Source organism: Beta vulgaris, chromosome 3 (genome assembly GCF_026745355.1).
Source record: "Beta vulgaris subsp. vulgaris cultivar EL10 chromosome 3, EL10.2, whole genome shotgun sequence".
Taxonomy (NCBI): domain Eukaryota; kingdom Viridiplantae; phylum Streptophyta; class Magnoliopsida; order Caryophyllales; family Amaranthaceae; genus Beta; species Beta vulgaris.
In genome coordinates this window covers 13389020-13518023 of record NC_079204.1, presented here as the reverse complement: position 1 = coordinate 13518023, position 129004 = coordinate 13389020, and the positions used below count along the sequence as shown (strand labels likewise).

The window sequence follows — 129004 nt, the reverse complement described above, 5'->3', positions numbered from 1 at the left end:
AAAATCGCATTAGAAAACCATAATCTGACGCAGTTCATGGGGAAAACATAATCTTATGCGGTTTTCCCCATGAACCGCATCAGCTTGCCAAACATTTTACCAAAATAAAGTTGCAGACCTGCCACTTGCAGGTCTGCAACCTTTTTCATATCACAACACTCACCTTTCACGCTCACTTTCATACCCAGCAAACAATAAAAGATTTTTATAAAAAAATCTTTTATACATATATACCATAACAATATATATATACCTCCAAAAAGACATATACAATTCCAATTCAACAATGAAAATAAACAAAAATTACAAAAAAGATGAAAAAATGACAGTAAAATGAACAAAAATTGAAAATGACAGTAAAAACTAAAATAGATTTAATTAAAAAATATAAATTACACAAAATGAACGAAAACTGGAAAATAATGAACGAAAATTGAAAATAAATGAACGAAAATTGAAAAATAATGAACGAAAATTGAAAAAAAAACTAACTTAATCTAACTAAAAATATAAATTACAGATGATGAACAAAAATTGAAAAAAAATGAACTAAATCTAACTAAAAACATAAATTACAGAAAATGAACGAAAATATAAAAAAAATGAAAAAAAATGAAACGAAAATTATAAAACAAAAAAAACTAACTAGATTTGGAATTCGTCGAAGGATGAAGGCTCCAGTGAGTTCGTGAAGACGACGACGAGTTCGTGAACGACTGGTGAAGACGAGAGATGGAAGAACAACGGCGAGTTCGTGAACGAAGACGCTTGATAACTCCAAGACTTTGGAGGAGGTCTTCACGAACTCGCCATCGTAGCGTAGGTGTTGTTGCGGTTCGTCGTTGAGGAGGGGTGGTTCGTTGTTGCGGTTTATGGTTGAGGAGGGAGGGGGGAGGAGGAAGGAGAGAGGATGGGTTCAGATTGAGAGATGAGGGGCGCCATGGGTTTGAGTTGAGTGAGGAGAGAGGTGAGAGGAATGGGATAGGGTTGAGTTGAGTGAGGAGAGAAGGAGAGAAGAGAGGAATGAGTTGAGTTGAGTGAGAGATGAGGGGCCATGAATTTGTAGGGTTGATAGGATAAACGAATTGGGCCATATTTGTTGGGCTCCGTTGAATTGAGACCCTCGTTTTTATGGACTGAAATCTGATGCGGTCCATCAAAGGACCACATCAGATTGTCCTCTCATCTTTTCCCTCTCATTTTTTGGTTGCTTTTCGAATGCGGTTTTTGTAAAGCCGCATCTACTACTAAGTGACATATAAGGTTTTTGCCACTAGTGAAAGCATTGACATTACAGGTTCGCAGATGTGCATCATTGGAAATCTGGAATGGAGAGAATGTGTAAACTAGTATATTTTATTTTCTGTATTAGTAGGAACGTAATTTATTAAGTTGTTTCAGTAGACTTATTTAGAATGTTTGATTTCTAAGTAATTATTTATATATTTATAATAAAAGGTTAAAGTTTATTAGTTATATGTTTTCCGCTACAAAATTCTGAATAAGCCGATACGTTATCACACGGGTGATAATACTTGGGTAATTCTCTAAGTTTATATTATAAAAGTATTTCTGAAAAGAGAGAATTATCAGGGTGTTATAAGGGTTCAAGTTCAACGTCGTCATCTTGTTGGAAGACAGAGAGAATTGCATCCAGATGGGAAGAAGAGTGATTTTAGGGTTGAGAGAGACATGAGTGAGTGAGTGAGTGAGAGTGAGAGAGAGAGAAAGAGAGAGAGAGGGGGGGGAGAGGTGCCAGAAAAAAAGAACGTGTGTGAGCGAGGACAGTGAGAAAGTGTGAGGGAGAGACTCTAGGGTTTAAAAAAATTGAGTTGGGCTTTTAGGCTGATCAGCGTCGTCGTATGGGCCAAGGGATCCGACGCACATTAGCCTTTTGCAACGCATATTAGTTAAGTGCGACGCAAATAGGGCTTCAAATTTTGTCACCTGGATGCAGCGATGTGCGTCAGATGAGCTTCAGTGTCTGACACACATGAGCTGTATGCGTTACATCAATAGGGTACGACGCATATGGCATGTATCTAGTACTTATGCAATGATGTTTTGCGACGCACTCTTCACAACATGCGACGTAAATTAGGCTTTTGCGTCGTTTTGCCTTTCATGCGACACAAATGGGGCGACGCAAATCGTTCTTTTTCTACTAGTGGTTCCAGACCAAGATTAACAATATTCCAAACCAAGATTAACAATGTTCCAACTTATATATATATATATATATATATATATATATATATATATATATATATATATATATAATATATATATATATATATATATATATATAATGTTCCAGCATGCAATTATAAATGTTCTAATTTTAGAAGAACAGAGTTCTAAAATGAAACAGGAAATGTTCTAAATGAATAAAGATGTGTAAAAGGTATTCAAATCAACTTAATAGCATTTTGAGCATTATTCTTTACTTTCAAAGCATTTGCAACAACTTTCTTCCTCCATCCTTTGGCATGATTACATTTCTTCTCAATAGTGCTCTTTGGTATGCTATTGCTTTGATACTTTGGTCGATGATTTGAATTTCCAACTTTTACACCATCAATACTCTCTCAACATCTTCTACAACCAACGCTTCACCAACCTTACCAATAATATTCTCAACTTTATCCTTAGTGCTTGAAAAAGCAAGATTTAATTCATACCTTGCATTAGGGTCAGCATATTGACTAGTTGTTATCAAACACACAACATTTCTTGTTATTTGAGCCCTCCACACATAAGAAGATACAGAATCAAAATCCCTAGCTTTCCTCTCTTCTACTTTTGAGCACATCACTGATCATGTCCACCTCAACAAAATGTACTGATCAGGTTTTTTAGAAACATAATGCATGTGATAAATACGAAAAGAGTGGAATTAAACACAAAACCCAACCTCACTATAGTAGTTGCAAGTGCACTCAATGTGATGTGTTACTTCATTATAACCAACTTCATGCATGATCAAATCAACGTCGGGACGACCAATATGGCATAATAACAATAGGGTGTTAACAAAAATTACCTTATGACCACATTCAATTCCTTTAATAAACTCATCTTCAAAAATCTTATACACCTTAGTTGTGTAAACATGACTAGCATGCTCCAACTATTTCAAATGAGCAAATGCCAAATGTCGGTTACCGTTATTACATTGGAAAACCTGACTATTTTCCTTACTTCTCCATTCACTAATGACATCAAGAAATAAGTTGTAGAAATCACATAAATCGTGTGTCTTACAAAGTCTCCTTTTCATAGATTTATTTGTCGTTTCACTTCTTTGTGATGAAAAAATACCACCATAAAAGAACTTTTTAGAATATGCAGAGCACAACTTCTCCCTAAGCTCATACAAATCATTGAGCCACTTTTTTTGTAGAATAATTAAATTGAGTCATCATTCTAGAATGAAAAATAATAAATCAGAGATAGTGTTCTAATATAACAACATATGTTCTTTTTATAAAGTAAAATATTCTAGAGCTAAGTTGTTACATGTTCCATTTATGAAACTAAATTGTTCTAAACTATGAAATGTGCTAGATTATATTGGGGCTTGTTCTACATCGAATTCAATATGTTCTACATGAATACACAATTATTCTAAATAGAAAAACAAAAATGTTCTACATCAAATTCATTATGTTCTCCGTATAATGTTATTTTTTATAAAAGCATATGTTCTTTGATAATTATATGACCATGATTATTGTTGTATTCACTATTTTGATGATGACAAATATTTATCTTTGATTAATTTAGTTTCTTTTATTTCGTGTGATTTTAGATTTATTTATTTTATTTCGTGTTATTAGATTTATTTGTTTTATTTTCATCTTATAATCTAGGTTTGTTATTTTATCTTAGGTTTATTATTTTATATCACAAATATCATGTTTAATAACTTATGGAGAATTGATTAAGAGTTTAATCAAAAATTAAGTTATTAACTTTATTTGTGTTTGTGACCAATGATTAATATTATGGACTTTAATTTGTGAAAATATTAGAAATCATAATATTTTTGGAAGCTAGTGTATGCGCAGGAAATGAAAATACTAATTGATGAAGAGCTTTATGAGGCGCTAATTTCCAGCACCTAAAAAGGAGGGTTTTTTGAAGTAGTTCCTAGATTTTAGGAACTACAATAACCCACAACAGCCCACCTAATTCTAAGGCAAGTGATCGTGGCTGAAGATTTAGAACCGTAACAACATAACTTCCAACGGATTTCTAACGGCTACAAAGTGGATGAGTGTGGCTGAATTTTAGCTTCCACTATGATCGTGGAGAAGATCATGGGGACAATCAATTATCTACTTATAGTTGTGTTGTAACGAACAAAAGAATTAAGCTTTCAGAATTTTATTGTAATATTTTCTGTGAAAGTATATTCGGTTTCATCTCTTCTTTCATTATTATTCACTGTATTAAAGATTGGGTTGTGTGAAACAAAATCTGTAATCATTTCGAGAGAAAAAGAGAAAGAGAAAGAAAAGAGAGAAAGAGAAAGACTTCGAGTGAAGTCAAGAGAGAAAGTCACTTGTTCAGGGGGAACAAGGTGACAGGGAACAAGTTCCTAGAGGAACAGAGAAGGTCAATATTAGGTTGTACAAAAGAGAGTCTTTTGGCCTAAGTATATTAAAGAGAATTGAGTCAAAATCCTTAGTGGTCAAGGTTTTTCTTCCTATTGGGCCTAGGAAGTTTTCCTTGTAAAAATTCTTGTGTTCTTATTTATTTTAAGTTTATGTTCTTTTATCTTTCTCAGTCAAAGATCGCTTTATTTCCGCAAAAAGTTAGAAAATCTCTCCAACTACAATTCACCCCCTCTTGTAGTTGCTCAAGTGTTTGCACTCGACTAACAATTATAATGTTATTTTTTTTATTGTTAACCTTATATGACCATGATTATAATATTTTTTAATAATTATATAATCGACTATAGTAATATGACTAATAAAATAATAGATAATAATGCAAATATACTACTATATAATCATAGCGATACTTCAATTAATTTTTTTAATAATAACATATCAGTTAATTGCTATATGAATAATAAAATTATAGACAATATTATTACAAATATAATACTATATAATAATCATAGTGGTACTTTAATTAAAATTTTAATTCAAATTTATTGATCATTGACTATTTTGACTTTATTGGAACTTATTGGACCTTATTGGAACTTATTGGACCTAATTAGACTTAATTGGACATGATTGGAACTTATTGCACCTAATTGGAACTTATTGGACCTGATTAGAACTTATTGCATCTGATTGGAATTTATTGGTCCTGATTGGAACTTATTGCCCTGTTTGGACCTGATTGAAACTTATCTGAACTGAACTAAACTTATCTGAATTGAACTGGTGGAGAGAGCGCATCCTTACTAATCTTTCTGCTCATTTTTATTTTTTGTACGTTTTATATTTTCTTTAGTAACTTGCAAGATTGTGTTGGAGGCAGAGTGTGTCAAAATTCAAAGTTTGTTATCAAATTGTAATTAAACTAGTGATCCGGAGGTTGTATTTGGAATATCAAGATGGCTATAGCTCAAAATCTTATTTAAGAATTAAGTATTATATTGTTTGAGATTGAGTAAAGTATTTGTAATCTTATATTTGGTTTTGAAGTTGTTTTGTTGTGGGTTCTGACTCACAGGTCTAGGATTTGTCTTATAGATTATGTTTTCGCTTCAAGAGAATGTTATTTGAGGTTCTTTAAATGATATATACTTGAGCTAGTGAATGTTAAGTGTGATTAGTTAGATCGAAAGAGCGGGTTGTTACAATCGTTTCCTATATAGTTGAGATTACCCCTATTTGACGATTATTAGCTAATTAATATTGGCTATAATCTCTGTCATCCTGTCGTTGTATATTGTGACAATGTGTCTGCTACTTATCTCATTGTTAATCTTGTTTAACATGCTCTTAACAAACATATTGACGATGATTATCACTTTGTTCGCGAAATGGTTGCCAAAGGTGGACTTAAGATTAGGCATGTGCCTACACAGTTGCATGTTGCTGATATTTCTACTAAGGGTCTTTCTTCTAATTTATATGTTAAATATAGTTCCAATCTATCCATTATTGTTGCATCCTGTAAAGATTACAAGGATTTATTATAGTAGATGTCTCTTGTGATCAGGATCATGTATATTTCCTCTATTTTTTTTCAATTGCACCATTTGTTTTTACACTATTTATATATCAACCAACTTTGTTAACATATTTGGTATCATTATATAAGCAAAAATATAGTCAATTGGGGTCTTGTTAGATTCGTTTGATGCAAGGATTCCACATCTCAATTTTTTTTTTATAGTTTTAGTACTTTACTTGTACGCAATCACATATATTAACGTTCAAAGAAGCGTCTCAACAAACGTGAAAAAAAGAAATGGTGTAACTAAAAATAGTTGCGAATAGGTACTTATTCTTTTCTTATTGGATTGGTAAGATGAATTGTCTTACTGGGCCGGAATCTCACACGAGGTAACTCGGCTCGAGTTAGCAGGCTATACAATTCGAAAGTAGGGGAGAGTAAGGAAAATCCATATCCTCAAAGTGTTCGTGGTTGAAATTAAACCCCCAACATCAGAGTTGAAAGACACAATCCCAATCACTAGAGGCAACTTAGCTTGGTATATAGTTTTTTTTTTCAAATAAGGTAAGAATAAACCTTGACAAGTTGGGGGAAAAAGGAGATCTCAACTTGCCTAGTGTGAGAATCAATCCCAAGACCTCTTCGAATCGGGAGGAAAGATCTACCGTATTCTCAATTTTGTACATTAAGTTTCTTTTTTGTTTTTATAAAAGTATGAAGAAATCTTTTTGATTGCCCTCGCATAGGGCTCCCACCTAGAGAGGTCCATTACAAGTTTAACACTCTTCAATCCCACCCTCTCACCCTTTAAGTTCCAAGCAAATACTTGGAATAGGAATTGAATCCTAAACTTTGCTAGGAACGATGGAAAAACTCACCAATTGAGTCAATCCACATTCTTTTATGCATTAATTTTTTTTATATGGGTTAAAAGGGGCAATATATTAAGATAAGGTTTGTTTATCTCACATATTAGGCAAAGTACCATGGGGTGGGTCATCTGCCCCTATATTACATTAAGTATTTGAGTATATGAGTTCTCACATCAACTGACACAGAAAATTTTAGAATGAGATCTAAAGGAGATGCTGAGCTAAGCTTTTGGTTCCATTGTAGGGTTACAGCTTAGTCATACAAACCGATAGGAAAGTCTTATTTAAACATAAACGTGGTAATCGCAAATTGCGATTACCACGTTTATGTTTTAATAAGACTTTCCTATCGGTTTGTATGACTAAGCTCGCAATGCATAGTGAAGACCGACTTTTTTACGCCTTTCATACTCTTTAGTCAGCAATACACGCCATCTAACTTGTGGAAATTTCTTTTCCATATATGCTAAAATCCTAAGACAATGGCTCTGTTTGGAGAAATATTTTAGCTACTTTAAATGATAAGGTGCTAACATATTTTAAGTGCTAACATATTTTAGGTGCTAAAATGATTAGTAGTGTTTAGGGAGCACCTAAAATAAAATTTAAGTTGGCTAAAATGACTTAAATGATAAGTTAAAAAATTTACGTTTTCAAAATCAGGTGACTGAAATTTTGGAAAATCTTTCCAAAATCTTGACACCAACTAATTTTGCTAAAATAATTTATCAACTTAATAAACTAATTTTGCCAAACAGTTAAACTAATAAAAAAACTAATATGAACCCGGTGCACACTAATTAGTGTGCACCCGATCCATATCACATGAGTTTATGATAGTGTATATTAAAATGATATAGTGTATATTAAAATGATATAGTGTATGTTACAGTGTATGTTATAATGATATAGTGTATGTTAAAGTGATATAATGTATGTTAAAGTGATATAGTGTGTGTTAAAATGATATAGTGTATGTTAAAGTGATATAGTGTATGTTAAAGCAAGTGATTTAGTGTATGTTAAAGTGATTTAGTGTATGTTAAAATGATATAGTGTATGTTACAATGATATAGTGTATGTTAAAGTGATATAGTGTATGTTAAAGTGATATAGGGTGTGTTATGGTCACGTGCCTGAGCCTGGTCCACACTATTTTTAGTGTGAACCGGGTCCACGCAAGTTGGATTGTTAAACTAATCAGTTACCTTATCAGTTCTAACACCTTATCAGTTTTAGTTTATTTTCAACTAGTAATGCCAAACAGAGCCAATATCTATATCTAGATTATCCTTATAATATAGTTTCAGACGTTCCTATCAAAGCAACAGTATCATATGACTAGGAATGACAACGGGTTAGACTTGGACCAGATTATACATAATCCAACTCCGACCCTACAAGAAGTCGGATTTTAATTATGACATCCGACTCCAACTTTGGCATGTATCCGGCTGCGAGAATCCGAATCCTACCAAACTTCAAATCCGAACATCCGACTCCGACACAACCCCAACACCCGACTCCGATAACCCGAATTCGACTTGAAATCCGAACATCCGACTTCAACTTTTTAATGCATGATTTTATATTATAAAAAAAACTTGTATATATTTCAAATGATATTAAAAATCTTCCAAAGTATATAGTTACCTAAAATTAATTATTTTAAATGACATGGTATTTTTTTTTTCGTAAGAAGAAGTGGCCCGAACCCCCGCTCGGGTCTTGATGGGTCAGATACTTGAGAGTAAGGGGGAAGGGTAAGGGGAATCCCTACCCTCAAAGTGTCTCTAGTGGGTATTGAACCCCCGACCTTGAGTTGAGGTTGAAAGGGTGCTCTCCTAACCACTAGACCAAGTACTACTTAGTTAAATGACATGGTATGTGTATTGTATCTTGTAATATATATACTCCCTCCGTCTTTTTTTTATTTGCTACATTTTGCCATTTAGGGGTGTTTCAATTTATTTGCTACATTTGCAAATATTTCCATATATAGTACATAGGTCCCACACTTTATTTACAAATTTGCCATCACTCCCTTCTTGATTTTGTAAATGTTTCCATATATAATACATAGGTCCCACAATTTACCTATTTGCTTTTTTGTTAATTCCATTTATGTCAATGGTCCCCACTCCCTCCTTGGTCTTTGTGAAAAAGTGCTTGTAGCAAATAAAAAAAGACGGAGGGAGTATATATATATATTTAATATATATATATATATATATATATATATATATATATATATATATATATATATATATATATATATATATATATAGGGTTGGGTTCTAGTGAGAACCCTCTTATGGTGAGAACCGTGAGAACCACATAAAATGAGCAAAAACTTCCTAAAATTAGCAAAAAAAAGTAACAAATGAGCAGAAACATAAAATGAGTAGAAAACATTATGGTATCAAAAACGTAAAATGTACAAAAATGTAAAAGAAGAAAAACATAAATTGAGCATAAAAAAGTTCAATGAGAAAAAAAAAGTAAAATGAGCAAAACGTAAAATGAGCAAAAACGTTGATAAATGAGTACAAAATTGTTAAATGAGCAAAACCATAAAATAAGTGAAACAAAAAATGAGCAAAAATGTTATGAAATGATCAAAATCTTCGTAAAATGAGGAAAAATGAGTGGTTCTCACGGTTCTCACCATAAGGGTGGTTCTCATATGAACTTAATCCTATATATATTATATATAATAATATATAATATATAATATATATATATATATATATATATTTTACATATATATTATATAGCATAAATAAAATAATATTAATATAAAATAAGACCACTTGCCTTAAAAGTTAAAGTCAAAGTTAGAATATACATAAATGATACATTAAATTAAAAAAAAAAAGACTAATTGCCTCAAAGTCGTACCCATCCAAATCACCCCACCACCCCCCATCATCACAACAACTCCATCCTCATCGCCTGGGATCCTCCTCCTCCCCAATCTTTCATATCAACTTCGACGGTTCGGTTCGTGGTGACTTTGCTGCAACAGGCATTATTATCCGGGATTCAGCTGGAGACCTACTCGCAGCCTCAGCGCGCAATTAATCTTGGCTCCTCCTTGGTCTTGATTGCCGAAGCTACAACTCTTCATTAGGGTATTCTCCTAGCCCTTGAGAATCATATCTAACACATCTTCATCGAGGGCGACAATCTTATGGTCATCAACGCAGTCAAAGGCATCAGGTCACCACCCTGGCAGATCTCCAACATCATCCGAGACATCAACTACCTTCTAAAAGATTTTCAGTCATGGGAGATACGTCATGCCTTCCAGGAAGCAAACAAGGCAGCGGATAGGATAGCTAATGTTGGTCAGTTAATAGCTACTCATTTCAATATAGTAGTTTGTACTTCCTCTGCCCTCCATAATATCTTTGTAACTGATAAGGTAGGAGCTCCCGTCGTGCGGAGGATCTCCTAACCTTTTTTCTTCTTACCTTTTTTTTTTTAAAAAAATTGCCTCAAAGTCATAGTTGAATTATGTAGGATTATGTCGGAGTTGGATCGGATGAGTCGGATTTTCGATGAGATCCGACTCCGACCCTACTCCAACTCGGAGTCGAATACAGATTTTTTTTCTCGGGGTTGGCTCAGATTTTTTGCCTCGGAGCGGATCAGACCAGGGTATATTTTCAAATAGCAACTTTTTATAATTTTTACTTATTGATGATTAAACTTATAAGGGTTCAAATTAGTAAATTGGCAAGTGTGCCTAGAGGAATCGGGTTAACTAAAAAAAACAGAGGAAGTACATTGAAAGATGATCATATCAAAAGGACAGTGTCACATGACACTCTCTAATGTATATGGCACGTGGCACTCTTCTCAAGTTTCCAGTACTTATAATCTCATTTAAAAATATTAACAATGTGTAGCTACTAGAAATCGAAAACATGACCTTTGAAATAAAATGTGAGAGTTTAACCACTAATCTACTATGATTTCAATGTTTAATGTTTCAGAGTAAACATAATAAACTCTTATATTTATATGAAACTATTAATACATAGACAAGTTTTTTTGATCTTTTAACATTTTTGTTAAGGTAATAACATTCTTTCACCCAAATTCCATTGAGATTATTATTTTTAACCTCACTTATTTCTCAGAATGTTTTTTAAGCAACTTATCATGGCGCAACGCCCATTTTCCAATTTCACACTAAATTATGAAAAGCTAATAAAATCAGTTATGAAATTTATAAATAAAAAAAGATATTTGATAATTGTAACTAATCCCCGGGAATCCCAAGGCCAAACTACTAGTTATATTACGAAAACTATCTTGATTAATTAAAGCATCTGATTTAATATAACTTTCATCCCCATCTAGACAGATTTTAAATACTTCATTAAACAGTTGATCGTGGATTTGACTACTTCATTTGAAGGTTTTTGATTTTGTAGATTACCTTAAAAAGTTACAAACAAGTCTCCAAACAAGACTCATAAACCTATTTGGATATTTATATGTTAAAACAAAAGGAATAATTAGGAATTTATCCAACGTAGGTTTCCCGGTTATGACTTCAATTTATGGTCAATGAACGAAAGACAATCGAGCTCGGGATAAGGGTACAAGAATGGTCAAGAATCATTCTTTCCCAATATTGGTCTTTACTTAACACGAGTGATTCTAAATTTTATGTTAATAAACAACCATAAAAGATTTATTTTCAAAAGAGAAAAATGGTGCTCGTATTGTGGATAGAGGTAGTATTCATATCTTTAATCCAAACCCAAGGCAAAAACATGTTAGTTTGCCACATATACTTCCTCTTCCCCCACTTAATCAAATAAAACATATTAAACAATAAATGTAACACCCTCAAAATCCATACATGTCTAAACTATGTTGTATCGACTTTTGGAGTGTTACCACTCTGATGAAACACAGGGTTTATTAAAATGAAAACATTAAGTTGAAACATTAATTTAGTCCTTATTATGAAAACTAAATTGCAGCATAAATAAAATGCTAACTACAACTCGAGAATCACTATTGACCCTGTTTTATTTAAAATCATTAACTAAGTAATTCATAAATAAACTCTAAAAGGTTCAATTAAACTACTTTAAAAGTTCATAAAACGAAGAGTATCCCCTGTATGGTCGAACTCATGCAGCAGCATCAACATTCATAATCTGCTCTCCCATTGAATATCAAAGGTTTATCATAGGTCAACAAACAAACACAAATAACAAACAATGACCTATGCTGAGTATGTACTTAAACAATGAAATAATATACCAAGCATAATCAAAGTAATAAGAATCATTCCTAGACATGATACTACGAGAGTAATACATTTTATTAATTTAATTTTATAATTCAATTGGCAACCAACGGGCACCGTCATCTTTCTAGAATCATACGAGCTACTTAATCCTTAATAGACAACTTGGTCTATTTGATGGAATACAAATGCGGTTTCGTTTTGCTTCACACATCACCTTAGTATGCATACCCTCAAGACTGTACAAAACCTTCCGCCTACTTGAGTTATCAAAATTTATAAGGACACTACTGTCGTCACAGTAGGCCTTTGTAGGAAGGTAGAACAAATCTCATACTCCCCCCATTGTTCACTACTTGTAGGGATTCCAACTTCAAGTTTATCACCAAATATCCTTCTTAGTGATATTCATTCACATAACATTAAACATATAATCATTAATTTTCCTTCTTAGATACATTGCTTAATTCTTTAGTTTAGGCGACCTCTTGTAACATCCTTGCTAAAACATTAAATCACAGGATTCCAATCCAATTCTCATTTTATGCTTGTAATACGATAGAATTACGCATACCAATAATAATTCATTTCAACTCACAAGTCATACAACAAGGGAATACATACAAATTTCTAATTGATTTCATGTTACCAAACAATCTCATCAATCATAACCACCAATAGTTACCTATCATGATTCTAAGTTCCAATAAAACAATTCATAGCTTAGCATGATACTAACATATATCTAATTGAACTAGTACACGTACGTACCTTGCATTGTAACGGAGAATCCTCGCTTACTACTTAAAACGTTCCGCTTATGAAATTGGGACCTAATAATCGAATAGTAAAAGTATTTTAGTGCTAAGTCCTCGATATTATTAAAATAAAAATCAACTTATCCAATTATGTAAATATGATGTTTTAAATATTAAAAAATAAACGTTCTTGTTGTTTAAACTTTCTTTTTGTAAACTTCATTGAAACTAACATATTTAGGACTTAATAATATGCTTGTAAAATCTGACTTTTGTGACTTTTTGTTATCTTATATTATACTTGGTTTATAATAACAAAACTTGCACATATATACATGAGTGTAATAAAATCATAATTGAGAATTAGAATCATTCTAAAAACTAATAGTAGAATCAAAAATCTGACTTCCTTTAACTTTTACTATACTTTATTTACAAAACCAACTTAAACCATTATATACACAAGTATTACAAAAATCAGATTTGAAAAATAGAATTATTACAAGAACTATAACATAATTATGAATCTGATTTCTTTTACTAGTCTATACTTTACTTATAATTACAAAACTTAATCAAAAATAGCTAAGATAACAAAATCAGATTATATAAATTAATTTAAAGAAGAAAAGAGGGAGGATAACCACCACATGTCGCCGGCGAGTGATAGGTTGTCGTGTTCACAAGTTAATTATAAGGTACTTTAGGGGCATGTTCTCCCCAGCTTATCTTCAGTTCAGTTCAATTCAGCTCTGGATAATACTTTTACTCTCACATATCATTATTCATTTCAGTTCAGTTCAGTTCAATTTAGTTCAACTGTTTTATATCGAGATAATTATGAATCTGATTTCCTTCTCGAACTTTTCACAAGTTAGTCATAAAGTTCCTGATTCAAGAAGAAAAGGAAATGGCACTTAAAATTTTAAAATTATATACGACAGCTATAATAGCACTTCCTCTAAATCATTCTAAAGTACTTAGTTTGCTAAGTAAATAAAACATGTTCACCTATAATCAATTAAATTTCAGCAAAAAAAGATAAGAAAATAAAATTTCAAGGCCATCGAAACTTTTTTTAAAAAATTTCGAGCTTCTCTCTAAAACAAGTTTATACGCTCATAAATAAGCTGATTAATTGTTTGTAAGCATAAACGGATAAACGAGGGAAGGGTAACTGATAAACGGCCTTTATTGGGAATTGAACCCCCCAACTTGAGGTTGAAAAAGTGCTCTCCTTACCACTAGACCAAGTACTACTTGGTAATTGATAAACGAGTATTGTAATTATAATACCTCATAGGTGTTCACTTTAACTCAGTGTAAACTCCATGTGTTCACCAATCTATCTTGCCAATATAGTTTCCTAATGCGCCAACGCTGCCAACTGTGCCAAGCATAACTTTCTATCAGTTACTAGTCTTGCCAATTCAAATTGGAATTGCATATTGCCAAAACTTGATGTGCAATAAGTCTACCCTTGGGCCTTGCCTAGTTAAGATAATGTCCATAATTACCATGGTCGATGTATATATATATATATACGCCTAAATTGTGTACCCCTCTTAGGCTCTTAACAGGTATCAGTTATCACAATGAAATCCTCTCTTACCTTAAAAATGTTCCATCCAACTCTAATACTTTGTTGCCTTTTACTATCTTTCTCCTACGTTTCTCCTGCAAATGGCAGTAACCAAGTCCAGTGTATTGACTATGAGAGAGAAGCACTGTTAAAATTTAAACAGGGCTTTCAAGTTGACAACTGTGGCCTGTTGTGATGTCTTCATGGGGAGACCATGACGATGATAATCGAAACTGCTGTCAGTGGAATGGAGTCCGTTGCGACAACCAAACTGGTCATGTTGTTAAGCTCAACCTTCCAGGAGTTGATACTGATGTCTATGAAAAGAGATGTCTAGTAGGTAAGCTTAATTCATCCCTTGTTAATTTGAAGCATTTGAGTTACTTGGACCTGAGCTATAATTATTTTCAACAACAACCCATCCCCAATTTTATTGGTTCCTTCCGAAGCTTGAAGCACCTTAATCTTTCCTACGCTGGATTTTATGGAGAAATTCCTCCCCAGATTGGAAATCTTTCTAGCTTAATTTCTCTTGATCTTCGTTTCGAGTCTTTCGAATATTATTCTGGCACTGGCTCACAAGCCTTGTCGTGGCTATCACATTTAACTTTGCTGAGATACTTCAAGTTGAGTTCTTATAATCTCAGTGAAGTAACAGAGTGGCCCCAAATCATCAACAACCTCCCATTTCTACGGGTCCTGACTCTGGATGATTGTGAACTTGAGCCATCTCTACCATTGCCACTTTCATTCAAAAATTCCTCAACCACTCTTTCTAGTCTAAGTCTTGTTGAAAATCACCTGGATGATTCTTTCATATTCCCGTGGTTGTTCAATTTTAGTGGAATTGACAAGCACCTTACATATCTTGATCTCTCTAATAAGTAATAATCAAATCAATGGGCCCCTTCCAACTGCACTTGGAAATTTGAGTGCTCTTTCATTTCTTAGTCTTTCTGCTAACAACTTGCAAGGTACGATTCCTAGTTTTATCGAGAACATGCAGTCTCTGTCACATCTTAATCTTGCCGCTAACAACTTCCAAGGTAGGATTCCTAGTTTTATCGGGAACTTGCAGTCCCTTTCATATCTTGAACTCTGGGTAAATAAATTTGAGGGTCCGATTCCTGATACACTTGGAAGCATTAAAACTCTTACATATCTTAACCTCGCATTGAATAATTTCCAGTCGATACCAAAAACCCTAGGAAAATACTTGTGTACCTTACAAGAATTCTACTTCTCCAACAATAACCTCACCGATGAGCTCCCTAATATAATCCAAACATTATCGGGGTGTGCATCCAAGTCATTGTTGTCCTTAGGTCTAAGCAGAAATAATATATGGGGTTCAGTTCCGGATACAATCAACACCTTTTCTTCATTGAGATATTTAGATCTTAGCTGGAACCAGCTGAATGGAACGGTCAGTCCAAATCTAGGGCAACTTTCTATGCTGGACAGTTTATATCTTACTAATAATTCTTTGAAAGGTACTCTCTCTGATATCCACTTCTCTAATCTTTCAAGATTGAATTACTTGGACTTGTCATACAACACAGAATTAGCGTTCACTTTTGATTCCGATTGGGTCCCTGCATTTCAGCTCGAGAGTATCGGGTTAAGATCTTGCAATTTAGGGCCATCATTTCCAAAATGGCTTGTGAGCCAAACAAATTATGAATATCTTGATATCTCTAATGCTGGAATTTCAGACAGTATTCCTGAATCTTTTTATAGCTCATTGCCCTCAAAATTAAGCAGTTTAAATATGTCCTATAATAAGATTTCTGGGAGACTTAACAGTTTGCAAATACCAATAACTAGTGACGAGTCTCACATAGATATGAGTCATAACAATATTGAAGGTGCAATACCATCATTTCCAGCAAACCTTACTTCACTACTCCTGAATAATAACAGGTTTACGGACCCTCGACCTTTCTTGTGTCTAGAAGACAAATCATACCTCTCCAAGCTTGACCTTTCGAACAACTTATTGTCTGGTAAACTTCCAGATTGTTGGATGAATTTTGATCAATTAATAATTTTGTACTTGGATAATAATAACTTTTCTGGTGATATACCGGCTTCTGTTGGTTACTTGAAGCGACTTCAGGAGTTACACTTACGCCATAACAATTTCTCAGAAGAATTTCCAAGATCGTTGGAGGATTGCACATCCCTAGTTCTTCTTGATCTTTCTTATAACTCATTGAATGGGCATATACAGTCAGATATTGGAAGTAAGTTCAACAATCTCAGCTTTTTGAGCTTACGAAGCAATAATTTTGTTGGAGAAATACCTTTAAGCCTGTGTGAAATGTCCTTTCTCCAAATCTTGGATCTTGCAATGAATCAAATTACTGGCCTCATTCCAAAATGCATTCATAATCTCACCGCAATGCAAAATGCGACGGATTTAATGCCAGAAATGCAATATAGGGAACCGATTCCGATTTCCGATACCTTGAATTATTACGAAGACTTTAGTGCAACAATTTTATGGAAATCAAAAGAGAGAAGCTTTTTGAGATATTTAAGACTAATCAAATATATTGATCTTTCAAACAATAAGCTGAAAGGAGATATTCCCTCAGAAATTGCAATCCTTGACGGTCTCATCTCCTTGAACTTATCAAGAAACAATTTGGCTGGAAGTATCACACCAAGAATTGGAGAATTGACATCTTTAGAAGTTCTAGATTTGTCAAACAACCACATATCAGGTGAGATCCCTACTAGCCTAGCTAATTTGAATTCTCTCAGCATCTTAGATTTGTCAAACAATAACTTCTCAGGAGAAATACCAAAGGGTACTCAACTTCAAGGGTTCAATGCTTCATCATATATAGATAATCCCGAACTTTGCGGACCTCCACTTGGAAATTGTTCCTCGAATCAACCTCCCTACAACACTGCAAGTGGAGGTGATATTACTCCTGAAGAAGAAAATGACAACAAAGTTTTTCTTTACGGGTTGTGCATAAGTATGGTGCTCGGATTTGTTATAGGATTCTGGGGAGTTTGTGGAACTTTAGTGCTCAAAAGATCGTGGAGACATGCCTTTTTCCAGTTCTTTGATGACATGCAAGATAGGGTCTATGGATGGTATTTGTTTACACGGCTCAAATTCAGAAGAGGTTTTGAAGCGTGTTACTGATTCCTTCCTCAAACTAGAGTACCATTGTAATACTATTTTTAATACTCCATGCTATATGCATGAATGTAATATGACAAAATTGCACAGATTATGATCTGATATTGATAATAATACCCATTTTTTAAAAAAATCAGGTCCCCCAAATAATTTATTAGTACCTAAAAGTAAATTACTTGAGAGGTAATATTATTCAAGAGCCTTGAGGCTTTGATTGGATAAGGAATAAGACGTGCAAAAATTACTACTGTATATTAAAAAAGACTATTTCAGACTTTCAATACAATTAAGATCAATAAAACATTTGTCTTTGTACCACGAGACCAAAAAGAATTAGCCTTCACGTAATACTGAGAACAAAATGGTGCTTTTCTAAGTATTATATTTAGCACGTATACCAACAGGGGAGAGGGCACATTCTCTTCAGTGTATGCAATCTATAAATCTGCTCTTCCTGGGTACCGTGGGAAAGGAATGACATCTCTAATGTTATCAATTCCAGTAGCAAAAAGAAGCATCCTCTCAAATCCCAGACCAAATCCAGCATGTATCGCTGTGCCGTAGCGCCTGAGGTCCAAGTACCACTTGTAATGCTCCAATGGCAATCCCATCTCAACAATCCTGCATTCGGAAACAATCAAGTTTTATCTCTTCGTCACTATATTTTTGTTGTCGGTTGAACAAAGTCCAAATATAAACCATTCAGGAAAATGTTCTTATGCAAATTTCAAATAAAGCAACTACCTTTTGACTATAACATCGTAACGTTCTTCTCTCTGGCTTCCGCCAACCAACTCTCCAACCTGAAAATGATGGTTAATAAAGTTCACTCGATCGCTAACAATAGAATAAGCCTAGAAAGTTGTGGAAACCACTAGACATACCTTTGGCACAAGTACATCCATTGCAGCCACAGTTTTCCCATCATCATTAAGCCTCATATAAAATGCTTTGATTCCTTTCGGGTAGTTATACACAATAACTGGCTTCTTAAATATCACCTCGGTCAAGTATCTGCACACAAAATAAAAAGGTTGACATGATACCCATATCCTTCAAAAGAAATCACTCTAGTTGACAATTGGTATAATAGGGTAACAATTTGGTATTAAAAATATCTAATTGAACAACTAAATAAAACATGGAATAGTTACAATATTGAGAATAAGGAGGCAAATCTAGGTTCTAAATGGTGAAGCAAGGAAGAATAGTAGGAGGTGTAACTAATTTTAAAGAGAGATCAGAACCAACTACTAGAAGCATACAATGCTTGGAGCATCAAATGGGTGTCAAATTTACGGGTTGGTAAAGTAACAATCACAGCAACAAGGCAAAGACTTTAATTTGAGGGAGCTCCCCACTCTCCTCTGTCTCTCTGTGCCTCATGCTCTCTTTCTCTCTATCTTCTTCTATCTTTCTGTTTTTGCAGTTAGCACAGAATTTACTATACTGATTACGGAGCATGATATGCAAAAAAACACGGGACATAAAGAAAATTAGGCAGAAAAGAAGGAAACATCTTTCTCTTATGCACCTCTGGTGAATAATTAGGCTTTAGTAACTTAATTTGTTTTCATATATTGGAATGTTATCAAGACAATTATTTTTAGGAATATTTGTCATAAACATATACCACCTTTTTATATAACACTTTCTATAAGAAACCACCTTCCAAAATAAACAAAAAAGTGGCACAAACCAACTTTTACGATTTTTTTTGTCTGAACCCACCCACCCCTTGCCAGATTCCAACGTTTGACTTTCAAACTCCGGCGTTGACCGACTCCCCTTATTCCCCTTTTCTTTCATTTATGTTCCCTTTTTTCACATTTTCAGTATCTCTCTTCTGTTTCTGCTACTTCAATCTTCTCAAAATCGAGGTTTTTGTTGGAAATTAGTGTATAATAACTATTTCCATTTTACTGGATTTGGTTGTCGCATTTCAAGCTTTCTTCATTTCATTTCCAGGTCTTTTAACTAGAGTTAAGGTAGGATTTTGTTTTGAATGCAACATGTTTCTTGCATACTAAGCCGGTTAAGGTATTTTCAAGTTCCAATACTTCTTCTTCCATGATAGGGTGATTTTGTTTTAGATTTTTTTTTCTTTTCTCGATTGCATCATTTTGATTCTCTTTTAATTCTCAAAAAAAAAATTGAAGGAAAAGTGCATAGATCCAAGCAGCTCCAGATTGTTTTCTCAACCTTCCATTTGTTTCAGAACTGTTTATTACAATAGACGAGAAAGAAATGTAAAATTTTGATGATCTCGTGAGATGGGTATGTGAGAACTGAGAACTTGCCTCTTTTAGATCAGTTAAGACTGGGAATTGAATAGGAAATGATGGATCTGCAATCGGTTCTAAGATTGGATGCTGGGAATAAAGGCATCTGATGATGATGAATAAGTTGAAAAGGATGAAAAGAATGGTTTGTGGAGTGTTGAAGAACGAAATCGATGTGAGGAAATAGACAGACATTTTGCTGAAGTTCTAAAAAAGAAATCATAGGGTATGCTCTGCAGTGCTGATTTAAGGAGTTTGATAAATCTCTTCCTAAAATTATGTATCTCTTCAATCCAGGGGATTTTAAATGAGGTTGGTCTGATGAATGTTGAAGAATGAAGGAGAAAGAAGAGAGGGACCGGAAACGGCAAAAAAAAAGGGAGGAAAAGGAGAAAAAAAGGGTACTTAAGGGGAGTTAATGCCGGAGTTTGCAAGTCAAACATTGGAGTCTAGAAAGGGGTTTCAGACAAAAAAAATCATAAAAGGTGGTTTGGCGCAAAAAAAAATTTAAAAGTGAGTTCTCACAAAAAAGTTTTACTTCCTCCGTTTTTTTACTTGCAACACTTTTTTTTCATCAACTCCAATACAAAATTTGGGTAGGAGAGAAATAGAGAGGAAAAAAAGAGAGGGCCCCATGTGATTGGAGAGAGATAGAGTGAAAGGAAAAACAAAAGCAAATGTAGAAAGTGTTGCAAGTAACTAACTATTTCCCTTTTAAGAAAGTGTAGCAAGTAAAAAAACTGATGAAGTATATAGACTGTGGTGGTATATGACAAATTTTCCATTTCTTAAATTTTCATTAACCCCCTATTCTTTACATATCTGGCAATCAGGCTAAGAAAATCAACCAGTCAGCCACTAACACAAATTCACTTACCTTTCATGCTCAGACGCTAAATCTGACCCCCACTCCACTTTATTCTCAAATTTCTTGTCTTTTACTTGCTCCAACAAAGTCACTGCTTCTGTGTAAGTAATTCTGACAAAAGCGGTTGAAGCTACCATTTTCAAACGGTCAATAGCAGTATTGTCGAATAACTTAGCTATGACGACCATATCATCCAGGCATCTGTCAAGTAACCATTGACACATAAATTTTATATACGCCTCCGCACAATTCATATCATCCTGTCAGAATAGCAAACAACAATCAGTAAAAAGTTATAGCAAGTATGGTGAAGTCACATATTGCAAAGTTTCAAGCCCCTGAAACAAGACAGCCTAAAGGATATATGTACTTCCTGAACTCAACAACATGAAGTGCATACCCTAAACTTCTAAAAGTTAGATTAACTTCACTAATTTAAGATATGATATAACATTATAGGTGGTAGGATAGACCCACAATCTTTAAGAGTTTTAACTCAAAAACAACTACAATGTGATATCTTACTATTTCTTCTTGTTTATTGGAAACATCACCTTAGATAATCCATTATTTTGACCTGACGTGCTAATGGATATCTATTTTGAGTTATTTATAAAAGGAAAATTTATTTTTAATAAGATAACCTTTGCGCGTTCTTCTTAAATTAAGTCCACCTTTCGATTAACTATGAATAAGTTAACCTTGTATCTATTTTTGCTATAAATGAGTTAAATCACATGTCATCCTATTAAAATGTGACACGTATTATACAACGTCATTAACTCGTTTACAACACAAGTAAATATAAGGTTAACTTATTCTAAGATAATCAAAAGATCGACTTATATTGAGAAGATCAATCAAAGGTTGACTTATTAAAAACAATTTTTCCTTTATAAAAAAGGGGATCTGTCTAGACATTTAGCAAACTAACTCGAAACCTTTACAAACCCGAATGTAGTGAAAATTAGGGCAGAACAGATACTAGTTAGGAACTCAGTATAGTTAGGATCTCAATGCGTAGCTTATGACCCTTGGATCCAAAAGCTCATAAATGAGCCCAAACCTAGGTACGATCCTTGCTAGTTTGCAAATTATTCAATCCTATTGATCCTATGACTCCACTAAATAACCTATAAAACTCTATCAAGACAATTTAACAATAAGACATTTTCTATAGTGCACTAGCTGCTATCCCGCTAACAACTCAAATGTAAGAATTTGAGTCCAAGTAGTAGCAAATTTACATGGCTTTTTCTAAATTACTTTTCAAATCTGACAGTAAGTGTTAATTATAGATGCTTACAGAATCTTGCAATCCACAATTCAATACTACGGTTCCATTCGACGCAAAGTGGAAGCTCAATCTTGACTGCTTTGCTGGTTGTTTTATAATATATAAAGAAGTGGGAGGAGCTAAGAATGACATTGTTCGTCTTAGGCTTTCCTAAATATTAATTTTTTCAAAAGAAAATTTGTCATAAAAATTAACAAAATTACTCAAATGTTTTGTTGTATTTTGGCATGCCAAAACTCTCTTTTTGGATTTTTAAGGTCCTCTCATGTCGTAAGAAACGAGAAAGAAGAGAATAAGGGAAAAAAGAAAAGGATATTAAAAAGAAACAGATGCATATTTCCTCATAATTGCACCTCAACGTGACTAGGTGCACATAGGCAAGGCAATGCACCTAGGATGCCTGAGACGATGAGGCTTGCGCCTTAGCGCCCTAACCTCTTCGAATGCACCAAATGCACTTTCAGTTCAAAAACTAAAGAGGAAGCAGAAAAGCAAAGTGATCCGCCCACAAAGTGAAATTGATGTTCCATTCCAACCACCTAATGTCTAAACGCTCTGCAACCCTTGCTACAGAGACCTCCCACAAAGCTCTAAAATGTATATTTCCAAAAAGTGGCAGTTCTGAATAAGCGGCCAGTGTTGGATCTCACAACCAGCCAAGATAGCAAAAGCTTATTATGCTCACTGCTCAACATTGAAACCAAAATGCTGACACATATTGTTAATTTTTTCTAGAAATGAGCCCAAAAATCTGCAAACCGTAAGCACTATCTTAATTTTCTAAAAGTTAGCAGCAAGAAAGAATATCTATATATCTGAATATCAAAAAATGACAAAATTTGTTCTTCTAAGAGCAATTGTTATATCTCAGAGCAACAAAGGAGGTAATATCACCCCACATATATTTCCCAAAGACATAGAATCAAGAATAAGTTACGCTTTCTTGTAAATAGTCTCCTATTACCACAACACGCACAGCTATTTGACAAAATATCCCTGAACAAGGCACGTTTTCAGGGAAACACCAGCCCATTGACATTCCAACAAGAATTTTTCATTTAGCACTAATGTTACCCCTTGTCCTCCTACCACTAGCTTCGCAAAAGATAACGTTGGACTCTTGTCGCTTAACTTCTTTTTCCCAATAGCCACTGTCTCTTCGTGAGTTCACATAAAAACAAGTCTTTTGAAGGCCACGAACACCTCAACTAACCTGCCTTCAGCATTTAAGAATTTTAGCCCTCCAATCCGGATGAACTTTGTGGACTTCGATCAACCCCTGCATTCCCTCGATGTAAAATTGCGGCGAGGTCATATGTGGTAATTGTTTCATTTTAAACGTAAAGGAGGTTGTGAATCTGGATAGTTGGATGGTTTAATACTTTAATTAGAAGAATTCCATACGGAATAAACCATCAGCACCAAGAGGGGAGGTCCTGAAGATGGCAATAGTTCTCCCAAAATTCCTGGGGACCTTATTAGTGGAACAACGCTTCAAAGTGAGGCTGCCAAGTGAGGAAACGTGATTTGGGACTAACATCACGATTCCGTGGTCTAAAGACCCACTGGTGCATCAAGGTTCTTCCAAGAAAAGGAATAGCAATGGAGAGCCAATGAACCTTCAAACCTCGATTAAATATGAGGTAATGGGATTCACTTTATTAAGCTCAACGGCATTTACCAGAATTTAGGGACATCTCATACTAAGGACTCCATGATTTGATAAAATACTGTGCCTCGTGTTTAACATATAAGTAATGAGGGACATACAAAATACATATATTACTTGCAAAGGAAATGCCCAATACGAGAAAGTGTGAAATCATCAAGATGAAAAACAACAAAATAATTTCTGGTACAGACTATTAGCTACAGTAGCAGGTAACTTTTCCAAATAAACAAGACTAAAAAAATCCCTCAGCATGGGTCAAGCTGCAGTGCTGCACATGACCATAAGAGTGTACCATGCCTACCCCCAGTAAGTACTGTGACATTCATATTTCACACAGAACCCCTAAGAGATCCCCTGCCTTTGATCAATACATGGATAACATCCAGAGCCCATGCAAAAAATGCATAGACAGCAAGTACCATAATTGTTCACAACCAAAAGAAACCAAACTCCTAACCAGTGAGGCAGTGACAACATGAAAAGCAAGATACAAATGCAGTGCCTATATGTAAATAAAAGGAATGTGAACGAACCTCAAGGTCCGCAAAGGCAATTTCTGGCTCCACCATCCAAAACTCAGCGAGATGCCTTGAAGTGTGAGAGTGTTCGGCACGAAAAGTTGGCCCAAATGTATAAACACTACCAAGGGAACAAGCAAAAGATTCAGCTTGCAATTGACCGGAGACAGTCAAAAAAGCCTGACGAGCAAAGAAATCATGGGCATAATCTACTTTGCCATCCTTTGTTTTGGGAATTCCAGGCTGAAGCTTAGCTCTTTCTTCCAACTTGGCAAGGTCCCCTTTCGCTTTCATTAGTACCCCAACAGCAGCTTTAATTTCCTCTTTGCTCGCCTCAGCATCTGCCTTCAGTTTCTTAAGAACTTCTCCTTTCTCTTCAACAACAAGCTTTGCAGCTTCAACGTCGGCTTCTGAGGGAGCTGGATTCTCCAACAACTCTTGCTCCAACTTTTCCGCATCTTTAATCAAAGTAGTCACTTGAAAGGTCTCCCCTGCTCCCTCACAGTCAATGGTAGTAATGATAGGTGTATGTACATTAATAAATCCATTGTCTCGGAAAAATGTATGAGTAGCATATGCAAGCTCACTACGAATTCGAGCAACTGCAGCAAACTGCCACCACCAATATATACCATGTCAATCAACAGCAGGCACCATAACACCACCACCCCTCCCTCGATAATGGTCAGAACATTAGCATCAAAACCTATAAACACTAAAATCTCAAAATTAAACAAGAAGTCAAGAGCCTTCCTTTGGAATATAAAGGCCCTCACTTGATTGTTACGATATTAATATTTGCTTCATATCTAAATACATACGACATTTCTTGCCTACACGCAATAGAATGCACTGCTTTATTCCTTAACATCTTTAATTATTAACGCGAATGAAATAAGACTACACTTGACAGTTGACAGAATAAGGTTGGTAGATGAATAATAATTACTATGCAAAAGTTGCATTTAGGGGGAGAATTATTAATTTTACTATTAAACTGATTCTCAAGTGCATTCTCCTACATAGTTTCCCGATGTCAGCTGAATTGAACTCATTTTTACCATGTCAATCAGCAAGAGACACCTCCCAGTAATAGTCTAACATTAACATCAATACCATTAATACTCATATGTGAACTTCCTTTTACCAAACTGAAATTCTAACACATATTCTCTACCTTGTACTCTTATAATTTCCCAATGTTCTCTGAACTGAACTTATTTAAACTGAACTGAATTAAACACCGCCGTATCGAACGGCCGACACAATTAACCTCATATCTCAATTACACCATACTAGGGAGACAACAACAACACACCAAATCAACAAAACCAAAATACAAACAAAAATAAAAGAAATGGAAAGAATCATACCGAGCTAGTCCTAGGTCGAAGATGAACAAAATCTCTCAAATACTCAGTAATAATCGATCTAGTTTTAGGCAAAGGATACTCAGTAGGATCAACAGGAACAACTTCAATAACATGATCAGCAAACAACTCAATCTTCTTCTTCTGCTTATCATTTCCAGATTGCGGCGGAGATTTAAGTTCGCCAGACAACGACACACACGAACCAGGCGACAAAAGCTGGCTAAGCTCACACACAGATGACTCAACTATGACCTGTAAATTGGCGCAGCAAGAACCGTCGTTGAGCTCAATGAAACCTAATGCGCCTTTGTTTTGCTTTCTACCGGTTCGAACCCAGCCTCGGACGGTGACTCGTTGGCCGGCGAGTGATGCGCCACCGTCGGAGCGGTTAAGGATTGATCGGATAGGTATGCGTTTCGAGAATGGTGCGGAGTTGAGAGTGGTGGTTGTGGTGGTGGGTGAGAGGGTGAGGGAGTACATCTCGGCAACCGCCATGGATACCTCGTCTTGCTCGGACATTGCCATGGTGACGACTGAGGAGAGAGAGAGAGTGAGGAATGGAGAGGGAGGTGGCGATGTGTTATTTGTTTTGGTGGTAAAATGGGTGCGGATTTGTAAACCCTAGAGTTGTAGAGGGAGGGGAGACTGTAGAGCGAATATTTTATTTTTAGATTTTAAAAAGGGAAGTGGAAGGAATATATTTAGTTTTTGATTTTTGCCTTTTTGGGAGAGGGGGGTTAGAACTTAATTAGAACGAATAATTAATTAAGCATGTTTTTCAAAAGGGAAGTAAAAGGAATATTTCCCCTCAAAAAAAAAGTAAAAGGAATATTTTAGGTTTTAATTTTTGGGGAGAGGGGAGTAGAAATTAGAATGAATATTTGATTAAGAGCTAGTTTTGTGTGGAGTGTGAATGCGGTTCATATTGATATATGAAATTATTCGGAGAAGGTTGTTTAAGGTAGCAAGAGTATGAAAAATTGAGCCTTTTTATAACAATCTTTTTTCATAGCTCAAGTACTTACGTATGTAGAGTAAAAGTACCCATTTGACGTATTGACCATTTTTTCATATAGTCACATTTTGCCCACTAAAGTTATACAAATTCTTCCATTATCTAACATAACGATTTTTTTTTTCCAAACCATCACTCTTTTTTACATTATCTTACAATTTTTTTACATATCAATCACTATTTTTCTATAGCTCTGGACGGATTATATTGGACGCGACGAATACAGCACCGATCTAGAGTTCTAGACAACAATGCCAACTGATTTGCTATAATCAAGGAAGACCAAGCTGTCACCTTAAATCCTTTTTGTTCATGGCCTCAAGTTTAAATGAGTTAATTGTGAATAACATGGTTGCTAAACGCAGCCTCACTTTACTAACGCAGCTTTAAAAAAAGCCCAAAAAACCCTTATTATGATCATATTCTTTCTAAAAACCCCTTTCTCTCTCTAAAAATATTCTCTCCTCCTCTCTAACTGTTAGATATAAAAAACTTCATCGAAGATCTACAAATTTTAATTGATATTCAATGGACCATATTTTGACCAACGAATTTCAATTTGATGTAAGTTGTGAATTTTTTTTTCGTAATTATGATGCAGGTTGTGAATTTTTTTTCGCAGATTCAAGTTGTAAATTTTTTTTTTCGAAATGTCTGTTTCGTGTAGACTACACGAAACAGATGATCGTTTGTGTAGATTACACGAAACAATTGATTCTGTTTGTGTGGACTACACGAAACAGATATTCTGTTTCGTGCAATCTGCACGAAATAATTGATCCGTTTCGTGCACCTTGCACGAAATCCAATATTCCTTCGAAATTCTGAAAGAAAGTTGGACGAAATTCAAAAAACTTTCGCTTGATGTTGAACCCGAAATGTGTATAAGATCTAGTAATTTAACAATTTTCCAACATTTTCGAAAAGATTGAGAGCTTGGAAACGAATTTGGGGTATAATGGTGGACGAATTTGTGAAATTTGTGAACAATCTTCGAAGAGGAAGAGGGTGATGAGAGAGGAGAGGAAGAGGGAGAAATGAGTTGTGAGTGAACAAGGGTAATTTTGGAATTTAGATGGGTTGTACATGGTAAATGAAAGTTGCATTTAGCAACCCCCGACGTGAAGGGAATCAAAGAGGAGATCATGGACAAAGAGATTGGTCAGGATTGTCTCCTTAATTTCTAGGGGTTGTTTAAGTAGATTTGACGAGTTGTAAGTACAAGACTTGAGGAGAAAAGACAGCGCATAGAAGTTATCATAAAAACTCTCTAAGTAATTGCAACCATTGTTGAAAAAACGCTACTGATTATACTTAGTATTCAGACGTCATTGTTTATAGTCATTCATCTTCACTAGTTCATTGATTATCACTGTCCTTAGATATAAATACTTAAGTTATTTTTATTGATTGTCATGAGAAATTAATGACATTGCACTTAGGGCCTGTTCTCCCCAGCTTATTTTCAGTTCAGTTCAGTTCAGTTTAATTCAGTTCAGATCAGATCAGTTCGGTTCAGATCAGTTCAGATCGCTCTTGACAATATTTTTACTCTCACATATCACTATTCATTTCAGTTCAGATCAGTTCAGTTCAGTCCAGCTGTTTTATGCCGAAGAGAACAGGCCCTTAGTGGATTGGTGGACTCACAGCTAGCCGCGAGTTTTCACCCATCTTCATTTGGTTTTTTTTGTATCACCTCCTTGTTCATTCCCCTAATTTTCCCTTCCAACAATGCATTGATTTGATCAAGTTGTCGACATCCTTATTGATATGTCACATTTATATTGTTTTTAGAAGCATCTATAACTCCTTTTAGAGCATTTAGGTGCATAATGGCATGAATTATGTCAGTTGTGCTCTACTACAAACCGTTTGCGTGTTTCGATGATTTACAAATTATTTTGATGCAAATTGATTAATATTATCTAAGATGAAGCATGTTAATCATTAAGGATGAATATAGCTTGCACAAGGATCACAATGCATCCGTTTGGGACAATTTCGAGTTAACATGAAGCAAAGAGTTAGTGAAAGAAGTGCCAAAACTGACACATGTTCACTATTGTGATCATAAAATTTTATAGAAAATTGATGATCAATAAATTATAGTTGCGATGGAAACTAGACTTCAAGGGTTTTTCAATGATACAACCTTCGCGAGTTGATTCTAAATCGCAGTTAACCTGCCCGGTCGACCGGGCGAGAATAAATCTTCGCCAGAATCCAAGGCATGTTAGCCCGGTCAACCGGGTGAGAAAGGACCCGAATTCGATTGCGCGCCCGACCGGGCGGCCTTGACCGATTGACAAGGTGAAATTGTTCCTTTGCTCGTAAGTTCCAGACAATGTCGCTCAACTAGGCGGTTTTTCGGGAACATTAATTTTTGCCTTTTTTAGTTGGTTCTGTAAAATTAAAACTATAAATATGTTTTTAGTATTTTCGATTAAGGCATCAATTATTCTGCATTTTTAGATTTAAACACTTAGTTTTCTCTCTCTACTTTGGTATTAACTCTTTGCTTTGAAGATTATAAAGATCGTTGATTTCATTTTCATTGTTCTTCAATCAATGGGTATTACTCTTTACTTTGTCTACCTTGATGAACTCTTCTATTTGCATTATGTTTATTGAGTTTATTGTTATCATGAGTGAGTAGTCTTTTTCTAGGGCTTAGAGAGGCACAACAAGAATCCGCGTCTTTGCCGACGGATTTTACCGACAGCGAAAGTATCCATCGGTAAATTCACAATTACCGACGGACAAAATTCCCGGCGGAAAAAAGATTTTACCGACGGATCTTGAAAAACCAACGGTTTATAATTTTACCAACAGATCAGCAGTCGGTAAATTTGTACTATTTTTTTTAAAAAAATGTCGTCTTTTAGCCTTCCTTTCATCTCTCTCTTAAAATAACGCTTTCTTCCTCTCTCTCTCTCTCTCTTCTCACGGTTTCTTCCTTTCCCTCTCCTCTCACAATTTCTCCTCTCTCTCCTCTCACAGTTTCTCCTCTCTCTCCTCACAGGGTTTTCGTTTAGGTAAATTCGGGGTTGAAATTTAACCCAAATTTCGGGAATTGCGGGTTACGAGTTGGGTTGGGTTGGGTTGGGATTACGCGATTGTGCCGGGTTGGGGTTGGGGTGGGGTTGCGAGTTGGCTGGGTTGTGCGGTTGTGCGGGGTTGTGGTTGGGGTGGGGTTGCGGGTTGTGGGTAGGGTTGTTTAGGGTTTTTAGGTGGGTGGGTTCGTGGGTGGTTTGGGTTTTTGGGTGGTTTGGATGGGTGGGTTCGTGGGTGGTTGTGGTGCGTGGGTTCGTGGGTGGGTGGGGTTAATTTTGTTTTTAATTTGATTTTCTTTCGTTAATTTTGTCAGATTTGTTTTAAATTTGATTTTCTTTGGCTAATTTTGTTTTTATTATGATTTTCTTTGATTTATTTGTCAGATTTATTATGCTATTCTATTTTTCAAATTTATTATCATAATTTATTTTATTTATTATTATCATCATTTTTTGTATGCATTTGGTGTGTAATTTATTTTTTCTGATATGTGTTTTGGTTTTTTTTTTTCAATGTTTTTGGTTGCAGAATTTGATTCTTCAAGATTGAAGATCTAGAAATTTAGTTACTTTATTAAGAATTTTTTTTTTTTTTTGTTTCAGATTTATCATATTTTAATTGTATTTAGTTGTATTTGATTTTAAGTATATCAATTTTTTTATTAGATTTATCAAAGTTACTGTATTCTTTTTGGAAGCACATATGTAATGTTTTACAAATTGATAAATGAAATGTTTATTTTTATTACATTGTAGATGTACAAAGTCTTGATTTTAGTTTAATTGCATTTTTTATTCTATCAAATATTATGTAGAGGTGATCATGGGCCGGGCCGCGTTCGGGCCGCGGCCAAAAAAGTTTGCCCATTGGTCGGGCTGGGCCTAAATTCGGGCCGATTTTTTGTGTCCAAAGCCCGCTATTTTGGGCCTAAATTAGCGGACTTTTGCGGGCCAAAACGGGCCGGGCCAAAAAATAGACTAAAAAGTCGTTTTTGGCTTGCCCGAAGCCAAAAAAAATTCTGCCCATAACCCGGCCCAAAAACGGGCCGGGCCAGGCCAAAATGATCACATCTAATATTGTGGAAAAGAAAATTTTTAAAAAAACATACGGATTAAAATAGTCACAAATTACCAACGCTTTATTCCGTCGGTAAAATGATCATTTTACCGACGGAATAAAGCGTCGGTAAAATTTACCGACGCTTTAAACCGTCGGTAATTTGTGACAGTTTCTCCGTCGGAACTAAAGTAAACCAACGGTAATTGTTACCGACGCTTAATCCGTCTCTAAAGTCTGAATGACCGCCGACTAAATTTTCGACGGCCAGTTACCGACGGATGCCCATCGGTAATAAGGTTACCGTCGGACACTGCTTTTTTACTGACGGATTTTGACCGTCGGAAAAGGGTGATTTTCTTGTTGTTAGGGAAGCCATGTTTATACCTTTTTTTTTTATTGTGGTTTAAAGTTGTTCGATATTTAAATTGAATTAGAGTAATTCCTATTGATTTGTTATGCTTGTTTAATTCATGTAATTGCGCAATATCATGAGTTATGTTTAGCTAATAGGAGTTAGAATCAAAAGATCATATTCATTATTGGCTTGTTATAATAGGAAGGTCTAATTATGTTGAGCAACCGTACTGGCATATGTTGATTCAAGAGTTGTTAAGGCCCGACCGTAGGATTAACAATATACTCTTATTATTCGAACCTCAATCCAAGTATTATTGAACTTTATTATGGTGACTAAATTGGTATAAGCATGGTGGACCGATCGATTACCCTAGGTTTTTAATTATTTGATAAACTTACATCTTTTGTGTTCTAATTTATTCTAGTTTAGTTATAAATTATTCAATCAATTTCCTCTCTTGAAGTAGTTAAATAATTGAGCATAAATCTATAAAACTCCTCTCTCTGTGGATCAATCCATATTTTCCAGTTTCTGCTAAACAGACAACGTGCACTTGCGGTATATATTTTAATACCCATCACAATTTTCTATAAAATTGGGGTTTTGTTTTTTTGGTGATTTAGTTAGTGATTCTACATATTAGCAATTTTACTTACAATCATGATATGCTTTGTTTCACTATAATCTACTGCATCATTTCACTTACTTGGTTAGGAGCCATGTGAATTTGATTGTATCCAACGGTACAATCCATGAATGACAAAGCCTCATGACCAATGGTGGCAACTGGCATCAATCATGACTTCCGTTACTGGAAGTGGGAAGTCATCCTTCGGACACGCCGCATTCAAGTCGCGGAAGTCCACACAAACTCGTAATTGTCCATTTTTCTTTCGCACCGGCACAATATTTGCTATCCAAGTAGGATACTTGACTTTGCGAATAAATCCTGGATCAATGAGCTTGTTTACTTCTGCCTCAGTTCAGGAATTAATTATGGCTTGAAACGTCTTTGGGATTGCTTCTTTTAACTGACACCCTTTTGATGGCTAAATGATGGACATCGACTTTGGGTCGAGTCTTGACTTCTCCTTATAGCTCCATGCAAATACGTCTTTGTAGTCAGAGAGTAACTTGGAATATATTTGTTCTTCTTGTTGGGTAAGAAAAGCACTAATGTAGACAACGCTTGGCTCTTCTTGAGTTCCAAGGTTTGATTCTTTCAACTCATCAACGGTGGCTTGGCCCCATCTTCAAGAGTTTTAGGAGCTTCATCTGTTTCCATCTCCTCGTCACTTTCAGGAGCCTCATGCCATGTGTTATGGTTTGAAGAAACAAATTCAACATATTTTTCTTTTTCTTGACTAGGCAAACTCCTTTGGTTTGTTAACACTATGACACGACATTTAGCTTTCAAGTGTGCATGTTTAATGATGTCTACCACCTGTGTACGCCTCATGCGAGATGGGATAACACTTTGGCCATTTTCTACTATAATATGAGTTTTCGATCTCTCAGTTTTGGGTGTGTTTTTCTTCTATTCTATATCCTCGATTTTTTTTCTCTGACTTTCCTCTTTCTAAGTTTTGTTCGAATTTTGGGTAAAGTATGAAAAATTTCTCCAATTATTATTAATCTTTTTTTTTTCTCTCTGTTCCAGCTATAGCTTTTGAAATTTTTAGTTTGCTTTTTTATGGTAACAAGGGACTCGATTTTAAGTGAAACTAGTGTGTGGCCCGGGTGTTACTCCGGAGGACTATTGTTTAACCCAACACTACATGATCAAATTGAATTACGCTCCATATCCACTTAGTTTCATGAGTAACTACTTCACAAACCAGCATCAGACTAGTAAACATAAAAGTGAACTCAAAACTCTTGAGGTATAGTCTATCTAGAAAACAAATAAAAAAGAGAAAACATGGGTTCTTATTAAATTTATACCAAAGGAAAAAGATAAGAAGATGAACATATCACCTTGAAGAGTTGATTGATTAGAGAAATCCTTTGACAAAAAAACAAATAGAAAAGAGATCAGTAAAATAAACAAAAGAGAATTGGAAAAATAAAGTTTCATTTATCCCAAAAGCCAAAAAAAATCATGTCAGATTAGCTAATACCTTCTTGAAGAGGAATAACAAAAGTTTGAGAATCATACAATTGCCATAACTATTAGTTATATGGTCATATATAGAGAGGGGTTGATTTCAATTAAGAGCTTAATTAAGCAATTACGGAATCGATAATTGAACTTTGTGCAATGAAAATATTGACAGGATTTAGGAGTGATTAGCGAATTAATTATATATGCAATCAACAGATTTGTGCTAAGGTTAACAGTTTCACTGACCTTCTTTATGGGTGTCGCCGTCTGACCTTTAAACTCTATTTCCTAATCCGTATTTTCAAACAACAATTTTAAAGTTCGATTAATAGCAATTATAATTCTACTGCTAGCCCAATAATTACGAAGTATAGGAGTCTAACTTTCATGGTGAATTTCGAAAAGGAAGATGGAGTAAGGGGATGACTACAAGGAAATAAGAAAAACAAACTTAGCTGCAAGTAGGTGTTGACGGCCACATTACTAAATTCTTTTCAAACATAATCATATTTTGTGCAAATATGGATCATTAAAAGGTGCTAGCTTAAATGGTGAATCTTTAGAAATTCTTACCTAAGGTTAGAGGTTCGAGCTTGGGCTTAAGCATATATATTTTTTAAACAATGATCATCTGAATTATTGTTGGTTAATTGTGCACATGGCGAAATTCTAGTGAGAGAAGGACGGTATGACGTGGCGCATAGACGTTGTCTAGCACACCTTTTAATATATTTGTATGGATTAGTTCCAAGAATTTGCTTGAGATTGAGGAGAAGTTGCTCATGGTGCGTTCAAAGATTTTGAGGAGTAAGGATAGGAAGGCGAGCCAACATCAATGTGGAACAGAGTTTACGGGTTTTGATTTCATAAAAGGAAGCTAGGGACATAAAAGTTAAGCTTCTCTCTCTGTTTCAAGTTTTGTCTTTTAGTTGTTTGGGTGGCATTTAGGAATTAGGATGGTGAAATTTGTGTATTAGTTATGCACTTATGCTATAGTATTTTTATCTCTACTCAATCCGGGGCATTTAGAGAGGGATTTTTGTTGACAACTTTGACCCAGTCTCCTGCACCAGCACTTTGGTCGGGCACATATGGTGCAGCCCAGTTATAATTTTGAGGTAGAGTTACATTCTTATTTCAGTAATTTTCGTTTTACTTCCTCTACTGGCTACTGCAGTGTTATGTTTTGAACTTTTCATGTCTTTGTTTGCTTACAATTATAGGATTTGGGATATAAGGATGATGCAAAGAAGAAAACATCTCTTGTCGATATAGTTTTTGTTTATGATGAGTATGAGTGACTTGTAATAAAGTAGATTCAGTACTTACAAATTTACCATTTACCTCCAATAAGTATTGGCCGGGCATGAGTGTTATAATGTACTCCTACATGTAATAAAATAGGATGAAATAGCTTGGTGGTGTTAAAATGATTTAAGTGGATATGTAGTATAAGGGAAAAAATTATTTATAATTTTGGTTTATAATATATGGTGAACATGAAATAAAGTTATTTGTCAAATTGTCATGAATGGATGGATAATGGTGTTTCACAAAGGGGGTTTTGAAGTGAGTTGCTCTACTAACATTGACTAAATTAAATACAAGAAGAAGAAAGTGCCCAAAGTAAATACAAATTATAAATTACTCAGGATTTCTGCGTGTGACTATTGAACCTTAAATGATAATTTGTAGTTGACTTGGGCCGAAAGTTGAATCCTGTATGGGAGCTTATTGAAAGTCTAAATCGTCAAACAGATCGTACTTATAATCTTAGCTTTATGAACAGATGTGATCGAAGTTTGGTCTCGAGGCTAAATTTTACTTGTAAACATTCCCCAATGTCTCCAATTGAAATACTTTGATTCTATAAGTTCTTGGAGGATTTTTTTTAAATGCTTAAGTGGAATTGAGGTCTTACAAACTTCTAGTTGAATGATGATTACTGGAGTCATCATTATCCTAAAATTGATTTATATGTCATCTTTTGAATAAAATAGTTCTTTTTTCTCTTCCTAATAAGGTATTAGGAATGTCCGAATTCAAGTTTGTTCTAATGTTTGCACACTTATAGAACTTCTCCTGCCAGATTATGCCAAGTGGCAAAATTTTAGTGGCCCTCATTTTGCCTGTTTTAGTCCAAAGCATCATGTTTTAGCTTTAGCGAAGTGGAAAAAAAACTTAAGTGATGCATTTTAACTTGGGGAAATCCAAAAAATGTAACTTTTAACATATCATGTTGTATGAATTTCGTCCATGCCTAATCGTCAGTTCCATCATTTTTCTTAACTTGATCTTTTTCTCACTCATGTTGCGTCCAAATGTTAAAGATTGCTACCACAATCTTAAATTCCACTCATGAATAAGGATGCTCTAGTACATGCATAATTTATTAAACCATTTTAACCATCTCGTATGACACTAATAATTATTGAATGATATATTGTTTGATTTTTCATGGTGAATTAATGATATTGTTATTGTTGCAACTAGTGACATTGTTATTGGTAACCTAGAGTATTAATTTGTTTCAGTATGCTACTAGAAAAAAAAAAGAAATTGCAAGATTTTGTTTATATTATCAACTATTATGCTTTTGCTATAAGAAAATTGTATTTGATCCAATTTAATATGGATTATTTAACTAGCATAATACAAATTTTGTCTGTTTCTTCTTAAATAATACTACCTTTGAATTATTATATAATAATATAAAATTTGTACCAAAATTCCTAAAATAAGGCAAAATCGGATGTAACCTAATAAATAGTTAAATCAGGACATGTGTCACTATATTTTTTATAGTTCACATGTGTCATTAATTAATTGGTTTTTTTAAAAAATTTTTTGTTTAAATAAATATTATAACTTTTACTTTTTCCTTTCTTCCTTCCTCCTCTTGCACTGAACCTAACTCCACTTTCTTCCTCACCCACCCCTCCCCAGTTTTTGCTACTTCTTGTGTAGCACGTGTATCGCCCGCCTTATCGCATTCGCAGATAACTCCACGTATTGCAAAGCCGTGAGAGAGAGGCGGGTGGAGTATAGGAAGAAATGTTGGGAGCCGGAGATGGTTTCGATGGTGGCGAAAGGGTTGGGGAGGGCTGGGGGTGGGGCCTGGGGGTGACTGGTGAGAAGAAGGGATAAAAGAAATGCTATTATACATATATATATTTTTTATTTTCCATGTTTTTTAAGTTTCAAGGAATGAGTTTTTTACTACTCGAATTCTTTTTTTTTAATGGAAATGGAAAAATTATCATTAATAAAACGCCATACGGCATCTACAATCATAATAAGCCTTACATAAAAGATAATCTAAAATATCAATCTGAAAGTTGTCATCCACGCTACTCATGTAGACGATTCGGAACCGCCGTCGTGATATGGTATCATTCCAACCATAACCGATTTTAGATGACTCAACATCGTTAAAGCCTGATGTAATAGTAACCTGAAATCTGACCTTCATCTCGATATTCTTGATTTTCAGTCGGAGAGTATGATTTTCCAAATCTGCAAAACGATGCTTCACCAGTTCCACAAATCTAAAAGCTGAAACTTCCAAATCTATATCCCTGGATCCATACACAAGAAATAAACAAAAAAAGGACTAATTGACCCACCACGAGGGAGGTGACTCTAAATTATTAAATTCCATGAAGGGAACAAAAGCCATCACACATATGGGACTTATTGAAACCATAAAAAAACGAAATAAAAAACAAAGAAAGGAAAAAAGAAAGGGAATGGGAAGAGGACTCGACGACCACATGCACCAGGTAGGCGGCAGCTGCCGAGCCCCCCATCGCTTGGGGTTTTCGCTGGAGATAGGTTTTTTTCGAAGAATGGTTTTGAGAGAGAGAGAAAAAGAAAAGCTATTTACTACTAGGATTTTAATTAATATCTTGAACTGTGATGTACACGTGATATCTAGACGCCAAAAGGTGTTGGCAAATTTCTCTCGCTTTTGAGCATAGCTAGAGGATAGGCGGAACTTTATTAACACACCAGCACCTATATTGGGGCATCGAGGAAGGAGCGTCCAAAAGGTAAGGTTTTTCTAGTAGGATCACTTTGACCTACTCTATTAATTTTGTTACCAAATTTATATTATTAACTATAAAATTAAAAGACGGTAAAAAAAACTATAATAATTAAAAGGTTATATTATTTTGAGATTAATGGTCAAAGTTTATATTATTTTAGCTTCAATTTATATGCATATGTTTGTTTTATATCTATTATAAAGATCATATGACTTTTTAAAAAATTTGAATATATTAATTTCAAATTAAAAATAAAATAATACTATTATTTTAGTAGTGAATTGTTTTTTGTATTTCTCAAGCTTTAACGTTACATTAATTATATATTTTGACACGGGACTTGGGAACTTCTAACCCATCAAGAGGAGTACGAGTTTCGTGTTTGGATCCTCTAGAGTTGTAAAATAACTCTATAAGGTAGAGTTTGAGCAATATCAACTATTGAATAAAAAATCAATGATTCATATATTCTCTTTCCAAATTCCCCTTATTTTATCTCATCAAAATTCACCCCTAAATCTTTCTCTTCCACTAATATGATCCCTCGATTTTAAAATGTATGGCTCAAATACAACTTTATCTTATAAAGTTTCACTAAAACGCTAGAGAATCCGAACTCACGAGTTTGACTGTCAACTAACTTGAGGACTTGGTCATAACTCACGGTAGTCAATATTGTCAAAGATTTGTAACTTGTATGTGGAGCCGTGGAGGCAATAGAGCACAAGTCTTTGTCTCCCATCGACTGATTTACCACAAACTCGTCAATTAGAAACAAAGGCTACCACATATGCAACTGTCAGTGCTAGCTAGCTACTCCTAAAGGACAAATTAGGGAGGTGATAGAACCCTCATCATGAACAAACCATGTCCGCTCATAGGGGTGAACGGATAATTTAACAATTAAAAAAGGGGTAAAGTGGTAATTTAATAATTTAAATAAAGTCAAGATGGTAATTGGTATTAGGGAATTGACTAAGGAACGGAAGGGTTAAAGGGATGTACTAACACGGGCTGAGTTAACAAAAACATGAATTTCAAACATACAAACAAGGGTTGACTTAACAATAATCATTGTGAGTGGAAACCTCTCCCACTCACATATTTGCAATTAGAAAAGTGGGACGCACAACCTACGCGGCACGCATTTCCTCCTTTTCTCTTGCATTGTTCTGTTTTGCAATGAACCGCTACGTAGGGGTCTTGCCTCGTAAATCGCTACCAAGAGTAGCGACTTAACTTAAAGTTACCACTACTCTGAGTAGCGGTTTGCTTTGGTGAAAATAAAAATTCTCGCGTATTGTCCTACGTGGACGGTATCCATGGAATTAATTTCAAATTCAGCACATAGGAGGAATTAATTACCCCTTTGACATTATTCATGAAAGAAATTCTCTATAATAAAGCTGTAGTTTCTATTTACAAGGATGCATAATGTTCTTCTCTGAGTTAACTACCCAATAAGGACTTAAACTATGCGAATTTTTTCTAACAAGGACCTCAACAATTTTTTTGATCTACTAAGGACCTCAAATTAACCATGGTTACATTTTTCATCCAATAGGTTACATTTTCCATCCAATTTTATTAACTTTGTTTATGTTTTGTTTAAAAAATTAAAAAGACCCCACCAACTCAATTATTCTTTATCGCTCTCCATCTTCCTCCTAATTTGACGTTAACTCTTTTTTCATAAAATATGAGTATTTTTGTCAAATTAGTACTTTAAGATACATTCAACTTTTGTCTTCATTCCGGAAGGTTACAATTGTTCACGTCTATCGGGAAGCCAACCGGGTTGCGGATTACCTCTCAAAGATTGGCACCATCTCCAAAACCCATCTCAATTAGTTGATGTTCAGTCCGATATGTTTTTCAATTATTTAGTTACTTTAGATAGTTTAGGGTTACTCTTGAAAGAAGAGTTCCCTAAACTTTACTTGTATCTTTTCAAAAAAAAAAAAAAATTTTGAAAAATACTGTTATACCAGTATCACCATTTTTTAAAAATGCCCACATTGCGAGAGGATACATTTTAAAATTTGCACTCTCAATGGAAAAAATTAGGCTAAAGAGGAAAATAATTTTAACTTTTAGGATAAATTTTGGATTTGTAAAGATGGTGGATGAGAGCTACGACCTACACAAACATGATATATTTTAAGAGAGAGACAAAGGGTTGGACGGTTGTGTAGGGTCTATTAGTAATTACCAAATGAGTATTTTAAAATATAACTTCTGCAGTAATTACCAAAGGGTAAAGAATTGAGAGAGATATAATTATCGATTCTTTAGAGTTATTCTGAGACAATTACTCTAAGATATATAAGTTGTAAATAGAGGTGAATATATAACATTAGCTAAAGGCTTTATATGGTCAATGAAGATTTATTAAAACTTATAAGTAGTCCAAATTTTAAGAAATACTCATATGATTAAAGAAAATCTTTGAAAATACACACATGTGATAATTTTTTAAAATATGTTCATGTGATTAAATAATGTATCTTAAAGTACCAATCTGATAAAAATACTCATAGTTTTATGGAAAAAAAGTTAAAGTCAAATTAAGAGGAATATGGAAAGAGATAAAGAATAATTGAGTTGGTGGGCCATTTCAATTTTTTAAAACAAAAAGAAAACAAAGTTAATAATATTGGATGGAAAATGTAACCATAGTAGATATGAGGTCCTTAGTAGATCAAAAAAATTGTTGAGGTCCTTGTTGGAAAAAACTCTCATACTTTAGGTCCTTACTAGGTAGTTAACTCGTTCTTCTCTATATGGCATAATTATCTTTCTCATGTGCAATTATTATAATAATTAAAAGGTTATATTATTTTAAGAATAACTGTCAAAGTTTATTATTCTAGCTTCCAATTTTATATGCTTATGTATGTTAAGATATCTATTATAAAGATCATATTACCTCAAAAGAAAATTGAATTAATTAATTTCAAATTAAAAATAAAATAATACTATGATTTTAGCAGTATGTTGTTTTCGTATTTCTCAAGCAATGTTTAACGTTACATGAATTGATTTTGACACGGGACTTAGAAACTTCTAACCCATCAAGAGGAGTACGAGTTTCACTGTCAACTGACTTGAGGACTTGGTCACAATAGTGAATAGTCACTCAATATTGCCAAAGATTTGTAACTTGTATGCAGAGGCTAGCGCACAAGTCTTTGTCTCCCATCGACTCATTTACCACAAACTCATCAATTGATCATTTTAAAGGGACCATCAAAATTAGAAACAAAGGCTACCACTTATGCAACTGTCAGTGATTGCTAGCTACTCCTAAAGGACAAATTAGGATACTCCTCTTCAAAGGGGTAGATGATGATGTGTAAGGAGTTGTACAGGGCTTCCAAAATTATAAAGGCCCCAAAATATATTATATTGAAAATTTTACTTCATATCTGAAGAAATCACTCTTGTTTCCCACCCTTAATAAATTTGTCAATGATTTATATATCTTTAGATTTTCAACATTCCATCTTTAGAAATCTAACCTTCTATCTTTATTTTCTATAAATTTAGGGGCTCAATTTTCATGTTAAAACCGGAGCCCAAAATCTTGAAGACGGCCCTGCAGTCCTCTTGATTAAGCTAAGTACGTTTTTGAAAAGGTTGAAGCCATAGTGAGCTGATAAAAAAAGCTCAGCCCGTAGACTCGGTCTGAATTTTTGGCAGGTTTGGGCAGAATATTTTGGCTCCGATTTTTTTTGCTTTTGGTTTATTCTAAGATATTTACCATGTATTTATATATATATATGGCTGAATTGATCAATAACTTATCACAATAAAATCCTCTCTTACCTTAAAAATGTTCCATCCAATCATACTTTGTTGTCTTTTACTATCTTTCTCCTACGTTTCTCCTTCAAATGGCAATAATAAGCAAGTGCAGTGTATTGACCATGAGAGAGAAGCATTGTTAAAATTTAAACAGGGCATTCTAGTTGACAACTGCGGACTGTTGTCTTCATGGGGAGACCATGATCATAACCGAGACTGTTGTCAATGGGATCACGTCCGTTGCCACTATAAAACTGGTAATGTTGTAATGCTCAACCTTCGAGGAGTTGATTCGTTTACGAAATGTCTAATAGGTAATCTTAGTTCTTCCCTTGTTAGTTTGAAGCATTTATATTACTTGGATCTCAGCAACAATAATTTTGTTCCTTATAATGATATTATTCTCAACCCAAGTATAAAAAAACTTGAAATAAAGCCCATCCCAAGTTTTATAGGTTCCTTTGAGAAGTTGGAGTACCTTTATCTTTCCAACACTGGGTTTATAGGAGAAATTCCTCACCAAATTGGAAATCTTTCCCAGTTAAGTTATCTTGATCTCGCTAGTGACGAGATTATCTCTAATGTCAGTGTCTTCCATTGGAATTTTTTGACGTCGTATGTCGAAAACTTGTCATGGCTTTCAAATTTAACTTCGTTGAGATACATCAACTTGAGACAAGTTTATCTCGGACATTCAACAGATTGGCTCCAAGTCATAAACAACCTCCCATTCTTAAGCTACCTTAACTTAAATTGGTGTTGGCTTCCCTCACCAGTTTTGTCGCCTTCAAAATTATCATTCGAGAATTCTACAACCACTCTCTCATTTCTAGATCTTTCTACTAATAACTTGGATGAATCCATATTCCCGTGGTTGTTCAATTTGAGTGGAATTAACACTTACCTTACATATCTTTCTCTATCTGGTAATCACATTAAAGGTTCCCTTCCAGATGCAATTGGAAATTTGAAGTCCCTTACATATCTCTCTCTCGCGAGAAATAGATTTGAGGGTTCAATTCCTGTCAATCTTTCAAACCTAAAGACTCTCACGCATCTTGATCTCTCATATAATAATTTCCAATCCTTGTCAAAAAAGTTCTTAAAAGATTCCTGTAGCTTACAATTTCTCGACTTGTCCTACAATAATTTCACTGATGAGCTCCCTAACCTAATACAGTCAATAAATGGATGTGCAGCCAAGTCATTGTTGTATTTAGATTTGAATTCTAATCAAATTTGGGGTTCAATTCCGGACACAATCGACACCTTTTCTTCATTGACTTATTTACATCTTGGTTCGAACCGACTGAATGGAACGGTCAGTCCAAGTCTAGGGCAACTCTCTATGCTAGAGACGTTAATTCTTTATTCTAATTCTCTAAAAGGTACTCTCTCTAATATCCACTTCTCTAATCTGTCAAGATTAAAGGTGTTAATATTGTTTAATAACACAAAATTAGCGTTCAATTTTGATTCCAATTGGGTCCCTGCATTTCAGCTCCAAAAGATCGAATTAAGCAATTGCAAATTGGGGCCATCATTTCCAAAATGGCTTGTTAGCCTAAAAAATTATTCATTTCTTGATATCTCTAATGCTGGAATTTCAGACAGTATTCCAAAATCTTTTTGGAGCTCATCATCGATGGTGGGTTATCTTAATATGTCTCACAATAATATTTATGGGACACTTCCAGACCTACAAAGACTACCAGCCAGCTCTGATAGCAACTATATTATTCAAGTCAACCAATGCATAATAGATATGAGCTTTAACAATATTGAAGGTGCAATACCCTCATTTCCACCAAACCTTACTCGCTTATTCTTGAATAACAACAAGTTTTCTGACCCCCACTCCTTGCTATGTCCTAAAGATAAATCAATACTATTGGAGCTTGACCTTTCAAACAATTTATTGACTGGGGAACTTTCAGATTGCTGGAATAACTTTGAAAATTTAAGACATCTGCAGTTGGAAAATAATAATTTTTCAGGTGCTATACCAGCTTCTGTTGGTAACTTGAGTAATCTTGTACTGTTGCATTTCCGCAACAATAATTTCTCTGGGCAACTGCCAAAAGCCTTAGGGAACTGCACATCCTTGGTTACTTTGGATATTGGTCATAATTCATTGACTGGGCACATACCATCATGGATTGGAAACAATTTGACAAGGCTTGCTTATCTTGGCCTACGAAGTAATCATTTCATTGGAGGCATACCTTTAAGCATTTGTCAATTGTCTTTCCTCCAGATTTTGGATCTTTCAACCAACCACATCAATGGTAAAATTCCAAAATGCATACATAATCTTACGGGGATGAAGAATAGGACAGATTTATCGGCACCATTGAAATATCATCAACTATATGAGACCCTTGACAATGCAACAATCATGTGGAAAAGAAAAGAGTGGAGTTTTAGGAATTGTTTGGGACTGGTCAAAGCTATCGATATTTCGAATAATAAGCTAGAAGGAGAGATTCCCATTGAAATTTCTTTTCTAAAAGGTCTCGTCTCCTTGGACTTGTCAAGAAATGATCTGGTTGGAAGTATTACGCCAACAATCGGAGAGTTGACAGCTTTGGAAGTTCTTGAACTGTCAAACAATCATTTTTCCGGTGAGATCCCAACTAGCTTTGCATCTTTGAATTCTTTGGCCATCTTAAACTTGGCCAACAACCACTTGTCTGGAAAAATTCCCAGTGGTACTCAGCTTCAAGGCTTTGATGCTTCAGTATTTGCGGGGAATCCCGCGCTCTGTGGATCGCCACTCCCAAAATGTCCCGGGGATCAACCAGCTGATAATAATAGTCCAGCGCGTGAAGATGATTTTCTTCTGGGGTTGTACATAAGTGTGACGCTCGGATTTATTTTTGGATTTTGGGGAGTTTGTGGAAGTTTAGTGCTAAAAACATCTTGGAGACATGCATTTTTCCAATTCTTTGATGATATGAGAGACAAGCTCCGTGTCATGGTTTCCGTGAAAAAAGCCAGAGTTCAGAGGAGATTATTGTGAAGTTGCAGAGGTTAGTAATTTCATCTTTGATCTATTTGTTGATAGACAATTTTAGTTACTCATTATCAACTATTAACATGACCATGTGTATAAGCTTCTTCACTAGTTCTCCAAGAATACTAGTTGTGACACCATAATCTACGTGCAACAAATGTAATATGATAGAATTTGAATCTCAAATAAAACCTTATAACAATAAGTTAAGGCATCTAATATTATTGCCTGCTATAATATATTAATCAATGTACTTATGTACATATGGTACAGGAAGTCAGGACTACAAGACGACACAAAGATCTTTCGTTTTGCCTCGTAGGTAATATTAGTACGCTCTCCTACCTAAATAAGTATACTTGGCATACTATAACCCATAATAAATTTTAATTTGTATCTTAAAATCTCTGATTTATGCTTCTAAATTTCTGGTGTTTATTTTGAAGGACATCTTATACAGTGCATTGAGCTAGGTGCTGGAATCGATCTCTGGTTGCTACTATTGAGAATTTCAGTTCTTGTGAACAATGTGTACTTAGCATGTGTATCATTGTTGCTACTATAGTGGGAATTCAAGTTGTAATGCCTAAAGAGTAAAGACTCTTATATATTATAGTATTATGTAGTAATAATTATTAATTAGTATAAGACTTGAACCGAACACTTTGACAGATATTGTAATCTGGGTTTTATAGTATCTATATCAATTTATACTATATAGTACTGAAGAGTTTGTGGTCAATATATAACACAGGACCACTCATACCATATGCTAGTCTATGTCATTCTCAAGGAATATGGACAATGAATATTCACCGCATGACCAATCCACTAGTGTTTATCTGATCACATTCTTATGCTATAATCACCTCAATATAATTTATTGCCACATATAGGAGTGTTAATGAGTTTAGTTGGCTCACAAATTATTCAAGCTCAAGTTGAAATTTTCAAGAGCTGAACATAGCAAAGTTCGACTCAAGAGGTTCATGAGTATGTTCGAAATATGTTTTAGCTACTTTCTCCGGAGCAAAATAGATGTTACATTTTAAAAATCGCACTATTCATCTACTAGATTTGATCATGCATTTTTTTAGATAAAATCAATAGTTATTATATGATATGTTGTTGGATTCATCTCAATGTATACTTTCATAATATTACCTTCTTATAATTTTTATTAATACAGAATTAAAGTAATTAATGGTCAAATTACTCCATCGACAAGCATGAAAAAATCAAAGGTATCATGTATTTTGTTACGGATGAAATATATTATTTTCCATATTATATAATTTAAATGAAAGTTTTTAACTAAATTGTGCACAATACTTGCGTAAACACTCAAAAAAAGTAGCTTAAACTTATTTATGGAGAATGTTGTAATATTCTACCTTTGTTTTTTAATTGTTACACTTTTCATTTTGACCTCTTTTATTTAAATGTTACACTTTCACTTTTTCCTTACATGGTAATCTATTATATCAATTATTTACGTTTTTCTACCTCATATACTCCACCATCCATTTTATTAATCCATCTAAAACCTTCTCACCTGTCCTATTTTCATCTCTTTTATATTATGTTAATGCTTCTTTTACATTTTCCAAATCCAAATATTCTTTTTTTGTACTCCTTGTTTTTCGCACAATTTCCTCGATTAACAGTTAAATAAAAATGGATGGAGTAATTTTTACAACTCAATTGACTTTTAAGATAAAATGAACTAGAAAAGTTAAGCTCGAAAAAGCTTGAGACTCAACTCGAATTTGAGCAAAAGTGTTACGAGCCAAGTCGAGCAACCCCAAGCTCGGTCTTGGTTATAACGTTAAGAAATTATAACGTTAAGAAATATATTAGGAAAAATACCTAATAAATATCAGTTTTTGCAAAAAAAAAAATGAAAAGAAAATATATGTGAAGTAAATTATTTTTCCTAAAACTATCTTATAGTGCTTTTTGGTTTGGCACTAGTGCCGCTTAGTATGGACTCAATTTTTTGTGTGTTTAATCTTTGACTATTTGTTAAACTCCGTTTCGATTAGTGGTTATATATAATGGTAATGCAATTTAGTACTCCTAATATAAATAGGTTTTCCTTCATATAAATTTCTATTATCACCGAATAATATATTTCCAAAAAATTCCAAATGGTAATAAATTTTATAAAGAAAATGAATATTTTGAAATAAAATAGCATTTCCATGGTAATGATATTGGATTTAACAGTCAACAAACGTGTTTTTTCATTCTTTGGTAACTCAAATTGTGGCTCTTGTGTCTTGTCTCTTAGTAGGATTAACATGCATCGTTAGTGGTTCCATATATATATTGGCATCTCATATAGTCGTTTGAAGTTTGAATAGTACCATTTTTCAACAATGACTAAACAATATATATATTGTTGAAAAACAGTGGAATGAACAATTCCACTGTTTACACATGTGTGAAGTCCACTGTTCACATATGTGTGAAGTCCATATTTCCTGCGTGCATTTAATGCATGTCAGGTAATTTTCTTCGTGTTGAAAATTTTGCAATTGTGCACAGTAGAAACTTTGCCTATAATACAGTGTAAGAAATCAGTTTTACACATCAATGCAATACAATACTCTCTGATATATTTGCATAACTTCTCTCTCTATTTCTCACAACACGTTATCAGCACGAGTGTTCTACCGGAAATTTTTTTTAAGGTATCTTTAAAATTTTTACATCCATTTTGTTTTTAAGTTTAAATTTTTTTCTCCAAGCCCAACCCTTTTACTACCCGAACATGGACCAACAAAGTAACGGGATTAACATTGTTTTACACAATGTCTCTGTCTCGGGTATTTATTTTTGGATAGAGCGAAACAATGTGCCATTCACTACCAACCCAGCGAGGGGAACTGTAATACAGCCCCGACCCAGTAACCGTAACAACGGTACAAATACTCATACCAGAGAAAACCCACAAACCCCTGTTCCCAACACCAATAATAACCCTCCTATACAACCAGCTGAAAATCAACCCCCGCCAGTAATAAAAGAGATAGAGATGAACAGGAAGAAACTAGTAGTAAACGTCACCATACTACTAACGCAGAAAACAAATAATTTTAACGCCACCTTCATGGAGGGCAAGGACATTTTATTTACGTTATTTTATTTTATCTGCTCTTAAACCGCCTATATGGACAGGTTAATTTTTTTTATTGCCACCTATATGGACGGCCTAGTGAAGTGATAGCATTATTATGTCTTATATGTGCAATAATGTCGTATGTATGCAGGGAACAAGCATTCAGAACATTATTATATATTATTGTCTCTAATCTTCTACTTTTTTTGCATTTATAGTTACATATATTATATTACCAATTTACTAGCATGCTCTAATATATATTTGTCAATATTAGAATTTTATTGCGTTGTATATTTTTTAACTGTATATGAACTGCACAGTTAGGGATAACCCTCTATAAAAGCGGATTACCATCCCCATTTTCACCACATATCCCTTATCTTCTTCCGATTTTTTTTCTCTAAACCCACAAATTTTTTTCCTTCTTCCTCAACCTTCCGGCCACCATGTTTAACGCCGACGACAACCGTCCTCCACCCTCATCTTCCTCTTTTGAAGAGGATTTTAGGAAAATAAAACTCTACTTATTTCTTATAGCCGGTTTCTTTTTCCTCCTCATGGCATTAATGATATATCTCCTAATACATAAATAGGAGACAAAAAAAAAAATTTCCCCCGGAAGAATGGCGAAAAATGCACATGAATATCAATTTTTTTTGTCTTTAAGTGCATTTTAGGAAGTTTTTTTTGTTATTCACTTGTTGTATTTTGTTTCTATTTTTGGTATTTTCTTGTTTTTTTTTGCTTAGCTTCATTATTGTTGTACGCTATTTTTATTTTTTTTTGTTTGTATTATTTATCTATAATAATAATGATATAAATCAGGGGGAGATAATATATATATGTGATTTATCATCATTACTAATTTCAAATATTTACCTATTTGTAGTCAAAAGAATGGGAGATCTAGTGAAAAGACAATTTAACATACTAGATCTATCTGGGCAAAAGTTTTTAGAATGGACGGTGGACGCCCAAATGAATTTAAAGGCCCAAGGACTGGAACATACAATTAAAGATGTGACAACCCAACAAGGGGATGCAACTACAACAGCCGCATCAGTTAAAATTGCGACTGTACAAGAAAAGGCAAAAGCCTTAGTCCTCCTAAGACATCATTTACATGAAAGTTTAAAAAGTGAATATCTACTTGTGGATGATCCAAAAGAACTATGGGATAGCCTAAATGAAAGATATGGGCATCACAAAAATGTGCTTCTCCCAAAGGCACATTATGACTGGACCAATCTGAGGTTCCAGGATTTTAAAACGGTCAGTGATTACAATTCAACATTGTTTAGAATTGTATCATTGTTAAGATATTGTGATCATCCCATCACAGAAGAGCAAATGATAAACAAAACGCTCTCCACTTTCCACGCCTCTAATATCATATTGGCAGAACAATACAGGTTCAGAGCTTTCAAAAAGTACTCTGAGCTAATCTCAGTACTACTTGTGGCTGAACAAAATAATGATCTTTTGCTGAAAAATCATAATCTTAGACCTACGGGGTCTTCAGCCACTCATGAGATAAATGCTATAGAAAGCTCTAATCCACCAGAAGCAAATGCTATACATAGTGGTGGACGCGGTAATTACAACGGTCGTGGGAGAGACGTGGTAATTACCGTGGCCGAGGGCGTGGACGTGGAAGAGGCCGATTTTCCCCAAGAAATAATAATTTTAAACATTCTGATAAAAATTGGGGACAATCATCTGGAAATCAGAGGCAGACGTCCTATAAAGGAAATGATACTTGCCATAGATGTGGCATGACGGGCACTGGGGCCGCACATGTCGTACTGCCAAACATTTGGTAGATCTATATCAAGCTTCAATAAAAAACAAAGGAAAAAATGCTGAAGCAAACTTTGTTAATGAAGCCACTACATCCATGCCCAGCCTTGATGTTTCAGTTTTTTTATGGATGATGCTGAAGTTGAAAATAAGTTTGTTTAGATCACAATCGATTAATGTGCTTAGTTTATTTAAACTGCTTCAATATCCACTTTCATGTATTTGTTCCTTTATTATTAATAAAAATACGTATTTTTCTTATACTAATCATCGTATTTATTATTTATGAAGATATGAATTCATCAGAAGTTGGAACTAAAGAACAATGTCTCCTGGACAGTGGGACAACACACACCATATTGAAAAATAAAGAGTATTTTTCAAAACTTACAATATTCCAAGCAAATGTTAGTACAATTTCTGGGACAGCCAAGCTAATTGAAGGCTCTGGAAAAGCTTGCATTATATTTCCAAATGGGACAAAATTGATAATTAATGACGCATTATATTCGAGTAAATCTCGAAGGAACCTCATAAGTTTCAAAGATGTACGTCAGAATGGTTACCATTTGGAAACAATGACGGTGAACAAAGAGGAATTCATATGCCTAACGGCAGAGAAAAACGGCAAGAAATACATCTATGAAAAATTGCCAGCAATTTCCTCGGGACTATATCGCATAGATATACGTCCGATTGAAATTAATATGATATCTAACCAGAAGTTACATAACTAAAAATCATTTACTCTATGGCATGACCGATTAGGCCATCCTGGCACAGGAATGATGCATAGAATCATTGAAAACTCAAATGGACACTCTATAAAGAATGTCAAAATTCCTCGGTCAAATGAATTAACATGCTCTGCATGCTCACTTGGCAAATTGATAATCAGACCATCTATAAATAAGATTGCCACTGAATCTCCAATGTTTTTAGAAAGAATTCAAGGAGATATTTGTGGGCCTATTCATCCTGCATGTGGACCATTTCGTTATTTCATGGTATTAATTGATGCCTCTACTCGATGGTCACATGTGAGCCTTCTGTCAAGCAGAAATGTTGCATTTGCAAAACTTTTGGCTCAAATAATTCGATTAAGAACTCAATTCCCAGATCATACAATAAAGAAAATAAGATTAGACAATGCTGGGGAATTTACATCCCAAACATTTAATGACTATTGCATGTCTATTGGGATTATTGTTGAGCACCCTGTACCTCATGTACATACACAAAATGGTCTTGCTGAATCATTAATCAAAAGACTACAATTAATTGCAAGACCATTAATAATGAGGTCAAAATTGCCATCTACTACTTGGGGTCATGCTATATTACATGCGGCAACATTGATAAGATTAAGGCCGACAGCCTATCACAAATTCTCACCATTACAATTAGTATCTGGTCGAGAACCGAATATCTCACATTTGAGAATTTTTGGGTGCGCTGTACATGTACCTATTGTCCGCCCCAACGTACTAAAATGGGTCCACAAAGAAGGATGGGAATATATGTTGGATTTGAATCTCCATCAATTATCAAATATTTAGAGCCAACAACTGGTGATCTATTTACGGCTCGATTTGCCGACTGTCATTTTAATGAGTCGGTATTCCCATCCTTAGGGGGAGAGAAAGTGGACCCACAAAATATAAAATCGGAAATTACATGGAACGCATCGCAAATGTCGTTTCTGGACCCGAGAACAAATTCATGTGAACAAGAAGTCAAGAAAATTGTTCATCTGCAAAGTATTGCAAACCAATTGCCAGATGCATTCACAGATTCTAAGAAAGTGACAAAGTCACATGTACCTGCTGCGAATGCTCCGGAACGGATTGAAATTCCTAATGACAATAAGGCAATTGAAAATGAGTCAATAGCACGTCGAAAACGTGGCAGACCACCCGGTTCTAAAGATTTAAAACCGAGAAAAATGAAAAGGCAAGGGGAGACAACGAACGAAATTAATATAAATCTCCCAACAGAGCATGATGAAAACAAAAATGAAGAGAAACGTGTTCCAGAAGAAAAGGAACATGAAAGCGTAGACAACAATGAAACTTCAATTAATTATGTTTCTACAAAGAGACAATGGAATCGAAAAGATGTTGTCTTGAATGAAATTTTTGCTTACTCGATAGCGGTTGAAATGACATACGATGAAAATGATGTAGAGCCAAATACAGTTGATGAATGTCGCCGTAGAAAAGATTGGCCAAAATGGAAAGAGGCAATTCAAGCAGAATTGAGATCACTTGAAAAACGTGAAGTATTCGGTCAAATAACCCAAATACCAAAAGGTGTAAAACCAGTTGGGTACAAATGGGTATTCGTGAGAAAACGAAATGAGAAAAATGAGGTTACTAGATATAAGGCAAGATTAGTAGCCCAAGGTTTTTCGCAAATGCCAGGGATTGATTATGATGAGACATATTCTCCAGTAGTCGATGCAACTACACTAAGATTTCTGGTAAGTTTATCAGTTTCGAAAGGATTGCAAATGAGATTGATGGATGTAGTGACCGCATATTTGTATGGCTCACTTGACACAGATATTTATATGAAAGTTCCTGAAGGACTAAAACTACCAGAAAATTGCATGCCCAAAGAGATGTTCTCAATAAAATTGAGAAAATCACTCTATGGGTTAAAACAATCTGGAAGAATGTGGTATAATCGTCTTAGTGAATACCTATTGAAAGAAGGATTCAAAAATAATCAAATCAGTCCCTGTGTTTTCATTAAGCGATCTAAATCAGGATTCGCGATCATTGCTGTATATGTCGATGATTTGAACATTATCGGAACTCCTAGAGAACTTGAAGCGACTGCAAAATACTTGATGAAAGAATTTGAGATGAAAGATCTCGGGAAGACAAAATTTTGCCTTGGCCTGCAAATGGAACATCTAAGAAATGGGATTTTTGTCCATCAATCAAACTATACAGAAAAAATCCTGAAACGTTTTTTCATGGACAAAGCCCACCCAATAAGTTCTCCAATGGTAGTGCGTTCCCTGAATGAGAAAGATGATCCATTCAGACCACGAGAAGAAAACGAGGAGATTCTTGGTCCTGAAGTACCATATCTAAGTGCAATTGGTGCTTTAATGTACTTGGCTAACAATACTCGACCTGACATAGCTTTTTCAGTAAACTTGTTAGCTAGATACAGCAATGCACCAACCAAGAGACATTGGAATGGAGTCAGACACTTATTACGTTATCTTCGAGGAACACAAGATCTCGGATTATTCTATCAATCGAGACCCAATGCGTCACTCATTGGATATGCAGATGCTGGCTACCTTCAGACCCAAAAGGCTAAGTCTCAATCCGGATATGTATTCACTTATGGAGGTACTGCAATATCTTGGAAATCCACGAAGCAGACTTTGACGGCCACATCATCAAATCATGCGAATTAATTGCTCTTTATGAAGCTGGAAGGGAATGTGTATGGCTAAGGTCAATGATCAAGAATATCCAAGAAGAATGGGATGGAAACAATAACAACAAATCCAACTATCATCTACGAAGACAATACTGCATGCATCACCCAAGTAAGCGAAGGGTACATCAAAGGAGACAGAACTAAACATTTATCACCAAAGCTCTTCTTCACTCATGACCTCCAAAAGGAAGGGACGATCAACATTCGACAAATCCAATCATGTGAGAATCTTGCAGATTTATTCACCAAATCCCTTCCGGCGAAGAAATTTGAAGAATTAGTCCGAAAAATTGGAATGCGTCATCTTCATGTATATGCTAGATTCAGGGGGAGTATTATATGCGCTGCACTCTTTTTCCCTTCGATCAGGTTTTTATCCGACCGGGTTTTTCCTGACAAGGTTTTTAATGAGGCAGTTGATTTTAAGCATATAAGGATACATAATAGTTGTACTCTTTCCCTAGTTATGGATTTTTCCCACGGGATTTTTCCTAACAAAGATTCTTAATGAGACAACGTCTATTATGACTTATAAGTGGACATTCAAGGGGGAGTGTTGAGAAACAGTGGAATGAACAATTCCACTGTTTACATGTGTGAAGTCCACTGTTCACATATGTGTGAAGTCCATATTTCCTGCGTGCATTTAATGCATGTCAGGTAATTTTCTCCCGTGTTGAAAATTTGCAATTGTGCACAGTAAAAACTTTGCTTTTAAATACATCGATGTAAGAAATCAGTTTACACATCAATGCAATACAATACTCTCTGATATATTTGCATAACTTCTCTCTCTATTTCTCACAACATATATAAATATATATATAATGTGATTTTATCACATGTTTTCTTCCTCCTCCCAAACAATCAAATTAGACATATTAAACAATAAAAATGTGTGTTAAGATCGAAACCCATAATCTATCATTTGAAACATGAATGTACAAACTAACTAAAGTACAATCTCATATTGATCTTTGTGGAAAAATGTTATTTAAAAATAAGATAATATGTCTACTTTAAAAACAATTAGATACATATGTATACTAAATATATTAAAAGGTGTTTCTAAGAAAGTCTATGTCCCACGTGACACTCTCCTCTAATGCTCTAATGTGAATGTTCTATCTTCATGTCAAACCCCTCAATTAAAAAAAGTAATGTTGTGTAGTTACAAGGTAATTAACAAACTCGTGACCTTTGAAAAATGAAAAGTGAAAGCTTAACCATAAATCTAACATAATATCATTGTTTAATATTTCAAAATAAAATATAATAAGATCTTGAAATTATATATATCTCATTAAAACACTTATACAAGTAATTTGATATCTAACACATTAATGGGTGATAACAATATACTATTGTAGACATAAACTCTTATTCCAATTACTTGTAGAAAGTTAAGTTATTGCTTTCCTTTCCAAACTTCTAAGGGTGTATTTTCAAATTATAACATCAATTTTTCCTCACTAGACAAAAAGTTACGATAAGAAACAACTCGAACCATCGCTCGAGACACTCACTATAGCTAGTGTATATATTAATACTCATTATTCTAAAGCAAATAATAGCATATCATACATTTCAATAATCTTATATATTAAAAAAAATCTCTTAAAATTTTATAGCATCCCTAATTATCACCACTGCACTATTTAATTGCACCGGTTATATTCTTATACATTAACCTAAATTTCAAAAACCAAATTGTATTACAGTCTATGTAATTAATTGTATCTCTATTGTATTCGGGAAATGTTGAGTAATTTAGTGTCCACTTGAATTTTCTTAAATACCTTTTATAAATTTGTTATTCTAAGATAATTAATGGGGGCAAAAAAGTAATTGATTTTTTTTAAAAAAAAAACTCTAATGCAAGTATGTAACTTCTCACTTTTTTCCCTCAAAAAAAAATTCCAAATTTAATTAGTGAAGGTAACTTCCAAATTTTCAAAATAAAAGAAACATGTACAATATCACCGCGATGTCGCGTATGCATCACGTGCAAACAATACTAGTATTTATATATATGTACTCTCTTGAAGTCTAGGGTTACATTGATCAATAATTCATACGTTGGAGTAGTATGACCCACCAGAGGACAATGATACGGATCGGTAGGCCGGGGGCATTTGAGACACCACCCTGGCAACATGGCCACTGAAGGTCGAGCCTTCTTTATTAGTCGCGTCCGGGTGTTCTTTCATCTCCTTGGCTACTGCGGGAATATCTCTTATAAGCTCAGCCGTGTCCAGCTGTGTGGCAATGATGGCAGTATAGGTGAGGGCATTGGTGTCATCCCCAAAGGGGATGATGGTCGTTGAATCAACCGTCTTAGAATGCTTCTCAACCTTCTCAGCAGACAGATGATCTTCCTTCTTCTTAACTGTAAAGTTTTTGGATTATTTTGGAAGGGGATGATCCCCGGTTGTTGATGACCGCTTTTTGGCGGTCGCGTTCCCTGCCAACGCCTTGGACGTTGGGGCATTTTTCTGAAACAAAAACAAGTCAGAAATACAATCGTCTAAAGAAAAAATGCAAGAGTGTTTCCAAGTATTCGCCTAGCCATATCTTGTTCTTCAGACGAGGGTCACCTGAAGAAGGAAGCCGATAAAAATAAGCTGGTCTGATCTGGGTAGGACGACTCTTACCTAAAGAAGGAAGCCGACAGGAAAAGCCAAGCGGATCAGGCCGCCTTCCTTCTGGAGGAAGTCTTCATCCAAAAGCAGGATCCAAACTTGGATGAAGGTCCCTCTTTAAGGGAAGACGACTTATATGACCACCTTCCTTCTCTAAAAAGGCCTCGTCCAAAAAGAGGACCTCAAATCTGGACGAAAGTCGTTGGCCGAGGGAAATCAACTCATTTTGGCCGTTCTCTTAATTAGTACCAAGGACCTTCATCCAAAAAGTGAAACGACCAAAGGGAAAAAAAATCAAACAGAATAAAGAATGTTTCACTAAACCAAAGTCTTCGTCCTCTTCTCGGAGCCGGTCTTGTTGAACTCCTTCCAGAGCGAGTCTATGAATCTTGACATACTGATGTCTCCCGTCCAAGATATTTTCAAAACAGAATTGGCAGAGGCTGCAAGAAAAAACAAAACATTAGTAAACCATGCAAAGACCTTAGACGATAAGTTTTACTTAAGAAAATTTGCGCTATACCTCTATCTTCGGCCAACCGCAAGCCAGCAACGACCAGGAAATTATCATCATAAAACATCTCTTTGAAGGGTATTCAGTTGGACGTCTCCTTGCAATATGAGCTGTTTGGTTTAGAATACTCCGCTATTTTGAAGTATTCTACCAACTTTTCCTCGAAACTGCTTTCTAGCTCCAAGAAGGACGATGTTTGTCCAGTATTTGTGGGCGTCTGGCTAAAGTAGCGATATCTTCTTGCAACGGCCTCATTAGTGCCCCAACGAATAAGAACTCGACCTTCCACGTATGCATCTTAGACGTCTTATCCTAATAAGTGAGGAAGCCGTGACGATTGCAGACACTGAATCAGGCCCCCTCTACAGTTTTAGGGACCTTAGATTACATAATGTATCTGCGTAAAGGCCAAGGAAAGAGGAATACCCCTCAACTAACAGACGACAAGGAAAGTTAGTATGTTCTGCCACGAGTTGGCGGCCAACTGGTTGTGGCCGATGCTGTCATAATGCCTATTTTCCTTAGCCGGATTGGCCAATATGAATCGCGGATCAGAGAGGAAACCTAGGCGTCTTCTAATTTCAGACGAGGTAGTAGAACTGTAGAAGGGTCATCAGAGGAGCCAGATTCACACCCTTTTCGTATCCTCTTCCATCTCAACCTCTTTTCCAGACGGGCTTGTTTATGGAATTATTCGGTCGGCTCCATCTTCTCAGACGTTTCCAGGGGAAGAATGCTCGAGCACTGGCCGCGCACTTTGAATTTCGCGTTCCCCATCTTCGGGGATCTGCCCGGTTGACGCCTCCATCTCAGAACTGGAGGCTGGGAGAACTATTCCACGTCTAAGACGGGCAGTATGCTTGACGCGCACCAGATTACATACCGTGCACATGTAAACTGGGTCGTCTGATTTTGTTGTCCAAATTTATAAACAACAAAATATTACCGGCCAGAATAGGCCGAACTCTAGAATGTGTCGAAGAAGGAAGGATATTGGTTCTAACGTCAAGACTAACTCTTGGATGGTCGGGATTATTTGACGAAGAAGAGGAATTCATTTTTATTGATTTTCTAAATAAAAATAAAGTATAAAGGAGAAAAAAGAAGTAAAAGGGGATACTTGTTGAGCTACTCGGACGATCGATGAAGATAGCGGAAGCTGGACGAACTCACACTCTCTCTAGAAATTCAGAAGAAAAGCAGAGTTTTTCTCCTTAAGACAATTCTTTCAAGGTGTGAAATGGCTTCGAAAGGACAAAGGTTCATATTTATAGAGGGGTGAAAACGTTTTTGCCATTTTTTGAAAAGCAAGGTAACTCCCTTGAAGTAAAAGGGTTTTTAACCGTCTTGGTGCCAACAGTGAAATCCCCTTTTAGGGGTCAATGTTGTAGCTTGAAAATCAGTGGCTCTCCAAGGAACATGTGTCCCATCTGGAGCGTCCATGTGTCTCTATACAAAACAGAAGTATAGGGAAAAAAGGATGGCTGAAGTACTAATTTCCACTAAAGGAAGGTATCAGGCCACCTTTTTGGCCTGATATAACATTTGGGCCCAAATCACAAAAAACGGCTGCATATGATCGGTTGATATGTACTTCTCAATCACTGTCCGCCACATGTCGAGCTCTGATTGCCTAGCCAATAAGGTGCCCTTAAATTAGGGTGACCTCAAATTATGTCAATCAGACCCCAAACACTATAAATAGTCCTTGAAATCAGAAGAAAATGACCTTTTTCAGTGTTGTGTACTAGTACTATGTGAAAACTCTCTTTCACTTTCTCTCTCTATCTCTACTTTTTCTTATTACTCCTGCTACCTAACTTAAGCTTTGGAGGGGGAGCCACCACCAAAACCTCCACGGTGGGTCCAATTTTTGCAGTTTTGGGATTATCTAACTAGGATATCGTTGCACAAGTCTTCATCGAAGAACCTGTTTAGGGATAACAGTATATTTACTAGTTGAGAACGAACTATGTAACACCTTGCTTTTTTTCCCATTTTCATTTTCCTTCTTTGTTTTATCATACTATTTTTCCTACTCTTTTACTCTAAGTCTGAAAGAGTGAAATCCTATAAAGTTGTTGTATCTTTTCTTTTCCAATCTTCATTCAGCGGCTATACGCTTTGCCGCTATCGAAGTAAGGTCGTAACTCACACCAATCGGCCGCGGGAATCGAGCTTTGGCCAAAAGAAATTTGAAATTTCATACTACAAAAAGAAGGCCATTTTTTACTATAAGTATGAGTTTTCGGTCTCTCAATTTTGGGTGTGTTTTTCTTCTATTCTAGATCCTTGATTTTTTTTTCTCTAACTTTCCTGTTTCTTACTTTTGTTGAAATTTTGGGTAAAGTATGAAATATTTCTCCAATCATTATTAATCTTTTTTTTTCTCTGTTTAAGCTATAGCTTTTGAAATTTTTAGTTTGCTTTTTTTTGTAACGGGGGACTTTGTTTTGAGTGAAATCAGTTCCAAGAATTTGCTAGAGATCGAGGAGAAGTTGCTCATCGATGTGCTAACGATCTCAAAGTGGCAAGAGAGAGGCGGGTGGTGTGGAAGAAATGTTGGGAGGGGACGAGGATGGTTTCGATGGTGTAGATAGGGTTGGGGAGGTCTGGGGGGTGGGTGATGTATCATATTTTATATAGTTTTTAAGTTCATTTAGCTAGGTTGCATTTTAAGTGTATTGTAGTTTATAGCTTCATATAATTACTTAAGTTGTGAAATATTACTCCTTTTGCGCGATTTTGGTATTTTTGTAATGAATTTCAGGTATTGAGAGCATAATGTAGTATTATTGGAAAAGCTTGAGTATTTAGGAGCAATTGGACGGAAACTATATTGATAAGGATCGTTATGAATATCTTTGAGTGCAAATTGGAGCCAAAATGAAGTTGGAATTTGAAGAAAGAACTGTGGAAATTGAGTCATGTCTTTTCTTTTTTCCATTACTTTTGACTCAATTATAATAATTGATTAATTCCAGCGGCATCGGAAATTAAACTTGAAGAGCTTTGTAGTGATAGGTTACAAACACCCGAGGCGAGTTATATTCTAGGAGATATGGGCTTTACAAGATCAAACTATTTAGTAGGGTCTGTTACGCGTACCCGGATTTGTTAAATTCGCATATTTATTCATTTAATTGATCTTCCTTATCTTGTAACTTACTTTCCTAGTATATTAGGTTTCATAATCTTAATTATACTCCCTCCATTTTCTTTTGTCATTCCTATTTGGATTTAGGGAAGAAAACCAATGCAATTCATAAAATGGGCAAGATTCTACTGTTTTAAATAATATAAAATTAACAAAAATAAAGATTCTAAGCCTTTTGAGTTATTCCATGTTAGGCAACCAATGATACAAAAAGATTGAGGGTTAAAAGAATAAAGTAACTACAAACTAGTGTGAACAAATTTATTGCTCTTTGAGTTAGGCTATGTTTAGTTCACCTGAAATTTTCTGATCTGAACTTATCTGATCTGATCTGATCTGAACTTATTTTTTCTGATCTGATCTGAACTTATTTTTTCTGAACTGATCTGATTACAAGATCTTATAATTTAGATTTTTCTCAATCTATAAGAAAAAATATAGTCATCTGGGTCTTGTTTGATTCGTCTCAATGAGTACTTTATTAATATTCAATTATTATAATTTTTACTAATATGTAATGAAGATATTTAATAATAATAATGAGTTTTTAAAACTGACTGATCTGATCTGAACTTATTTTTTCTGATCTGATCTGATCTGATTAGATCTGAAATAAGCAAAAATAAGGTGAACTAAACATAGCCTTATTCTATACTTCCTCCGTTTCCTAAAGATCTTCCCACTTACTGTTCCTACAGATACCAAGGAAAATCAAGTTGTGTGGGGCATGGTGTGAGTAAAGTAGGAGAGAGAAAGGGGTTAAGATAAATAAACAAATAAAAAGGGGTTAAAGTAGGAGGAGAAAGGGAGTAAAATTGAAATTAATAATGTAATGGTGGACCATATGATAGTGACATGAGAGGGTAAATAGGGAAATTTGTTTTGCCAAATAAGGAATAAAACAAAAGAGGGAAGATCTTTTGGAAACACCCTTAAACGGAAAGAGGGAAGATCTTTAGGAAACGGATGGAGTACTAGACAACTAATTAGACAGAAGTTTGAGGGGTAAAAAAGTAAAAAAAAATGACTACTCAATAATGTGGACACATTTATTATTACTTAAAACTAATAGTTAATTTAATTAATTATACTATTTATGGAAAGATTCAAAAAAGGAACAAAGTATTGAAATTTCCTAATGAGCAATACAGGAACAACAAAAAGAAAACGGAGTATATTAGGAATCACTCATGGTTGAGGCTATCTCTCCCTCTTTCCTCCTCATTTTTTTTTTTTTTTTTTTGAAAGAAAAGGGATTTCATTAATATTTCGCCAAACGGCACTTACAAATCATTTCTGAAAAACAAAAAATTCTAATAGAAATACATATCACCCTAGAAATGTAAACATCGCAGATTTGACTTAATTTTGCCTTAATAAAAATCTTCATCTGAAGCAATGCAATCTGTGAGTTCGCCCTGGTTCGGCATACGATCTGCTGATAAAGGAAGAACTAGGTCGTTACTAGTTTTCCTAATGTCAAATAATAACCTAACTATCCACCTAAACTACTTAAGTGGTAAGCAAGGGTCGAACCACAAGGATCGGAGGGTCTCACTAAGATAGAATCGCTAAGAGTAAGCTAAATCGAAGAAATGGTCAAGTTTGTGTTGAACTAAGTGTTTAATACTATTGGAATCAAATTAGGAAAAACACTAGGAATGGGAAATCGCCACAATCACAAATTCACATCCAAAAAAAAACAAATAAAGATAAGAGGGTTGACATGTATTGGGAATATGCAAAGGGAATAAGCAGACCTAAACACCTCTAAAATCGTTGTTAGGGAGTTTAAAGTCCTAATTATGGCAACAAAACCTATGTTTCGAGGCGTTATCACCTAACTAGGCCAAGTTAGGAATGAAGCCAAACCCAAGTTTATACCAATTAACAAGTGATATGCAACAATAAATCAATCAATCATGAAGGTCATCCACATAAAAGTAAACCTTTAAATGGGCAACAAAGGATCAAAAGGTGATGGAGCTCACATCAACTTAGTCACCAATCGACGCCAAAAATTGAAATTACACAAATCTCAAGCATAACCAACTCAATAAACTCTACTCATGCAAATAGGATGGAAACAATGATTGGGATACTCCCAATCCTAGTTGATTAACTACTCACTATCCATTACACTACTAGACATTCTAATCATGGAGAAAATAGCAATAAATCACCAATCTAGAAATAGTAAAAAATCAACAAAAATCAATAATTTAAAACAATCTAATAAATAAACAAGAAGAAACAATGAGGAAAAGAAGAGTCTAATCTATATTAATAATTAAACATGAAGGTTAAACTATGAAAATATGAAGCTAACAAAGTAGAAATGCATAAAAACAATGAGAAAGAAAGAAAGGATTGAGAGGATTACTAAGGAAACAAGAAAGTTCAAAGAAATTGTCACTTTTTCATTGATTTCCAATCTCCAAATTACACCTTGAGCCAAGTTTTCTCTCTCCTCCACTAATAAACAAGATTAGGGTTCTAGAAATCTGGATCCCCTTCTAAAAAGGGGGAGAGAAGTATTTATACCTCTCTCAATTACAGCCGTCGTAAAACAAAAGAAACTCGAAAAATAACCCAACGGCCAGGCGCCCGGGCGGGCGAGACAGGGCCCGGGCGGGCGACCACATAGAGCCGGGCGGTCGTTTAATGAGCCCGGGCGGTGCAGGGTAGTCAGGCCCGGGCTACCTTCTCGGACGTGCGCCATTTTTCACAGAGGAGGCAGAAAGTTTTGGGGCTAATGAGCCCGGGCGGGCTACCACAATAGCCCGGGCGGGCGTCCCAGATCGGGCGAGCCCTCTCGAGCTCGAACGGGCGTCTTTGCTCGGGCGGTGTTTCAGCTTCCCGGGCAAGCTTCTTCCTCTTTGCTTCCCTTTCTTTGTTCCCCTCTAAACTTATAGGAGCTTGAACTCCTATACACCAAAGATCAAATAGAAAAATGGGGGAGGGGGATGCAAATACACATACACATACTAAGAGAGAATTAGATAGATAAAGAGGTGAAATTAGAGAGGAGATAAACTAAAATGCAACATAAAACATATAAAATGGCCTAAAAAACTACCCTAAGAGTGAGATAAATCTCACTCATCAACTTCCCCCAAACTTGAGTGTTTGCTTGTCCTCAAGCAAAGTACAAAGAGACATAGAAAGGGAGGAAATGATACGAGGAGGATAGCAAGGCAAAGTTGCAAAAAGAAAATGCACTCAACCGAAAAAAGAAAAAAAATGAAACTATATACACTAACTCATTTTCGTAGGAATCACGGTCATCTTTAGCGCAAATGACAAGCCATTTAAACCCCAAAGTTGCCAATGAGGACGAGTAATGCTCTCGTAAGGGTTTTCTAAGAGTTTTGACCCATAACTCTAGATCTTAGAATGCAAGGCAAGTCAAAATTAAACAAAGGAAGAAAAATAAAATAAAAAGGGTGCTCTTAAGTGAGATAAAGAAGAAGCGAACACAAATGGATGCAAGGATTTCTAGACACTAAAAGTAAGCATGCTCAAAGATGTTCATAGGTTGATAGAAACATACCATACACTAAGCATAGAGAACTAGATAGAGCACATTTCCTCAAATTCTACAACCATACTTACCGCGTTCTCTCAACTAGTTTCAAATTCGCCGTTCAAGGTAGTTTCTCTAAACTTCGAAGAATGGAGCCGATGAATGTAACAAAGAGTGGAACAAGAGAAGGTTACTCGACATCTCGACATGGCACACTTGCTCAATAGGCTTGAATCCAATCTTCCGCCACCGACAATGACTCAACCCTCTAAGGTCAAAAGGACTTTTTAAGGGTGGTAACGTAGGCTAGGGGTAAAGGGTGTGAATAAATTTGGATAGTGGTGCTCAATCCTAATATAGTGAAGTTTAATAGGAGCGAAAGAGCTATATAACCATAAATCACAAATCAACTCAACCATTTAGGGGTAGGATTCCCCCAAACTTATTCAAAAACATGACAATGAAGAACATTTCTTTTTTTTGGATTTTCTTTCCCCTTTTTTTTTTTTTTTTTTTTTCCCTTTTTTTTTTTTTATGCCCTTGCCTTCCTTGACTTTAGGTGGCTTCTCTTTTTTTTTTTTTTAAGAGTTTGCAATTGCATTTATTTCAAAATATACAAAAATTTCCACTATACCACAAGAATCTCATCTTTCTTCTTCGTCTTTTCTTTTCTTTTCACTTTTCCCCCCCCTTTTTTTTTTCAAACAACACTCAAGACAATCGCTCTAACTTCACTATTCACTACAAGGGTGAAAAATAAAATGAGGTAATTGGCTTATATAGGGGGTAACAAAAGAAAAGGACAAGGCTCAAAGGGCTAAGAGAAAGGGCAAATGCAAATAAAAACAAAATCAAGAAAAAGAAAGTAAGAATAAAGAGCCTAGAACTAAAATAAAAAAAAATAAAAAGTCACCGAAATGAACGCCTTTATCTTTCCCTAGAGTGGCTCGGTCGCGATCTTGGATAGATTAGAGTCAAGTTCTCAATAAAAGTATGCAATGTCGAGGATCCATGCACTCAAGGTAGATGTTGGGCCTTTTTAAAGTTCTCACATGTGATTATCAAGCAAATACCACCTTTTAGGTTTCAAATCACTAGAGAGAGCAACACCATCATACCACAATCCATGAATTAAGGCTTTTGTGCTCTTAAAAAGTTCTAACCGCTACCTTAATATACAATATCCTAAAATCAACCATAAACATCTCAAAGCATGCGGACTTCTAGCATCTAGTAATAAAAGCATTCAAAAGAGTGAAATTTTGAAGATTGTTCTTACTCAAGAGCAAAAGAAACAAAAAGAAAGGAAGAGATTTGCCTTGATTCATATGATTTTTTTTTTTATTATTATTTTTTTATTAGAGACACATCATCGAACTCAAGCATCATTCATCAAATATTCACACTAAACATCAAACAATCCTAACCCTCATAAGTACACCCAAATATGAAACCAATCCTCTAGACACTTACACTAAATCATTCACTACCCTTCTAACATCCCCGCCCTTTCAATAATAAGCTAGAACAACCCCCCCAAACTTAGCAAAAACACCGTCCTCGGTGTTTCAAAGATAGACATAGGGGGGAGGGCGAGGGAAATATGACAACGATCCTAATCCTCAACGATCGGGTCATCGCCCGGTAGTTGGGAAGGTGGGGGACCATGGGGGGACCAACCCCATCAAATGTAGGATCGTCAAAAGGGTAGGAAGGATCGCCCCTTGGATCGGTCCCACCCGACACCATGTAGTCGTATGGTGGTGGTCGAGGGGGCCAAAAGGGGTAGGTCGGTTGGCCATTGTTCCACCCCGGAACCGGTCCATATTGGGGCGGCATGTTGGGGTAGTTGACAAATGGCTCAACTAGACCTTGCTCCACATGATAATGAAATATTTTGTTTTGTTGGAGCATGATAGTGTCAATGTCTTGTCTCATCCTTTGGTATTGGTCATTGAGGTGACCAAACCCTTGGGATTGAGACAATGCAAGGTTGGCTAGGTGAGCCTCTATTGAGGACATGTCAAAGGAGGGCTCACCTTGGCCGGAGGAGGAGCCGACACGAGAAGAATGAGGGTCGGCTCGAAGAGGAGGGTGTCGTGGAGGTGGAGCATCATCACCACCTCCTTGGGGTTCTTGCGGCCTTTGATCCCCGATAGTTCGATCAATGTAGTAGGGATTAGGCGCGTTTCTCCTGAGAGAAGTGATAGAGGGTTAGGAAGGCGGCACCATGAAGTTTTCTCCGATCCCACCAAAAGAATGTAAGGACGGGTGTTGTGTTGAGATTCACGGATGAAGTTCATGGTCCGTAATTGCTTGATATTTAGGTGAATATCGTTAGAGATAGAGGAGAGGGTGGCAAGCTCATCACCAAGACCAAAATGAAGGGCAATTAGTGTGATCATACCCCCCATAACAATGCCGGACCGGTGTGGAGTACCGTCCCGATGTTGTATCATGCGGGCTACAAAATGTTCGGCAAAGTTGATGGGGGGTGGGCCTTGGTGTTCTTGAGTGCACAACCAAAGGGCCGGCATTTCATGCTCACTTGCCGCGCCTACTTCTGACCGGCCATAGACCGCATATACCATCATGCGATGCACGTAGCGCATTGCAAGATGGATGATGGAGGATGATTTCTCATGATCCGGTCGAAGTAGTCGCGAGAATCGGTAATGCGGGCCCAAAAACTCTCCAAATTATAGCCGTCGAGGGTGTGCAAATCCGTTCCCGTAGGGGAATTAGGGTCCCACCCAAAACAAGTATTTAAATCCTCAAATGACATATCATAGTCCGCATTGAAGAGACGAAAACGAATTAGAGTTTCGTCTGTCTCATCATCGGTGTCACGTGATAATGTACTTAAGAATTCACTTACAAGTGATGGGTAAGTGGGAGCGGATTTGCCAAGAAATGAGGTCCAACCAATTCGAGCACATAGCAAACGCACATCTTCATCAATGCCCAAAGTAGTGCATGAGCGTTGATGGTAAAATTTTGTAGGTTTATAATCGCGTTTGATATGTGTTCGAAATAGGTTTTTCTCGGCGGCGCTTGTAAGATTGATATTAAATTTCCTCCACGGTTGGGAGGAGTCTTGTTGATGGGAATTGGTGGTTGCATCTTGAGTTGCGTTAGATTTTCGACTTTTAGACGGCCTTGACATTGTTATGAAGAGCGAAAATTAAAAATTTTCGTTGAACTACAATGTGAAGGTCGTTTAATAGTGAAGCTAACTCCCAAATTGCAATCACTAATTAACTCAACAAGTATAATATCACTCTTACAAAGCTAAACAAAAACACAAACACCAATTCACCAATCTCTAATACAATTCCAACTAATCCACAAGCAAAACACACATAACCAACTATTATTGCTCAACTAGAAGTAAAACTATAAAAGATAAAAATTAAGAAGACCTTAACTAGAAATTTACCCACAACTAATACCACAATCAAATTACAACTAAATCCACAATCAAGTCACAAAAAGTTATCTAGTATAACAAAGTAACCTCAACTAAACAACTATCCTACACCACAATCAAAGGGGAGCAATAATAATGGGGAAAAACTAGAATGTATCTAGGATATTGAGAAAAAGAAATAAAATCAACAAGAGTTAGAGAAATTTGTTACCAACAATGGAGAAATTCCTTTAAGCCTTGCAAAATCTCGTTCTTTTGTTCCAAAATATGATGCTCTTTGACCCTTGAAGCTTCCTTTGATGTTAATGGAGGAGAGAGAAACTTGAGGTTGTAGGGTTTGTGAAAGATTGGGAATTAGTGAGTTAAAGAGTGAAATTTGTTGGGATTTTTGAAGAAAAGAAGGAAAAAGTGTTGATTTTGTGTTTTAAATGAGTTGATTTGATGGAAAAATGAAGATTTTAGGAGTTGAAGAATGAGAGTTTGAGGGGTTTTTGAGTGTAAGATGAGTGAGAGAGTGAGGAAGATGAGTGTAGAGAAGAAGAAAGAGAAAAGGGAAAGAAAAAGAAAGAGAAAAGGGCTCGTTTTTTTTTTTTTTCGGCTGCCGTACATAGCCCGGGCGGGCTTTACAAGAAAGCCCGGGCGGTGCAGGGTGAGCAGGCTCGGGCTTCTGCACCGGGCGGGGGGCACTTTTTTTCCCTCTTGGCAGAAGGTCCCCAAGATTGTTGGCCCGGGCGGGCGAGCCTTCCGACCGGGCGAGCGGTATAGCCCGGACGGTCTTTTTGTAGCTCGGGCGGGCTACCTTTTTTTTCTTCTTTGGCAGAATGGCCCAGAGTTTTGTCACCCGGACGAGCGAGCTTCCAGTCCGGGCGGGCGTGATAGCTCGGGCGGTCCTTCAAAGACTTGGCCGGGCCACAGTTTTTCTTCCTTTGGACAACCCGGGCGGGCGAGCCTTCAGCCCGGGCGAGCTTAAACTCGCCACCTTTTTCCCTATTGCTGCTGCTGTTTTTTTTTTTTTTTTTTTTTTTTCTTCTTCATGACCTAAAAACAATAAAACAAGAGTTGGTTAGAAAAGTTACCAAAAATAATAGAAATAAAATAAAAGAAAGAAGTAATAAAAGGGAGAAAGTGAAATTTGGGTTGCCTCCCAAAAAGCGCTTGTTTTTAAGGTCTTTAGCTTGACCATGATAGAAGTATGGTTCATGTTGTAGGAGGGAAGTGAAGTCCCAAGGATGTGTAGAGATAGCTCTAACGAATGCATGCACGTAATATTTCTTCAATCGATGCCCATTAACCTTGAATGGCTTTGGCTTGGACAAGAGATGGAGACCGAACCATAAGGAAAGACTTCCTTCACTTCATATGGGCCACTCCATCTTGATTTGAGCTTTCCGGGAAAAGCTTCAATCTTGAGTTGTAAGGAGGACTTGGTCACCAACATGAAACTCCTTTCTATTAATGTGCTTGTCATGCCAATCTTTGCTTCTAGCTTTGTAGATGTTTGCACAATCATAAGCATCCATGCGAAGCTCTTCAAGCTCATTAAGTCAAGGAGTCTTCTTTCACCCGCACTTTTCAAATCAAAGTTTATAGCCTTGATTAGCCCAATGGGTTTTGTGCTCAAGTTCAACCGAAGGTGACAAGACTTCCCATACACCAACTTGTATGGAGTTGTCCAATGGGGGTCTTGAAGGCGGTGCGATATGCCCAAATGCATCATCAAGTTTGAGTGACCAATCCTTCTATTCTTATCCACGGTCTTTCTCTAGAATCAACTTGATCTCTCTATTTGACACTTCGGCTTCCCACTAGTTTGAGGGTGATAAGAGAGACCAACCCTATGGTGAACTCCATATTTAGCTAAGAGAGCTTGGAAAGATTTCTTAGCAAAATGAGAACCACCATCGCTAATAATGGCTTTGGGCATGCCAAATCGTGGAAAGATGATTTTCTTGAACAATTTAGTCACGACTTTGGAATCATTGGTGGGACTTGCAAGACATTCAACCCATTTGGAGACATAATCCACTGCAAGAAGAATATAGAGGTTGCCACAAGAGGATGGGAAAGGTCCCATAAATCAATTGCCATACATCGAATACCTCAAGCTCTTGAATGCATTTTGGGGCATTTCATCCCTCTTGGAAATATTCCCGGTCTTTTGCAACGATCACAAGTTTTAACAAAAGCCCATGAGTCCTTGAAAAGGTGGGCCAAATCAACCACTTTGGAGAACCTTGGCGGCGGTCTTGTTTGATCCCATGTGCCCTCCACAAGGGGAAGAGTGACACATCTCAAGAACTCCTTTGATCTCTTCATTAGGAACACATCTCCTATACAAGCCATCGGAACATCTCTTGTAAAGCAAGGGCTCATCCCATATATAGCATCTTGAGTCATGCTTGAGCTTGCGCCTTTGTTGTGGTGTGAATTCGGGGGGAATTACACCACAAGCTAAGAAATTTACAATATCGGCGAACCAAGGGAGATTTTTGCTCTCAATAGCATATAAGGCATCATCACGAAGATCTTCATTAATCGGGACACCATCCATGCCAAGCTCCATGGGCTCCAATCTAGAAAGGTGGTCCGCAACCACATTCTCACATCCTTTTTTATCCCTCACCTCTATGTCAAATTCTTGAAAAAGCAGGACCCATCGAATCAACCTCGGTTTAGCATCTTTCTTAGACATCAAGTACTTGAGTGCCGAATGATCGGTGTATACAATAGTCTTGGACCCAACAAGGTATGATCTAAACTTCTCAAAGGCATACACCACCGCCAATAACTCTTTTTCGGTGGTGGTGTAGTTGCGTTGCGCATCATTGAGGGTCTTGCTAGCATAGTAAATGACATGATCTTCCCTTCTTTCTTTTGACCAAGGACCCTCCAATAGCATTATCGCTTGCATCACACATGAGTTCAAAGGGAAGAGTCCATTCCGGTGGTTGGACAATTGGAGCGGAGGTGAGAGCTTCTTTAATCCTACAAAAAGCATCTAGGCACACATCATCAAATACAAACTCACTCTCCTTTTGGAGAAGAGCGGTGAGAGGTTTGGTGATTTTAGAGAAATCTTTAATAAACCTCCGGTAGAAACCGGCATGGCCTAAAAAAGATCTCACCCCCTTAACCGTAGTTGGAGGTGGAGTCTCTCAATCACTTCAATCTTGGCCTTGTCAACTTCAATACCTTTGGATGACACTTTATGCCAAGAACAATGCCTTCTTGAACCATAAAGTGACATTTCTCCCAATTAAGGACAAGATTGGACCTCTCACATCTCTCCAAACATCGAGTGAGATTAGACAAACAAACATCAAAGGAAGAACCACATACGGAAAAATCATCCATAAACACTTCCATGGTATCTTCAATCATGTCGGCAAAAATTGCCATCATACAACGTTGAAAAGGTTGCCGGTGCATTACATAACCCAAATGGCATCCTACGATAAGCATAGGTACCATAAGGGCAAGTGAAAGTCGTTTTTTCTTGATCCTCCGGGTGAATGGGGATTTGAAAGAACCCGGAGTAACCATCAAGATAACAAAAATAGTTATGCACCGCTAATCTTTCCAACATTTGATCAATGAAAGGCAATGGAAAATGATCCTTCGGGTGGAGACATTTAATTTTCGATAATCAATGCACATTCTCCACCCTGTGACGGTCCTAGTGGGGATGAGTTCGCCAACATCATTGCGAATCACCGTCATCCCCCCCTTTTTAGGGACTACTTGAACCGGAGATACCCATTACTATCCGAAATAGGATAGATAACCCCGAAGCAAGTAGTTTTAGGACCTCTTTTTTCAAACTTCCATCATGGAAGGATTCAATTTCCTTTGCCTTTCTCTTGAAGGCTTTGCTTCATCTTCAAAAGAATGCGATGCATACAAAGAGTTGGGCTAATCCCCTTCAAATCATCATTGTATAGCCTAACACACTTTATGCAATCGCAACACATCAAGCAATTTGAAGATTTGTTCTTGCTTAATTCGCATTTACAATAACGGGATATGTAGAGGAAGGGCAAGAAAACATACTTAAGGTTCGAAGGTAGAGGTTTTAATTCTACTTCCGGAACCTTAGATCACTTTTTGAAAATTTTCCCTCTTCCTCATCAATAGCCAAGAACACATCTTCAAATGATTCAAGAGTTGGGGTGGAGTCAAGTAGCTCAACTATTGACTTCACCTCATCAATGCCACAATCATCATCATCAACCAATGCAAGTGCAAGAAAATCATTATCATAAACATGCATGGGTTGGGGACATCATAATCAATTGTTCTACTTTAAAACAATCATCCGTAAATGGTGGACATTTCATGATTTGAGAGAGGTTGAATTCAATCTTATCATCTCCTACCCTCAAGGTTAGCTTGCCATTTTTTACATCAATAATCGCCCCCGCCGTAGCTAAGAATGGTCTACCTAGGATGATTGGAACATTTGGATCTTCATCCATTTCAAGCACCACAAAGTCCACGGGAATATAGAACTTTCCCACTCTAAGGGGGACATCTTCTAACTTTCCTATGGGCATCTTAACCGATCTATCGGCCAATTGAAGTGAAATGTGAGTGGGCTTCAATTCTCCTAAGTTCAACTTTTGCAAACGGAGTGTGGCATCAAGCTAACACTAGCTCCCAAGTCACATAAAGCTCGGTCAATGGTCATGTCACCAATAGCACATGGTATATCAAAACTCTCGGGGTCCTTCAACTTAGTGGGCAACTTGTTTTGAATTATAGCACTACAATTCTCGGTCAAGTTAATGGTGTCCACACTATCTAAGGCTCTTTTTTTAGATAGAATCTCTTTTAAGAACTTAGCATAAGTTGGCATTTGTTTTAGTGCTTCGGTGAATGGGATATTAACATGGAGCTTTTTCAAGACCTCAAGGAACTTAGCAAATTGATCATCAAGCTTAGAAGTAGCAAACCTACTTGGGTAGGGGAGTTTTGCTACATAAGGAGGAGGGTGCTTGTGACTAGCTCATCATCTTTGGCTTTTGGTGGTGGTGTAGGGGGGTCATCATCTTTCTCATCTCATCATAATCAAGTCATTAGTCAATTTGTCATCTTTCTTTCCTTACCCCCATTTACACACACATCCCCAATTGTCTACCACTCCTAGTGATTATAGCATGGGCTTGTTCATTGGGATTTACACCTTGACTAGGAAGTTGGGTAGTGGAGCACTTTTCATAGAACCGCCATTTGAGCAATTGAGTTTCAAGCATTTTATTATGAACTTGCATTTGTTTTATGCTCTCTCTCAACTCACTAGTCTCTTTAGCTTGATTGTCATGAAAGTTTGCATCATACTCTCTAGATTAGTGGTGGTGGTGGGGGTCCCAATTAAGAGGTGCTTGTGAGGGGAGTTATAATTAGGCCTTTGATTTCCTTGAAAACCCGGGGAGGTCTAGCATTTGAATATTGGCCTTGATTAGGATACGAACACGTATTGACCTTGGTTGTATCCATGTTGGCCTTGTTTTGATTAACATGTTGACCCACATTTTGAAATCCATTTTGATTAGAGCTTTGACCTTGTTTCTCCACCCAAAATTCGGATTATGACGCCAACCGATTAAAGGTGTTGGAATATGGGTCAAATTTTTGATTTAAGGCATTGACTTGTTCCATGGAGGAGGAGAAGTGGTGTTAGAGTCCACAAAGTTGCATTGGGAAGAATAGTGGTCATATGCTCCACAAGTATCACAAAACAATAAATGCATGGGCATGTTAGTATGACCGGAATGAGGGGTCCCATAACTATTCACATGAGACATTAGGGGGGGACATGAGTTGGGATTTTGGGAGTGACCAAGCATGGAAACATTAGATGAGGAGGGGGACATAGTAGATGATTTTAATTGATTAACTAAAGCATCTACTTTAGAAGTAAGTAAATCAATGCTATCAACTTCATACCTTCCACCTCTCTTGGAGGTTGAAGCGCGCTCCCCTTTGTTCCAATCTCGGTCATTTTGAACCACATGCTCAATTGCTTGAAGAGCTTCATCCGCCCCTTCATCATTATGGGTCCACCGCCCCACGTTTAGACTCATTTTGTTGTGAGAAGAAAGCCATTGTAGAAGCAATGTAGTTGCATCTCTTTCCCATGTCATGGTGTGGACACTCCCTCAAGAGGCTTTGAATCTCTCCCACGCTTCATTTAGACTCTCACCTTCTTTATCGTTGAATGTCACAATTTTAGCTCTCATTTCGGCCGTCTTTTGCAATGAATAAAATTGACCCAAGAAAGCTTTGGTGACTTCTTCCCATGTGGTGAGCGAATTAGGAGGTAAATCCATGAGCCAACGTGATCCTTCATCTCTTAAAGAGAACTTGAACATGCTTAGACGGATGAAGTCTTGTGTGACTCCATTGTGCTTCACCGTTGAGCAAAACTCAAGAAATTTCCTCAAATGCTCCCCAGGGCACTCATGGCAACTACCCCCAAATTGATTATTCGAGATGAGTTGAATGAAAGCCGGTTTGAACTCAAAATCATTTGCTTGTGTGGTGGGTGCAACAATTGCACTTGTTGGAGTATATGCCATAGGAGCACTATAGTCTCTCAAACTCCGGTTGTTTAGGTCCCCCATTTCTTGATCAAAATCCTCGTGACTAGAGGAACTTGTAGAACTTCGAGGACTTTCAATGGTGGCGGTAGAATGCGATTGCTCTTGCACTCTCCGCCTCTCAACCCTCTTCTTATAGCTTTTACGGTTCTCTCAAGCTCCCTATCAAATGGAATAAGAGGCAAGGCACGATTGCTTCTTGGCATACAAGACCACAAGGCTCAAGAGGGGTACTCAACAACTTAGCAATCAAAAGACACCAACACACAAACAACAAAAGAACAAGAAAAGGAGAATAAGATTTAGACTCACAAGCAAAACTACTACTCAATGAAAATACGCCGATCCCCGGCAACGGCGCCAATTTGATAAAGGAAGAACTAGGTCGTTACTAATTTTCCTAATGTCAAATAATAACCTAACTATCCACCTAAACTACTTAAGTGGTAAGCAAGGGTCGAACCACAAGGATCGGAGGGTCTCACTAAGATAGAATCGCTAAGAGTAAGCTAAATCGAAGAAATGGTCAAGTTTGTGTTGAACTAAGTGTTAATACTATTGGAATCAAATTAGGAAAAACACTAGGAATGGGAAATCGCCACAATCACAAATTCACATCCAAAAAAAAACAAATAAAGATAAGAGGGTTGACATGTATTGGGAATATGCAAAGGGAATAAGCAGACCTAAACACCTCTAAAATCGTTGTTAGGGAGTTTAAAGTCCTAATTATGGCAACAAAACCTATGTTTCGAGGCGTTATCACCTAACTAGGCCAAGTTGGAATGAAGCCAAACCCAAGTTTATACCAATTAACAAGTGAATGCAACAATAAATCAATCAATCATGAAGGTCATCCACATAAAAGTAAACCTTTAAATGGGCAACAAAGGATCAAAAGGTGATGGAGCTCACATCAACTTAGTCACCAATCGACGCCAAAAATTGAAATTACACAAATCTCAAGCATAACCAACCCAATAAACTCTACTCATGCAAATAGGATGGAAACAATGATTGGGATACTCCCAATCCTAGTTGATTAACTACTCACTATCCATTACACTACTAGACATTCTAATCATGGAGAAAATAGCAATAAATCACCAATCTAGAAATAGTAAAAAATCAACAAAAATCAATAATTTAAAACAATCTAATAAATAAACAAGAAGAAACAATGAGGAAAAGAAGAGTCTAATCTATATTAATAATTAAACATGAAGGTTAAACTATGAAAATATGAAGCTAACAAAGTAGAAATGCATAAAAACAATGAGAAAGAAAGAAAGGATTGAGAGGATTACTAAGGAAACAAGAAAGTTCAAAGAAATTGTCACTTTTTCATTGATTTCCAATCTCCAAATTACACCTCTTGAGCCAAGTTTTCTCTCTCCTCCACTAATAAACAAGATTAGGGTTCTAGAAATCTGGATCCCCTTCTAAAAAGGGGGAGAGAAGTATTTATACCTCTCTCAATTACAGCCGTCGTAAAACAAAAGAAACTCGAAAAATAACCCAACGGCCAGGCGCCCGGGCGGGCGAGACAGGGCCCGGGCGGGCGACCACATAGAGCCCGGGCGGTCGGTTTAATGAGCCCGGGCGGTGCAGGGTAGTCAGGCCCGGGCTACCTTCTCGGACGTGCGCCATTTTTCACAGAGGAGGCAGAAAGTTTTGGGGCTAATGAGCCCGGGCGGGCTACCACATAGCCCGGGCGGGCGTCCCAGATCGGGCGAGCCCTCTCGAGCTCGAACGGGCGTCTTTGCTCGGGCGGTGTTTCAGCTTCCCGGGCGAGCTTCTTCCTCTTTGCTTCCCTTTCTTTGTTCCCCTCTAAACTTATAGGAGCTTGAACTCCTACACACCAAAGATCAAATAGAAAAATGGGGGAGGGGGATGCAAATACACATACACATACTAAGAGAGAATTAGATAGATAAAGAGGTGAAATTAGAGAGGAGATAAACTAAAATGCAACATAAAACATATAAAATGGCCTAAAAAACTTCCCTAAGAGTGAGATAAATCTCACTCATCATCTGCAGATGCGGAAATTTTGGGATGAACGTACTCCAATAGTCTTCCATAATTTTACAGAAGTTGTGAAACCCTAATTCTTCATGTTGAGTCTCGAACTTCAACCAATGAGAATAATTTCTCATACCTAAAAACAAAATAACCATACTCACAACTCCCATAGGGGAGAAGGAAATTTCCAAAACAGAAACTAGAAACCCCATAAAAGGGTTTGAGAAAATCTCATAAAGAGATACTAATTTATTGAACAAAACAAGAAAATGAACTAAAAACTGAAAATAAAAGGAAAAAAGGGGCTTACCATGGATGAAAACATCCATGGCAGCCCCTTAATTGATGAAGAAGGGGTAAGGGAGGCTAGGGTTTTAGAGAGAGAAAAGGAGAGGGGAGGCTAGGTTATGTTTTCCTCTCTTTCCTCCTCATATTGTACGTGACCTTTAGTTTTCTGAGGGAATTTCTTATTGTTCTTCAATACTTCATCTTTCCATCATCAATTCAAGTATTCTTCTTTATTTTATAATTTTGATTATTAGTTATGTTTTCTTTTATATTTTGTTTAGTTTATTTGATTATCATATGTGAGTAGTTTTCCAATTTAGGGTTAAGCAAACTCTAGCATGATTAATATGTGATATATTCCTTTAAATTCTCAAATTAGTTGTTTATTTGTTCTTGCTTAATAGATTGTGCAATTTCCAATACTAGATGAAGCATAATTAGTATTATTATCATTCCATTGTTTTGATCGCAATAGGAGTTGAGTTTTGACGGATTTGAGTATTTCAATTAAAGACATGAAGTTCTCCACGAGAGTAGGTAGAATGGACTGTTAGAAAACTGGAGTGTCGTGTTTAATGCCTTTAATTTGCATTATTCCACGAGAATAGGCTTGAGTGCATATTAAGGAAGTCATAAATCTTGGGTGAGATTTATGGTTAGGGATGGCAGTGGGGCGGGTCAGCATGAGAGCCCCATCCCCGTCCAAGTGCGGCGGGGATAGGTCTAGGTTTGGCAAAGATGGGGCGGGGATGGGAATTTAAATCCTACCCGCTATGGGTGGTGGAGCGGGTATGAATTTTATGCTATCGCTGCCCCATCCTCGCCCGCCCCGGCCCGCCCCGCCCCACCCCTGCCGCCCAACATATATATGATTAATATTCGATTTATATACTCATATTATTAATAATTTTATCTTGTAAAATATAAATATGTGGGTATGACGCAGGTACGAAACAGGTTCGAGTACTCATGCGGGTGGTGGGTGTGGGGATGAAGTGGGTACGACGTAGGTATGAAGCGGGTGCGGGTACCTATGCGGGTGGTGGGGGTAGGGATGAAGTGCGTTCGACGTGGGTATGAAGCATGTGCGGGTACCTATGCGGGTGGTGGGGGTAGGGATGAAGTGGGTACGACGTGGGTATGAAGCGGGTGCGGGTACCCATGCAGGTGGTGGGGCGGGGATGGGTATAAATACGTACCTGATGCGGTGGGGATGGTTTTGGAATTTTCCCCTGCAATGGGTGGTGGGGCGGGGATGGTGATTGGAATTTTATGCGGGTGCAGGTGTATGTGGAGGTACCATCGTCTGAACCCGCCCTGCCCAACTGCAATCCCTATTTATGGTATTTTATAGGGTGTATTTTTCCTTGTAAACATTTAATTTACTAGTTTGGGGGTAGGAATTATTATTTTATTAATTCATGCCAGTGGGGATACCTAACTCTGGAGTCTTTTATTTATATATTGATTAGTATAGTTTATTCCACCATCATTGATATTAATTTCCTTTAGTCATACCATTATATAAGGGTTAAGCATCCTTATCCTACTACATAGTTAGGTTATTTATTTTTGTTAGGGGCGCGATACGCCTATCAGTGGGGGGTGTGGGGTGGGGGGGGGTAAGGGTGGGAAGGAGGGATAAAAAGTCTTAGTCTCAATATTTTTATTTTTATTTTACTTGTTTTAAGGTTTCAAGTCACATTGACCTATTCTAATAATTTTGTTACCAAATTTGTACTATTATCTATAATAATTAAAAGGTTATATTATTTTGAGAAAAACTGCCAAAATTCGATTTTTTATATACATATGTTTGTTTTGATATCTATTATAAAGATCATATGACTTAAAAAAAATTGAATTAATTAATTTGAAATCAAAAAAAAAAAAAAATACTATGATTTTAGCGGTGAGTTATTTTTCGTATTTCTCAAGCAATTTTTAACGTTACATGAATTAGTTTGACACGGGACTTGGAAACTTCTAACCCATCAAGAGGAATACGAGTTTCATTGTCAACTGACTTGAGGACTTGGTCACGATAGTGAATAGTCACTCAATATTGCCGAAGATTTGTGACTTGTATGCAGAGGCTAGAGCACAATTCTTTCTCTCCCATCGACTGATTTACCACAAACTCGTCAATTTATCATTTTAAAGGGACCATCAATTAGAAACAAAAGCTACCATATATGCAACTGTCAGTTACTGCTAGCTACTCCTAAGTCCTAGAAGACAAATTAGGAGGGATCATCGGCGCACTCAACTCACTCATACTATTCTTGATTAAGTACGTTTCCTACTGGTTAAGGGGAGCTTATGTAGTATTGTGGCCTTGTGGGCATTGGGCAATAGCTTAATTACAATATTATTGTAAGGGAATTTTTTTTTAAAATTTAATTATATATAATACAGCTGTAAAATCTATTTACATGGATGCATAATGCTCTTCTCTATATGGCATAATTGTCTTTCCCATGTTCAATTATTGGCGTTTGTATGATTTGTTTTGAATGGGGTTAATTGCACCCTTAGATATAAAGTAGTTGTTGCACCCGGGCAAAGTCCCGTGTCATTACGTATAAATTTTTTATTATTTTTGAATGAAACTAATTAAATTACATGTCCCCTTATCAGCGTATACTTTTATATTACACGTGATGACCTCAAATACTTCATAACTTTTAATTAGTTGAGTACTGGGGTCATAATATAATTAATTGTTATATCATTCAGTTTTCGCAAAATGGTTCACTCTTTTAAGTCACTAGTTGTTGACCCGGGCGATGCCCCAGATCATTTACCAATGTGAATTTGAAGTGTTAAGTCAAACACTTGAGAGAAGTGAAAAAAAGGTTATAGGCATTGGATTGTGCTCGTGAAATAATCTTCCAGTTCATTTTTAATTTCCACATACATATCAAATTATATGAATTATTGAGCAGCATAACCATCGACTTCAAGATAGTACATATATATAAATATATAATCAATTACAAAAACTATAATATGACCTTATTTTTAAAGTTTAGGTTAATATGTAAAAAATATAATCGGATGCAATTAGATAGTTTAATGGTGCTAATTAGGGAGGTTATAATAATTTTAAGTGTTTTTTTGATAATATAATAGTATCGAAAAGTAGAAAAGATTATTATTAACATTAGATTAATGAGTATTAATATACACATTTGTACTTAATTGTTTTAAAAATAAAAATATTATGTTGTATCTTTAAATAATTTTATTTCCTACAAAGTCCATGTAGGCGGCAAGTTCAAAAGAAATATAAAACTGTCCATATACGTGATTTAAAGAAAGAAAAAACGTAAAATAATATATATTTTGGATCCATATGAGCCATGAAGGCGGTACAAAGAAGGAGAGGAGGATTCATATCTATCGTTCACATCACCTCATTCTTAACAGGCCAAGACATCCTTGGTATGCAAAATAATATGTCATTGCCCTCTATGAAGGGAAGAGTAGCAGTTGTACTTCTTACTTATATGAGAATGTTGGGTTTATGAATCACCCGAGTATGTATTAGATGGTGGTTCTAGATATATATGATGGGTATGGAGCAAGCAAATGAAAGAGGGACTATTAGCAGTAGCAGTATTGCACTTTTGCCCAAGCAATATTGGCGGGCCACGTGAGCTACCAAGTATATGTCCATAACTTTTGAGATAATTGGATGTAAGTTATGAATCTCCTCAATGATTGTTGGAGTGGGATGTAAGTAATTATATATTTAAATGCTATTCTTAGATGTAGGTTATATTAATATATATAAATATCACCGAATAATTGATTAGTGTCTTCGTATTTTAGATAGGAGGTTGCTTGTTCGAATCTTCCATACATTTTTGTTGATCAAATATGTTGTCCAACAAGGCAACAAAGTGTCATTTCCACTGCTACAACTTTTCCTATCCAACCAACCTCCAAGCTCCAACACCGCTAACAGCCTAACACCACCACATGTAACATCCCCTTCCATTTCATCTTACCCATATACCCACAACCATCTATCTCACATTCTCGCTGTGCTACAAGTCTACAACCCCATTGCGAGACCGAAGGAAGAATGCTATCAAGCTACTCGTATATGTTTGTCGGAAAGTATTCATAAATCTTAGAAAAATTTGTTATAAACAACATTTTAATTTTTAAATACAAATATATGCGATAATATTTTTTAAATAAGTTTGGCAAATGAAGACCTTAAAAGAAAAAAATAATTACAAGGAACAACCTTGTTAACTAAATATTTTCCGGCATTTACTCATTAAAACCAAACATGCATGTGCAACTGTGCAAGGCATGTAACCCATATCTCTTCTATTTCAAACTCATTTCTCTTCATTTTTTTTTGCATTGACCAAGTATTTCCAATGCTGACTCCATTAGTATATGTTGCCAACTTGCAATAACGAAGGAAAATGAGATTGAAACATAAGAGACATATCATGTGCCCTTCACTTATTTGGCTTTAATGAGTCAGCGTCGGAAAATGGATCAAGGTTGTTCCTCGCAAAAAAAAAAAAGTTATTATTTTGCCATATTGTTTTAAAAAGGTTGTTTCTCACAAAAACCTTGTATTTAAATGATTCTTTCCAAAAGATTTTTTTAAATCTTAAAATAAATTTTACCACTTAAACCCCCTAATATTCCCCAACAAAAAAATAGGAAAGGACAAAAATGAAGGAAAATAAACGTACCAAGTAAAATAAAAATTCTACTTACTCCCTTCGTTTCCTAAAGATCCTCCCTCTTTCCGTTTAAGGGTGTTTTCAAAAGATCTTCCCTCTTTTGCTTTATTCCTTATTTGGCAAAACAAATTTCCCTATTTACCCTCTCATGTCACTATCATATGGTTCACCATTACATTATTAATTCAATTTTACTCCATTTCTCTCTCCTACTTTAACCCCTTTTTATTTGTTTATTTATCTTAACCCCTTTCTCTCTCCTACTTTACTCATACCATGCCCCACACAACTTGATTTTCCTTGGTATCTGTAGGAACAGTAAGTGGGAAGATCTTTAGGAAACGGAGGGAGTATTATGAAAAAATAACAAATTAAAAGAAAAATCTATTTTTGAAAAATGTAGCAAATAAAATCAAATTAAAAATAAGGTGAGCTATATTTGATATGACTAGGTCCTAGTAATAGGGATTAACAAGCTAAGTCATGATCCATGCTTTAGTTTAATTTGTCAAACATATTTATCTTGTATATTTCCCATTATTACTAGTTGTGATCATACATTCATACTCTTGTCACAACTATTCCCTAGTTTATCACTTAGAGAATACTCGTTGTATATTTCTTTACTCACTTGATATCATACATAAATATTAAGGAAAGAAAGACACGTAGGGGGATTATTTAATTTGCACTTATAGAAAGTAAGACATATCAAGACTTAAGAAGGTAATTTTAAAAAGTTTGAAACATTATGTGACATTTTGAAAATGAGCTCATTGGTTGATATGCATGCATGCGACCACGAGACAAGTTATAGGTGTGGTCGACCGTTCACAACTCACAAGACACGTTGTTTTGAAAGATAGTCCTAATAATTAGGGGAAATAACACATGATTGGAATTATTAAAAGTGAAAGACTAATAATTGGGACTACTTTTCCAAGTTCCAAACACAAGTTTCTTTCGGTATTTTGGTCCATTTTGTTATTTTTCCATGTTCCAAACACGATTAATAAGTTTCTTTTATTTAGAAGTGTTAGCCCATTCAAAGGCAACTGGTACGTATCTCACTAATTTGTGATGTAGAGAGTAGAGACCTTGCATATTGCCAAAATCTTTGATGTTCAATATAAGTGTACTCTTTGGTTTAGTCTAAGATATTTACCATGTATATATATATATATATATGGCTGAATTGATCAATAACTTATCACAATGAAATCCTCTCTTACCTTAAAAATGTGCTATCCAACTCTCATACTTTGTTGTCTTTTACTATCTTTCTCCTACGTTTCTCCTGCAAATGGCAATAATAACCAAGTGCAGTGTATTGACCATGAGAGAGAAGCATTGTTAAAATTTAAACAGGGCATTCTAGTTGACGACTGCGGACTGTTGTCTTCATGGGGAGACCATGATGATCATAACCGAAACTGCTGTCAGTGGAATGGAGTCCGTTGCAACAACCAAACTGGTAATGTTGTTATTCTCGACATTCGAGGAGTTAATTGGTTTACGCCATGTCTAAGAGGTAATCTTAGTTCTTCCCTTGTTAGTTTGAAGCATTTATATTACTTGGATCTCAGCTACAATAATTTTGTTCCTGAAAATGACGGGAAAAAAGCTGAACTTAAAAGAAAGCCCATCCCAAGTTTTATAGGTTCCTTTGAGAAGTTGGAGTACCTTTATCTTTCCTACACTGGGTTTTTAGGAGAAATTCCTTACCAGATTGGAAATCTTTCCCAGTTAAGGTATCTTGATCTTACTAGTAGCGAGATTGCCACTAATAACAGAGTCTTCCAATTTAAATTGGCGACGTCGTATGTCATAAACTTGTCATGGCTTTCAAATTTAACTTCGTTGAGATACATCAACTTGAGTCAAAATAACCTCGGGCTTTCAACAGATTGGCTCCAAGTCATAAACAACCTCCCATTCTTAAGCTACCTTAACTTAAATTGGTGTTGGCTTCCCTCACCAGTTCTGTCGCTGTTAAGGGAGAAAGTTAGTTAATAAGTTGTTACGCCTAGCTGGCAGTGGGGTAGTTAATCAGTTACAATTCAATTAGCTCAGCTGATCTCAATTGTATAAAGGTAGCTGATTGTATGATTAGAGGATTAATGATGATAATAACAAATCTTCTTCTCTCCCACCTTCTAATTCTCTCTCTCTCTCTCTCTATTTTCTAACTAAATTCTGCAGATACTTAGTATCCTGCAACATTGGTATCAGAGCATTTCGATCCAAATTCATCCAAATTGATTCATTTTTAGTTCATTAGAATCTGTGTTAGACTGTGATTCTATCGAGCTAACATTTGTAATCATCAGTTCATGTTTTCATATTCAAAATCGACACCCTATTTTGTCGAAAAGTGAGGAGAATTCTGTTCATAAAGATTTTTAGTTCATCCAACTCGTTATATCCTCCTGATTCTATTGAACTACAAATTACAGGAAATTGTTGAGTAATTTGTTGTCAATCTTACACCCTATTTTTCAGAAAGAAATTGAAAAAACTGGCACCTGTAACTAGAACTAGCAGTAATATGGAGGAACAAATCAAATCATTGGAGCAGAAATTTGGTGCTCAATCAAAGAAGGTGGATGATCAATCCAAAAAGATTGATGAAATGATGACATTGATTCTGGAATTAAGGAATCAGATGCTTGAGAACGTGTCTACAAACACAGTTTCAAATGGTGAAGGAGGTCAAGGAAGTCCTAGAACTCCTAGAACAGTTGGTCTTAAACCTTTGGGGTACGTACCTAAATTAGAGTTTCCAAAATTTGATGCTAATTGTAGATTGTGGATTAAAAAATGCAGCAAATATTTTCATTTGTGTAAGATACCTGATGAACAGAAGGTTGATTTAGCGTCATTATTCATGATTGAAAAGGCTGAAAAATGGGTAGCTAGTTACTTGTCTGTGAGAAAGAATGTAGACTGGACTGAATTTGTGGTTGATTTGTCTGCAAGATTTAAGGATGAAACAGCAATTGATGTTGTTGAACAATTCAATAAGTTGCAACAAACTGATTCTTTAGAATCTTATATAGATGAATTTGAGGATTTAATCTTCATGTAGTTCTTCAACATCGTCATTCTCTGCCTGATGATTACATTCTAGAAAGTTTTGTGGGAGGTTTGAAGTCTGGAGTTAAGCCTTTTGTTAAAGCATTTAAGCCCAAAACTGTTTCAGCTGCAGTAGAGATTGCTAGATTACAAGAGGAGACTCTTAAATCTATACAATACAAGCCTTCTAAATTCACTCCTTTTGGTTCTAAAACACTTCCTCCCTTGTTGCCAAATCCACCTGTGAAACCTTCTTCCCAACCTACTCATCCTGTGACAAATCATTTACTCCAAGAAATGCTAAAAATTTTAAATACATTCCGGCAGATGTTAGAGCTGAGAAAATAGCAAAGGGCTTTGCTATTATTGTGATCAACCCTATGACAGAAATCACAAATGCCAGTTTAAGGAACCTCAATTGTTTACAGTGGAAATTGCTAGTAGTACCGGAGGTGCAGATGGAATAAGTAATGATGAGGATGATAGTGACATTGATAATATAGAACCAGTGATTTCAGTCAATGCTTTGTCTGGAAATCAAAACTTCAAACCATGAGAGTGCAAGGCAGAGTTCATGACAAACCTTTCCACATTTTAGTAGATTCAGGTTCTACTCATAATTTTCTAGATCTGAATTTAGCTAAGAAGTTGGGTTGTGCTATTGAATCTATACCTGCCCAAGCAGTGGCAGTTCAGCTGAATTGGCAGCATGTGTGCAAGGGATTTCAGTGGAGTATGCAGGGCAATCTTTTGTGGCTGATGTTATGCTGATCTCCTTAGGGGGATGTGATATGGTTTTAGGAATTCAGTGGTTATCCACCTTAGGACCTATTTGCTGGGATTTTAAAGCACTCTTAATGGAATTCTTGGTTCATGGACAACAATTTAGGTTACAAGGTATGCATCCTCAAAGAGTAAAGGTAGTTGAGGGAGCACCATCTTCCAAGCTGATGAATACTGCTGTTCAGCTTTGTATACTGCAAGTAAGGGATGTGTCTTTCATGGCTATGGATGTGATGCCTGTTACCACACCTTTACAACCCCTTCATCCAGAATTGGAAGAGTTGAGAACTCAATATAAGGACTTGTTTGCAGATCAAGTTAATCTTCCTCCTCACAGGGTGTGTTTGATCACATATACCTTTGGAAGCTGGTTGCAAACCAGTGAATATCAGGCCATATAGGTATCCCCTCAAACAGAGGGATATTATTGAGCAATTGGTGCAGGACATGCTGGATAGAGGAATTATACAGAATAGCTCAAGTCCATTTGCTTCACCAATGGTGTTGGTAGGCAAAAAAGATGGTACTTGAGACTTTGTGTGGACTACAGGGACTTGAACTCTAAAACTGTTAAAAATAAATTTCCAATCCCAGTGATTGATGAGCTTATAGATGAGTTAGCTGGGGCTACAGTCTTTAGTAAGTTGGATCTTAGGGCTGGTTATCATCAGTTGAGAGTCCATGCTAGTGATGTTTATAAAACAGCATTCAAGACTCACACAGGATACTATGAATTTCTTGTAATGCCTTTTGGGCTTACAAATGCTCCTGCATCTTTCCAAGGGTGGATGAATAAGGTGTTCAAACCTTTGCTTAGGAAGTGTGTGCTGGTTTTCTTTGATGATATATTAGTTTATAGCAAAGACAAAGACACTCATTGGGCAGATTTGACTGCAGTCTTTGAACTAATGAGAACTAATTCTATGTTCATTAAAGAAAGCAAATGCAACTTTGCCATGGACAAAGTGGAATATTTGGGTCATTATATCTCAGCTGCTGGAGTGCAAACTGACCCAAATAAGGTGGCTGCAGTAGAGAAATGGCCAACTCCTAAATCTGTGAAGGAATTGAGAAGCTTCTTAGGATTGGCTGGATATTACAGGAAATTTGTCAAGCATTATTCTCTTATCAGCAAACCCCTTACTAACTTGCTGAAGAAGGGTGCTTTCTCTTGGTCTGATTCAGCTACTCAAGCTTTTGCTGCTCTTAAGCATGCTCTAGTTACAGCCCCTGTACTTGCTGTTCCAGATTTCAGTAAAACATTTGTAGTGGAGACAGATGCTTCTAAGGATGGCATTGGAGCTGTGTTGATGCAGAGCAATCATCCTTTGGATTTTATCAGTAGGACATTGGGTCCAAAATGGCAAAAACTTTCTGTATATGAGAAAGAATTGCTAGCTATGGTGTTTGCAGTGCAAAAATGGGAACAATACCTAGTAGGCACCCATTTTGTGATTCATACTGATCAAAAGAGCTTGAAATGGTTGTTACAGCAGAAGATTTCAACTCCATTTCAGCATTTTGGCTATCTAAACTCATGGGTTTTGACTATGAGATTAGGTACAAAAGTGGAAAGGAAAATCAAGTTGCTGATGCTTTGTCTAGGGTGCAGGGTTCTGAGATGCTATGTATGGCTATCTCTATTGTGTCTTCCAACTTAACTGAGCTTTTGCAAGCTAGTTATGTATTAGATGACAGTTTGCTGGCAGTTCTACATCAGTTACAGCAAGCTCAGCCAGTGGACAAGTCATATTGCAGGATGGATTGCTAAGGAAACATAGCAGTTAGTGGTTGGGCCAGATGTTAACTTGAGGTCTAAGATCATTACTTGGTTGCATTCATCACCAGAAAGTGGCCATTCAGGAAGAGACTTGACTATTAGAAGAGTCAAGAATTTGTTTCAACGGAAGGGTCTTAGCAAAGATGTGAGGAAGTTTGTCAGGAATTGCAAAGTGTGCCAAGCTTCTAAGTATGATCCAGCTGCTAGCCCTGGATTACTGCAGCCCTTACCAGTTCCAGAAGCTGTGTGGGTTGATGTTTCGATGGATTTCATTACTGGATTGCCCAAGTCAGCTGGATATGATGTCATCTTTGTGGTAGTTGACAGGTTGAGTAAGTATGGCCACTTCATACCCTTGTCACATCCTTACTCAGCCTTGCAAGTAGCTCAGGCCTACTTAGATTCTGTTTTTAAACTCCATGGGTGGCCTAGGAGTATAGTCAGTGACAGGGATGCAATTTTTCTAAGCTAATTTTGGCAAGGATTGTTCAGTTTACATGGTACTGAATTTCTACTCTCCTCAGCTTATCACCCTGAAACAGATGGTCAGACAGAGGTGGTTAACAGGTGTTTAGAAACATATTTGAGGTGTATGTGCAGTGAACATCCAAAGGAATGGCATGCTTGGTTGCCTTTAGCAGAATGGTGGTACAATACCCATTTTCATTCTGCTACACAACTCACTCCATATGAGGTTGTATATGGCCAGCCACCTCCTGTATATCTGCCTTATTTGCCAGGGGAGTCCAGTGTGGTTGAAGTGGATAGGAGCTTGCAAAGGAGGGAAGACATGATAGCTTTGCTTAAATTTCACTTGAGCAAAGCCCAAGCAAGGATGAAGCAACAAGCTGACAGGCATAGGTCTGAGAGATCTTTTATGCTCGGAGATTGGGTATGGTTGAAATTGCAACCCTATAGACAACAATCGGTTCACCATAGAGGCAACCAGAAGCTGTCTCCTAAGTTTTATGGGCCCTATCAGATACAAGCTGTCATGGGAAAAGTTGCTTATAAGCTTAAGCTTCCTGATTCAACTAAAATTCATGATGTTTTCCATGTCTCTCAGTTGAAAGCTTTTCATGGAACACTGCCTATGGCTACACACATTCCTTCTTGGTTTCAAGGACAGGATGCTGGTGTTGTTCTTAAACCCAGAATGATCTTGGACAGAAAAATTGTTAAGGTCTATAGTCAGGCACAGGTCCAGTACCTTGTTTAGTGGGATGGGGCTCCTGATCATGAAACTTCTTGGGAAGTAGCTGCAGACTTTGAAGCTAGATTTCCTGATTTTGTGGTTCAGTGATTTGAGTTGTACTCAAATCTTTTAAGGGGGAAGGAATGTTAAGGGAGAAAGTTAGTTAATAAGTTGTTACGCCTAGCTGGCAGTGGGGTAGTTAATCAGTTACAATTCAATTAGCTCAGCTGATCTCAATTGTATAAAGGTAGCTGATTGTATGATTAGAGGATTAATGATGATAATAACAAATCTTCTTCTCTCCCACCTTCTAATTCTCTCTCTCTATTTTCTAACTAAATTCTGCAGATACTTAGTATCCTGCAACAGTCGCCTTCAAAATTACCATTCGAGAATTCTACAACCACTCTCTCGTTTCTAGGTCTTTCTACTAATAACTTGGATGAATCCATATTCCCGTGGTTGTTCAATTTGAGTGGAATTAACACTCACCTTACATATCTTTCTCTCTCTTTTAATCAAATCAAAGGTCCCCTTCCAGATGCAATTGGAAATTTGAGCTCCCTTACACATCTCTCTCTCATGAGAAATAGATTCAAGGGTTCAATTCCTGACAATCTTTCAAACCTAAAAACTCTCACGTATCTTGATCTCTCATATAATAATTTCCGATCCTTGTCAAAAAAGTCCTTAAAAGATTCCTGTAGCTTACAATTTCTCGACCTGTCCTATAATAATAACTTCACTGATGAGCTCCCTAACCTAATACAATCAATAAATGGATGTGCAGCCAAGTCATTGTTGTATTTAGATTTGAATTCTAATCAAATTTGGGGTTCAATTCCGGACACAATCGACACCTTTTCTTCATTGACTTATTTACATCTTGGTTCAAACCGACTGAATGGAACGGTCAGTCCAAGTCTAGGGCAACTCCCTATGCTAGAGTCTTTAATTCTTTATTCTAATTCTCTAAAAGGTACTCTCTCTAATATCCACTTCTCTAATCTGTCAAGATTAAAGGTGTTAAAATTGTTTAATAACACAAAATTAGCGTTTAGTTTTGATTCCAATTGGGTCCCTGCATTTCAGCTCAAAAGGATCGAATTAAGCAATTGCGAATTGGGGCCATCATTTCCAAAATGGCTTGTTAGCCTAAAAAATTATTCATTTCTTGATATATCTCTAACGCTGGAATTTCAGACAGTATTCCAAAATCTTTTTGGAGCTCATCATCGATGGTGGGTTATCTTAATATGTCTCACAATAATATTTATAGGACACTTCCAGACCTACAAAGACTACCAGCCAGCTCTAATAGCAACTATATTATTCAAGTCGGCCAATGCATAATAGATATGAGCTTTAACAATATTGAAGGTGCAATACCCTCATTTCCACCAAACCTTACTCGCTTATTCTTGAATAACAACAAGTTTTCTAACCCCCGCTCCTTGCTATGTCCTAAAGATAAACCAAAACTAATGGAGCTTGACCTTTCAAACAATTTATTTACGGGGGAACTTCCAGATTGCTGGAAGAAATTTGAAAACTTAACACATCTGCGATTGGAAAATAATAATTTTTCAGGTGTTATACCAGCTTCTGTTGGTAACTTGAGTAACCTTATATTGTTGCATTTCCGCAACAATAATTTCTCTGGGCAACTGCCAAAAGCCTTAGGGAACTGCACATCCTTGGTTACTTTGGATGTTGGTCATAATTCATTGAGTGGGCATATACCATCATGGATTGGAAACAATTTGACAAGGCTTGGTTATCTTGGCCTGCGAAGCAATCACTTCGTTGGAGGGATACCTTTAAGCATTTGTCAATTGTCTTTCCTCCAGATTTTGGATCTTTCAACCAACCACATCAATGGTAAAATTCCAAAATGCATACATAATCTTGCGGGGATGAAGAATAGGACAGATTTATCGGCACCATTGAAATATCATCAACTTTATGAGACGCTTGACAATGCAACAATCATGTGGAAAAGAAAAGAGTGGAGTTTTAGGAATTCTTTGGGACTGGTCAAAGCTATCGATATTTCGAATAATAAGCTAGAAGGAGAGATTCCCATTGAAATTTCTTTTCTAAAAGGTCTCGTCTCCTTGGACTTATCAAGAAATAATCTGGTTGGAAGTATTACGCCAACAATTGGAGAGTTGACGGCTTTGGAAGTTCTAGAACTGTCAAACAATCATTTTTCCGGTGAGATCCCAACTAGCTTTGCATCTTTGAATTCTTTGGCCATCTTAAACTTGGCCAACAACCACTTGTCTGGAAAAATTCCCAGTGGTTCTCAACTTCAAGGCTTTGATGCTTCTGTATATGCGGGGAATTTTGCGCTTTGTGGATCGCCACTCCCAAAATGTCCCGGGGATCAGCCAGTTGATAATAATAGTCCAGCACGTGAAGATATCAGCCACCAAGAAGAAAAGCAAAGTGATGATTTTCTTCTGGGATTGTACATAAGTGTGATACTCGGATTTATTATTGGATTTTGGGGAGTTTGTGGAAGTTTAGCGCTAAAAACATCTTGGAGACATGCATTTTTCCGATTCTTTGATGATATAAGAGACAAGTTATGTGTCATGGTTTCTGTGACAAAAGCCAGAGTTCAAAGGAAGTTGTGAAGTTGCAGAGGTTAGTGATTTCATCTTTGATCTATTTCCTGATAGACAATTTTAGTTACTCATTATCAACTATTAACATGGCCATGTGTATAAGCTTCTTCACTAGTTCACCAAGAATACTAGTTGTGACACCATAATCTACGTGCAACAAATGTAATATGATAGAATTTGAATCTCAAATGAAACATGATAATAATAAGTTAAGGCATCTAATATTTTTGCCTGCTATAATATATTAATCAATGTACTTATGTACATATGGTACAGGAAGTCAGGACTACAAGACGACACAAAGATCTTTCGCTTTGCCTCGTAGGTAATATTAGTATGCTCTCCTACCTAAATAAGCATACTTGGCATACTATAAACCCTAATAAATTTTAATTTGTATCTTACAATCTCTAATTTATGCTTCTAAATTTCTGGTGTTTATTTTGAAGGACAGCTTATATGGTGCATTGAGCTAGGTGCTGGAGTCAACCTGTGGTTGCTATTATTGAGAATTTCGATTGTTATGAACAATGTGTACTTAGCATGTGTATCATTGTTGCTACTATCGAGAATTTAAGTTGTAATGTCTAAAGACTCTTATATATTATTGTTTTATATAGTAATAATTATCAATTAGTATAAGACTCGAAAAGAACACTCTGACAAATTTTTATATACTTTGTATTACACTTTCACTTTTTCCTTATCACAACTTCTTATATACGGCCGGCCATACTAGAAATTTCGCGTGTGGCCGGCCCATATATAAGCCCATGTAGAAATTAGCACTTCTTCTTCCGCATGATTCTCCTGTGAATTACATACCAAACTCTTCTCTCTTATGGTCGAAGTCGACGACGACGTTACTTCCCGTGGGATTTTTCAAGACTCTTTAACATTTTCTCTCTCCTCAATTCATTTCTTCTATTTTCTCTCTCCTTCATTGAAGGAAGCTTCACTCGTTCTCTCTCTTCTTCTTCTCTTTCTTTTCAATCTCTGAAAAACTCTTGCATTTGATATCTATCTTGTATTTTCTCTCTCCTCTTTCCAAACTGTTATCTTTGAGGGGAAAAGAGTTTGAAGATTGAATTGGATAAGTTAGTTCATCTGAAACCTCCTTTGTTCATATCAGTAACCTTATTTATTCATACCAGTAATCTCATTTGTTCATACGAGTAACCTGAAAATATTATATGAGTAACCTTAAAATATTGTTGGAGTAACCTCGTTTAATCATACTCGTAACCATATTTATTTAGACGAGTAACCTCATTTAGTCATACGAGTAACCCCAATTGTTCACACAACCCCTATTTATTAATACGAGTTAGTAACCTCATTCGTTTATAAAGAGTAACCCTATTTATTCATACCAATAACCCCATTTAATCAAATGAGTAACCTCATTTTGTTTTCACAATAAGTAACCCCATTTTATTCGCATCGGTAACCCCAATTGTTCATACAAGTAACCCCAACTTATTAATACGAGTAACCTCATTCGTTCAACATGAGTAAGCCATATATTCATCATACTAGTAACCCCATTTAATCATATGAGTAACCTCATTTTGTTCACATAAGTAACCCCATTTTATTCATATTAGTAACCCCAATTGTTTATACAAGCAACCCTAACTTATTAATAAGAGTAACCTCATTCGTTTATAAGGAGTAACCCAATTTATTCATTCTAGTAAACTCCTTCGATCATATGAGTAACCCTATTTGTTCATATAGGTAATCCCATTTTGCTTATAAGAGTAACCACAGTTCTTTATAGGAGTGACACCCTTTTATTGTTTAAATTAACCACGCACATACTCATACAATTAACTCCATTTGGTCATAAGAGTAACTCCTATGTTCATAAGAGTAATTCCATTTTTTCATAAGGATTTGGGCATAAGGGTCAACTTCAAAAGGTAATATCTCACTGCACACTTAATATTTTGGGAAGATTCAATAAGTTGGAGATGAAAATTTGGCTCGATAGCTTTCCAATACGTGGTCAAAAGCTCGATTACAATGAGAAATGAGTGAAATATGACCATTTAAAAATTAGATGACGGGCTGACAGGATGTCGGGCGCGCGACCGTTCGTAATTTTGGACGCACTGTTTCCTTATATGTTAATCTATCATATTAATTTTTTTAGATTTTTCTACCTCATATACTCCACCACCCATTTTATTAATCTACCTAAAACCTTCTCACCTGTCCTATTTTCATCTTTTTTACATTTTCCAAAACCAAACTTCTTTTTTTGTACTCCTTGTTTTTCGCACAATTTCTTCGATTCTCCCTCAAAGTAAACTGTAACAGTTATATAAAAATGGATGGAGTAATTTTTATAACTCAAATTGATTTTTAAGATAAAATGAACTAGAAAATTTAAACTCGAAAAAGCTTGAGACATTACTCGAGTTTGAGCAAAAATGTTACGAGCCAAGTCGAGTAATCCCAAGCTCGATCTCGTTTGGACTCGTTAACACCCCTACTCACATATTCTACCTAATACATATCACTTATTGCTAATGATGCATAAAAAAAATGCACAAGAAGAAATCATAACATTAAGAAATATGTTTGGGAAAATACGTAACAAATATCCCTTTTTGCAAAAAAAAAAAATGAAAAGTAAATATATGTAAAGTTAATTATTTTGCCTAAAACTATCTTATAGTGCTTTTTGGTTAGGCACTAGTGCCGCTTAGTATGGACTCGATTTTTTGTGTGTATAATCTTTTACTATTTGTTAAAACTCGTTGTGATTAGTGGTTATATATAATGGTAATAAAATTTAGTATTAATTAATTTACTAAAAAAAATTCATGTCAATACCATTCATGGTTATGAAACTTTTATCACAAATCAGTTTTTCTTCATAAATTTCTATTACCACTGAATAATATACTCCTAAGGAGTTATGAATGGTAATAAGCTTTAGGAAGAAAATAGATATTTTGAGATAAAATAGCATTATCATAGTAATGATATAGGATTTGTTTCACAAAAAAGTCAATTATGAATGGATTTGGAAGAGTAATATCCCTCCCAAGATTAGGTTTTTCATCTGGAAAGTTTGTCTGGGGTGGCCTTCCCACTAAAGATCGTCTTAAAAGAAGCCATGTTTTTCTTTCTTAGGAATGTGCCTTCTGCAATTTCCATAAGGAGAATGATATATCACATTTTTTGTGAGTGTTCCTTTGCTCATAATGTGTTTGCCAGTCTATATGGTTATAGCTCTTGGTCTGTTATGCCTTATTTTGATACTAGTTTGAGTTTAAGTGAGAACATTGTTGGGTTGAGGGAAAAGTCTAACCATGATGAATTTTGTAAAATTTTCATTGTTTGGTGACATATTTGATTCGCTCGTAATATAATTATCTTTAAAGAGGCAGCCTTTGTCCCGTCTAAGATAGCTATGTCTATTATCCATTTCTACAAGGATTGGAGACACGCGCACAGTATGGATGAGTGTCTTTTCATATCTCAAAAGACTAAGCCCCAAAAGATTACTAAAGAGGTTTGGTGGGTTAAGCCTCCTAGTAATGTTTTTAAGCTTAATTTTGATGGCTCTAAAGTGGATAATGATGATTCCTCTTTTGGATATGTCGTTCGTGATTCTCACGGTAAAATTTCCATCATGGTTGCTGGTAGTCTCCACCATAATTCTTCTATCTTGACTACAGAAGTTTGGGAATTGAGAGAAGGAATTAAAGCAGCCATTTCACTAGGAATTACTCATCTTATTGTGGAGGGAGATAACCTAGTAGTTATTAACTCTTTTAGAAAAGTGTGGATGATCCATCCGAAAATTAATAATATTATTTTGGACGCAGGGGTGGATCTCAAGGAGTTCTTTTCTCTTTCCATCAACAATTGTTTCCACGGAGCTAATTAAGCAGTAGGATTTCCTGGCTCACAAGGATCACTCGATTCGGACTCCTCATCGATAGTTTGAACTTAATGATCATGTGTTTCTCTCTATCATCCATAAAGATGCTTTCGAATGGTCCTATTTAAGGGACTAACCTAATTTTTCTCTCCTTATAAAAAAAACAATGCAATGCATTACTTTGTTGTTGCCAACAACTATGGCCACTAACCAAACATGCCTTTGAGGGTAAAATGTTTTCTGATTCTGATTTCTTGATAAATTCACACCGAACTAAGCATGTCTAGTCATTTCTATGTATGCCGCTGATCATGTACATACTAATGAAGCTGCAATGCTGCATATATACAATAACAGTCTAAAAACTTGTTTTTCCATTCTTTCGTAACTCAAATTGTGGCTCTTGTCTCTTAGTAGGATTAACATGCATCGTTAGTGGTTCCATGTATACATTGGCGTCTCATATAGTCCTTTGAAGTTTGAACTAGTTTTAAAACCCGTATTTATTGCTTTATTAGATACATAAAAATAATCACATAATAACATTGACTTAACTTTTTATATTACACAAAATCATAGAATAAGAGTGGTGAAAACAAAAAATTACAAATGAAATTTTCAAATCAATTTATATGTTGCAAACACTTCCTTGTAAACTACATTTGTTATACTTATACACAACCATGTTCTTTATCAAACCAAAGGATCTTGAGTCCTATATTGCTCGTAACACTGGAAACGGCAACATAAAATTATCTGTGGCTGAAAACCATTCTCGGGAGATACAGACCTAGATGAGATAGAGATTGTCCTTGACTTTTTTATACTCATAGAAAAACAAACCATTAAAAGAAATTGTTGTCTCTGAAATCTGATAGGAAATTTGGTGGAGTGAGACGGGGTTAGTGTCATTCTTGGGATAAGTACGTTTTCTTTGACATTGCTTCCGAAAATAACAGTAGCTTCATAACACGATTGTCTAATTGATTGACAACTAACCTCGTGCCATTACATAATCCGGATGTTTGATTAATATTCCTTAGAAACATATATAACTGGCGCACCAACCTTTAATCGTATGCTTTAATTCGGGAGACTTGAGCATCTTATTGTATTGAGGAATTCAGTGGAGTATATTTCATGTACTCCAAATTTGTCTTCTTCTTTGCCTATAGCATTCGAACTCAAATACACTCTTTCTTCTCCAGGAATGGTAGATAGAACATGATCATTGACTATCTGTACTATCTCATTGCTGGCGCTAAAATAGCTCTTTCTTGGAAGTATTTAGCTTCCCAAATATGCTCTTATAGGTATGGATATGTACTATCAGCAATTGCTGAAATTGGATCTGCCCCAAGATCTATAAGGATATCTTTTCAACCTCAATTACGGCTTCACCACCCCCTCCTTTTTCGTCTCCTACGCTTAGTATCCAATCTGAGAATTCTCGTAATTAATTCATCAACAGCTGATTTCGAAGAAGCTGCTTGTAATCTCATGTTGCGAGTAAGTCTTAGGACCTTACATTCCCACAAGTAAAATGAATTAATGGTCGCGAACACGATATTTTGCCTCGTTTCTTTTGTTACAACTGGTAATATCTGCCTGAGATCACCACCAAATACCAGGACTCCACCCTATCAACTTACTTCATGATGTCCTTCAAACTTCTATTAAGTGTTTCAAAACAAAACTTATGCATCATTACTTTGGAGCATGGTTTCAATAGCCAATGCAAAAGCTTCAATTTGATCGTCCTGGAGATCCGTGAAAACATAAATTCAAAGGAGGTTGTAATCTATATTTAGTATGCACATTATTTAAAAATATCTTATTACTTATTATTTAACAATGTTATCATAGGTGTTTACCTTTATTTTTTTGAATAGCACACTGCTTGTACAGAATGTCATTAGATAGTAATTATCAAGTCTTCTGCCGAATTTCCTCCAGATTTGACAAACTCCTCGATAACAGTTGCATGGGGAACAAATGTCTTAGGTAGCGCCCTGATTCTCTAAAAGTCATCATCAAGTAACCCTATTGCATAGCAAGCTTCCTTGAATGTTGGAATCACTACACCATCAACTGTTCTAATATCTTCGTAGCATGTTGCGCCTTTTACAAAGTTGAACAAAGTTCTAAGATAGAACTTCTCTCCATATCCTTGTGTGACATGGTAGATTCGTCCTATTGCAAAACATTTACTTCTTGGTATCCACTCTCTCTGATCTTACTTCCACACAAATTTTGTAGGGAACTCCACATAACTAAACTCTCTGGGTTTTGCACATATGTCATTTCAATCCATCCAGGATAGGAATTTTGTATTGTCGATATGAGGTATCTCTAGTATAGATTCTACATCAGCATGATCATTAAACAAAAGCAATTTGTTCTCCCGGTAAATGGAAACTTAGTCTTTCCACAACATGAATTCAATAATGAATGTTAAAACTAAAATCCTCTAAATTGCTTCACATACTGAAATGTATCGGCAATTGTAGAACATCTTTATCTCATGTTTTTCATTGTCTTTACCTTCTTTCTTTTTTTGTCTAGATAAGCCACAGCAATAATCCTATCATACCCATTGTTTATATATTTGAACAAATATTTAAATGATCTAGACTTGTTATGCCATTCATTTATGTGTTCGATATTTATGAAGCAATTGGGGATTATATGGATGACATACCGATTATCAAGATGAACTCCACTCTTCTCAACTATAGATACAGTATCTCTTCGCCTGTACACATGATATCCTTTATCATCCACTTTTGTGGCATCAAATGCTTACTGCATTTTTTGTCAATCATACACGATGGCATCTGTGTTTGCTGCACTACATGGATCGTGCATCATGAGCTCAAGTGGCGGATTGATATAGTTCTGGATTTTCACGTTGATCAAGCAACTCGGCACAAATAATCTTATTAATATACGAATCTACGGGGTATTTGTCTTCTTGATGTAGGAACAACAGAATATGAGCATGCGACAAACTACGCTTTTGGAATTCTACTATATATACCACTGAAAATGCAAATACCAACAAAGTAAGTTTGTAATCATATTATATACAATAAATAACTATAACATTAAAAAGGGAAATTAAAGCTATAACAATAATAATAGTATTAACTATTAAGCAAGATGTCTTACATACCAGCACTACCCTGCCAAATATTTTGCGCTCTTTCAAATCTATGACAAACTGGTCAAGTTTCATCTTTAAAAACTCGATATATCCTCTGGCCTAAGGCCTCTTTTCATTACAAATCTAGTGATCTCTGGCCACTTAGGATTACATGTAAATGCTATTAAAAAATTTGGATACACATACCATCTACAAATAGCCATCACATCCAGATAGTTCTCTCATGTAAATATGTCCTCTAAATGAATCTGGTAATACTATACGACTTTCTGTAGAAGATCCTTCTGTTTCTCCTCTTTTTACAATCCCTCTCAAATTCTTCACATTCGCCGGCTCAGACTCTGTTGGTTATTTTTAAGAAAACATAACCTTTCAGCTTCAATAATTGTGTAAGCATCAACTAAGAATTGTTGTAAGAACCTCAGAGATAAGAGTATAGTTGCAGCTTCGAAAGCTCTATCATGTATTCTGTATGCAAAGAACTCATGCATTGTGAGTTTATCTCTTTTTCTCGTTGAATTGTCTGTTGCTTATCTCTATGCATAATCCCATTCTAAATCCATCTTCTCCATGTGGAAATAACAGTGGATATTGTGTTGCTAGGTAAGAGGGGTGGAGCTCATAAATTTTCTTTAACTTTCCACCCCTTGTTCCTATAATTATATCTCTTTTATATTATCGACACTATCAATATATCTCCAACAAGCGCAATAACTTCTAGTGTCGTTGGAAAATTGTATGTTCTTCCATTAGACTCTCGTCTTCTAATAAGCCTTAATTTCACATTCTCGCGTATGTTTGATGCAAACCTATCCCTAGCTATTATGAAATTTTTAGCTAAAAGGTTATTATTATACTGCTTTGGACAGTCCCGCTACCTCTTTCTTTTATTGTCTTACACCACCGTTGCATCACACCAAGCCACCCAGTGACAACTGACAACCATTGCTTTCTTACTTCCCGTGGCGTGGCATATGCGTGTCCTTTTTTTTATTTTCTTTCACTTTGGTTTTTTAAATTGCTGATTTTGTACTTTGTTGACGAGTTTCAGTTAATTTGCAAGGAGGTAAGTTACCATACTTATTTTTTGTCGATATAATTAGAAAATTTTACATTGATGTGGATAAAAACTTAAAATTGTGGTACGAATACCCTTTGGTTTGGAATTAGCTCATCTTTAGTTTCATTTTTGAAAATTCATGTTTTCACTATCTTGTAGTAGTTAGTCTTCAATTTAATTGTGATTTTTTTTGTTGTAAAAATACTTACTTTTATGAATATGGTTAAAATTGTGATATTATTTTATTTATTGATATGTTAAAATTCGGAAAATTGAAATATTATTTTTGGAGTTAAATTACTTAAAAGTTTTTAAAAAAAAAAATTCATGCAAGGTTATTAATTTATATTTTATTGGTGGACGGTGGTGACTCACCCTACGCAAAATATTGGACATGTCGCTACGTGTGTTACACGATTATGACTTATGACTTATATATAATAATTAGTATTTTCATTAAAATGATTTTAAAAGTTTGTTACTACTTTGCCAAAAAAATACATTTTGAATATATCGATTTACACCGTGTAGGTTGCACTTCATGGTTTAAATTTTCCCAATATGTTTGAGTTATAAGACTATTTAAGGTCAATTACATCTAATGGTTGTTTTTCGTGTCTGATGATCTTGTATAAAGTAATAGATATCATTTAGATTACAATTTATATCATACTACTGAAATTCCAGAAAAACCACATGTCACTTCCCCATGTAATTTTTCCTTGACAAAATAATTCTCCTATATTTTTTATTTTTTTTGTTTTTCCCTTAATTATGGCAAGAAATTGCACGACATACTGATCAATTGGTTCTTCCTTTATGAAAAAGTTTTCATAGTTAGAGAATTAATAATTGAAGCAATTTAATATTTTTTTATAAGAACCATCCTAAAATCGGATCGAAGAATAATATGTTTTTATTGGTTAGGAAGACAATACTACTCGACACTCGTTTATTAGAGACACATTAGCCATCAATTTTATAAGGTTTATCCTATTCGATGCATTTTTCAGACTTTTTCTTGAAGAACTCTTTTAATTAATTACTTTCTAAGTTGCGCTTAAGTTGGTCTAAAATATAAACTCTTATAAAACTCACATTGAAATGAATAGTATTTGGTTTCGGGCATTACCCCAAGTAGTATTTTCTTTCCCGGACTTGATATATATATATATATATATATAATATTATATATATATATATATATATATATTTTCATTCGCATTAAAATATAATAAAAAACTCAACATTTAAAAGGTACAAATATAATAATGTGAACATTTGAAACATATACAAAGTTGGTTGAGATGATAAATGTGCTATGTATAATAGCAAGATGTCACAGGTTCAAATCTTGTTGCAAGCCGATTTACTTTTATTAGTTGAATGAGAGTAATATAGGTGTCACGTGATATGTACTTCCTCCGTTTCATATTACTCGCTACACTGCTCAATTCACGGACTCCTAGGTAATTTTTGGAGAAGAGAGAGGTAGAGAATAAAAAGAAAAGGGATCCATGTGAGAGGAGGGAGATAGAGAGAGTTTATAGCACAAAAAGGAAGTGTAGCAAGTAATGTGAAACTTCACACGATGAAAAATGTAGCGAGTATCACTAATTATTAGGCTAGGCTGCCTAATTATAATATTAAAAGTAGGCAGCCCAGACCCAATTCTAATATAGAAGCCCAACCACAACCATTGTCATTTAACCCAATGTCTTCTTAATTCTCTCTGCTCATTTGCTATTAGTTAGGGCAACAAAAAAAAACTCACTAATTCTCATCATTTTCTCTCTCCTCTGTATTTCCTTCTCCTTCTTTCCATTGATAATCAAGCATGGTGGACGGCATGGAACATCTCATAGGTCATCTTTCCCGTGTTCGAATCCCTAAACCAACCAATTGCATCTTCAAAAGAAGATTGTTGTGTTTCTTTTTTATACTCCGGTGAGTTTCTTTTGCATTTTCGCTGATTTTTGTTGTTCTCTTTTTTTGTTTCTTATCGTGAATTTGAGCAAATGTGTTGAATGATGATGCTGTTTTTTTTTTCTTATCTCTGTTTCTTGAGCTATTGAATTTCGAGTTTCAGTTACTTCCTAATGACGTAATTTTAGTAACATTTGTTTGTTAATTTCAATTTTTCTTTTAGATGAACATTTAATTTGCGAGTTGAATTCTTTATGGAATTGTTAATTTGCGAGTTGAATTCTTTCATTCGTGGAGATTTTATGGAATTGTGATCATTTAAGTAGTTGAAATCTGTGTGGTTTTGATCCTGCATTATGTCCATAATGTTGTATTTGTAATGATGATTTGTTTAATTTTGAGAATCTTTTGGAGTGGTTTTGTTGATTCTTATACTCTGGACACTTGAATTAAATATCTTGGATTAAATTTTGTGGAGTGGTTTTGTGGAGTGGTGATTATATTGCTGATTTTGAATCATCATCAACTTGCTTGTAATTTTCCATCTCTGATTTTTAGTTGTTTGTTGATGAGAGATATGAGAAGGTGAAACTTGATTACTTGCAATCAATAGTCCTAAGGTAATTTCGAATTATATTTTTGTTAAATCCTCTGTTTTTCGTCTATGATTTTTGAATTTTTCATCTGATTTTGAGTTGCTCTCATTGTACTGCATTGCATTGTTTTTTTTTCAAATCTATTTTTTTTTTTTGTAGTCACCACCACGACAGTATCACCAACGTAACGACACTCATTCACCAGGGCGTGACAAACAACGTCAAAAGTTTTATGATTCTCCATCACCTGAGCATGAAACAAAGTTAAAGAATACTAGATTGTTGTATCGTTTGAATGATTATAGTGGTCACATGATGATTTATGTTGGTGACACAATGGTTATTGTTGGTCACTTATTATTTTTTTATATTTAGGAATTCACACATGTAATTGGAGTGACATTTGTTCGTGATTATGTTAATAAATACATTTGATTCTTTCCATTTCACATTTGAAGTTTCTCAGCTTAAATATTCAGTGGATATATTAAAGTGGGCACCAATTAGCTTAAATTAGGTACCAAATGAATTTAAATAGTCACTTATTAAAAAATATTTTAGATGTTCATCTTTTTGTTTTTTAAATTAAAGTAATCAGCAAATTAAATGAATAGGTGACTAATTTGAACAAGCATCAAATGGATTAAAGTAGTCTCTAATTTGAAGAAATCTAAAGTCAGCATGAAATAGTGACTAATTGGTATATCATGGTCTCTAATTGACATATACAGTCACTTAAGAACATAAAACTTATTGATCAACATAACTTGTGATTAGAACCTAAAGTTGTGTATCACTTATCATAATTTTGAAAATAACAATTGGTAATGTTTTGTTTGTACTTTTACTAATTACACAAACTTCTTTTGTTCAAAACTAATTAATCATCATTGTTAGTAACCAAAACAGTTTTTGTTCAAACTACTTTCTTGGAGAGGATCTAGTTGTTGGTTCGGATTCCTTCACATGAGAGTTTTGCTTCGTGGGAGATGATTTTGCAGAACTACAGTGGCTGTGTTGGGTACGCCTTGGTGTCTTTTCGATCTCTTGCAAAATGCTTGATTAGCTTCATCTGCTTACTTGGTGGGAATTTGAGATTGTTTTTTTTGTGCCTGTGGAATCAAATTATACATCAAATTCATTTACAGTGAAAACCAGATGATTTAAAATGCTGACAAAAAAATAAACTGGCTACCAAAGAACTTAAACTGGTCACATAAGGAAGTAAACTAGTTACTTGATGAAACAAACTGCCAGAAAACTAAGCATCTTTCATATAACAAGAACCCAAATGACGATTCATTAGGAGAGCAGTATGTTCTAATGAGAACTTGTTTAGCCTTGTAGACGAATTAGGAAATCAATAAGTAATAATTGAATTTGAAACTTCTCACTAAACGAATGGAGAATTGAGCTAGTGTGGTCACAAATAAACCTAAATTGGTTACTAAATGAGTTAAAGGGGATACTTCATGCCTGTAACAGTTTCAAACAGAGCTTAGAACTTCAAACAGAACAAATTCTAAACAACAGACCAAGAATCAGGTCAAGGGGCAGTCTCATTTTTAGAGGAACATGCAAGTGTATACCTAGCTAGCTGTTGCAGCCCTCTGCCGGAGCATTGACATCACCCCACATACTTGAAATCCTGCACTTCCTTGAAGTTCATCCATGGCTTAACCCACACTTTCGCTTCGTAAACCTTCTTCTTTTCACCATCAGTTGCCTCAAGAGTAATATATTATATAGTACCAGAAACTACCCGTTCTTTTATATTTACAACCCTATGGAATTCGAGCAAAGCATTCTGCAAAACAAATGCACACACCACTTCTATTTTTATAACAGGCTAGCAAAATGTAGGTTTCATTTTATAACAGGGAAAATTATGCATCTTTCAAATAGGAGAGCAATATCTTGCAATGAGAACTTGTTTAGCCTTATAGAAGAATTAGGAAAGCAGTAAGTAATTGAATTTGAAACTTCTCACTGAACTGATGGAGAATTGAGTTAAAGTGGCCGGTCACATATAAACCTAAACTGGTTACTAAATGAGTTAAAGTGGGTACTTAATGCCTGTAACAATTTCAAATAGAGCTTAGAACTTCAAACAGAGATAATTCGTCGTTCGCCGTTCAAACAGAGCTTAGACCTTCAAGAATATCAATATAGCCTCCAAAATCAAAGCGTACATACAATCTCACATCGTTCGCCGTTCTCAACTCCAAGAACAATTAGAAATAATTCACACACTAAATTAACAATGCAAATCTAAAATTTAATGATAGAATCAAAGAGGTAAACACACAAAAATTGACGATAAAAAGTCAAGATTCAAAATTAACCTCTGAAATTTGAAACTCGCCATGGCTAGGGCAGGAAGTGATCGGAAAATCGCCATAACAAGCGTTAATTGTGTGAGGTAGAACATTGGAGTAGAACTTGGAGAGAGAATCTTCTAATGGAAGGTTTTGAAGTTGTAGAGAAACGTCAATGGTGGACAAATCAGTGCAGTCGTCGAATTTCGGAGCTTCTCTCGCTGAAATTCGGCATCATTATAATCGGATAATCGTAATCGGAGAAGGTGATGATGGAGCTGCTATGGAGAATTTCCGTTGGCGGGAAGATTCCACCATTGAAGAGAATGAAGAGTGAAGATAGAGGAGAGAGAGGAAAGAGAATTGCAAGCTGTTCTGTTTTTTTTTAAAAAATTTGCAATATGGCCTGATTAGCTCATATTGTTTGGACTTGGGCCTGCCTAATTATAATGTTATAATTAGGCAGTCTCTTGCAAGACGAGCTGAGCGAGTATTATGAAACTGATGAAGTATATGATGTCAGACACGCCTTTTAGTATAGATTTATTCTCTGTCCATGTACTCTATTTAGCAACTATGGTGAAAACAGGAGAAGAAATAGCAACTATGGTGTGTGCTCCTTAGCATAAGTAGGATGATAAATACAACACGAGCCCAGAAAACACACAGATCAAAAAGGCCCAAATCCAAGTTTATTACTATGACCAATTAACAGACTACGCTGACTCAGACACTGTAACCGTTGCAAGCCCACGCAATCAGGGAAACTCCACAAAAGGTAAGCTGATAATAGTAGCCGACCCAACTCATGATGGGCCTAAGACCAACCTAAGTATGGTGGGCCGGATTGTAGGCATGGTTGCCTCCGCTAGCCATTGGAGCCTTGGGCTAGTATATATACTGAAGTTACCATAACTGTAGTGGGCCTTGGGCTATCCAGCACGTCAAGTCCGTGAGCTACCCATTGCTGGTGGGCCGGGTATGTTCCGCCTTGCCCGGCGCTAGAACTGAGTAAAAGCTCCAAGGGTTGAGTTCCAGCTGACAATTTACTAATCATGTTTGTTAAAATTCATGACGGTATTAACTACTTCCTCTGTTTCATAATACTCAATACAATTGTGAAAAGTTTTACATTACTTACTACACTTTTTTTGCGCAATAAACTCCCTCTATTTCTCTCCTCTCACATAGGTCCCTTTTCTTTTTACTCTCTACCTCTCTCTTCTCCGAAAATTGCATAGGAGTCTGTGAATTGAGAAATGTAGCGAGTAATATGAAATGGAGGAAGTATTATTAGTCTATGCTTACATCAAAACTTACTACTTTTCAAATGAATTTTGTAATTGTGTGGACCTATAAAAATGAGTAGTATATAATACTTCTTGCGTTTTGAAATAAGTAAAACGTTTCTTTCAAAAAGCTCTTAAATAAAAAAGAGAAGTTTCACTTATTTCATAACGGATAAAGTATATGTATATTCATCGTAAAGACTTCTCAGTTATCACTAAAATAGGAAAAGTTTGGTTTTATAAAAGATTAAATGATGATAAATTATTTACGGTGTGGACGAATTCACTTCGTGATAGCTCTTATGATCTTACAATATTTGCCCCAGAGCAGTCAAGTGGTTGGAGGCTTTATGTAACTGATAAACATTAGTTACTAAAATAAACTTATTAGGCATAATTATAAGTATTTATTGTCTATGAAGTTACCATGTAATACTGATTTTTACAAGAAAAAGTACCTAAAGTATGAACAAGTCAGACTCCTTAAAAGGAACGGGAATGGTAAGGGAACTTCACCCCCAAATAACCTCTAGTGACCAGTGAGGTTTGATCTCATATCCTTCAAGGCATAATGCCAAACCTTACTTGGTGGATCTACATCCTACCTATAGTAAGTTTTGTACGAAGCAAACATTATTCTTACATACAATCTGGATTAACTAAAAATAAGTATATACTGAAATACCCAATTGTTTATATTTATTTGCCTCTTTAAGTTATCACTTCTCACTATATATTCACCTTAAAAAGTAGAAAAAAACAATAAGATAAGATAAATGTGTTCAACTTATAAAGCAACCATTGTCTAAACTTTGTAGAGTTCCAATCCACACATGGACTAAACCTCAAACAATTTCGAAATTCAAAGGAATGTATTATATTCTAGTTATAGTACTCAGCCACTCAAGTATATAGTGGATGAACATTACTAAATCATCATTTATTAAGAAATTTGAACTAAATCTATAAAGAAGATATGCATGATGTAAGAAATACAAGTTCGACCTTGCCAAGTACTACTCTATTTAGGAGTTCATTTTTGCACAATTCCCCATGTCAAAGCCGTTGAAACACACAAAAAGGACAAAAAACAGCATGCTACTGCATAGCATATACTCAAATTTACAACACTTTCAATTAAATATTTGAATTTTACATATTATACTCAACAAAACCCATCAAAAAGCCAAAAGATGGAGAATCATCATCATAATATAATCAAGTACTTGCTAATCATATACTATATAAAAATAAAACCCAAACTTCATTTTTTCTTTTCTTCTTCTTTTAATTACCTCCTACTTAAAAACTATAATTTGGCTTAAATAATCTATCCCTTAAAGAAGCAAACCTTGATTTCTTCTTATCACTTTCATCAACCTGAACTTGTTCATCTTCTCCTTTGTCACTTTCTTCCCCTTCTTCATTAAAAGCAGGATGACATAAAATACAATTCAAAAGTTGAGTTCCTCTTAAAGCATTTGTCAATGGCAAATGTCCTTCAGGAGGAATATTATTACTACTACTATTTTCTTCAACATTGTTATTACTATTATTACCATTAAGCTCCCAAATAAATTCATTAGGAAAAGACCTATAATTATACTGCTCAACTTCAGTATCAAGCTTTTTCATCCACCCTACCTTAATAAAGAACCTAGTAAAGTCCTTATCAACCTTCAACCATATCTTCTTTTGAACACTATAACCAAACTTATTGTTGCTAAACTTCTTCCAAAGCTCATCAATGGCTATGAGATCATCCTTAGGTATAAACTGCACTTCTGAGAAGAAAACATAGCCTCTTTTGATGGCAGCTTCACCAGCTAAGACAATGATAAGACGGCGGGTTTCGTCGTCCGCTAAACGAAAGTTTCCTGAGGCGAGGTGGCGTTGGAGGTTATCTAGCGAGAAGGCGGTGTCTGGGGCAGTGATGGGAGTTGTTGTAGCGGCTGCTGTGGAGGAAAGTGAAAATGTGATCATGTGGGAGGATAAGGAGATGGTGGATGTGGGGTGTTTTAAGGAAAGAGAGGAGGATGTAATGGTGGAGGAAGGGAGGGAGGAGTAGTCTAAGGAGTGTCGCCGAGGCCGAATGGCCCCGGCGGAGTGAGAAGAGTGGTGGTAATGATGGTGGTGGATGGTGGCCATGGTAAGAAGAGAAAGAATTGTGGTGGTGAGAAATGTGACAAGTAGTTAAGGAAAAGAGGGAAAGTTTTTAAGTTTAGTGGAGGGAAGTGTGTGTGTTTTTTTGATGTGGGGACTAACTAACTTAGGTAGGGAGTGATAAAAGAAAGGAATAAGATGAGGACAAGGTGGAAATATGGGAAGGTGATCCAAGAAGATAGAAAGAGTGATTTTGATTGGTTAGATGAGGGTGAGGGTGGGATTTTTTCTCACTTTATCATTTACTCATTTGCTTTAATTTTGCCATGCTGAAGTTTTTTTTTTTGTTTTAGAGGGAAAGAAAAATTGTGAGGTTGTGTGTTGTTGTAGAGTGATATGCAATAATGAGGATAACGACAAGTGAAGTGCTAAAAATCAGGCAATTTGAGGTATGAAAAGTGTACAGCATGCAACTTTACCTATACCAAATGTTGAAGAGAAAGTTTGTATTTACACCTTACAAGGAGGGAAGATGTATTCCCACAAATATTGTAAACATGTAACTTTAGTAGCACTGTAACTTTTAACCATTCGAAATCATGATTTCAGTTATTTATCTTATAACTTTCTTAACAAAGAAAACATATTGTAGTAAAAGACACATTTTCCGGCTCGTGACAATGTAATGTGTAGTATAGTATGTCAAAACAAACTTTTTGATAGATATTCCTTAGTGCTTTTGTTTCTTTTTAATTTACTCATTTTATTTTAGGGAATAATTAATAAGAAAGTACAAAAATATGAGAGAGAAACTGAAAAGGTGGAGAGATAAGTGAAAAATGAGAGAGAAACTAAAAAATGTGTTAAAATATTAAAAAGTGGATGACATGGGTGGAAAATAGAGATGGCAATATCCAATGGACCATCCGGTCACTCGGTCCATCCGTCTTAATGGACGAGTGAAAAATCCGGTTTAAACGGATGGTGAACGGGTGACGGATTAACGGGTGCGGGTGATGGATCGGATTCGGGTGGACAATTTTCATCCATCACCCGACCCGTTAATCCGACCCATCACCCGTTTATTTTAAAAAAATATTTTTTAGGTCCAATCCTCAAGGCCCAACTAAATGTCCAAATCTAAAAGCCCAATGCCCAACCTAATTTTCCTAATTTCCGTATGCGAATTAATGTGATCTTGAACTTAATTTGAATTGTGGTTGTGGATCTATGGTTTTATCGATTGAAACTTTATTTTTCTGAAATTTTATGGTTAGCATTATTTTGAGGTAATTTCACCCGTTTATAACCCGATCCATCCGTTCACCCGAAAGTAAATGGATGGACCGATGGATGGATTCGGGTGGTAATTTTTCCGAGTGATGGATGGATCGGGTGGTGCGGATGGTAGCGAGTGATGGATGCGGGTGATGCCCTACCCGCCCCGAACCCGATCCATTTACATCTCTAGTGGAAAAGGAGGAGAAAAAGTAGATGTGACATGTTACCAAGAATATAAAAAGTAACAGTGTGTAGATTAAAAAGAAACAGACTAAAAAGGAAAGTCTGTAGATTAAAAAAAAGCAGATGGAGTAAAAGACTATGAAATTGTGGTTAATTAAACAACCATATAAGAATTGATTTAGCCATTAAGGGCCTGTTATTTTCAGTTCAGTTCAGCTTTGGAGTATACTTTTACTCTCACATATCACTATTCATTTCAATTCAATTCAATTGTTTTATGTCGAAAAGAACAAGTCCTAAGAGGAGCTGAATAATTTTACATTGTATATCATATTATTAGTTTAAGAAGGAAAACATATTTTGGTTTTGCATAATTAGGTCATCGGTGTCTCTCCAAAAATCATTAGACTTGGTTTAGACTTAAGAGGCATGATTAGCATAGTGATTTACAATGGGTCAGGCTTGCAGCTGGGCTGAACTGGCATGTGGGCTAGGTTTAGTTGCAACTATTAAGACATAAAAGCAAGCTGAGCGCCCAATTAAATGTCAAATTACCTTGTTGGGCACTAAAATTTCATCTACTTGTCATAATTTTTCTTCTTTAACCGTATCCTATCGATTATATTTCCTCTGTTTTCTTTCTACGTGCAACACTTTAACTTTTGTACTATTTACCTACCTCACTTTGTCCATTTTTTTTTTACAAATATATAGAAACAAGAATGATCATATAAGATGTATTGAATTTATTTCAATGAATATTTTCATTCTATCAACTCATAAAATTTTACAAATACATAATTAGAGGTGTCCGATTTAGTGCCCTGGTCTCACAATCGTCTCTCCCAACTACAGTTTATCAAACTTAAATATGACCCTAGAGTTGAATTGCAAGTCTTAACTGCTTCTGAATCTTTCCGATCTAATAGCCGACTGATCAGAGGATACAGGAGTTTGGCCGAACTCCAGCAAACAGAGCTCACAAACACAAAGAGGTAAGAGTGAATAGAGAATGAATTCGACGTGAGTAAAGAACTGACACTTCCTTAGATATCACTAAATCATTCTGCAGCCATATTTCCATAGCCTAAATCCTGATTTATATACATTTGGAAACCCACCCCCCATGCTATCTGCACTTCGTTTTGGATGTTTTCACTGAGTAATTGAAGTTTAGATATAAAAACAAGACATGAAATAGTAAGCACAAACCCTCCTAATGCCACAAATCCAATAAGCCACTTGTGGAACCTTAAAGTCAAAAACCATTCCGACCCTGAAATGAAGAGATGTGTAAAAGAAAAACTTGGATTAGCAAAGAATTATGGTTTAATGCTTCAAATATTGTGAGATGTTATATCACTGATTACAGTTTCAAGACGCCATTCTCATTCCTCACCATATTTATGATACCCAGAGTACTGCAAAAATGAACAAAACCCGCATTACTCAAACAGCAAAAAGAAACTCGTTGATAAGCATCAACTAACTAGTAACCACAGCTTAAGGAAACACAAATCCTCACTGCAGCCCTTTCCCTCCCCCCCCCCCCCCAAAACTCCAGAAAAATTCATTGACAAATTATACATACGTATATACAAATTGGTTGCATTGAAAACTCCTCTTATATGAGAACGTGAGAACACTATCTAGTAACCTCTTTTAACCTATAATTAATCCATTTTAGCTGATTGACCATGTTTTCTCTTGCGGGGCCAATCTTCCAAAAAGGATCACATTTTTTAGAAAAGGGGTTACCATAAAATATCCTACTAAAGCATTACATTGTCAGTAAAATGCATTACTACTACACTGTTCTCGCGTTCTTTATAGAGTTTTGACGTGAAATTTTTTCTCTCTATATATATATAAATATATGTACCCGTAAAGCTTCCATCATCAGAAGAGGCTTACCAGAACATAGAGTTAAATAAGTAAACTATGCACAGGGGCAAAGCCTTCTTGTATGCTGATGCAAACCATCACAATTGAATGCCGTCTGTGATTTTGAGTATAAGCATGCTCCTGGATACTGGAAACAAGAAAATATAATCATGCTTTTCCTCCAGGTTACCTTCAATCCAAGTCCATTAAAAGGCCAAAACACAGTCCTGAACTTTTTATACATATCCTATGTCAAAAATGTCAATAAGAAGATGCAATTATCTCCAGTTATTTACTAACTAAAGCACCTACATGCATGTGGATGGGAAAGGTAAAAAGTGGGACAAAATAAGGAGTTCACTTGGATCTAGATTCTAGACTACAACACATACAATCAGAGAACCACATCGATATCCAATCCTAATAATTTGTGTCCCCTTATGTTCTGTGCAAAAACTACAAGAGATGCAAGCTTTACCAACTACGCATAGTAACAAAGTGTTCTTTATTTGCTGTGTGATATCTGGCTTGTCAAGTGGAAATGGATACCAACAAGGACCAACGGGCCACTTTATCCAGTACATCAGCCAATTGTCCCATTGATATTCCTTCCTTTCATTCTTTTAATTTTCATATACTTTTTAGTTTTTTCTCTCTTAACATTTACTCTTCAGTGAAATTACTCATGCACTTAAGGGAAACAGTGTATAGCGGATGCTGGAGCATTTGCAATTGTTCCTCTGCACTTAACCAGGCTTAAGGATTATATCATTCCAATTGGAATGATTTCATACAGAGTTGTTCCAAAAAAAAAAAAAAAAGTTGCCACATTTTATTCTAGAAGGCAGTAATATCTATGACCCATTTACAGAACTTGGATTAAGAATTCGGGCAGAAAGTGGGGTATACCAGATGCTTAGGTGCACCATCGACAACTTCTGCTGGCTGATCTGGGCCCATGCTAGCTATACACCCTCTTTTGCAGTTCATGTATCTCTGCATACTGTCATCACAGACGGCACAAATATATACAAATTAATGGAAAAGGCATTAAGTGCATAAATTGTATTACACACTGCAGACATCGTATTCACACCATTAACTCTTTTAAAGTAGACAACAAAAAGATCACCTCAAGGCCTCTAACGAAGCTCACGGTTTGTACAAGGGTAAGGGAGGTTGAATGTACATAGGATTTCTTACTTTCAAGCAAGACACATAAATGATACTTTAAAACCTTCTGGACATACGTGTAATGATGAGAATGAAAAAGATCACTGGTATGAGGAAGAAATGGCAAAAGTTAGGAGAAGTTCTTACAACAACCCTTGGTCCTAACGCTTGCGGAAGTACCAGAAAAGACCCGTAATTCCAATAATCATGTCCAGTTCCCCAATTTTGCTCAAGTTATAGAGAGCCCAATAGCCTTAATATTTTTTCCCTAAAAGGATGCTCATCTAGCATAAGAAACCGTGCCATATAGATATAGTTATTTGATGCCTCTCACAAAATTGCACCTAAAGAATACTTAGGCCCTATTATTTTCGATTGAACTGAACTAAATGGAACTGAATTGAACAGAACTAAACTGAAAATGTGAGGGGAATTTGTCAGAACTGAACTAAACTTAATTACCTTGAATTTGTCTAACTTGAACTGAACTGTCTAAATTGAACTGAACTGATCAGTTCAGCCCAAAAGAACAGGATCTTAAGAGGATCAAACGTATATAGCCTGAATTGTGTGTCTAGTAAGGGGAAAAAAAGAGAAGGGAAGAAGAAAGGAAGGAAAAGTGGGGGAGAGTATCTGAGTATGAGTGGGCTTACAATATCCTTCCAATTATCATCAACATTGGATGGATTTGTTAGATTTAGGTGGAAAAAGATATACCCTTCCCATTTCATTCCCAACCCTTCTTCATTTCCATATCCAAACACAGGAAAACGATCACTCACTCTTCCTCCCCTCCAAATTATCTCATCATCAGTACATCTGCAAGAGGTTGTTTACTTGTTTCCAAGTGTAAGTAACAATGTATTGAAGTGAAATCACCATCTCTTTACGGCTTGTTTGGTTTGTTTTTAGTAAAAGAAAGAAAGGGAAGAGAAAAGAAAGAAAGGGAAGAGAAAAGAAAGACAAAGAAAGCCTTAATTTCCCATGTTTGGTTTAAGTTTTCTCTTTCCTCCCAAACACCTCCAATTGTGGAAGGAAAGGAAAAAGAAAATTTTGTAAAGAGACTTTCCTTCCACTTCCTTCCATTTCCTATCACTTATAATGTTATTTTCCAACCAAACATTCGAAACTAAAATATTTGCTTCCATTTCCTTTCTTTTCCTTCCAAATCCCCTCTACCAAACAAACTGTTAGACGATTACGGAACACTTCATTTCACCCATCAACAAGCAATAAGGTCCAAAATATTTCGCTTTAGGCAACATTTAATGTATAGAACATTTAGCATCAATAAATAAAATACTGATAACCACAAAAAATTGCATTGTCTATGTTTCCTTTTAATGACAAAATATAATGAATTACTCTTCAGCTGGTCTGTAGTATTGGAGACACTAGCTTTGTGATAACTGATAACTTATTAATCTATATTCATTTATGTAGCTTAGATCCATCTAACCATTGTCTGCAGGAAAGCGATTTAGAAATTTCCATGAAGGCTAAAAACAAAGCCGCCAAACCTACAGGTTGAAGTATAATGACTAAAGGCACTTGAAAAGTGACAACAAAAGGCTTTAACTACAATTTCTTATTTTTGTCTCCTTTCAAATTTTCACATAGCTTATTGAAAGCCAAAATAAATTTTAGAATCTTTGTAAAGTCAAAGAACATTAGACAACTTAAAATCTACTGCTGGTGCTCTGCATCTGGAAATGAACAACCTTTTATAAGGAAATGAAGGTTTTTCCCCCAATCAGTCTCGTTCTTTCACGTGGCATATTCATCAGAGGTATCATTCATGTTACGAGATACAAGGATTTCAAACTTTTGAAAGACAAACAAAAGAAGCATAAGCTGTAGGAAGATCCTATTTACTAAATGTAAACGGAAATTGAGAGTTACTTGCACAGGAAGCAGAGAGTAGTTGAACAGGGAAACAATGAGTAACTTGCATAAGGAAAGCAAACAATTCAGAGTTATAGCTTACATTTTACACTCGTTGAGCACTGACAGCCTGCTAGGAACACACGACTGCCCACTCAACTTACAAACAGAGTTGCATGATTCACCCTGCCTGTCCACCATGAAATCCAAATTACACAAATTAAACTCTAGTTGATAAACAAAACAAATTAATCAAACAGATTATCACGTTATAAGTTCACACCTTCCAAGAACAACACTGATTCCAGCCAATCTTGATTCCATCAGTGTATCAGAGGATCCTGCTTTACAGCAAAATGTGACATGATAAAGTTCAAAAATCTAAGGACAAACACTTCATTTCAGAGCTTCATGCAGTGAGACACAAAGTTTAATAAGGAAGCATATGTCCTGTAACACCTCGTATTTTCACTCCTAGTTTTTCTTAAATATTTTTTTTCTCTAAATTAATATTTTTAGATAACAATTTTAATTTAATTATTAAATTAAGTGCCGAATATTTTTTTTATAGATGAGACTTGTGTGAGTAATATTTATATTTTATAAAATGATTTGTTAATAGTATTTTTAGTTAATAATTATTTTCAAGTGTAGGCGCATACTAAGATTTTATCATACATAGCGTAACGGACCGTTTTAATGTTGCGTTTGTGGGTATACTTGGTCCGAAATATTTGGACTTAGCCACCCATGGCAGCCGGCAAGTAGAAGAGGGAGAGGAAGAGTTGTGCACTTATATTAAGCTTGTTCTTTCATTTCTATAACCTCCCATAAGGCCATAAACCCCACAATAAATCACTCTAATTACCCCCCTAATTATGTCTTTAAATCACCAAAACTTTCTGATTTTTACATCAGAAATTTTCTATATTTACACACCCAAAACAACTTTTCACTTCATCTCTACTTCTTCAACTCTCCAAGTAAAATTGTTCTTGTTATATTTTTGATTCAGACTAAAAAATAAACAAAAATTGCAGTTCAATAGTTGTCAGAAATCAATGAAGATTTAACAAGCATTTCTAGAACCCCTAATCCATGATAAAGGATGTCAGTCATGAAATTGCAGCTGACCTGAGGAATTTGTTGGCAAAGAAAAGCAGTGGTGGAAATCACTCAGATAAGCATTTTCATGAACCTGAAAGGCAGTGCCCACTCTATTAAGATAATAATGGCATGACATTGAAGTTTAAACTCCATTCAAGTTTCAAATAAAACTATGGTGTGACACTAAATTTTGCCTCAACTAGCATATGACCTCCAAAACCCTTTTGTCCTGGATTCTATTAGTAAAAAAAATTGAAGAAAGACCTACACCAACCCATGAAAGGGCCTATACTGATAGTTTCAGAAAAAAGACAACAGAGTAAGCATCAATTTTCGCCTTATGACAAGGAGAAAGAGTTATGACAATACCTACATCGAATCAACTGAATCAATATTCAATACCATCATAGACGGAATTTGCAATAAATAGCAAGGTTAGATTTAAAACATGACATGAAAATTTGCGACAATGATTAGTACAAATAGGCATTGCAAAGGGAAATAATACATACCACACTCTCAGAATTGTGACGGCACCTCCCAGTACAGAAATCAAAAACAGAATTGTAAGTACCTGCAAAAGTGGCACCATACCATTGTCATCCTCAAGGTAGGATGAAGACGAAAGATAGCAGCATTCAGCAAGTTAAAAGAAAAATAGAATCTTGACCTCATCGAGAAACCTTTAATTTTTCTACTCTCTTTTATTTTCTTTCTTCTTTTTTTGCACAAAATTACTTCTACATCAGTAGGAAACCACACCAGGAGGGGGGGGGGGGGGGGGGGGGGGGGTTCCCCCACGTATAGAAAGCCGGCTACTGGCTACAGCAGTCAACAACTTTGTACATTCCCCTTAGTGAGATCTATGGAAAATATACAAAAGATGGAGGGGGCACTAAGTGCTTCTCTTTTATGCCATTTACCAATTAAAGCACGGCAAGATAAGATGCTAAGAGATAACAAGAGGGTGTTAAAGTTTAGATCCTCTACCTGCAGTTTCTGCCTTGGATATCTTCACTTTTACTGCCAACTCTTTTTGAGTCTGGTGATACAGGAATTACTCACGGTGAACATGACCAGCTAATTGACAGGCATTACACTAAATACAGAAATGACGAGGCATGAAAATGAGCACCTGCAATGGATTCAGGCAGCATGAAACACATAGTTCATACGAGTTGCAGCATTGTGAAATCAGGTTGCATCCCCTGTACAAAAAATAATTAAGAACAAACTTTTTTTGTCAATTATTCACCACTTGTGCTTATTTCATAAACCAGTAAGGATTTAACTCACTGACAAGAGTATTGTTCTCCTTTCTGGAAGCAACAGCGTGACTCCGGATCCACTGATAGAGCATCACAGACATAGCCTACAATGCAGCAAAACAGATGAGCAGATCTACAAGTAGGACATCTCCATTCTTAGATGAGTGGTAGAGTTTTCTTATAGCCTCATAAGATGTGTCCTGTATTAGTCGGACGGCTAGATCTATGCATTCAGAAAATTATTCTTTTAGTAAACAAAGACGAACTAGATCAGCTCAAAAGAGCACAACATACAAAAATGTAACTAAAAGTTCAAGCAAAGTAACTCTGAAGATAACATTATTTAGAATTTTGACAAAGAAAACCAATTTTATCAATAAAGCAGCACAAGACTACCAGTAGTAGCATCCATGAGAAATGTCTACAGCAATTGAGTAAACATACACAAACACATATCCCTTTTACTAAATAAGGTAGTAACATAACACAACCAATATCTCTTGCATCACAATTCTTCAAACAATGCCTCTCATATGTGAGCAAAACTTCTTTAACATTTTGAAGATTTTTCGAAAAAATATAAGGCACGACAGGTGTGAAGTGCCAGCCTCATTGAAGTGAGGAGTAGTTAATAAGAATATTAAAAAAAAAATGGTAAAAGAAAGGTGGTTGTGAGCCTTTGGTGCACCTTAGTGCGGCTCTTTTTGCACCTTTTGTGTGCCTTCTTGCGCCTCTTTACAAAAGCTTCACCTAACCCATCAAAAGCATCTGACCAATTTTCATGGAATGTAGCCAGACAATATGATATCCGAAATTCTAAATAGCACAAAGGTCAATATAACAAGCTAACCCGTCACGTTGTACATCAATCATCTTGCGTCTGTCATACATCAAATGTTCAAATGAACAGGCAATGTGTAAGCAACTAAGCATAGTTGTTCTTCTTAGCCTTACATTTCACATTCATGATAAAATATAAAAGTAGACTTAGCAGTTAGCACTTGTTTGGTTAACCATGGGAAGTCAAAGTTTCCATTAAGTAGTACTTCCTAGGAATTTAAAAACTATGGGAAACAATAATTTTGTTTGGTTGAACAAGTAAAATAAAACTTCCCATGAGAATTTCCACTTACCTAGGTCCTCCCGACCCCTACCTAGGTTGCCCTATCCCCTAGGTAAGCTACTTCCTCCACCTTGTAGGAAATACAAGTCCCCAGGAATTTTTAACTCCTACTCTTTTGAGTTTTGACAATCAAACAACTTAACAATTTTTCAATTCTTAGGAATTAAGGGGGCGTTTAGTTCATATAAACGAATGAAAAGGGAATGAAATCAAGTAGAGGGGAGGAATGGTAACAATAGTTGTTACTTTTATTGGGTGTTTGGTTCAACAATTGATAGGAATCACTTGTAAAGGAATGGAAAGGATTGTGTTACTCCTCTAATTTGGAGGGTAACATTTTGGGGGTTTGGGTTACCCTCAAGTAAGGGTAATGGTTAACCCACTACCCAAACCAAACAAGAGGTGGTTGTTTACTCTATGATTTTGAGGTTTACTTTAGCGGTTGTATGACTCTTGAGACTTATTGGAGATGAGGGTATGGGACCTCATTTTCCCTTTTTATTATATGTACTGGAGTTGACTTTTCCTATGATGGTTATTCTATTTTAGTTTTTTTTGTTCTACTCCTTAGAGTGGCATCTCCGTCTCTTTGAATTTCCGCTGCCATTATCTATAGCTATTACCTTATCTTAAGGCTATGTACCTCTTGGTCCACAAGCTCAAACATAACAGACCATACCGCCTGTGAGTAGACTCATTGGACCATGCCACCCAAGGCCTACGTTGCATATTCGAGGAACCATACCGCCTGTGAGTTTTCAACATTCAAGAAAAAGGTAACTAGCGTTTTTCTAGTTCGGCAGAGTATAGATATTGAACTTAGGTTGTTAGAAATGCGTTAGAGAACGTAGTATCATATTAGGAAGAACATAGAAGATTGTATGGTTAAAGTTCCATGTTGTTATTGTTGTTGTTTTGTTGATGATTTGTTATTGTCGTTGATGTTGTTGGTGTTGGAGATTGTTGTTGTTGTTATTGTCGTTATGGTTGGTGTTAGAGATTGTTGTTGTTGTTATTATCGTTGTTGTTGGTGTTGGGGGTTGGTTGTTGTTGTCATTGTCGTTGTTGTTGAGGTTGGTTGTAGTTTGTATTGTCGTTGTTGATGGAGTTTGTGATGGTCGTTGTTGTTAGTGAATCATGGACGATACGAGGGTGTTTGGGGTAAGCGTGCGTGTAAGGGAGGCTGGAGTAGGCGAGGATGGCTGGAGCAAGCCTCGGAGGAGTTTCGTGGGCAAGCGAACGAAGCTCGCAAGCCACGGCAGAGGCTGCTCGCGACTCGCGAGCCTCGTCGCGACCCGCGAGCCTCGTCGCACCTCGCGACGGGTGGTCTGCCCCTGGGTCGTGATGTGGTAACTTTATTTCTGTTTTTGGTTTACAGCTTGTGTGTTTTGGCTTGGTTGGTCTTAGGTAAGTATGCTAAGGATGTTTGAATAGTTTTGGGTGGTTTAAGTACTACGTTAAGCGTATGTGTCCTCATGTGATGGGTAACTCTTGGTTTTGAGTCTTGAAACGTGCCGGTTATGTGTTGGCTATGCAACTCATGTTGGAACCTTGTTGAGTATCATTGGTTGAGTTACGCTCATAACTTGTTCTTATTGAAGGTTGGATTTGATTGATGTGTGCTTGTCTTGTATGATTGTACGTGCTTGATAGAGTAACTCTAGGAACGGTATGGTTCTAGAGGTCTTCATTAGGAAATCCTATGAACGTATGGTTCAAGGAGTTTGCGTTTGATTACTCTAAGGGCGGTATGGTCCTAGAAATTTATGCTCGTTAACCTAAGGGCGGTATGGTCCTAGGCTTGGTTACTAAACCGTGGGCGGTATGGTCCATTGGTTACTACGGGTGGTATGATCCGTAGATTATAGCTATTCGAAAAGGGCGGTATGGTTCCTCGAATATGCAGCGTAGGCCTTGGGCGGCATGGTCCAATGAGTCTACTCACAGGCGCTATGGTCTGTTATGTTTGAGCTTGTGGACCGCATTTGTTGCATTTGTTTGCAACGTTGACCGCATATGTTACATGGTTGTCGTTGGTATCTTATAGCGAGTTGGTATTTGGTATTATGATTTCTGATGTTGTTTCTAATTATTTAAGCTCTTATCTGTTTCTATTTGAGCTGGGAGAACTGCTAGTTACTCCCCACTGATTGTGGAAATTGTTGTATCTTTGTGGTGACGCTGTTTAGAGTGGTTCTAGTCTGGATCGGGGGGGTGTGTGTTCCCTGTGTGAGCAAAGAAAGGGAGCTTGTCATAGTGGATGAGTATTTCAAATCTTGACTTAGGATTAGATACTTAGTTGGTTTAAGTAGTTAATTCTAGTTTTGACTTATGTATTGGAACTATGGTTTTCAGTTGTCTTAGTTTTGTTTACTCTATGATTTTGAGGTTTACTTTAGCGGTTGTATGACTCTTGAGACTTATCACTTATTGGAGATGAGGGTATGGGACCTCATTTTCCCTTTTTATTATATGTACTGGAGTTGACTTTTCTTATAATGGTTATTCTATTATAGTTTTTGTTCTACTCCTTCGAGTGGCATCTCCGTCTCTTTGAATTTCCGCTGCCATTATCTATACCTATTTCCTTATCTTAAGCTTATGTCTTCTTGGTTTTGGACGGGATGTTACAGTTGGTAGACTGTAAGATAAGGTATGTGTAGTGGGTTACTGTATCATCCCGTCCAAAACCAAGAGGTACATAGCCTTAAGATAAGGTAATGGCTATAGATAATGGCAGCGGAAATTCAAAGAGACGGAGATGCCACTCTAAGGAGTAGAACAAAAAAAACTAAAACAGAATAACCATCATAGGAAAAGTCAACTCCAATACATATAATCAAAAGGGGAAAATGAGGTCCCATACCCTCATCTCCAATAAGTCTCAAGAGTCATCAACCCAAGTAAACCTCAAAATCATAGAGTAAACAAAACTATGACAACTGAAATCCATGTTCCAATACATAAGTCAAAATAGAATTAGCTACTTAAACCAACTAAGTATCTAATCCTGAGTCCAGATTGAAATACTCATCCACTAGGACAAGCTCCCTTTCTTTGCTCACACGGGAACCACACACCCCGAGCCAGTCTAGAACCCTCTAAACAGCGTCACCATCTCACAAAGATTACAATTTCCACAATCAGTGGGGAGTAACTAGCAGTTCTCCCAGCTCAAATAGAAACAATAAGAGCTTAAATAATTAGAAACAACATCAGAAATCATAATATCAAATACCAACTCGCTATAAGATACCAACGACAACCATGTAACAGATGCGGTCAACGTTGCAAACAAATGCAACAAATGCGGTCCACAAGCCATACCGCCTGTGAGTAGACTCATTGGACCATGCCGCCCAAGGCCTACGCTGCATATTCGAGGAACCATACCGCCCTTTTCGAATAGCTATAATCTACGGATCATACCACCCGTAGTAACCGATGGACCACGATTTAGTAACCAAAGCCTAGGACCATACCGCCCTTAGGTTAACGAGCATAAATTTCTAGGACCATAACGCCCTTAGAATTCCACTCAAACTCCTTGAACCATACCGTTCATAGGATTTCCTAATGAAGACCTCTAGAACCATACCGTTCCTAGAGTTACTCTATCAACAACGTGCAATCATACAAGACAACACACATCAACAAATCCAACCATCAATAAGAACAAGTTATGAGCTAACTCAACCAATCTACCATAAGGTTCCAACATGAGTTTGCATAGCCAACACAACAACCGGCACGTTTCAAGACTCAAAACCAAGAGTTACCCATCACATGAGGACACATACCCTTAACGTAATACTTAAACCACCCAAAAATACTCAAACATCCTTAGCATACTTACCTAAGACCAACCAAGCCAAACACACAAGCTGTAAACCAAAAACAAAATAAGACACCACATCACGACCCAGGGGAAGACCACCCGTCGCGAGGTGCGATGAGGCTCGCGGGTCGCGTCTGGCAGCGTCGCGAGTCGCGACGAGGCTTGCGAGTCGCGAGCAGCCTCTGCCGTGGCTTGCGAGCTTCGTTCGCTTGCCCACGAAACTCCTCCGAGGCTTGCTCCAGCCATCCTCGCCTACTCCAGCCTCCCTTACACCACACTTACCCAAACACCCTCGTATCGTCCATGACTCACCAACAACAAACTCACAACTCCATCAACAACAAGACAATACAAACTACAACCACCTCAACACCAACAACAACGACAATACAACAACAACCAACCCCCACAAACAACGACAATAAACAACAACAACCCCCCACACAACAAGTAATCACAACAACAACCAACCCCAAACACCAACAACAACGACAATAACAAATCATCAACAGAACAACAACAATAACAATAGGAACTTTAACCATACAATCTTCTAAGTTCTTCCTAACATGATACTACGTTCTCTAACGCATTTCTAACAACCTAAGTTCAATATCTATACTCTACCGAACTAGAAAAACGCTAGTTACCTTTTTCTTGAATGTTGAAAACTCTTATTTTGCACTGCTCTGTTCCGACTATGATTCGCGGTGATCAAAAGCTCGGAATCCAAATCGCTCCGGTCAAAGTAAAGAACCAGATGTCATAAACGTTCTGTCCAAATTTGAAGACTATCCAACGGTTAGATCTCCGGCTACAGTTATTTTCGTAAAGGTGCGACAGGGAACAAAACCGGATGACTCGTCTGATTGCAACGAAACTGCAGTCGCGTCTTCCCCTTTCTTCAAAAACGAATTATACCACGAGCAAGATCTTTCCGAGTAGATAGATTTTGACTACTCACACGCTTAATTCGGATAAGAAACGAAGGAGATATGATGCAAAGAAAATGAGTGTGCAGAAATGGACGAAAACCGAGAAGAGAAAAGAACTCTTTCTCTTCCTCTCTAATGGTTGGACAAGAATGGGGTGTGAAATGAAGTCACAAAGACCAAGGGTTGCTGATTTTATTTTCAGAAAAATGAAGGTGAAAGGGTGATGATTGAAAAGGCATTAAGAAAGGTAGATGAAGAGATGACCTTTGGTTATCGCAACGTTACAAGAGAATCAAATAAAAATCTGTCCAAACTCTTCATATAACATGGCTAATAATAACACCAACTGTAACATCAGTTACCAATAACTTGGGACGGGATGGGTAACTCTTGGTTATATAAGTCAACTCCTCATAAGCATGGTATTGAGCCGAACATGACTTTTGAGGAGCGACCTGTTCAGATCTTGGACCGTCAGAATCGTGCCCTGAGAAGAAAAGTGATACCCTTGGTTAAGGTGCTTTGAGAAGCCAAAAGTACGAGGAAGCCACTTGGGAGACGGAAGAGTCGATGAGGCTCAAGTATCCCGAGCTTTTTGTCTCAGGTATTTCCTTATTATTTTAAGTTCGAGGACGAACTTTTTCTTAAGGAGGGGAGATTGTAACACAACGAAATTTCTCTGAAATTTTCGCGTGTTAATTATTATTATTAGATGTGATAAATTATATTTCTATTAAATTATTTCCGGAAAGTATATATATATATATATATATATATATATATATATATATATATATATTTACACCCACATTATTTTAATTGACTTTGTGCATAGGTTATAATGTATGTCTTATTTATGTGGCATTGTGTTAGTTGTATTATATGGTTGTCTACATTGTTCTTATAAAACGAACAATGTAGAACTTTTGCGTGTGCCGAGTATATACTGTGATAGTATATTACGTGTATATTTTTATTACGTTGGTAATAATAATTTTTAGTTTGGAAAACATATACTTATACATATTATTTTTGAACGTTTTACTTAGTGCCGGAAAATGTACATTGACTAGTGTTAGCCTTCGTACATTTTGTTATTTGTTTAGAGAGGTCCGAAAATTCTGATATTAGCCATGTTATATGAAGAGTTTGGAAAAATTTTTATTTGATTCTCTTGTAACGTTGCGGTAACCAAAGGTCATCTATTCATCTACCTTTCTTAATGCCTTTTCAATCATCATCCTTTCACCTTCTTTTTCTGAAAATAAAAATCAGCAACCTTTGGTCTTTGTGACTTCATTTCACACCCCATTCTCGTCCAACCATTAGAGAGAAGAGAAAGAGTTCTTCTCTTTCTCGGTTTTCGTCCATTTCTGCACACCCATTTTCTTTGCATCATATCTCCTTCGTTTCTTATCCGAATTGAGCGTGTGAGTAGTCAAAATCTATCTACTCGGAAAGATCTTGCTCGTGGTATAATTCGTTTTCGAAGAAAGGGGAAGACGCGACTGCAGTCTTCGTTGTAATCAGACGAGTCATCCGGTTTTGTTCCCTGCCGCACCTTTACGAAAATAACCGTAGCCGGAGATCTAACCGTTGGATAGTCTTCAAATTTGGACAGAACGTTTATGACATCTTGTTCTTTCTTTGACCGGAGCGATTTGGATTCCGAGCTTTTGATCACCGTGAATCATAGTCGGAACAGAGCAGTGCAAAATAAGAGTTTTCAACATTCAAGGAAAAGGTAACTAGCGTTTTTCTAGTTCGGTAGAGTATAGATATTGAACTTAGGTTGTTAGAAAGCATTAGAGAACGTAGTATCATTTAGGAAGAACTTAGAAGATTGTATGGTTAAAGTTCCATGTTTATTATTGTTGTTTTGTTGATGATTTGTTATTGTCTTGATTGTTGTTGGTGTTGGAGATTGTTATTGTTGTTATTATCGTTGTTGTTGGTGTTGGAGATTGTTGTTGTTGTTACTATCGTTGTTGTTGGTGTTGGAGTTGTGTGTTGTTGTTATTGTCGTTGGTGTTGGAGTGGGTTGTTGTAGTTTTTGTCATTGTTGTGTTGTTGAGTATGTTATTGTTGTTGTTGGTGGTGAGTCGTGGATGATACGAGGGTGTTTTGGTGTGAGTGTGGGTGTAAGGGAGGCTAGGCGAGGATGGCTGGAGCGAGCCATGGAGGAGCTTGCGTAGGCGAGCGAACGAAGCTCGCAAGCCACGGCAGAAGGTTGCTCGCGACTCGCGACGCTGCCAGACGCGACCCACGAGCCTCGTCGCACCTCGCGACGGGTGGTCTGCCCCTGGGTCGTGATGTGGTGTCCTTATTTCTGTTTTTGGTTAACAGCTTGTGTGTTTTGGCTTGGTTGGTCTTAGGTAAGTATGCTAAGGATGTTTGAGTAATTTTGGGTGGTTTAAGTACTAAGTTGAGGGTATGTGTCCTCATGTGATGGGTAACTCTTGGTTTTGAGTCTTGAAACGTGTCAGTTGTTTGTGTTAGCTATGCAAACTCATGTGGGAACATTGTTGGGTATGATTGGTTGAGTTACGCTCATAACTTGTTCTTATTGATGGTTGGATTTGATTGATGTGTGCTTGTCTTGTATGATTGCACGTGGTTGATAGAGTAACTCTAGGAACGGTATGGTTCTAGAGGTCTTCATTAGGAAATCCTATGAACAGTATGGTTCAAGGTGTTTGCGTTGGTTATTCTAAGGGCGGTATGGTCCTAGAAATTTATGCTCGATAACCTAAGGGCGGTATGGTCCTAGGATTTGGTTACTAACCGTGGGCGGTATGGTCCATCGGTTACTACGGGTGGTATGATCCGTAGATTATAGCTATTCGAAAAGGACGGTATGGTTCCTCGAATATGCAACGTAGGCCTTGGGCGGCATGGTCCAATGAGTCTACTCACAGGCGGTATGGTCTGTTATGTTTGAGCTTGTGGACCGCATTTGTTGCATTTGTTTGCAACGTTGACCGCATCTATTACATGGTTGTCGTTGGTATCTTATAGCTAGTTGGTATTTGGTATTATGATTTCTGATGTTGTTTCTAATTATTTAAGTTCTTATCTGTTTCTATTTGAGCTGGGAGAACTGCTAGTTACTCCCCACTGATTGTGAAAATTGTTGTATCTTTGTGCAGATGGTGACGCTGTTTAGAGAGGTTCTAGACTGGCTCGGGGGTGTGTGTGTTCCCCGTGTGAGCAAAGAAAGGGAGCTTGTCCTAGTGGATGAGTATTTCAATCTGGACTCAGGATTAGATACTTAGTTGGTTTAAGTAGCTAATTCTAGTTTTGACTTATGTATTGGAACTATGGTTTTCAGTTGTCTTAGTTTTGTTTACTCTATGATTTTGAGGTTTACTTTAGCGGTTGTATGACTCTTGAGACTTATTGGAGATGAGGGTATGGGACCTCATTTTCCCTTTTTATTATATGTACTGGAGTTGACTTTTCCTATGATGGTTATTCTATTGTAGTTTTTGTTCTACTCCTTAGAGTGGCATCTCCGTCTCTTTGAATTTCCGCTGCCATTATCTATAACCTTTTCCTTATCTGTAACATCTGATACAACAGTTACCATGCTAGCATTCGTTTACCATGCTATAATGGATTCAGATTATTGAATCCGTTTCCAAGCCCTAAAAAAGCTCAACTAAACATGGCCTAAGTGGCAACCAAAAAACCAGATAATGTCACTAGTTTTGTGAAATACATCAATCAAGGCCTCCCCAATGCTGACATATGCCAAACTTGGGACTAAGGGCTCGCGAGAAACATGAGAAAGGGGAGAATAATTCTATTAGAAAAGGGGATGAGGTGGCAGAGACGCAGAGCTGTTAACATGACACAAGTGTGAATGAAGATCAGAATTTACCTATATAAAGGGAAAGAGAGAAAGGGCGCATTCAGAAAATATTGTATTTGTATTTACATTTTAGGAGAAATCTTGGCCTCTCGAATGGCATATTATCTTGTACATAATCTCGCAATACAAACCAAGCTACTGTAGCATTCTCATTACATTGTAACCTCTATACTTAATTTCTTATATCACCATCTCTATTTTGTTGTTAAGAGTTCACTGCTGGTCCAAATCATAAAATTTTTGGGGACAGCCACATACCTTTGTCATCAGCTAACAAATATCTTCCTTGAACTGTATTCCTGCATGCATGAACTTGAAGACCTATATCCCTCCTACAGGGCAAAGACACCGCATAATTTATGAGTTAGAGCGTCCAACTGTTCTAACAGAGATACCCCTAATCTTTTAGACAAGAACGTATCTCAACTATCAAAGACAAAAAGCGAGGTATACAGAGATATAAAAGAAAAACAACATTTACAAGATCACAAATGACATGAAAAAAGCAACTTCCTGCCGGAAACCCAAACCATTTACCTTAGTGTCGACAACCAAACAGAACAGGAATAGACTGAAGATAGACTTCTAAACATCACAACTTAAATGTGTAGCACCTATTCCCCATCTAAATAAAATAATCACTTCTTGCATGTGTCTGTAATCTGTATCAGACATAGGTCAATTACGAGTGGCTATATACTCTACCAGCACATTTTCCCCAATGCCTCAAAGGGGCTCCCTCTAAGGTAGAGGTGTTAGGTGTAACTTTTTCTAAATGGTACCCTTCAACAGCAATGAGGCTGATTTTGTCAAATCCTTTATTCTAAGGCAAACTGACTGGCCGACTACTTCAGCGAGAAGAAATACATAGTTTCAATGTGACATTTAAGTTCAGCCCATCATAATCCAAAACTAAAAATAACCCACCAATGACTCCATCTAGCATACTGAAAATGGACACATAGCTACTCTTCGTCTCTCCGAAAAGCATGTCCTGACCGAACGCTCATCAACTCCAGCGAAAAACGTAAATGGCATAGAGATGACCGCACCCACAACCTTAATTTATGCTCTCTCTCTTTCTCTATAATCATACTCTATGAGCACAAATCTTTTCCATTAATACACAAACTCTCATTTTCAAGACAAAGTTTCTTACAGAACTGAAATGAAAAATAGTTAAGGTTCCATTTTGTGAAAAGGAAGAACTCATAGATTCAAAGTTATTCACTTCATAAGATACTTGCATAAAATAAAACCTATTCCATCATAACCTTAATGCTAAAATGATAAAATCCAAATCTCAGACAAAATCAATTATCACCAGGGAAAATATTTAATTAAACATTTTATACACGAAATAAAAAAACGAAGAAAACTCATTAAAGTCTTTACAACAACCTAATATTCCACTTTCAAAAAAAAAAAAATAGTCCCGTGAAAATGCAATATATTGAAAACCTACTAACCTGATGAAGTTAGAAAAAAAACGCAATCTTCAACCCTTGAATGGTTAAATATAGTATAGAACTAACTAAACAAATTCCTCTCAACTGAAGTTCAATTCACTGAAGTCAGATCCAAATTACATAAAACATGAAGAATTATTTTCTCTTATATCTAAGCAGCCAAAAGATAAAATCAGAATCCCAAAACCCAGTAATTTATATTCGAAACTACATTCATAGATACAAGTAAATAAGTTTCTTAGAAAAATTCAGCTTTTTTTTTGGTATGATGCGATTTATTTAAAGGGGAAGATGCACATAAGTATATAAAAGGATGAAACTTTTGGATATAAGAAATTAAGGAATCAAACCTTATTGCTAATGCGGTGAAAGAAATATGAATGAAGATAAGATGGAAGATGAACAAATTCAATAAATTGAATTCCGGCATCTTCCCGTTGCCGGAGACCCAAGATGTTTGTAGGAGCCCAGCAGTCAGCAGGTGTCTAGTTTTCTTTTGTTAAATGCATGCTACGTTTTTTGTAATCGAATTAACAGTCAATCGGGTTTTTTAGCAGAAAGCTACGATTGGGCACGGGGCCGTGAGTTGATAGATAGGGACGTTCATGGGTGGTTAACTGTTTCGAAATAACATTTTGGTTCGGTAACTGGAAGTTTTGGTTCATTTTTAGCGAATCGGTTATCGCCTGAGTAGTTAACCGTTTTTCAGTTCGGTTTTTCGATTAACCATTAACCGTTGTTTGAGTTATACTATTATTTTCAATTTTTTGTGAATATATTTTAATATTATATATACTCTAATATAAAATGTATTATGAAAAGGAGAAACTTGTTTTCTAGAGAGAGAAACTTCAACTTCTCTCTAGAAGCAATGGAACAGTAACGTGGCACTATTTTGTTTTCTTCTTCTCCGGTGTGCAAGCGATGGCGCCATGGCAAGAGGAAGAGCTAAAAAGAGTGCTCAAAAAGGTCAGAGTAAGGCTAAGGGGCCGTCGTCCTCGCCGGTCAAAAAGACGAAATCGGTTGATGAAGTTACTGGTATTCGTGAGTTACAAGTTCCGAGTCCGATTGTAGAGAAGGCGACTGAGGTGGAAAATGAGGTTGAGGAGGTGAATGTGCTGGGGCCACCTATTATAATGACGAAGGATAAGATTTCTCAAGAGCAGAGGGTCATCTTGGATTGGAAAGTTGCAACAACTAGTGGAGCTAATCAACCTGAAACAGCTCGTAGACTGTCATGGGCTGATGATGTGGAGCAACAGGAACGACACCAGGTGAGAACCTCTCCCTTAGTTATGATAGATTCAGATGACATTCAGGAAGAGGTAGAATACTGGTCTTCTGCTGTTGTCTGCTATGTTCTAGGTGCTAATCCACCTTTTAAGGTGATGGATTTTTTAGGCGTGTTTGGGGTCACCTAGGGATTGAAAAAACTGCGATGGTAGGAAAAGGGTTATTCATAGTGAGGTTTAAGTCTGTGGAGTCTTGCTTGAAAGTAACTATGGATGGTTATCAGTTTTTTGATCAGAAACCTGTGATCACTAGGATGTGGGAGGCTGATATGGTTATGGATAAGGAGAGTATCCGGAGTGTTCCCATATGGATAAAACTACCTGGGTTAGCATTGAAATATTGGGGTGAGAAAAGCTTATTCAAAATAGCTGGACTAGTTGGGCCTGCTGCACAGATGGACAAGGCGACTAAGTCAAAAGATAGATTGCAGTTTGCGAGGGTTTTGGTTGAGGTTAAGCTTCAACAATCTCTACCTGATGTTATTCTTTTCTGTAATGAACATGGATGTGTAGTGGAGCAGAAGGTTGAGTATGAATGGAGGCCAACATATTGTAAGAAGTGTGAGGGGATTGGTCATGGTGAAGATGAGTGTAGAAAGGGAGGTGTGACTCAGAAATGGTTCCAAAGAAAACAGTGAGAGTGGATGAGGATGGTTTCAGGTGGTTGGTAATGGTGTAGCAAAAGTTGTGCAGCCTCCTGAGGTGGTGTGCATAACTCTTTTACTGCGTTGCTTGATGATGTTGAGGAAAGCATTGCAAATGAGAGGAAGGATTCAGAGGTAGAAGAGGAAGGTGTTAACAGAGACATAGTTCCAGAGGAGGAAGGGGGTGAAAATGGGCAGGGGTTGAAGGCCCCTATGCCTCATGGATAGTATCCTAACATGGAATGTTAGGGGGCTGAACAGTAGGGCGAAGCAATTAGAAGTGAGATCATTTCTCTCTTCCCAGAATATTAAGCTGTTCAGCCTTCTAGAAACGAGGGTGAAAACTCCTAATCTGGGTAAGGTATACTATGCCCAGGTTGGTGTTTCACTCACAATAATTCCCAGCATGATAATGGCAGGATTGTTATAGGATGGTGTCCAGCATCATTCCATGTTAATATATTGAGCATGAGAAGTCAATATATTCATTGTGAAGTTAAGCCTACACAAGGTGGGCAGGGTTTTTTCTGTACATTTGTGTATGGGTTTAATGAAATAAGTAGTAGGAGTGCCTTATGGGATGGCATTAGGGAGATTTCAAAGAAGGTTGAAGGTGGTTGGGTGCTTATGGGTGATTTTAATGCTATGTCAAGTGTTGATGATAGAATTGGAAGCACTGTTAGAGTTGCTGAAATTAGGCCAATGAAGGAATGCTTGAATGAATGTGGTCTTGCTGATGTGAAAGCTTCAGGTAGGTATTTTACCTGGACTAATAAGCAGGAGGGGGCAGCAAGGGTTTTTTCCAGGATTGATAGGGTAATTGCTAATAGTACTTGGCTGGACTGGTTTGATAAGGCAGCTGTAACCTTTTTACTAGAGGGTGATTTTGATCATTCCCCTGTAGTGCTTAGAGTTTATGAGGTGCCTTTGATTAAAAGGCCTTTTAAATTCAGCAATATGTGGTGCTATTATAGCACAATGATGGATGCAGTGCAGGAGGCTTGGAGACTACCAGTCCAAGGATGTCCCATGTATCAGGTGGTAGAGAAATTGAAAAGAGTAAAAGGGGTGTTAAGAAATTTGAAGAAACAGGGATTTGGAGAGGCTGAGAAGGATCTCATTCAAGCTACTGAAGAGTTTTCTATTATTCAAGATAAGCTTCATGAGAACCCTGGGAATATTGATTGTATTGAGCAGGAGAGGAATGCCAGGGGGAAAGTTCAGAGGGCTAAGAAGTGTGTGCAGGTCATGCTTCAACAACAAGCTAAACTCAAATGGCTTAAGTGTGGTGATGAGAACACTAAAATTTTTTATCAAGCCATTAAAGCAAGAAGAAGGCAGAATAGTATACATGCTATTCACAATGAACAAGGTGAATGGGTGGAGACTCATGATAAGGTCTCAAAAGCTTTCTTGGAATACTATAAAAATTTGTTTACTGGCAAGGAGCAAAAACAAGTTGTCTTGAATCCTTTGCTTGCAAGAGGGAAGTTTGTTACTGAAGAGCATAAGAGAATTATGATGTGCCCTGTGGACAAAGAAGATGTGAGAAGAGTCATGTTCAGCATACCTGATGATAAGGCCCCAGGGGCTGATGGCTTCAATAGCTGCTTCTATAAGAAGTGCTGGGAGATAGTAGGGGATGAGGTCACTGAAGCCATCCT

The 129004-nt window shown here is 36.3% G+C and overlaps 5 protein-coding genes and 1 pseudogene across 14 annotated transcripts; 2 read left to right on the top strand and 4 right to left on the bottom strand.

The window, feature by feature from the left end:
- The window catches only part of LOC125495498 (uncharacterized), a 16630-nt pseudogene extending 13818 nt beyond the window's left edge, over positions 1 to 2812 (bottom strand).
- An 11810-nt stretch (positions 2813 to 14622) lies between these two features.
- On the top strand, positions 14623 to 17881 carry LOC104888795 (receptor-like protein EIX2). Its single transcript, XM_010673874.4, is given in 2 exon segments — positions 14623 to 15482; positions 15484 to 17881. Coding segments are annotated over 2 exon segments (2967 nt in total). The 5' UTR covers positions 14623 to 14829; the 3' UTR covers positions 17798 to 17881.
- A 146-nt stretch (positions 17882 to 18027) lies between these two features.
- LOC104888796 (asparagine--tRNA ligase, cytoplasmic 1) lies at positions 18028 to 26476 on the bottom strand. The gene is made up of 6 exons (XM_010673875.4): positions 25805 to 26476; positions 24447 to 25043; positions 20954 to 21204; positions 18679 to 18808; positions 18539 to 18597; positions 18028 to 18415 (listed from the first exon to the last, which is right to left on the bottom strand). Exons 1-6 carry the CDS (start codon positions 26327 to 26329, stop codon positions 18232 to 18234), a joined length of 1746 nt encoding a protein of 581 aa, XP_010672177.2. The 5' UTR covers positions 26330 to 26476; the 3' UTR covers positions 18028 to 18231.
- Positions 26477 to 41238: 14762 nt separating this feature from the next.
- Positions 41239 to 89659, top strand: LOC104888793 (receptor-like protein EIX2). 6 transcript variants are annotated; one of them, XR_007272510.2, is made up of 3 exons: positions 41240 to 44285; positions 44543 to 44591; positions 89481 to 89659. XR_007272510.2 is itself a non-coding variant. In XM_048641107.2 (2 exons), the coding sequence occupies exon 1, from the start codon at positions 41282 to 41284 to the stop codon at positions 44273 to 44275; it is 2994 nt and encodes a 997-aa protein (XP_048497064.1). In that variant the 5' UTR covers positions 41239 to 41281; the 3' UTR covers positions 44276 to 44285; positions 44716 to 44966. The 6 variants fall into 6 exon arrangements, 1 of the variants encoding a protein (XP_048497064.1); XR_007272511.2 differs by having other exon boundaries at positions 89476 to 89659; XR_007272509.2 differs by lacking the exon at positions 89481 to 89659 and adding an exon at positions 44716 to 44966.
- Positions 89660 to 104395: 14736 nt separating this feature from the next.
- On the bottom strand, positions 104396 to 105862 carry LOC104888790 (tetrapyrrole-binding protein, chloroplastic). The gene has a single exon (XM_010673869.3). The coding sequence runs from the start codon at positions 105428 to 105430 to the stop codon at positions 104585 to 104587; it is 846 nt and encodes a 281-aa protein (XP_010672171.2). The 5' UTR covers positions 105431 to 105862; the 3' UTR covers positions 104396 to 104584.
- A 2015-nt stretch (positions 105863 to 107877) lies between these two features.
- LOC104888789 (hypothetical protein) lies at positions 107878 to 125942 on the bottom strand. 5 transcript variants are annotated; one of them, XM_057393612.1, is made up of 13 exons: positions 125755 to 125942; positions 124194 to 124267; positions 114194 to 114269; positions 114033 to 114105; positions 113888 to 113939; positions 113410 to 113471; positions 112925 to 112988; positions 112074 to 112134; positions 111894 to 111980; positions 109643 to 109736; positions 108764 to 108881; positions 108220 to 108270; positions 107878 to 108125 (listed from the first exon to the last, which is right to left on the bottom strand). In XM_057393612.1, exons 1-11 carry the CDS (start codon positions 125832 to 125834, stop codon positions 108789 to 108791), a joined length of 816 nt encoding a protein of 271 aa, XP_057249595.1. In that variant the 5' UTR covers positions 125835 to 125942; the 3' UTR covers positions 107878 to 108125; positions 108220 to 108270; positions 108764 to 108788. The 5 variants fall into 5 exon arrangements, with proteins under 5 accessions (XP_057249595.1, XP_057249596.1, XP_057249598.1 ...); XM_057393613.1 differs by having other exon boundaries at positions 108249 to 108270; XM_057393615.1 differs by having other exon boundaries at positions 112074 to 112131; positions 125755 to 125941.
- Between the last annotated feature and the right edge of the window lie 3062 nt (positions 125943 to 129004).

Bases quoted from the DNA above. Each gene is read 5' to 3' on its own strand.
- LOC104888796 (XM_010673875.4), bottom strand. From the start codon at position 26,329: ATGGCAATGTCCGAGCAAGACGAGGTATCCATGGCGGTTGCCGAGATG. The intron at 18,809-20,953 runs GTAAGTGAATTT...TTTTGTGTGCAG, and splicing joins TTAGCGTCTGAGCATGAAAG to ATACTTGACCGAGGTGATAT. The intron at 18,416-18,538 runs GTAGTTGCTTTA...TTCCGAATGCAG, and splicing joins TACGATGTTATAGTCAAAAG to GATTGTTGAGATGGGATTGC.
- LOC104888793 (XM_048641107.2), top strand. From the start codon at position 41,282: ATGTTCCATCCAATCATACTTTGTTGTCTTTTACTATCTTTCTCCTAC.
- LOC104888790 (XM_010673869.3), bottom strand. From the start codon at position 105,430: ATGGCCACCATCCACCACCATCATTACCACCACTCTTCTCACTCCGCC.
- LOC104888789 (XM_057393612.1), bottom strand. From the start codon at position 125,834: ATGCCGGAATTCAATTTATTGAATTTGTTCATCTTCCATCTTATCTTC. The intron at 114,106-114,193 runs GTGAGTTAAATC...TTTTTTGTACAG, and splicing joins GGAGAACAATACTCTTGTCA to GGGATGCAACCTGATTTCAC. The intron at 113,940-114,032 runs GTGCTCATTTTC...CTGTATCACCAG, and splicing joins GCTGCCTGAATCCATTGCAG to ACTCAAAAAGAGTTGGCAGT.